The following is a 144,179-nucleotide window of genomic DNA, read 5'->3' on the forward strand; positions in this document are numbered from 1 at the left end:
TTGAAAGAAGGTTATAAGAATGATCCTATCAGCCCATGTATTTTTATAAAGAAATTTGGATCAGGATTTGTTATAATTGCAGTGTATGTTGATGATCTGAATATCATTGGAACTCCTGAAGAGATTTCAGTGACTGCCAATTATTTAAAGAAAGAGTTCGAAATGAAAGATCTAAGAAAGACAAAATTCTGCTTGGGGTAACAAATAGAGCACCTAGTGAATGGAATCCTTGTGCATCAATCAACATACATAGAAAAGGTTCTTAAAAGATTTTCTTTGGATACAACACATCCATTGAGCAGCCCTATGGTTGTAAGATCACTTGAAGTAGAGAAAGATCCATTCCGACCTCGGGAAAATGATGAAGAAATTCTTGGTCCTGATGTACCGTATCTTAGTGCAATTGGAGCACTAATGTACCTTGCAAGTCATACACGACCTGATATATCATTTTCAGTTAATTTATTAGCAAGGTTTAGTTCATGTCCAACCCGAAGGCATTGGAATGGGATTAAACATTTACTTCTTTACCTTCAAGGTACGAAGGATATGGGTTTATTTTTCCCAAATGTTGTCCAAAGAAAATTTGATTGGTTTTGCAGATGCAGGTTATTTATCTGATCCTCATAATGGTCGGTCACAAACTGGATATGTGTTCACATATGGTGGTACTGCCATTTCTTGGCGTTCCATGAAACAAACCATTGCAGCTACTTCTTCCAATCATTCTGAGATTTTAGCAATTCACGAGGCTAGTCGTGAATGTGTATGGTTAAGGTCGGTAGTTCAACATATAAAAGAAGTTTGTGGTTTATCATCTGGGAAAGAGGCACCAACAACTTTATATGAGGATAACGCTGCTTGTATTGCTCAACTTAAGGAAGGATACATCAAAGGCGACAGAACAAAGCACATCTTACCCAAATTTTTCTTCTCTCATGATCTTCAGAAGAATGGAGATATAAATGTATTGCAGATTCGTTCAAGTGAGAATTTAGCAGACTTATTTACTAAGGCTCTTCCGACAGCAACATTCAAAAAGTTAGCTTATGGCATTGGATTGCGTCGTCTTAAAGATCTCAAGTGATGTAGTCATGAGGGGGAGTTAATGCGCGTTGCACTCTTTTTTCCTTAACCATGGTCTTTCCCACTGGGTTTTCCTGGTAAGGTTTTTAACGAGGCGGCATATTATGCGCATTATAGTGTATGTATTATTTTGTACGGGTTTTGTAGTAAATGTTAGTTATTGTTTTTCAATATATAGTCATCCAAGGGGGAGTGTTATGATAATATCTAAATATGGATGACTATTATCCCATGTACAATCTAGAATATTCTAGAGTTGGGTATTTGGTCTTATCCATTGATGGAACCCTAGGTAATGTACATTATATATATCCCGTACTAGATGGAATATGAAATACAACGTAACAATCTTCCCTCATCTCTCTTTATTTTCTCTTCCATATTATTATTATTATTATTATTATTATTATTATTATTATTATTATTATTATTATTATTATTATTATTATTATTATTATTATACTCCATATTTTATATTATGAATTTATGAGGACTATTTGACTTCAAAATATAATTACTCTCGGTTAAAGAGTACTCCTTAATACATAATTTGCTTAAGTTTTTACTGTTCTTCAAAACTAATAAGATCTAAATATCATTACAAATGACAATTAATAGTTATTTTTTTATAATTTATTTCATATGAGGGACATATATAAAATATATATTTATTTCAATAAACATTTTAATATCGCGCATCGCATGGGACTTATCTAGTATATAATTAAACTAATGTACCAAAATCAAGAATATTTTAACTTGCGCTCCCTTATATTTTATATGCTTCCTCCATTTCAAATTAGCTGACACATTATGACTTTGACATTATTCACAAACTTTATTTTGATGACTTTTGTGATTTAAAAATTAGAAAACCTAGGTAGTCATGTTAAATTTTATTAAATGTAGATTTTCAAAATACCAAACTTTTATAACTACTTTCTTTTCATTGCATATATATGCAATGTATGTTACAATAACTATAGAACAAATTTGAAAAAGACTAGTTAGCTATAATATTGACCTTAAACATTTTAACAAAATAATAATATTCACAACTTTAAAATGTCTAGACGCGCCAAACCAAATCAAGTTATAAAAATAAAAAAATTAATTTATATTATACGGAGTAACAAATTCAACCACATCAGGAAAATTAAGGTGAACTAAAAATAGTGCCTCAGAATACGCATCCATTTATAATATGGACACGCGCATTAAGCGCATACCACACACTATAACATGTCCTATTTCTCTTAGGAATCGAAGCAACATGATTAATTATGCGGCTATATATGCTAATCGATTACCATATGAAAGGGATAGAAATCCTTTTCATAGTAGGGATGCTTCTGAAAATGTAGTTTCAAATACTATCAGTTTGACGTATGAATTACATATGCACATAAATAAAGATGTGTTCTTTGTAGATAGTACATATATTTTTGGTTATATCGTATCAACACATCACTATCATCTCGTCCTTAATTTCATCCTATCCTTAATGAAAATTACAACTCGTAGCAATTTATATCATGATAATAATAATAGTACTTAAAGTTATCATCTTTGGACTTTTTGGCCTTCACTTTCATTAATATATAAATATTCTCCTATTTATGTATTTTAATATATAGAGTAACTAGAATAATACAAGTAGTTTTTTTTTATATATTAGATTTATTACTTTTAGTATATTAATTCTAGTAAAGTTTGTTTGGAGACCACTATATGATAAAGTTTGTTTCACATCACATGTGCTGATTATATATACGAATATACTGCTACTTGCTAGATATATTCATATATAGCATAAGTTTTGCTACAGTTTTCGGTTTTTGCAGATAACCTGGCTCCAATGAGTCCAATCGTCATTGGATGAGGTTACCTTTTGAGTAATTTGGCGGTCAATTAGGTATAAATATTAGCGTCTCTTTGTTATAGTGGTATAAAAGTTGTCAATTATGATAAATAAGTATAGAACTTAGGACCATTTATTGAGCTTAATTTAACTAAAATTAATTAAAATGAACTGAACTAAATATTTAATGAGAGAAGGAAATTAGGAACGAAACGGAACTGAACTGAGTTGAATTGAGCTGAACTGAACTGAACCTGAATTGAATTGAAAATAAGGTGAAGAGAACATATCCTTTAACAAATGAGTATAAAACTTGGCTTTGTGTGACGTGTAATTAAGTTGCTCCACGTGTAAGTGTAATTAATAAATTAATTGGTTGAAGATCAAATTCTACATTTAATTATTCATTCTACAAAATTCTACCGTACTTGTCAAACTCAAATGTACAGGCATTGTTCGAGGAGATAGAACCCTTATTGAATATTATACCTAAATCTCTTTGGCATTTATTTTTCTTATTAGGGAAGATGGATAGCCATCATTAGATATCTAGATAGGCAAACACAATCTTGTACCAACTACAGTGCGTCTTGTGTGCGGCTAGCCACACTATGTGATCACTTGTAAAATAACAAAGTAATCTTTATAACACTGATCTGGTAACCCTTGTAATACTGACCAAGTAACCCTTAATTAAGCCCTATAACACTGACGAAGTAACCCCTGTAAAACTAAACGAGTAACCCTTATAACCTTAACAAAGTAACCTTTATGATGGATGGCCACACCGTGTGGTCAACCACATATAAGATTTTGTGTGATCAAATATGTTTTTTTTTTAAAAAAAAAAAAAAAAAATGCGAATGAGTCATAAAGGGCCAATAAGTTATAAATGAGGGTAGAGAATTTGAACCTGAAACTAACCTATCACAAATAGGACATTGTTCTTTAAGTACTAGACCAAGATATCACTAATAGATAGAGGGCGTATTTGAATTGGGTTGATTCCCTCGAAGTCCTTGCCATTGAACGAAAGTGGAGCACTGAAGCCAATGTTGCTAAAGTAGGCGTGTATTGGAGGGAAGTGATACACATACAACTGATGTATGTGGCCTCAACATACAACATCACTCAGATGTTGCCACATCAGTAAGAGCCAAAAAAGAAGAGGAAAGGGGGAAAATTTTCACCCATTTTGGTGCTTTCTTACAATCTGGGCGAGATTCACTACTAGAAAAAGGCTGATTTTTGAAGGAATGGTTCCGACGAACACGAAAATCCGTCGAAAAAATGGGAAATTCCGACGGATTTTTATTCCGTCGTTTATTTCCAACGGATTTTAACAATCCGTCGGAAATTTACGACGGAAAATAAATCCGTCGGAATTAATGGGCTTTCCGACGGAATATTCCGTCAAAAAGTTGATTTTCCGACGGAATTAAAATCCATCAGAAATTTCCGACCGAATTTCCGTCGGAACATAAAAAAAATTAGAAACCTTAAATATCTTACCGCCTCCTTTCCCCCCTTCTCCTTATCTCTCATCATCTTTCCCCCTTCTCCTTCTCTGACTTTCAATTCCCTCTGATTCTCCCTCTCCTTCTCCTTCCCTCTCTTCTTCTCTTTATCCTCTTCTCTTTATCACTTCTCTTTCTTCTCCTCTCTTACTCGCCTCTTTCTTCTCCTCTCTTACTTGCCTCTTTCCTCTTCTAATCTATTCGGCCGTTGTTGCTTCTCGGCGGTTTGAGGTGGTAAAGTTGCGGCATGGTGGTCAATTTCGCTTTAGGGACGGTGTTAAAAAAATTAAGGGTTTTCTAAGGTCAAATTCGACCATGGTAAAGTTGCAGCATGGTGGTCGATCTAGTGTTTTCATGGTCGAATTTGGCCTTGTTAAACCAAATTCAAGGTTAAATACGAAGACAATTCAAGTTTTCAGGTTTGTATTTGTGTTTTTAATTTTTTTGTTTTTTTTTTAATTTTAATATTTGGGTTTCACGGTGGTGAATGTGGTGTGTTTTGTGTATTTTTTTTTCTTTTTTTTTTAATTACCGTCGAAGGAGCCATTAAACGTGGTGGATGAGTGGAGGACTGGTGGTTGGTTAGGGTTTGGGGTGGGTGGGGATCTAGGTGTGGGAGTGTTTTCTGGGCTACTGGGTTAGGGTTTGGGGTTGGGTGGGGATCTGGGTGTATGGGAGTATGGGGCTACTGGGATCGGGTTTGGGGGTTGGGTGGGGATTTGCTACTGGGTTTGGGGGTTGGGTGGGGTCTGAGTGTGTAGGAGGGTGGGGCTACTGGGTTTGGGGTTGGGTGTGCAGTGGCCGCTAAACTTGGTGTTGGGTGGTGGTGTGGCTTTTTGTTTTTGTTTTTTTTTTGTAGACGTTTTCGACGGAAATTCTGTCGTAATTTTCCGACGGATGTATATTCCGTCGTTATTTTACGACGAAATTTTCCGGCCCGGAAATGCTCTTCCGACACATAAATTACGTCGGAAAAGGTCAATTTTCCTAGCATAGCTTTTTCGACGACTGTTTTCGAGGGAAAATTTATGTCGAAAAACGGTCTTTTTCTAGTCGTGATTTGTGGTGGATGAATTTGTTTGGCGGCAAACTCAACATTACTTGTTAAATAAAACTCAGCCTTAATTACTCTACACCCTCTGTGTTTTAATAAGTGTGATAGTTTGGTCGACACATAGTTTTATGCAGTTCAATTGACTTAAATAAAATAAGAGGTTAGTGAGGTAATTGGAGTATTAAAAAATTGTAAAGAAAGATAGTAGGATTGAAAAGTAATGAATGTGAGAGGAAATATATTGTATAAAAGTACTAATGGGTTTGGGTGGGTTCATGGGAGGAGAGTAGGGATGTCAATGGGGCGGGTCTAATTCTTTTCATGGGTCTTTAATTGCCTTAATGCGTATGCAATCACCTTTCCATTTTGCATAAGCACACATCCCAAACCATTCTTTGATGCATCACTATACACGTCATAGATACCATTATTGTCTAGTAGTGTTAGCACTGGTGCTGTAACCAACTTCTGTTTCAAGAGTTGGAATGCTTCTTCACCTTATCATCCCATTCAAACTCTGAACATCAGACACTGTTTTGGGCGTAGGCCAACCCTTCACAGCTTCGATTTTGGCTAGATCTACTTCCACGCCATCCTTAGACACAAAATGACCTAAGAATGCTTCCTTTCACTACGTGAATAAATGAAATTGACACCGGTTCAAACCCGGCTTAAGGCACCGGTTTGAACCGGTGCCAATGTGGGGGTGCCAATAAGAGGTTTAAAAAGGCACCGGTTCAAATCGGTGCCAAAATTCGGAATTGGCACCGGCTAACCGGTGCCAAAAAATTCCCAAAAATTTTATTTCACTGTTTTGGCACCGGTTAACTGGTGCCAAAAGTGCCAAAATATTAATTTTTTTTTTTTGCTTAAAAATTAAATCTGTATTAACCAAATCTGTATTAACCAAAAGTGCCAAAATATTAATATAATCAAATCTGTTCATTATATATATATAATCAAAAAACAATTACAGTATAGATCAAAAACTTTTTACAGTATAGATAAAAAAAATTACAACAGCTAAATCAAAATAAAAAAATTACAACATATAAATAAATAAAAAATTACAATATAAATGAAAAAAAAAGAAAATAAGTTGATTCTTCGATTTAAGATCAATATACTTGCATGTTGATTCTTCAATTTAAGATCTAAATCCATATACCTGCACCAATTAAAACAACCATAATGAATCGATTAACATGAATCAGTTCAAAAACCCAGAAAATCGAAAAAAAAGAAAAGAAAAACCCAGAAAATGAAAATGAAAATCAGTTCAAAAAAGAAAATGAAAATGAAATCAGTTCAAAAAAGAAAATGAATCGAAAAAAATAAAAAAAAACCCAAAAAATCGAAAAAAAAAGAAAATCAGTTCAAAAACTAAAAAAAAAACCCAGAAAATCGGAAAAAAAAGAAGAAAATCAGTTCAAAAACCCAGAACATCAATTATAACCCAGAAAAAAAAACCCAGAAAATCAATTAAAACTCAGAACATCAATTAAAACCCAGAAAATAAAAAAAAAAAAAAAAATCGACAAAAAAAAAAACCCAGAAATTAAAAAAAATTCGAATTAAAATAAGTTTAAATATTGAATAACCAAACTAGAAAATCGAAAATCACTTAAAAAAACAAATTTAAATCGATTAAAATAAAAAATAAATCGATTAAAATAAAAGAAAATTTGAAAATCAGTTAACAACCCAGAAAATAAAAAAGAAAATCGAATTAAAATCAAGAAATTATACCCTAACCTTGCTCATGCATGTGTTCGTGGTGGATTAAACCAATTTTTTTTTTTGAAGAAACCCATAAAAAATTTCGAAGACACTCATCAAATTTGTGGCGGCGGCTTTGCGGTGTTGTTGTTGTTGTTGTTGCGGAGATGCTCGGAGAGAAAGAGAAGAGATTGGGAATGAAGGAGAGCTAGAGGAGAGAGAAAGGAGAGAAGTGGAGAAGGGAGAGCAGAGGAGAGAGAAGAGGCGGAGTGAGGGGAGAGAGAAGAGGCGGAGTGATTTAGGGTTATAAGTAATAAGTAAATAATGGCCGGCTTTTTTTAAAAATAATTAAAGGCCCGGTTCACAAAGGCACCGGTTCAAACCGGTGGCCTTTATGATTTTGGCACCGGTTTGAAGTGAACCGGTGCCTTTTACTCTGGTTCAGCTTCCCACCAATTTTGTAGGCCATTTTTGGCACTGGTTTGGACTGAACCGGTGCCAATTAGGGGGTGCCTTTTTGTTATTTTCTACTAGTGTTTTCCAACCAAAATTCACACTTAGAGAACTTTGCATAAAGATTGTTTTCTCTCAGTGTTTATAGAATTTCCCTCAGGTGTTCTACATGCTCCTCTTTGTTCTTCGAATACACCAATATATCATCTATGAACACTAGCCAAAAATGTTGACCCACCTATTCGGCAACAGCTAGAAGAGGGCGATGTTGTACTCGTCCTATACGGTACGAATAAAAGGATGAAGGGGGAAGCAAAGTCCTACATCAAAAGCAGCACGGTAGACGTAGAAGGACCTTCGGCGCGGCCGCTCGTCTTCCCAGGCGGCCACCGACAGAGAGCGCTTGAGTGCTTTTAGCTTAAAGCCCTCTCCAAGTTGGAGGAATTCCCTATACTCCTCCAACCCATCATGCAGGTAGCCTAAGGTCGTGCTACCAATCGTATAGGCGTACGAGTCCTTGAAATTGTCTATGTTGGCGACGACCTCCTCTGCCGCTCCCTCATTCCTAGCTTTGTTCTCTGCTTCCTCTTTATTAGGGTGAGGAGCAGCCCCAAATTCTGAGGACAAGACTCTGCCTAAGTCAGCAGCCTCGGCAGAGCTCCAAGAGCTCAGGCCGACTCCAGCCATCATAACGCCCTCAGGCGCTATAGGGAATATTTTAAGCATCCCACACTTGATCCCCACTGTGATCATACACTTAAGCATGGTGGCGTCCAAAGGGAAGGAAGCGAGAGTGAAAGAGTCGCCAACAAGTTTTAGGAACTTGTAAACCGTTCACAGGGTGAATGTTACACCCCTTGACAATCTATGAGAACGTTAACTCCATAGTGGTCTGGAACCATGACTGGATATTCGGGGATGAAGGTACAAATCCATCTTAAAAGAGATTGAACCTGCCCTAAAAATAGGCCTCTACTTTATTCTTCTCATATTCATGTGAACTTTCTTACTAACATAAAATCAATAGGTTAACCCTAAACCTGTTTAATCTATGTTAGTTGAATTTAATGCACAAACAAACCTATTATTGGTGATCACTTGAATTATAATCATATTAACCTAACAAGATTATTAATTATCTTATTAAGCGTAATTATAAGCACAAATTCCCTTTAAAAATGCATAAAAGGCGTGATCAAGCAATAACAACAATAATATCAAGCAACATAACAAAAGTCATCATCATCATAATAATATTCTCAATCTCATCAAATCATAATAATAATAATAGCAAGATCCTAGGCATGATACTAATTAGCAAGATTAATAACAAATCCTAACATGTCACTAAACAATAAAGATCAAAGCTTTAGCCCTAACATGATACTAACAAGATATTAGAAAAAATAGGAAGCAACCTAAACATGATACTAGAAACATACATGATATTAGAAATACTAGTTAATACCCTAAACATGATACTAGGAATAATAAAGACATCCTAACGTGATACTAGGAATTAAAATAAGTAAAGCATGATTTCTATATCAAAAGAATAACAAAGTAATTAAATTACTTACTTGGATGCCTCGTATCTTTTCCTAATAACAAAATACACGCGTTAGTAACTTCAAGGAAAATATTAAATCAAACAATTAAATTAAATAATTGAAATAGAGATTTGGAACTAAACCCTAAGAAATTATTAACCTTTCACGTCTAGGGCGAAGGCAACTTCGAACTTGGCTAGGTGTATCTAGAACTAATTTATGCGATATTTTAGTAAGAGGGAAGATTTAGAAAAAGAATAAAGAGAGAATAAGCTTCTAGCCTTAGAGAGAAGAGAGAATAGAGATTGTTGATTGTGAATGATTGTTGATGAATCAAAACGGGGAGAAGAGAAAAGAGATACATGATATTAGAAATACTATTTAATACCCTAAACATGATACTAGGAATCATAAAGATATCCTAACGTGATACTAGGAATTAAAATAATTAAAGCATGATTTCGATATCAAATGAATAACAAAGTAATTAAAGTACTTACTTGGATGCCTCGTATCACTTTCTAATAACAAAATACACACGTTAGTAACTTCAAGGAAAATATTAAATCAAACAATTAAATTAAATAATTGAAATTGAGATTTGGAACCAAACCCTCAGAAACTATTAACCTTTCACGTCTAGGGTGAAGGCAACTTCGAACTTGGATAGGTGTATCTAGAACTAATGTATGCGAAATTTTAGTAAAAGGGAAAGATTAGAAAAAGAATAAAGAGTGAAAAATCTTCTAGCCTTAGAGAGAAAAGAGAATAGGCCTCTACTTCATTCTTCTCATAGTCATGTGAACTTTCTGACTAACATACTGTCAATAGGTTAACCCTAAACTTGTTTAATCTATGTTAGTTGAATTTAATGCACAAACAAATCTATTATTAATGATCACTTGAATTATAATCATATTAACCTAACAAGATTATTAATTATCTTATTAAGCGTGATTACAAGTACAAATTCCCTATAAACATGCATAAAAGGCGTGATCAAGCAATAACAACAATAATATCAAGCAACATAACAACAGTCGTCATCATCATAATAATATTCTCTATCTCATCAAATCATAATAATAATAGTAAGATCATAAGCATGATACCATTTAGCAAGATTAATAACAAATCCAAACATGTCACTAAGCAATAAAGATCAAAACATTAGCCCTAATATGATACTAACAAGATACTAGAAAGAATAGGAAATTACCTAAACATGACACTAGAAACATACATGATATTAGAAATACTAGTTAATACCCTAAACATGATACTAGGAATCATAAAAACATCCTAACGTGATACTAGGAATTAAAATAATTAAAGCATGATTTCTATATCAAAAGAATAACAAAATATTTAAATTATTTACTTGGATGCCTCGTATCTCTTTCTAATAACAAAATACACGCGTTAGTAACTTCAAAGAAAATATTAAATCAAATAAATGAAATAGAGATTTGGAACCAAACCCTCAGAAATTATTAACCTTTCACGTCTAGGGCGTAGACAAATTCGAACTTGGCTAGGTGTATCTAGAACTAATGTATGGGAAATTTTAGTAAGAGGGAAGGTTTATAAAAAGAATAGAGAGAGAATAATCTTCTAGCCTTAGAGAGAAGAGAGAATAGGCCTCTACTTTATATTTCTCATATTCATGTGAACTTTATTAATAACATACAATCAATAGGTTAACCCTATACCTGTTTAATCTATGTTAGTTGAATTTAATGCACAAACAAACCTATTATTGGTGATTACTTGAATTATAATCATATTAACCTAACAAGATTATTAATTAACTTATTAAGCGTGATTACAAGTACAAATTTCCTATACACATGCATAAAAGACATGATCAAGCAATAACAACAATAATATCAAGCAACATAACAACAGTCGTCATCATCATAATAATATTCTCTATCTCATCAAATCATAATAATAATAGTAAGATCATAAGCATGATACCATTTAGAAAGATTAATAACAAATCCAAACATGTCACTAAGCAATAAAGATCAAAACATTAGCCCTAATATGATACTAACAAGATACTAGAAAGAATAGGAAATTACCTAAACATGACACTAGAAACATACATGATATTAGAAATACTAGTTAATACCCTAAACATGATACTAGGAGTCATAAAGACATCCTAACGTGATACTAGGAATTAAAATAATTAAAGCATGATTTCTATATCAAAAGAATAATAGAGTAATTAAATTACTTACTTGGATGCCTCGTATTTCTTTATAATAACAAAATAGACGCGTTAGTAAGTTCAAAGAAAATATTAAATCAAACAATTAAATTAAATAACTGATTAGAGATTTTGAACCAAACACTTAGAAACTATTAACCTTTCACGTCTAGGGCGAAGGCAACTTCGAACTTGGCTAGGTGTATCTAGAGCTAATGTATGCAAAATTTTAGTAAAAGGGAAGGTTTAGAAAAAGAATTAATAAAGAGAGAATAATCTTCTAGCCCTAGAGAGAAGAGAAATATGCCTCTAATTTATTCTTCTCATATTCATGTGAACTTTCTGACTAACATACAATCAATAGGTTAACTCTAAACCTATTTAATCTATGTTAACTGAATTTAATGCACAAACAAACCTTTTATTGGTGATCACTTGAATTATAATCATATTAACCTAACAAGATTATTAATTACTTATTAATCATGATTACAAGTACAAATTCCCTCTAAACATGCATAAAAGGCGTGAACAAGCAATAACAACAATATTATAAAGGAAAATAACAACAATCATCATCATCATAATAATATTCTCAATCTCATCAAATCATAATAATAATAGCAAGATCCTAGGCATGATACTAATTAGCAAGATTAATAACAAATCCTAACATGTCACTAAGCAATAGAGATCAAAGCTTTAGCCCTAACATGATACTAACAAGATATTAGAAAGAATAGGAAGCAACCTAAACATGATATTACAAACATTCATGATATTAGAAATACTAGTTAATACCCTAAACATGATACTAGGAATCATAAAGACATCCTAACGTGACACTAGGAATTAAAATAATTAAAGCATGATTTCTATATCAAAAGAATAACAAAGTAATTAAATTACTTACTTGGATGTCTTGTATCTCTTTCTAATAACAAAATACACGCGTTTGTAACTTCAAGAAAAATATTAAATCAAACAATTAAATTAAATAATTGAAATAGAGATTTGGAACCAAACCCTCAGAAATTAAGAACCTTTCACTTCTAGGGCGAAGGCAACTTCGAACTTGGCTAGGTGTATCTAGAACTAATTTATGCGAAATTTTAGTACGAGGAAAGGTTTTAAAAAAGAATAGAGAGAGAATAAGCATCTAGCCTTAGAGAGAAGAGAGAATAGAGATTGTTGATTGTGAATGATTGTTGATGAATCAAAACGAGGAGAAGAGAGAAGAGATACATGATATTAGAAAAACTATTTAATACCCTAAACATGATACTAGGAATCATAAAGACATCCTAACGTGATACTAGGAATTAACATAATTAAAGCATGATTTCTATATCAAAAGAATAACAAAGTAATTAAAGTACTTACTTGGATGCCTCGTATCTCTTTCTAATAAAAAAATACACGCGTTAGTAACTTCAAGGAAAATATTAAATCAAATAATTGAAATAGAGATTTGGAACCAAACCCTCAGAAATTATTAACCTTTCACGTCTAGGGCGTAGACAACTTCGAACTTGACTAAGTGTATCTAGAACTAATGTATGCTAAATTTTTGTAAGAGGGAAGGTTTAGAAAAAGAATAGAAAGAGAATAAGCTTCTAGCCTTAGAGAAAAGAGAGAATAGGCCTCTACTTTATTCTTCTCAAATTCATGTGAATTTTCTGACTAACATACAATTAATAGGTTAACCCTAAACCTGTTTAATCTATGTTAGTTGAATTCAATGCACAAACAAACCTATTATTGGTGATCACTTGAATTATAATCATATTGACTTAACAAGATTATTAATTATCTTATTAAGCGTGATTACAAGTACAAATTCCCTATAAACATGCATAAAAGGCGTGATCAAGCAATAACAACAATAATATAAAGCAAAATAACAACAGTCATCATCATCATAATACTATTCTCAAGCTCATCAAATCATAATAATAATAGCAAGATGCTAGGCATGATACTAATTAGCAAGATTAATAACAAATCCTAACATGTCACTCAGCAATAAAGATCAAAGCTTTATCCCTAACATGATACTAACAAGATATTAGAAAGAATAGGAAGCAACCTAAACATGATACTAGAAACATTCACGATATTAGAAATACTAGTTAATACCCTAAACATGATACTAGGAATCATAAAGACATCCTAACGTGATACTAGGAATTAAAATAATTAAAGCATGATTTCGATAGCAAAAGAATAACAAAGTAATCAAATTACTTACTTGGATGCCTCGTATCTCTTTCTAATAACAAAATACACGCGTTAGCAACTTCAAGGAAAATATTAAATCAAACAATTAAATTAAATAATTGAAATAGAGATTTGAAACCAAACCCTCCGAAATTATTAACCTTTCACGTCTAGTGCGAAGACAACTTCGAACTTGGCTAAGTGTATTTAGAACTAATGTATGCGAAATTTTAGTAAGAGGTAAGGTTTAGAAAAAGAATAGAGAGAGAATAAGCTTCTAGCCTTAGAGAGAAGAGAGCATAGAGATTGTTGATTGTGAATGATTGTTGATGAATTAAAACGAGGAGATACGACCTTTATTTATAGAGAAAATCGTCCGGAAACGATAGAAAAGAGTTAGAATTTGAATTGGAATAACATTGGTTCTGCCGCAAGTCCGTCGCGCGTGACAAACTCCGTCGATGTGCGACAGACCTTGTCGCCGTGTGACAGACTATATTGTCGTGCGACAAACCTGTCGTTTTGCGCTGTGATAGGTTTTTGCGGATTTTGTTTTTATCATATCTTTTGATCCAAAAGTCCAAATAAGTCTATAATATGTCGTTATAAATCTATTGAATTATAATTTCCAAACCAATTAGAATTAGATTAAAATCTTTTGTAGATTAAAAGATATGGCCGAAATAGTGGGATGGTGTCAGTTTTTGATAAAGTTTAGTATTCCGTTCATATCTTTTTCTTTACAGCTCGAAATTAATATTATAATATATCATTGGAAATATAATTTCAATATATATAAAACCATATAAGATTTGGATAAAGATTATGCGGCACGAAAATAATATCTGAACATAATCCATTTCGCACAGAACAAGGACTCTAAAAAAGAGAAGTTTTATTCAATTTCGAATTCTTTGATCTTATCTTTTCAAAATAGGATAATTAAGATATTTTGAAACTTATAGAAGCTTATAATAAATCCTAATTAGTTTAAGCATAGGATTAAACCTTTGGATCCTCAACATGATCATTGGGTCGTAGGTAAAATCCGGTTTGGGCCCAATTTAGTATTTTGGCCATAACTTCCTCAGTATTCATTAGAATTGGGCTTATAATATATTGTTAGAAAGGTATTTTCAAACCCCATCCAACTACACTATTATTGGACCCTTATCATGGACCAAGATAAACTGGATTGGACGTTTTCCATAAATAGAGTAAGTAAAAATATTTTCAAAAACCGAAAGAAGTATTTTTTTTATTAAAACAACCGCATCACAAGACTTTTCACATTTCACCTTGTTTGATAATCAAGCGACATGAAAATTATTCATCACTGGGTTTGGTTTTAGGGGAGACACATTTAGGTGTCTACAGAAGCCCCCACTTTGACAGAGTTTGAAAAAACGCAAGTTTCGAAAACAAAAGTCAAAGTAGCGATAGGGACGGAGAATGATTCAAAGCGTTCAGCGATCCTAAATCATTCTTGTCCGATACCTGCAAACTAGCGTTAGTTAAAACAGATAAAAGAGTTAAGAAACGCGTATCTTGCACTGTCGAGCACACGTCTCTAGAGTAACCGATTTTGTTGGTGCATTTTTGTTGGTGACGACCTCCACAATGCCTCGTGAACGCGCCATCGTCAAAGACCATTGCTTGTAACCATCTTCAACAGCTTCTGACAATCCCCCACAGTGCCTCGGGAACATCTTCGAAGGTGACTACTTGTATCCATCTTTAGGGTTGCTGTGACAATCTTCCACATCCTAGGGAACACCGTTTATCATTGCTGCTACATCTCGAACTATTTTCTTGAAACATGGTGACAACCTTCCCGATCATAGCGAACGTCGTCGAAGACCGCCTATCTCGTGCCATCTTCTCAAATATGGGTGACAACCTCCACAATCTTAGCGAACGTCGTCAAAGACCGCCCATCTCGTGCCATCTTCTCAAATCTAGTTGATAACCTCCACAATATTAGCGAACGTCGTCGAAGACCGCCCATCTTGTGCCATCTTCTCAAATCTGGGTGACAACCTCCACAATCTTAGCGACCGTCATCGAAGACCGCCCATCTCGTGCCATCTTCTCAAATCTAGGTGACAACCTCCACAATCTTAGCAAACGTCGTCGAAGACCGCCCATCTCGTGCCATCTTCTCAAATATGGGTGACAACCTCCACAATCTTAGTGAAAGCTATCGAAGGTTGTTTCATCTCGAATCGTTCTTTTCTCAAATCAAATAATAACCTCCCAATCATAGTGAAAGCTATAGAAGGTCGTTTCATCTCGAACCGTCCTTCTCAAATCTAAGAAAAAGACTCTTTTAGAGCCTTTTGGTTGAAAGCTTCTTCATCTTGAATCTTCAAATCTTCTTGTCCTTAATTTTAGAAGTAATTGACCTTTCTAGCTTAGGGAATAACCTTATCTTAAGATTCTTCAATCTTCAAGTCAATCTCTATAGCAATCTCCATCCTAGGGATCCTTTGTGATTATAATCAATCACTAATCAAATCAGTTTTTAAATTTGCTTAATCAATATGCAATCGGTAATTTGATCGTCATCAGGCCGATCATCAATCAAGACCATAATCGGGCTGACTACTAACCAAAGGTGTCATTTTAAAGCTGTTCATTTGATATGATTGTTATCACGCCAATCTTCAATCAAGGTGTAATCGGGCCGACTTCCAATCAAAAATCTATCAATTGCTCAAATGTTCTTCAAAAAGCTTGAAATCAAAGTCGTGAGACCATCAAAGGCCGGCGCGAAAAAATCAAGGCCGTCACGCAGCGACAGGTCTGTCGCGCCGCGCCAGAGAGTATTGTGATGCGCTAAGGTGTATCGTCCTGTGCCGGGGTGCATCATACTGCATTGTGCTTTAATCCATGTCCGAGCTTTTTTACTCATTCATTTGTGCTCAATCTAATTGCCGGTGATTGTACCTGCATTTATATTCCTGGACTATAAGACTTTGCTCATGTTTGTAATTGTAGGGAATATTTCAAGCATTACCCCAAATTTGAACCACGTTGTGAACATACACTTAAGCATGGTGGCTTCCAAAGGGAAAGAAGCTAGAGCAAAAGAGTCGCCAACAAGTTTTAGGAACTTGTAAACTGTTCACAGGGTGAAGGTTACACCTCTTAACGATCCAGGAGATCGTCAACTCCAACAGGTCTGGAACCATGACTGGTGTTCGGGGATGAAGGTATAAATCCAATCTAAAAGAGAAAGAACCTGCCCTAATAATAGGCCTCTACTTTATTCTTCGGCCTCTACTTTATTCTTCTCGTATTCATGTGCGCTTTCTGACTAACATGCAATCAATAGGTTTAACCCTAAACCCTTTTTAATCTATGTTGGTTGAATATTAATGCACAAATAAAGTTATTATTGGCGATCACTTGAATTATAATCATATTATCCTAAATAAGATTATTAATTATCTTATTAAGCGTGATTACAAGTACAAATTATCTTTAAACATGCACAAAAGGTGTGATCAAGAAATAACAATAAATATAATCAAGCAACATAATAATCATCATAATTATCATCGTCATAATAATAATTATAACAATTATAAAAATAATCATGTTAACAATAAAGCATAATAATATTAGCAAGATCCTAGGCATGATACTAACAAGATTAATAATAAACCCTAGCATGTCACTAAACATCAAATATCAAAGCTTTAACCCTAACATGATACTAACACGTTATTAAGAAAGAAAATAAGAAGCATCATAGAAATCATAATTGATATAAGGAACTTATCCTTTACCCTAAACATCATACTAAGAAAAGCATCCTAACATGATACTAGGAATCAAAATAACAACCTAAACATGATTTCTATATCATAATATCAAGCACTTACTTGGATGACTCGTACCTCTTTCTAATAACAAAATACACGCGTTAGTAACTTCAGGGAAAAGTATAAACTCAAACAATTAAATTAAATAATTGAAATAGAGATTTGGGACCAAACCGTCAGAAATTTCAAACCTTTCACGTCTGGGGCGAAGTCAACTTCGAACTTGGCTAGGTGTGTCTAGTGCTAATGTATGAGGAATGGTGTTTGTAAAAGGCTTGGCTAGAAAGAGGGAGAGAGAGAATAAGCTTTAGCTTAGAGAGAGAGAGAAGAAAATTAGAGAATTCTGGTTGAGAGTTGATCATTGAAAACGGAGGTCTAAGGACGCTATTTATAATGAAAATAGTCCGGAAAGAATCAGAGTTTGAAGAGGAATAAAACACGCCTCTGTCGCCGCGCGATAGCCAGGCGTTCGGCGCTGCAGAAGATTTTTTCCACGCGTTTTCTATTTTTGATAAAATTAAGTCATGAAAGTCCGTACAAGGGGTAAAATTGTAATTTTACTTAAAATACTTCTTTTATTCCAAATAAAACTCATAAAACATAATTATCAATCATAATCTCATTAGGATTCAAAAGAACCTTCTAGAAGATTATAGAAGACTATAATCAATCCTAATTGCATTAGGAATGATAATTCATAATAGGCCCTCCTCTAGATCATTAGGCCGCATATAAAAATCAAACCAGGCCCAGTTTAGTAATTTGGCCATAATTAACTTCGTCATTATTCATCGGAATAGGGCTTATAATATATCGTTGGAAAACTCTTTTCGAGCCCAATATAACTACACTATTATTGGACCCTTGTCATGGACCAAACTAAACGGTATTGGCTATTTTCATAAAATAGAGTAGGTTTTCGAAAACAGAAGGAGAGAATTTTAATAAAAACTAACCGCAACACTAGACCTTGCACACTTTCACTTCATTCGATTATGATTCAACGCGAAAGGTATTCATCACTGGGTTTGGTTTTTGGGAGACACATTTGGGTGTCTACAGTAATTATCTTAGGTTGACCTAAGGCTCGGTGTTACTCAACTCAATGTGCAAAACCACATGTGACTTGTCATGACTCGACTCAAAGTGTTTAACTCATATGACTTGGCATGACTCAAGGTGTAAACTTGACTTAATGTGATTGAACAACTTGAGTTTGACTCAACTCAATGTAATATGTCATGACTCTAACGTAGCAAAAATTTTCCGTCATTTTTGTGGTGGGTACCGACTTTCTAAAAAAAAAAGAAAGATGCAAAAAGGAAAAAGTAAAGTGTTTGAAGGTGCATGTTGAATGAGCTTAGTCAAGTGTATGTGTCGAGGTTGTATCTTGCAGTGCAAGGATTGTAACGTCTTAGACTATCCTAGTTGATTCGATAATGAAAGTATTTAGGTAACTTAGGCACTGAGGCTAAGTACTTCATACTTTGTAATGAAATGATGATTATGATTAGTGTTAATATGACAAGGCATGCTTCAACGTCATGTTAAGATTTCATGACAAAGGGTTCATAAAGGTAGGATTATTTGGTCATGTATCTATGATGTGTGTGAAAGTGATACTAAAGTTAGGTTGCAAAGGCTAACGGTATGAAAATATTATTTTAAGAAGAGTCAAATGATGGTGACTTCTTAGGCTAGGTAAGCTAATTATGTAGGGATCAAGCCCCCAAGTCTAGCTCTAAATGTATAGGGATGAGCATCGGAGATCCCTTGATATGATCATGCATGAATGTATATATGAATGTGAATGAATGAATTTTTATTACTGTCGCACCTCAATGTGAGGTTGTCTACGTATCCGTTAGGAATCAGGCCAAATGTAGCTCTAGCCGAACCTCACACAAGTGGGTGTATACCTCAAAGAGGTCTTTTAAGGGTTGTAATGTGGTTAGGCTAAAGGATGAAGAAGAAGGGGATAAAGGCTCAAGCCCTTAGATAAGCCCCCAAGGTGTGCAACCTTGCTTTTGAAATCTTTATATTTTTATGCTTGAGGTTTCCTCACTTTTTAACTCTCTTTCTTTTGTTTATTTTTTGCTCTATTTTTTTTTTTTTTTGCTTTTGCATTTTTTGATAAGGGTGGGCAATTCCGATCATGCAGTCTATCACTTACTTCACATTCATGCTTCTCCGGCACGGTACCTAGCACTCGATAAGAGACGCAATCTGAGATGTGTTCTTATCAAAGATATATTCATATCAAAGACATTGGAACACTTGCCCTTTTGAACACTTTTATTGCTATTTTATTCTTTTGAAATTTTTATAAATTCACTCAAGCTTTTATTCATTGAAAATTGCATAAATTGCACACCAACCATCTCAAAATTGATAGATGTGGGTTGAAAAAAGAAAGGTCTATTGTTAGACGAGGCTAAAAGTGGTTTATCAAGAAAGGATTTGTATTTGAAAGGTGAAAGGTGATATGATGTGGCTACAAGGGGTGCCTCAAATCATTGGTATACCTTGTACTTAATTCAACATGGATTTATTTATTTATTTTTTATTTTTTTAATGCAATGCAATGATCATATGCAAGGAAATAAATGCTCATTTTATTTAAAAAGTGAAGGGTAAAAATCAAACTCTAAGAAATAAATTCAAGGAGGATGAAGGGTGCCTATGCTAGACTTGTTGGGGAAGGGTTTGAAAAAAGAAGAAGAAATCATGAAATCTTGGTAAAAATCTTGCCTTGTGCATTTGTTTCATCATTATCTTTTTTGTTTGTCAATCACATGACTCAAACTTGATTCAACATGCATGTACGGGAAAAGATCATGGAATAATGAGGGGAATGATGTATGAAGGAAGCACGTAAGATGAAGGAATGTGAATGTAGAAAGTGTTTAAAAAGGAAAGTGTGAGATATGTATGAAAAGGTGTAGTAGATGAAAAGATATTGAAAATTTTGGAATAGAGTGGATCCCCAATTCAAATGACGGAAAGAACGACTCATGCATGAACCTAAGACATGGTCATAGTGACATATACACAAAGTTTGTGCTAAGACTAGTGAGTGTAGATGATATGTTCTAGACTCGTGTCATGACCATGTGACTAGACTATGTGACTAGACTCAAACAAAGACTAAGTTAAGACTTCACGTATATGCACTAAATTGGACAGGTTGTAGTATTTTAGTCATAACTTTTGATCTGTGACTCTGAACTGGACAAAACCAATGCCAAATGAAAAATAAAACTCGGGACTACAGATCCATAGGTTTTACGACAAAAAAAAAAAATCCTAGATCTCCGGATATCACCAAAACAAATTGACGTATGTGCAGTATACGTTAATAAAAATCTGGGTTGACTCAAAAAGACTATGACTCGGTTTTAGACATATTTATTAGCTCAAATTAATTAATTAAGCTAAGTCTTTTAGTCCTTGGTTAGTTTATTTATTCATATTTATAATTACAAGTCAAACTAAACGGTTAGTTTAATCACATGTAGGTTATGCATAAGCAAATAATGCACAAGTAGTCAAATAGTCACAATATGATGCAATGAGTTTGCAACCTAACCAAGGATTATGGTTAGTCAAAGAGGGTCCATGGTTATGAGTCCAAATGCACCGCGTGGAAGCCTTACCTTTGGAAGGGTTGGCGCGTGTGGATGGGACCCCGCAAGTTAAACTTTCTTCCACGGTTTGGTGAATTCACAAACTCGGATGTACCCTTCATTTCCATGAGCGTTCGATTGGGTAGATGGAGCATGAATTCCCAGAGGGTTATGGCCATATGTATAACACATATGGATTAAAAAAAAAGGGATATTTCCCAAATTTCCAATGTGTGAAAAGCCTATGTTTTTGATGCATTACGGATGGTCTTTCTAATGCGGACATTTTTATGCATATGCCAATAATGTTAATCAAAATTACGCACATGAATACTTAGAAAATTTCGAGTCTCATCCACTCATTCTAAATTATTGCCAAAATAAATTTTAGGAATTAAAATAGAAATCTTCCCCAGTGGAGTGGCAAAAAAACTGTAGGGAATATTTCAAGCATCCCACACTTGAGTCCCACTATGATCATACACTTAAGCATGGTGGCGTCCAAAGGGAAAGAGGCTAGAGTAAAAGAGTTTTCTATAAGTTTTAGGAACTTGTAAACCGTTCATAGGGTGAAGGTTACACCCCTTCACGATCCATGAGATCGCTAACTCCATAGTGGTCCGGAACCATGACTGGATATTCGGGGATGAAGGTACCAATCCAACCTAAAAGAGATTGAACCTGCCCTAAAAATAGGCCTCTACTTTATTCTTCTCATATTCATGTGCGCTTTCTGACTAACATACAATCAATAGCTTAACCCTAAACCTTTTAAACCTATGTTGGTTGAATTTAATGCACAAACAAACCTATTATTGGTGATCACTTGAATTATAATCATATTAACCTAACAAGATTATTAATTATCTTATTAAGCGTAATTATAAGTACAAATTCCCTTTAAAAATGCATAAAAGGCGTGATCAAGAAATAACAACAATAATATCAAGCAAAATAACAAAAGTCATCATCATCATAATAATATGCTCAATCTCATCAAAGCATAATAATAATAGCAAGATCCTAGGCATGATACTAACAAGATTAATAACAAATCCTAACATGTCACTAGCAATAAAGATCAAAACTTTAGCATTAACATGATACTAACAAGATATTCGAAAGAATAGGAAGAAACCTAAACATGATACTAGAAACATACATGATATTAGAAATACTAGTTAATACCCTAAACATGATATTAGGAATCATAAAGAAATCCTAACGTGATACTAGGAATTAAAATAATTAAAGCATGATTTCTATATCAAAAGAATAACAAATTAATTAAATTGCTTACTTGGATTCCTCGTATCTCTTTCTAATAACAAAATACACGTCGTGCGATAAACCTGTCGTTTGGCCTTGGCACAGTTTTTTGTGGATTTTTTCTTTATCATATATTTTGATCCAAAAGTCCAAATAAGTCATATAATATATCGTTAGAAAGCTCTTGAAGTCTACTTTCCACCCAATTATAATCAGATTAAAATATTTTGTAGATGAAAAGATATGACCGAAATAGTGGGACGGTGTCTGTTTTGGATAGTGTTTCGTATTCATTTCATATCGTTTTCTTTATAGCTCAGAATTAATATTATAATATATCATTGGAAATATAATTTCAAGATCTATCCAACAATATAATATTTTGATAAATATTATGAGGCACGAATATAATATCTTAATATAATTAGTTTGTAAGGAGGGTGATCCCATCGTAAAGGGTACTCTCCTTAAATGCCCTTGGCCACTTAAAATCCTAGGACTTTACACTTGTTAGGGTGTAGTAGGATTTGAATTCTTGACTACTTGGGAGACCTTGAATTAGAATTGATTCTATCATCACGCTTTTTTGTAAGAAACGAGTAGGAGTCGCCAATGAGTTTTAGGAAAAACTCATAAACCTCGTTCATGCCTTTCTTCCATGTGGAGTTCATGGAATAATTAGCACAAATCATAAGTTTACCCATGCCCAAATTGGTCTATAAACCAGAAATGAGTTCGGGAGCGAGGGTACTAAGATAACATTCCTTTTAGAGGGGAATCGTCATCCTAGCCCTAGTACGACCTCTACTAGCTCTTCCATTTTCACAATTTCATCACCAAACAATATATGCAACGCGATACCTAAAACTATGTTAGTTGATTTTATTTACAAGCATTAATCACATAGGAATTACATTGCAAAAGTTGTTATTCTTAGTTAAAAATATTCGTGAAAGAACAATAAATAAACAAGATTCGCCTTGGCTTAAGTGATCAACCAACAATTATTTAATTCATTTCTAATCTTTATTTAACGCAAGATACTATGTATAATTGATTAATTAATTATTTTAAAGGTGATCAAACAACATTAATTAATTAATTAATTAAAGTCCTTTTAAACAAGAAAATAAAGGTGATTTAACTAAGTGCTTGGGAATTTACCACTTCTCTTTGCTAGATCTTTGTTTAGAACACTTATGGACACCTTCTTGTTGGGGAAACTCCACCTTAGTAACAAAGTATCGAAAAGGGTGAGTGTTTAGGACAAGAGGGCTAGGTTGCACAAGTTCACAAGTTATTTCGCCAGAGCTTTAGGTTAATTTTTGTCTCTTCAAGCCTCGGTTTAAGCTCGTATTTATAGGTAATGATTAGGTTTAGGGTTTCGATCAATCTGCCGCAGCAGGTGTCTCGCGCAACAGATGAAGTTGCGCGCGGCAACCCAGCGCAAGTTATAGAGTTGCGCTGCTATGTGCAGCGCAACTATTTGTCTTGTGCGCGACTTTATGGTAAGATTCGATTTTATATTTTCCGTATAATTCCGAATAATTCTGAATCTTCCGAAGCGCAACTCTGAATGTTGCGTTGGGTGTTGCGCGCAACTGAAATAGTTGCGCGCGGCAGCTCAACGCGACTTTGTGAGATGTGCGCGGCTTTTTCTGCGGCAGCACTAAGTTTTAACCTAGGCGCTCCTAAATCCGTCTTTATTAGGGTTTAAGCATGGGTTTAATCCTAATTATGATCGGGTTTAGTTAATTGGACCTTTGTTTTGGCTTTTCTTTAATTTGGGCTAGTCTTTTGTGTTTTGTGCCTTAACCAGTTATCCATAAGTATTGTTCACTTCGATCCAACACGAAGATGGTTTTATTTATCGTCATTGCACTTCCTGTCGGGACAGGAGGCCAAAAGTAGATGTCTACAGTTAGCCCCCACTTTGATTGAGTCTAGAATAGACGATGATCAAAGTAGTCAAGAAAATAAATCCGAGACTTATTCTGCGAAGTTCTCTAAGGATAGAGAATCTTTTAGTAATGTTTAAGGATGTCGAAACAATCCTTGGTTCGTTAAGTGTTTGAAACAAGTAGCTATTAAGGCTAGAAAAATTCCTTCCTAGTCTTAACGCGCTAAAGAATCTATATTGATCCTTTGCAATTGTAGAACGCTCTTACAAGTAAAAGTATTCTGGGTGATGTCAGGTCACGAGAAGAAATCGGTTTTAAAAGGATAAAAGGGGAGGATTTCCTCTCAATCGTGTCATCGTTGGTCTAAAGTCCCTCGATATGTCATTGAAACTTTAGCCTGAATTTAACAAAGTAAAAGATGAAAAAGGGGTTTTTGGTATTCGAGCCGAAATGGTCCAGTATTCGAGCCGGGTTCGGTATTCGAGTCGGAAGTCCACAAGATTGAAATACATGTCTCAGGACTAGAGGCATATATCCAAATTCAGTGAGAGGGAAGAAAGTCAACAACTCTCTCATCAGTTTTGTCCACAAGATGAGTACACGTTTCTCAGGACTGGGAGCACGTGACTACATAGGTGCGACATTGTCTCGTCGCTTCTTTATACAGGGGGTGGATTCGACACCCTAACTGTCCGATAAGTTAGAAAGCGCACTAACTACCGTATCCATTCAAAAAGTGCCTGTTCCTGAAGGTTCGGCGCGCCTGTCGACTCGCCGAGCTAACACCTACAGTAATTCTCTACCTTTTAGTTCCGAGAGGTAGATCTCGCAAAGCTTGGGCTGAGTGAAATTTTACGCAATCTACGTCGTACAATTTTGCGTTGTACGATACGCAATTTGCATTTTTACGCTGCATGAAAACGCCTTCCTTTTTGCTTCGGACGTGAAAAAAGAAGAAAACCCGGACATTTGTAACGTTAGTACAGTAAAATGACAAACCTGTCTATGGGTGCTTTTACGTAAATCACCACCACGGAACGTCTTAAGGCACTCTTACGAAAAACGTTCAAAACATATGCTTGGGGAAGGCACAAAGCACGGTGTGCATGCAAGAATGATGCAAAAAACTAGCAAAGAAGAAAACAAACTACAATATGCAAAGAAATTTAAAAAGATTTTGATAATTTGCGCGCCATTACGTCTAATAACGAACAAAAACCGTTGAAAAAATGATCAAACGGATCAAAATCTGGATACTTGTCATTTTAGTGACCAGTATCCGCGCGCAACTCAGTAGGTCGCGCTGGTCAGGCGCGCGCATCGTTCTGAGTTGCGCCGGTCTGTCACGCGCAACTAAATCAGTTGCGCGCGACATTTAAGTTAGCAAAAAGAGAATCGTTGAGCGCGATTTTTTATTTCGCTTTCTCTCTCCTTCCTTCACAATTTTCACTTCTTTCGCTAAAGAGCTCGGATTTTCTTGTTTTTCTAAGCTAAAGGAAGTAGATCTCGTCCCTTATTCATATTTTCCATAATTCGTTTATTCTTGGCTGAATTTGGGCGATTTTCAAATCGTTAAACCCCAAATTTTGAATTTGGGGTTTTTGATTCGACTTGTTTTCATGAATTTGTTTGTTTGTCGTTGTGACATGTTAAAGCAATATATTGCAACAAATTTCATGTAAAGTGACAAAGTATTGATCCTGTATGAGCATGCCAAGCATATATATATTTTTTGTTCTAATTTTGACTTTGTGCTTGAACTTTATTTCTCTTTTGTTTTGCTCACATAGACTATACTTGTTAATTTTAATGTAAATTGAAATGTTTAGAACAATAATTATGCATTAAATTATAAATGAAATTTTGAACTTTTATAATAGCATGAATTTGTTCTTGCGACTCATGTTTATTTTTTTATGCGTAAGTTTGAAAATTGGTTTTATCAATGATAAAAATAACCGACAGTTATTATTATTCACTTATAAAACCGTGATTTCAAGAGTTGCACAAAACTAGTTAGTTTAGGAAATTCTTGAAGAGATCATCGAACTGGTGTAGCTTGGTTATATTTCGTGCTTTTGAGCTCCCATTTTATATTATCAAATATTGTAGCCCCCAATGTTGGGTGACTTCGATGACTTGTTTGTTTTTTATAATTGGACCCTTTCATGTTGCTTAAAATGGGTCTAGAAATCCCGTGTTTTGTCTTATTATGATAACAACTAGGATCTTGGAAACGATTAAACTAGTGTGTTTAAATCGTTTTTTGACCATTCATAGTTTTAACAAATAAATTTGCTAAGTCTAGTAATATTGGTCATTCATGAGAACAAGTAAGGGGAAAAATGAAATGTTGTTCAAATTTTTTGTCTATTCTTGCTACTTTTGAATTCTTTCTTTTGAGTTCAAATTTTGTCACTGTTTTAAAGCTCGAGAAAGTAGATATTATCCTCCTCGCGAAATTCCAATGTGTGCAACAATGGAGAATCATTTTAAATGAAGACTCCTTTATTTAGATTTTAGGAGTCTTTTGTTTACATTTTAACTCATGAAATTGTTTGTCTTATGTTAATAAAGTGTCTTGATACAATTTTCATGATGAATGATTGAGTACTAAACTTTCGTATGAGAAAGTATGATTTTGTTTCTTTTGCTCTATACTAGTCATACTCTCTAATCTCTAGAGTAAATTGAAGTATTGAAACAACAATTATGCACTAAGATTAGTTTTTGAAGTTGAACTTGAAAATGGCTCAAATATGTAACCTGTTTAATGGCCAAGTTCAGTTGCAAACTTAGTTTTCAAAGGAACAACATGATTATTATATCATTTTGATATATTTGAAAATTGTAAGGCTCGAGATCTACGTAAACCATTTGTAGTTTAGGCGATTCTCGAAAGTAGCTCGAATGGCATGAATATATCATTTTGTTTTTTTGTTGATATTGGAGCCCCCATGTGTCGGGTTTTGCGCATTCTTGCTATTTCATAAGTCTTGGAGCCCCCATTTTGGGGTAGTTCTAATGACTTGCTATTGTTTAGGCCATGCATATAATCATGATATTGGGATGGACCTATGTATATATCCTATTTTTGTTTTTTGAGATATTTAGGGTAATGATATGGCTTTTGCATTTTGGTTAAATTCATGTTCAAGAAAGCAAGTTAGTTCTTTGCTTGTTTGAAAACCAAAAACAATTGTGTTCAAGGTTTAGTAATCTTACCTAATGTCTAGCTAGACGTTTGTAAAGATCATTGCGGTGATTTTATTCTCAAAGTTGATTTAGAACATAAAATATTTTCTTTGTTCTTATCAATCATTAATTTTGGTCTTGTAGGTGGTTTGTTTACCATCCCTAAGCCAATGAAAACAAGTTCGAGCCAAGAAGTCGAATTTTAGTTCATTCCTTTTGAAAATATAAATGTATATAAATGTATCATCCAAACGGTTATTGAGAATCTGAAACTTTATTTATTTGAGAAAACAAAAATTCAGAAAGGATATTTTGAATACTAGTTTTATTAGAAATATGTTGTTTCGAACTAGAATTCAAAATTTGAAAAGGGATCCAATAATTATATTATTTTCAAAACTGGACCCAAAATGGAAAGAAAAGTCTAGTTCGTAATTGAGTGTGACTTTTTTGTCCAAGATGGATGAAGATAAGTTGTAATTTGCAATTTATTTCAACAAAGATATGAAAATATGAGCAAACTTTTGTATATCTGATTTTGTTTATGTTTTTCTACTTGTCATCATTGTCATATTTTTCTAATTAAAAGTGAAGTTCTTTCAATAAAATAAGCAACGTAGTTTGAAAATGAATGTTTGCCAAACCTAGGTTTGGTGAAGTGTTAGAATAATTTATAAAATCAATCGAATCACTTTCTAAAATCACTACAAGAAAACAGCTTAATTACGACGGAAAAATTCCGTCGGAAACACCCTCTTTTCCGTCGGAAATCGTGTTTCCGACGGAATTCCGTCGGAAAGTGTCGTCGTAAAAGTATTCGTAGGAAAATTGACCTTTACCGACGGGAATTCCGTCGGAAAAGTATTTCTGACGGATTTTAGCGTCGGAAGAGGTCATCTGGGTATGTAAAAGTCCATCGGAAATTTCCGACGGAAAATAATTTTGTCGAAAATTCCCGACGGAAATTCCGTCGAAAAATCCTTTTTAAAAAACAAAAAAAAGCCCGCACCACCCCCCACCACCATCAGCCCCCACCGCTAAACCGCCACCTCCACTGCAACAAATTAAATACAAAAACTCCTCAAATATTCCCCACAACCACTACCGACCACCCTAAGCGAACCACCAGCAGCGAACCACCAGCGACCACCCTATGCGAAACTGACCCAGATCCACCCAACACCTAAAACCAACCCTCACCCACCCACCCACCTAAAACCGACCAGACACACCCACACCAAATCCACCTTACCCCAACGGCCAAACCTTGACCGAACACTAACCAAAACCCCACCAAACCCATACCCAGATCCAAGCACCTAAAACACCAAAACCCTAACCCAAACCCTGACCTAGATCTAAACCACCGCCACCGACAAGTCCACCGCCACCATCGCAATTCAACCACAATTCACTATAAATTTTTTTAAAAAAATCTCAAAAAACAAAAATAAGTAAGAAAAAAGGTACATACCTTGAATTTCACCCAAAAAACCCCAAAATTGGCTCGAATTTGGGTTTTAAAGGTCAAATTCGACCATGAAAACTCTAGATCTAGAGTTTTCATGGTCGAATTTGACATGAAAAACCATTTATTTCTAAAAATTGGCGAGAAATCGACTTGAACACCACCAACCAAACTCACCGGCGTCTTGAACACCACCAAACCAAACTCGTCGGCATCATGAACACCACCTACCAAGAACAAAAGAAAGAAAGAGAAGAGGTTAGGCCGACAATGGAGAAAAAGAGAAGAGAAAGGAGAGAGAAGAAGAGGAGAAAGGAAAACGAGAAGGAGAGGAAGCAGAGAGAGAATAAGAGGAGATAGGAAGCAGAGAAGAGGAAGGAGAGATAAGAATAGGAGAGCGGTGCATCAGGGAGAAGGAGGAAGGAGAGAGAAGGAGGAGAAAAGGATAGGAGGAAAGAGAGTGGAACCGTCTTATTTTAGGTTTTCTCTAAAGGGGTTTTTTAAAGGTTTTTGTTTTGAAATTAATTTCCGACGGAATTTCCGTCGGAAATTTCTGACGGAATTAAAATCCGTCGGAAATGGTACTGTACGACGGAAAATTCCGTCGCAAAAGTCGAAATTTCCGACGGATTTTTATTCCGTCGGAAATTTCCGACGGAATTTTAGAATTCGTCGGAAATATTCGACGGAATAAAAATCCGTCGGAAATTTCGACTTTTGCGACGGAATTTTATGTCCGTCGGAACGATTCCGTCGCTATTTGCCTGTTTTCTTGTAGTGAATATGGTCTCATTTTAAAATGAAAGTTAAGGTGAGACCTATATTTTAATTTGAAGCCCACAAGCGTAGACTTTAGGTGGCTTTTGGAATTCATGTATACATATGCTAGGGGATGTTTCTCAAGTTTACTTAAGGTCCCAAGATTTGTATTTTCGATTTGCGGAATATTGCATATGTTTATCATAAATTGTTTGGTCAAGTAACATAATTAATTATCTTGGTCAAATAATAGGAAGTGGTATTCTTCCCTTTGTCATTTAAAGTTATTAAGATGGTTCGTAATAAGCTTTGCATGACATTGATTTTGCAGCATAAATATCGTGTTTAAATCTATAAATAGAGAGAAGTGGGGATATCCTGGCTTTTTAGCCCCCAGTTTGATGCAAAGAGCAAAAAATTATACTATTTTTTTTAGTATTTTAGTTGCCAAATGGGAGGGATCATCCCGACTTACCCCCTAAAAAGTAAATGAACAAAAAAGATGGATTTGTATAAAAAGGAAGGGGAATCCAACTTTCCCATAGAAGCATAAAAAAAAGAAAATTAGACATGTTTTCGAAAAGTAAGGATTATTGACTTAATATTTGAATCATCGGGATGACTTGGCAGTGAGGTATACGTTAATACGTGTGATACCGATGACGATCATTTTTTCATGTAGCGATCATGTTCAATCAATGTTCCTCACTTCGAGAAGATGGAGATATCCTACGCAGGCGGACATATAAGTGAGAAGACCATTTCTCAATAGTTGTAAAAGACGTCTAGAGTTGACGTCGAGGCTGTCGATATATGTAATCAATTTATTGTATTAGCTTTTTCTCTTTCAAGGCAATGTATATAGAACTTGAATTACCTTGGTAATAAATAGCCCTATTATTAAAAGAAAATAAGATGATTGGTTTTTTTTTTTTTTTTTGAGTGATAGTCATCTCATTTTTCTTGGCAAAAGATATGGAAAACATCGAATTTAATTTGATTCAATTGTTTTACTAAAATGGTGTCATCAAGCCATTGGCCATCAAATCATCCAAATCATTTGATTTTTTTTATATGATTTTGTAATCATAACTCAACACTTCATGCATTTTATATATGGGCATGACTATACAATAGTAGGTCCATATGTGCAAAGGCCTAGGATTGGCCATATTTTCATGGAATGATGATTTTGGTACATGGTTATAGTCTACCTCAAGGAGGGCCTTTCCAAGGTTGTAACGTGGTTAGGCTTGGGATTATGAAGAATGGACAGGCTCAAGTATACTCCCATAATCCCTTACTTTTGTTGCTTATTAAATTGAAACCTTTATGATTTGTGTGGCAACATCCTACATTAGGTGCCTTTTCCTTGTCCTCTCTCTCCTTTTTTTTTTTTTTTTTTTTTTTTGACAAGTTTTATTTTGGGTTTAGAACGATTTTTTTTTTCTTTCTTTTGCATTGGATCATTCCTTTTGGGCTTAGACTAATTTTGTGTCCCCCTCTTATGTTTCGTTCCCCCAATTTTTCATTTGTATCTTTGCACCATTCTCATCCCAAGGTATGGAATAATGTAGGTTGAATAACTAAGGTTCAATTGACGAGGCTCAAAAGGGTTGCCAAAAAGATGGATTTTCTCTAAGGTTAAGAACATGGGATTATATTTATGGAGTTTCAAGTTGCCTCCTGTTTTGGTGAAATCATCATATCCTTTCTTTGTGGGCCTAAAATGGGCCTATTTTCATTCAATACATCTTGTAAGCCAAAGCTCATCAAGATTCTTAAAGTGTTGAGTATGTATGCCTTTTGATATTGTCTGTTTATATGTATACGTTTTATTTAATTCAAGTCAATAACATTAAAGAGATTGAAAATAGAACAAGATAGACGTACTTGAAAATATATTTTTTATTCATTAATTAATGAGAGTACAAAATAAGTAGATTCGACAGCATGAATCTCTTAGTCTATCATAAAAAACAAAGGAAAGAAAAAAAAAACAAGACCTAGGGTGCTACATCTTGAATTGTTGACAACTTCTTGAGATTGCGTCTTCGAGCTTTGTCCGTTCTGTCGTAGGTGAAATCCTCTATGAAAATCAAGTCCATCTATATGATTCATGGTTTCATTTATCAAGTCCCTTTCAATTAATGTTCCCACAGTATAGACTTTTTGAAATGTGTCTAAACCAAGGTATTGTAAATGGCACTTGTATGGTGGAGACATATTATCTATGAACTTTGGGAAAAGTTCATGATCCGGAGATCTTTGTGGAATAAGAACAACCTTTGATCGCCACCTGGAAAAGATATCAATGAAGCCTTCTTCCTCCCCTTGCTTAAGCAATTCGAGATCGCGCAAGGTAGTTGCGAGCTCGATGTTATCTCCATATTGGGTTAAAAACGCTCTTACAACGTCACTCCAAGTGGAAGTTTGTTTTGCATCGAGGTTATTAAACCATGATCTAGCAGTTGGGTTCAATGAAAGAGGAAAAGTACATGCATATAGGCTTGGCTCAACCCCTTTCAATGCCATAATTCCAATAAAGCTCATTAAGTGAGTTCTAAGATTTTCTGTAACCTTAAAGGTTGACAAATCCGTAGTCAAGAACTTTTCTGGGAGAGTCTTGCCACTAGGTTGTGGTGCAAGCTCATAATTGAAGTACTTATTCCCTGAGTTAGCTCGAAGGACAAGTTTCTCCAAGGCCTCTACTCTTTCGGCTCTTGCTTTTTGTTGCAGAATGTTTTCTTTTTCTGCTTTTATTTTAGCCTTTTCTGCTATTTTTTATAAGCCTTCATTTGGGCTTCTTCTTCTCGCAGGGCCTTTAGGTTTTGGAGTTCTTCTCTAAGTTTCTCCAATGCTGCTTTGTCACCCATAGTTGGACTAGTATGCGAATGTGGAAGATGATCTAGTAATGTGTATCACGAGAAATTGAGCGCGTTCACTTAAACCTTTTCTGCCAAGCATTCAAACAATGAACCAAAGTCAAAATGATTGTTTTATTTCTTTTTTTTTTAATCCTTGTAATACGAATTCACTTTAAGCAAGTTTGTTGATGAAGAATGTAAAAAAAAATTCACGAATAATCATTAATGGAATGTCATGATTTGTGTTGACTTCAACAAGGTAATCATCTAAGGATTTTACTTTAAATGAATTGTTTTCGAAAAAGGTAGAAGAGAAAGACAAAAAAGTTGCATTGGAAATGCTCATCAAATTTTAGGAATATTAATCAACCCGAACATACTCCTTAAAATGATCAAATATACTATGGTATTTGTTGATCACTTAGATTGCAATAGAGATCTATATCATTTGTTTTTTTCAATTGTGATTCTCATATTGCTCATATTTAAAGAATAATATTTTACTATTTGCTTAAAAAGAATGATGGCCACCGAATGTAAAATCCAAGAAATAATTAAATCATTTTCTCGGTTTTATCATTCATTATCTTCTCTCTCTCTATTTTTTTTTAGGATAATCTATTATTATTATTATTTTTATCATACTTTTTTTTTAAGAACGACATTTCTTCTGTTTTTTTTTTTCGTTCTATTTTTCTCTTTTTTATTTATTTATTTTTTATTTTTTTTTTTTTTTTTGGTGTGTGAGGCAATCATCCCAAGTAAAGTTCTGAGGATTTTCTTTTTAAACCATAGAAGAGGTAAATAAATTATATTCTTAAATCAAGGTTGACAAATTACAACTAAAAAATTGATGAACACGAAAATAGGCACGTTTAAGAATAAACATATTGATGACGTCCTATTAAGGGATGTGAACTTCTAATGACGAACCTCATAAGAAGTAATGTCATTAGTTTGATTAGGAAGTACGTAAACGAATCATCATAATAAAAAATAGTATCGCGCACAATTTTCCGTCTTGCGCTCAGGTCGAAAGTGCATCTTGAAGAGTAGCATCTACCACTTTTTTTTTTTTTTTTTTTTTTTTTTTTTTTTTTTTTTTTTTGCAAAAAGGCAAAAGAACGATAAAAAACATGTTTTTGGATTTTTAGAAAAAAAAACAAAAAAAGACAATCATAGTAAAAGTTAGACAACGTTGTTAGCCAAAGAGATATTTTTAGCTCCTACTTAACGATTAACCTTGAAGCGGTAGTATCGTTTTCTCCGTAAGATATTGCTCGTAACGAGTCAAAGTTAACGTTGAACAGTGGGTGTGCGAAAGACACAGTGTTGTGTGGAGCTGCCGCGCGCAACTTCTGAACTTGCGCTAGGAGGGCGCGCGCAATTTTGACAGTTGCGCGTACCACCTGGTAGGTTCGACAATATTTTTTTTTTTGGTTGAATCATAATTTTGCGATTTTTTTTTATTATTATATCTCTAGGTAACAAGTTGGAATTAGTTAGATTAGACACGAAGCACATATTTATGTAGTCACATAAGCACATAAAAGGAACCGTCAAAGCATACAATGTCATTCTAAGGTCAAGGCATGGGTGTCCAAAGGTACCATATCTTAAGGAACAATGCACGAATCAATCACTCAACGTGTTGACCCATGACATAGCCCTCCCAACATTTTATTGGCGATATTGGGTGGGATGATTGTTATTGATTTTGGGATAGAAGCCTAGTGTTGGCAACCCCTATTCAATGAGCCAATCCCCAATGGTTAAAGTGTGCTATGATTATGCATGATGCAATGTTGCTTGTTTGACTTTGTGAAAAAGGAAGATATTATGCGTTCGAGTCTCGCTCTCTAACTAGAGATTATCCAAGTTAGTTCTCATTATAATCCATAGGCAACCTAGTGTTGGAAACCTTGAACCATAACTACGAACTAATCTTGTAACCTCTAAGTCCCCAGTGGAGTCGCCACTGTAAGGAGGGTGATCCCATCGTAAGGGGTACTCTCCTTAAATGCCCTTGGCCACTTAAAAGCCTAGCTAGGACTTTACACTTGTTAGGCTGTAGTAGGATTTGAATTCCTGACTGTTTGGGGGACCTTGAATTAGAATTGATTCTATCATCATGCTTTTTTGTAAGAAACGAGTAGGAGTCGCCAATGAGTTTTAGGAAAAACTCATAAACCTCGTTCATGCCTTTCTTCCATGTGGAGTTCATGGAATAATTAGCACAAATCATAAGTTTACCCATGCCCAAATTGGTCTATAAACCAGAAATGAGTTCGAGAGCGAGGGTACTAAGAAAACGTTCCTTTTAGAGGGGAATCGTCATCCTAGCCCTAGTACGACCTCTAATAGCTCTTCCCTTTTCACAATTTCATCACCAAATAATATATGCAACGCGATACCTAAAACTATGTTAGTCGATTTTATTTACAAGCATTAATCACATAGGAATTACATTGCAAAAGTCGTTATTCTTATTTAATAATATTCGTGAAAGAATAATAAATAAACAAGATTCGCCTTGGCTTAAGTGATCAACCAACAATTATTTAATTCAATTCTAATCTTTATTTAACGCAAGATACTATGTGGAATTGATTAATTAATTATTTTAAAGGTGATCAAACAACACTAATTAATTAATTAAAGTCCTTTAAACAAGAAAATAAAGGTGATTTAACTAAGTGCTCGGGAATTTACCACTTCTCTTTGCTAGCTAGATATTCGTTTAGAACACTTATGGACACCTTCTTGTTGGGGAACCTCCACCGTAGTAACAAAGTATCGAAAGGTGAGTGTTTAGGACAAGAGGGCTAGATTACACAAGTTCACAAGTTATTTCGCCAAAGCTTTAGGTTAATTTTTGTCTCTTCAAGCCTCAGTTTAAGCTCGTATTTATAGGGAATGGTTAGGTTTAGGGTTTCGAGAAATCTGCCGCAGCAAGTGTCGCGCGCAATAGATGAAGTTACGCGCGGCAACCCAGCGCAAGTTATAGAGTTGCGCTGCTATATGCAGCGCAACTATTTGTCTTGCGCGCGGCTTTATGGTAATATTCGATTTTATATTTTCCGTATAATTCCGAATAATTCTGAATCTTCCGAAGCGCAACTCTGAATGTTGCGTTGGGTGTCGCGCGCAACTGAAATAGTTGCGCGCGGCAGCCCAGCGCGACTTTGTGAGATGCGCGCAGCTTTTTCTGCGGCAGCACTAAGTTTTAACCTAGGCACTCTTAAATCCGTCTTTATTAGGGTTTAAGCACGGGCCTAAGCCTAATTATGATCGGGTTTAGTTAATTGGACCTTTTTTTGGCTTTTCCTTAATTTGGGCTAGTCTTTTGTGTTTTGTGCCTTAACCAGTTATCCATAAGTATTCTTCACTTCGATCCAACACAAAGATGGTTTTATTTATCGTCATTACACTTCCTGTCGGGACAGGAGGCCAAAAGTAGATGTCTACACCATTTCGCACAGAACAAGGACTCTTAAAAAGAGAAGTTTTATTTAATTTCGAATTCTTTGATCTTATCTTTTTCAAAAAAGGATAGTTAAAATCTTTTAGAAACTTATAGAAGCTGTTGGGGTTTGGTGAGTCCGACTCACCGCGGAAACAACCCCGACCCGAGGAACCACTCGCAATAATTAAAATCATAAAGCATAAATAAATAATCACAAAGAAAAGATAACGAATCTTACCCTCGAAGCGAGCTTCGCCCAAAAACCGGGGCTCTTACTTAAAAGCTACGAGCACGTCAAGCGCCGCGCCTCCGACGGTATCCACCCACAAAAAGGCGAACACAACTTTAAGGTCCGCTACCTTGGGGTTAGCAAGGTCCGACCAAAACCCGAGTGTTATATGAGTTTAAGAGTTTTCCCAAAAATTATGGAATGCTCTTTTTAACTCCCACTCAAGCATCATTCCCAATGCCCCAAGTTGGGTATTTATAGGGAATTATGAGAGTATGAAAATCTCTCCCATCAATGTGGGACAATGAGATTTTCATATTTTATTTTAAAGCTAAAATAAAATTATTAAGCAAACTAGTAATAAATCAACAAGTGTCAAGCATACATAAGGGAGTAGGGGAGGACCACTTGGAGATGGGGACCAAACTTGCTCCCCACTCTCTCCCTCACCTTGCGCCACATGGCAACCCCCACTTGGGCACCAAGGCACCCCAAGTGTGGGCTGCTCGCTGCTGCCACACCTACGGCCCAACAGGCCACGCACATGTGTGCTGGCTGCTTGGTCGAGGCCTGCTGCTAGCAAGCCACGCACCAACATGCGGGCTGCTGGCCATGGCCTGCTAGCATGCCTCGCACATTTGTGCGGGCTGCTGGCCAGGCCTGCTGCTAGCAAGCCACGCATGCTTGTGCGGGCTGCTGGCCGAGGCTGCTAGCACGCCACGCACAATTGTGCTGGCTGCTGGCCAAGGCCTGCTAGCATGCCACGCACACATGTGCGGGCTGCTGGCCAGCCTAGCTAGCCAAGGCGCGCTAGCACGCACCAGCCAGCCTAGGCTCGGCTTGGTGCGCTTGCTAGCCACCTTGCTAGGCCATATGCCCCTAGCACTCGGTTTTCTCGATGCTAGGGGTATTTTGGTAATTTTGTTGATTTATTAGTAATTATATCGTCTCTTATCATTTAGACTCGACTTCCGACGATCGGTTTCGACGCTCTAAGCTCTAATTACCGACGTCTAAATATTTAACACTCGGGCGACGAATTAATTTCTTCTGAATTAATTCGTCGAGTTGGTTCGTATATTTTGCTTGGGTGTGACCCGAAGGGTTCAGTCAAGATTAAGCTGTAATATTAATTATATTAATATTACTGATCGGAAGCGGCCTCCACCCAGGCATTCCGATCACTTGACCTTACTGAATATATTAGCTTTCTAATAATTCTGAACCCGCTATCAGAATAATACACTTGTTCGAAGGACACCATTCCTTTCAATCTCCCACTTGTCCTTCCGGACAAGTGTGCATTTAGTGTATAGCCCTTATCCTATGTCTCTTCATGAACTACAGAGTAAGATTACTAGTCATCTCTGTTACGTCCAGAAGTGTTTCTCGAAATCCGAGTTTGACTGTTAATAAGCAGATTATTTCTAAAATTCATCTGAGCACGGCCATGCATTTTTCACAGTCTCGCTCTTCGAGAGGCCTTGTAAACAACAAGACATGTTCCCTATTGTTAGTAGGGGGACATTTCCAGTCTTGTAATGTAGCTTCTCTTACTAAGAGGACTCACCCGCCTGATATCTGTCTTTATAATCCCCAGTTACGGCAGACGTTTGGCGGATACCAAAGCGGACCAGTACTCAAACAAGAGATCTCCCACTACTCATGGTCAAAGGAAAAGAGTTCCGATAGTAATAATGAGAAAATACTTATGACGATTTTTAAATCTCTTAAAGTATCCTCATAGGTCGATCCAGTATGGTTCTAAACCAATACCTGTGCAAATGATTTATATCTTCATAGCACAAGAAACGGTGCTACAAATCATACTACACACTAATCTCTGATAGTCATCAATCGTCCACAAAATATGACCTTGATTAGGGATAATTTTCGATTAAAATATTCAATGTTCACTTAATAGGTGTTTCTTTATCCAAGCCATTGACTTGATACCCTATTTTGAATATTTATTAAAATCGAATGGACTCATTGTTTAATTCTAAACCACAATTAAATAGTTTTGTGGAATATTTAGAAATATTTTATTCCACTATGAAACTTCACAATGTTTCATCTTATGATAAATGGTTTTTCCCAAATGTTTTAAGAGTAGTACTCTTCATAAAACATTCATAAAAATCACACTCATATTTGATATGCTTGATTTCTTTCATGCAATTATGTTGTCGTTCACTTATTGCATAGGTTTAGTTATAATTACTTTGCAAACCTTAGCATCTTCATTATCCACCATTTCCATAATAAGATGATAAAATTTTGAGAGTGTTAATGGATTACATGTGATTCAGGATTTATTGTCCAAGCAATGGCTCCCACTCATTTTTATGATTCGAGACCTTCTACTTGACAACCTACAATCATCAACGTTCAACAACGAACTTTTCCATTTAACATCTTTCCTTATTATTGCCTTTAAGGCAACAATATTCTCAACATATATTTTAGTAGACTCCCTGATGATGCCTTGCTTGGGTTTCACTCCAAGCGACTCACAACGATTTGGGATACCCTAATCACTTGTGAGCATGGAAATTTTCCTTAAATTCCCGCACATTATACATGGATGCACATCCATGTTACCATTCTCAAGCCACGACACTTCTTGCCTCGTGCTTATAAATGGCTTCCTTGCTAAGGATCTAATCCTTGTTAAGGTTTGTGCTTGCAACATCAAAACTCAAATTATATTTGTTTCCATGCGTCAAGAACTCATCCAACTACTTATCTAAGTTCTTTGGATGTTCTTGACTATAATCTAATGATCTAATACTTAGATTAATGTCGATTGGTATTATATACATACTTCACATGCTCTAAGCATTTAAGTCATCTGACGATTCCATATCATAGCTTTACATGATGGATTTAATTCTAGAATTATTCTCAATTTTATTCCATCCATGTAACATTTAGCTCATACAGTTACACTGAGTCTTGCCAAATTGTTCGCTATATGATGTGGTTGAAAGTCTCCTACTAGAGTCTTTCTCGTTTGACTTAGTACTTAGCCTAGCTTATACATAGGTCAAACATTTACTTAGCTTCATACATATGGGTCGAAAGCCTTTCAAAGTCCTTCATGTTTAACATGGTAATTTCTTTTACTCATTTAAACATTTAATTAAGTCTATACCATAGAACTTAATTCCCAACATGTACTAAGTATCGTCTTTAGCTCGGTCCATTGTCGAAAATACTTTCAAATCTAAACATTGAGCATTTGATGGTTATTTCACAATAGAGTTCGTAAACTTCTTGTTGGACCATTGCTTTTGCTCCCACTAAACTTCTTGTTCATCAGAATTTCTATGTTTCTCCATAAGTCAATCCTCTTATTAACTTTATGAGAAAACACGTTCCAATTCCTTCATGCAATGCTTCCTTTAATCCTATGACGGATTCCATGTGCTTGCTTTCAAATCTAGCATTATTTAGATTTTCAAAACCCTTAGACTATTCCATAGTCACTTCCAAAATCCTATTTTAGGTAGGCGGTTTTTGTATCTATTTTGCCATATTACATATGTGCAATTTTGCTAGATCAATCACGAAAAGACTTGAGAATTCCGATTGGTGAATGGGATTTTATTAAAATCAACTCCTTGATATTAATTATATCCTTTACAACCAATCTAGCTATGTATGCATATACATTTCCACATTTGTTAGTTTTCTCCTTGAAAACTTATTTGCAATCGATGGGTCTTTCACCTTTCATGCAAATTAATCAAGTTTCAAACATGATTTTCAAACATGGAGTCTATTTCGGATTTTCATGGTCTTTAACCATTATTCGGAATTTGGATTTGTCGTAGCTATCTTACAAGACATTATTCCTTTACTATCTAATAGTAAATAGTATGCTTGTAAGTCTTAGGTTTGTTTCTAACTTAATAGAAAATTTATAGGATTCAATTCAAGCCTTTGATGAATTCTATACCTATACGGGGCAATTGCATCAAACACTGAGTTTTAAGGCGCTTTCAAAGCCCTTTTATTATGTTGATCTTACTCCAACATTTTTAATGTTTTGTGAGTAATGAATTCTCTTTTAAGGCACTTGTAAAGTCCTTTTGAGTATTCTTGATCAAGCATTCTCATGAAGTCCTTTAAGGTCTTCCGAGATTCTCAGTTCTAGTTTGTTGCTAAGTTCGATGGTCATCGAGTTCATTTGTCTCCCACTTGTCGTTTTGGAAACGTGTTACTTTCCAGAAAGACACTACTTAGAGCAACAAACATTTTTTGTTCTTAATTAGGATGTGGAGGTAATACCCGTAGTCTCACTTGAATGCTTACAAAGAGACATGTATATTGTCTTTGGGTAAAAGTTCGTTGTGAAACAAACAGTTAGCTCCTAGTTGAGCTATCTTAGTCTTTATTGAGCCATTCAGCTCCCACTGAGTCACCTAGCTCCCACTGAGCCACTTTGCTCCCACTGAGCTAGTGAACTCCCACTGAGACTAAGAGCCTTAGACATATACTTGAAAAGACTTTTAGAAGTTATTTCTATCCATAACTGAATATGGCGTCCTTTCTTAGCTTCGACACATTGTTTAGTGTAACATTATTCATTTGTGCAAATCTTTAAGAACTTTATAGGAAGGGTTGTGAACCATCATTGTTCGAGTCATTTTCAAATGACACCGAGGTCTCCATGAAGACACACTATGTTCTTTGTGGAGTTATTTATGAAAATTTCCATTCATAACTTTGAGATAGTCACGCTTGGCTCAAGCAAACATCGCTCGATCTAATCTAGACGTTTTGATATCTTGCCAAGTCGATTTTGTACTTCACTGAACTCTTGAGCTACTCAAGTCAAGTTTGTTCACATTTGATGAATATAGCCATATCCTTTCAAATTCTTTGTGAAACGTTGAAGTAATTGAATCCTCTTTAGCCTTCGGAGTCAACTGTCTAAACAAAGAACAATAGCTCTCTGTTTTGTCGGTTTCAACAAGTAAGACTTGCTTGTCTTAGAACGATTCCAAATCGAGCAACTATCAAGAGTCTATCTAATAGAGCCTTTGAGTACGTTCTTGTCGATGTGACATTGCTAAAGATGTTCGGAATGCAAATCAAGCCGTAGTAAGTTTATCATGTTTAGGGAAATGTTTGTTTATAATCAGGCATTCTTGACTCAATGCTTGGATAACCATGCCATTCAAATAAATCTCGCAACTATTGCTCATTACTTTGAATGTGAGTTTTTCCGTGTGTAAACGGATCAATTGCTGATTATGGGACATAATAACCATTACTTGTTCCAGCCTTTGGCTTAAAAGGTCTTTAAACAAAACATACGACCTTACAACTGATGTAGCTCTTCTTGCTTCATTCTAAGCTTGTAAGTCGATAACTTAGCTTAACTTCAATAGTTTGAGGTCACTATCATAGTGGAACACTCAAGCAGTATCCGATACTTGTGAAGATAACGAATTGCTAAGTTAACTACAATAACATGAACTCATGAGTTGAAATGAAATCTAATTCCTTTTCTTCGTTCCTTCTTTCCTATATTTCTTACAATATCTCATAATCTTACTTTAAGAATCATTTCTTTAAGTACCTTGACTCTTATACTTTGTTAGGCATAATCAAGCACCTAGTGCGCCGTAAAACAAAGTTCCATCTTTTCCATTAATTCTTACTCGAATTACTACATCAATGAGTCCTACTCAATTATGTATGATGCGAGAGGATACGTTGGTTGTCAATCTTGAGATTGCAACTCAATTCCTCATGTTTTATCAAAACTACCTAGTATTTTGAATACATGATGTCCAACCGTCCTTTCGGACTTAGTTATAAAAGTCATTTATGAGAATTGTATTTTAGAAATGCTTTTCCTGTCTTTGAGATCTATTCTCAAGGATTTCCTTTACCAATCATGGAAACAATATTATTTGATTTAGAATACTATAAATATAAGTGCTAAGTATAACCATTTATCAAGAACATAATAAGTTTGAAATTTAATAGCATTCATGCAAACTTCAATCTTATTAAACGTCTTATTTACGCATAATAATTGTCCCTATTTGGCGAAAATAAGGCGATTCCAAGATCCGAAGAAACAAAAAGTGGTTAAGCATGCTTTGGCTTGTCTTAAACACTCAATCTTCTAGGGTAAGCATTGCCTTGCTAATGGCTCTAAGCCACTCTTGGTTAGACAATCGTCGCATCTAATGCATCTTTGACGATGTATCTCTTTTGCCACGGTATGTGAGGACTCCTCACTCATACCGATGAGTTAAACCAAAACCAACGTGCACACCCGGTGTGCCTTATGCCCCTTGGAGAAGTGATGGCACCTCGCTTTGGCGTAGCCTACCATCACCATCGTCCGGTTAGTAAGTGTTGTTTTGGAAAGGCAAGTTTGACTCAATATTATTAGGGACCTAGGATTTCTATGTTGGTTGATTTAAGTGAACTTAACTAATCATCGCAACATCAAGAAAACCTAAAACATGCATCTAACGAATAATTCACACACATATATATATAAGCATAAAATATAGAGCGAAATTATAGATGCATATTGGCAACTAGCATGACCCCTTGAAATCTTCATATCTTCAAAAGGTCTTCATTTGCAATTCAAGGCTTTGTCTTCAAAGATACGCCGTCTTCAAGACTTAACCAAACTATGCAAAAACTAGTGTCTACAACTAGGAATAATCTAAATATTAAAGTACAAAAATACTTAACGGTACGTAGACCGTATTTAGATTTACAAAAAAAAATACATAACGGCACGTAGTCCGTATTTTCTATCCTAGTCGAGTCCCACTAGTTGCCATTTCATAAAACCTGTGAGAGAGAAAATATATATTCCATTCATCCATTCACTGTTTGTGAATGGCCCATGCAATTTACAAATTTAAAACAAAATAAAAGTGCATTTAAACAACGCGCGCACTAGTAACTAATCTAGGTGGTTAATCCGATTAACACGCCTAATTAAAACTAGTTAAAGTTGTTTAACCGATTATATAATTTACGTCATTAATAATTGAAGCTCCCACTAAATTCCGCATTTCCTTAATTAATCTAATTAATTAAGTCGGTAGCACCCAAACTTGTCAAAATGAAATTTTGCCAATGCCGCTCAAAACTGAGGCCTAGCCTCCCAAAATTTTAATTAAAATAAACAAAATTAATTAAAATAAGTAAAACGGCAAAAAAATAACATCAAGCCTTACTACGGCTAGTCACCTCACCAAGCATACGCACACGCCAAAAAAAACGAACACACGACCCACGGCACACGGCCGTGAGCTGCTGCCACGGCACAGCCGCGCGTGGCTGCTGCAGCCCGCGTGCTGCTGCCGCGCGTGTGCTGCTGCCGCGCGTGGCTGCTGTCGCGCGTGTGGCCGCAAGCAAGGCGGCGCTTCCACCTTGGCAGCCGCATATGGGCTGTTGTGCAGCCCGGCTCGCCAAGGTGATGCATTGCCTCGTTTTGCGTGCCACGACCTCGGGATTTGATCCCTTTTCACGAGACAACAATAATTAATTCTAAATTAATTTTAGAACTAATTTAGAGAGCAAAATAAAATTTTAAACAAGTCTAACTTAATAAAATTTTCAAAGTGCAAATAACCAAAATAATTCCAAGAACCATTCTTAATTAAATTGGTTTAGCTTGGTGCAACATAAAATTGAGGCAATTTCTCACTTTCAATTTAATCAATTTAAATTAAACTTGAGAATTTGATAAAGTAAAGGGAAGTTGGAAAAATATGAACTTTAATGTTCAAATGAAAATTCCAACATCTAAATTTTGCGAATCCTTGAAAATTATATCTTCCAACATGAAGATAACCAAATTTCTATCACAAAAATCGAAACTTTATGTTTCCAATCAACTCAAAATGATTAAAACAACAAAGTTTAACACAAAATAACATGGAATTTAATGGTTTTTAAAGTTTCAATCACTTATCACAAATAAAGATTGAATCTTTAACACTTAGGAAGCCTCAAAAATAAAACTTTCACACTAAAAAGCAATTAGTTTGCAATTATGTGAAAATAAATCAACCTTTAAGCATCAAATACTACCAAGTAAGTGTGCTTTAAGGGGACATAAAAATGCAGAAAATAATGCAAATAATCAACCATATAATCAACAATTTATGCCATTAATTTCAAGGTTAGAAAAGACTTAAAATTTTTCGTCAAAAACGAAAAACCCCTCGAAAAAGGCATTTCTGGTCAGAATTTGGCTAAAATCACAGTCCCCTTGGGGATAAAAACCTTTCCAGAACACGTTTTCCACCCAAAATTCACTAGTCTTGGGCGAAATTCTGGGTTCTGGGCCAAACTCGACATTAAAAACGGGATTAAAATAAATAAAACCGAGCTACTAATCTAATTAGCAACTTAAACCAGAAAATTAAGCCAAAATAAACCTTGAAAAACATGATTATAAAAATAAACGAGCGGGGCTCCGATACCGCTGTTGGGGTTTGGTGAGTCCGACTCACCGCGGAAACAACCCCGACCCGAGGAACCACTCGCAATAATTAAAATCATAAAGCATAAATAAATAATCACAAAGAAAAGATAACGAATTTTACCCTCGAAGCGAGCTTCGCCCAAAAACCGGGGCTCTTACTTGAAAGCTACGAGCACGTCAAGCGCCGCGCCTCCGACGGTATCCACCCACAAAAAGGCGAACACAACTTTAAGGTCCGCTACCTTGGGGTTAGCAAGGTCCGACCAAAACCCGAGTGTTATATGAGTTTAAGAGTTTTCCCAAAAATTATGGAATGCTCTTTTTAACTCCCACTCAAGCATCATTCCCAATGCCCCAAGTTGGGTACTTATAGGGAATGATGAGAGTATGAAAATCTCTCCCATCAATGTGGGACAATGAGATTTTCACATTTTATTTTAAAGCTAAAATAAAATTATTAAGCAAACTAGTAATAAATCAACAAGTGTCAAGCATACATAAGGGAGTAGGTGAGGACCACTTGGAGATGGGGACCAAACTTGCTCCCCACTCTCTCCCTCACCTTGCGCCACATGGCAACCCCCACTTGGGCACCAAGGCACCCCAAGTGTGGGCTGCTCGCTGCTGCCACACCTACGGCCCAACAGGCCACGCACATGTGTGCTGGCTGCTTGGTCGAGGCCTGCTGCTAGCAAGCCACGCACCAACATGCGGGCTGCTGGCCATGGCCTGCTAGCATGCCTCGCACATTTGTGCGGGCTGCTGGCCAGGCCTGCTGCTAGCAAGCCACGCATGCTTGTGCGGGCTGCTGGCCGAGGCTGCTAGCACGCCACGCACAATTGTGCTGGCTGCTGGCCAAGGCCTGCTAGCATGCCACGCACACATGTGCGGGCTGCTGGCCAGCCTAGCTAGCCAAGGCGCGCTAGCACGCACCATCCAGCCTAGGCTCGGCTTGGTGCGCTTGCTAGCCACCTTGTTAGGCCATATGCCCCTAGCACTCGGTTTTCTCGATGCTAGAGGTATTTTGGTAATTTTGTTGATTTATTAGTAATTATATCGTCTCTTATCATTTAGACTCGACTTCCGATGATCGGTTTCGACGCTCTAAGCTCTAATTACCGACGTCTAAATATTTAACACTCGGGCGACGAATTAATTTCTTCCGAATTAATTCGTCGAGTTGGTTCGTATATTTTGCTTGGGTGTGACCCGAAGGATTCAGTCAAGATTAAGCTGTAATATTAATTATATTAATATTACTGATCGGAAGCGGCCTCCACCCAGGCATTCCGATCACTTAACCTTACTGAATATATTAGCTTTCTAATAATTCTGAACCCGCTATCAGAATAATACACTTGTTCGAAGGACACCATTCCTTTCAGAAGCTTCTAATAAATTATAATTAGTTTAGGAATAGGATTAAACCTTTGGACCATCCACATGATCATTGGGTCGTAGGTAAAATCCAGTTTGGGCCCAGTTTAGTATTTTGGCCATAACTTCCTTAGTATTCATCGGAATCGGGCTTATAATATATTGTTGGAAAGGTCTTTTCAAACCCCATCCAACTACACTATTATTGGACTCTTATCATGGACCAAACTAAACTTAACTGGACGTTTTCCATAAATAGAGTTAGAAAAAATATTTTCAAAAACAGAAAGAAATATTTTTTTTATTAAAACAACCGCATCACAAGACTTTTCACATTTCACCTTGTTTGATAATCAAGCGACGTGAAAAATATTCATCACTGGATTTGGTTTTTTAGGGGACACATTTGGGTGTCTATGGACCCCAAAGGACCTTTGTTCTTATCTTTACTTACGTCCACTTGATTTCCCAAAGGAGGAGTGCTGCGAGGGGGCAAGTTGGACGATTCAGCAATTATAACGCCAGTTTTAGGCCTGACTAACCTGCTATTTTGGAGATGGGGTTGTTTAGGAACTGGGACGAACGGTCCGCAGCGTCCGCCCGTGAAAAAGAAGGAGGGCTTTCCTGAGATACCAACTCGATCGGATCCATGACCAAGTTGGCGTATTGGGGGAACCTTAGCTCCGGAGTTTTCCCAGACGTTCCCCTAGTCGAAGAGACACCTTGTGTTCTTTAGCATTCTTCGAAAAAAGTGGTCACTTCGACCACATAGCATTCAGTGCCACTAGCTAGTTAGGTTATGGTTGTATTCGTTGTGGACTCAGTCTCAACGTTCGGGTTGTTAGGGTCATAAGGGACCCTTGGGTGCACCAGACTATAGTCCGAGTTTCTAGCGGCGTCTTTGTCATACTTTTGCCTCATAAGGGCCATTTGCAACTGTAGGGACCGAGAAGAATAGGTGGATGAGAATTGGTACGCACTAGAAATGGACCTACTCCATGAAGGAGACAACTCCTCTCCGTCCACTCTAGACTCCTCAGTCCCAGGCAAACGGTCGGCTTCATGAGGAGAAAAGGACGAAGCCTAGTGTTGAGCCAAGTTTAAGCAAAAAGAAAAACTAAGGCAAATAAAAAGATAAGTAAGAAGAACAGTCGGCCTACCTCTGTACGTGTAGAAAACTCTGGAAATTCTTGAAAGTCTTGGAAGTTGACCGAAAAACTAAAACTTTGATCGGAAATTTTAATCGTACAACGAAGATCTTGAAGATTCAGGGAAGAAGTCACTTTCTCTCTCTAAAAGCTCTAACTTCTCTCTAAAAATCTCAAAGTTACAAAGTGCCAAAATGAGATCAAACCTCTTCTATTTATAGACCAAATTTATGGGGGTAAAATGGTAAATTCACTCTTCTCACCCAATTATTCAAGTAGTTACTTTTTAAAAGAAGTTAACCTAGAATTAAAAAAGGTTAAAAGATGATTATGCTAATTTGGACGGGGAAAGAGACGGACGAGTAACAACACATCCAAAAAGACGGCCACGTCAGCAGAATCTAAAAACTGCTTTCCTGGAAATCCGGGCGTTCAAGCCTTCCTCCAAAAATTCAGACGGCATGTTCCGTCCACCTGATTCTCAGACTTAAATGTCCCTTGGAGGAGTTTTAGGCGGACTGGATATGTCTTTCAGCCCTAGGCGGCCATCCTTTAAATGAGCGGACAAATTCGTCCACCTATCCAGCTACAAGTCCCACCTCCCCATGCTCGTATGTGTTGCGACGAGTAGAGAATCAGAGAAGGCGGCTTGTAGCGTATGAGTCACCCCCTATGAGGGGCAAATGTTTAGGTTAAAAATACCCCTACACGTGGTCCAATCCGTAGTGACACGTGGCCCAATCAAAGGGTGGCATGTGTCCTTGGGAAGATGATGCTTGTCAAGCTCAAGAAGAGTACCTAAAATAAGAGAAAAGGGCCTCCTTACATCAGGAGGCCAAAAATCCCGAGAAAGCCGCAAAACGGCGCTGACCTCTAGACGCATGTCGCTATTTGATTGCATCGCCAATGGAAAAGCTTCATTCTATGGTAATAACCCTAAAAGGGCACAATTCCCCAACCCTTTAAATTCCCCAATCATTTATGATGGGAGGGGTGGATTGTGACATAACATTTAATAGAGCATTACAAGTTCCAACTTCTCTCTACTTTCTCTCTCTTATTTATTTCGTTTTTCGATTACTTACTAGATCGTCGGAGGCGGGACTCCGATGAATCGGAGTTTTGTGGTTTTGCAGGTGTTTGTGTCTCATTGCCGGCGAAGCGTGATCAATGTCCCAAGGGATTCCAAAAAACCCCAAAACAAGTACCGTGCAATATTAAAACAAATGGTATAATTATTTGTTACATTTTTCCATATCTGAATGAAATTTCAATTATATATTCATCACAAAAAAAGTTGAATTTATAATCTATTACTTGTGATCATATGCAATACTTATTATTGATGTGAAAGTTTATTGTTATTTACTTAATCTGATTACCTTTACTTATTCAACTTAATTTCTTATTACTTTCCATTAATTTGTGTCTTTCTCACATTAGCTATCTCAGCAAAGATATTAACAAAAAGGTTAAAAGGGAAAAACATGCTCTTTAAGGAATCGAACTTAGAATCATGTAACAACATGTCAATGTTTGCATATCTATCAATTAATCAAAGCTTTAATCACATAGTTGCCGGTGCTACTAAATAACTTTCAAATATTATATTATGAATTGGTGTGTCATTTTCAGATATGTGCATACCAAACATAGCTAGTTTGTTACTAAAATAATTTTAAGGAAAAATACACTTTAACAATCCCAACTATCGCCGATTTACCTCTAATAATCCTAACTATTGAGTTAGTTTGCGTCAAATAGACCCAGCCGATCAACACCAAGTCAATGAATTGTTTAGGTAACCAATACATGTGTTAGCACGTGATTGGTTTAAAATTAAAAAAAATAAAAAAATAAAAACAATAAAAAAGGAGAAAAAAAAAACTGAAAACCCTAACAGCCACCCCTCCCCTCCCGCCACCACAAAACCCCACGACTAACCACCATCTCGTCGGCAAACGGCCAATTGTCTCTCCTATCCCCCGAAAACAGTCGGCCTGCCACTCCTAACCCCTAGAATCACCCCTAACCGGCCCACTCCAACCCCAAAAACCACCTACTCTCCCTTGAAAACAACCTCCCAACGTTGCAAAACAACCCTCCTCTCTTCCCCAACCCCCAAATTTGGCACCTTGGGCAATTTCGCTGGTGTGGGAGGGCTTTTTACAGCGGTTTTGAGGGTGTAAGAGCGGCACCTAAGGTTTTTTCTTTTTGTTTTGATTTTCCGGCGAAGGGAGAGGTAAGGGAGGAGAGCGGTGTAGCGGCGGGGGATGATCCACTATGTGAGTTTAGGGGTTGGGAGGACTAGCCGGCCATTTTTGGGGGGTTAGGGAGGTGGCCGGCCGATTTTCACGGTGGGAATTCACGGTAGGGGGTTGGTTGGGATTTCACGGTGGAGGTGGCTGGGTTTTGACGGTGGAGATGGCTGGTAAGTTTTTAATTTTTAGTTTTTAGGTTTTTTTTAATTATTTTTAATATTAGGCCAATCACGTGCTGACATGTGGCGTTTAAAAACTAAAAAAAAATAAATTTACCTTTTCAGTAGGTAACCGATTTTTGGGTCTATTAGAGGTAAACTGACCTAATAGTTAGGATTTTAAAAAAATAAACCTTAATTGGGATTATTAGAAGTAAATAATCGACAATAGTTGGGATTATTATAGTGTATTTTTCCTATTTTTAAACAATATTGTTTGGCAATTTTGGGGGTTTTCAGCCATTGTCGACGACCATAAACCATTTTCGACCATTATTACTGCTGTCGGCCTTCAAGTCGACCTCCAATTTATTTATTATTCAATATGCATTCGATTAATTCTATGCCTTTAACAATTATTATATTCCACCACAAAATCCAAATTCATTTGAAACCAAGAGGAAGAACAAGAATACCCATTTACTTCGATTGAAAATGGGTATATATGTTCTCATTCAATAATTGGAGACAATTAATGGAGGAAGAATAAGTCAATAAAACCGCAAAATATGTAACAAATATGTTTTAATTCTGAAACTGATTTAAGTCAAAAATCCATAATACTCTCACGTACACTACAATTATTTTGTTCAATTAAATCGACTAATCTGAGCGATGGATGTAAATTCAAGGTTCTGCAATGATAATGCACCAGCTTCAAGGTTTGTTTTTTCATCTGCCTTGGTCGTTGCTTCACCCTTTCTCTGGAACAATGTTCATTGAGTTGAAGAAATGAACAGATTAGTTTTTTTAAAAAATAAAATAAATTAAAGATATTAAACTACTAGCATTGGAAATGACAAACTATTTGAATTTTAAACATTAGGTTAATTTGAAATTTCATTTCAAATTTAAATGAAATTTGAAAGTAGTGGAATTTAGGACTCATCCTAACTACCAATGAAAAATTGCCATTTTACTCCACATACAATGGTTATATATGTAGCTTTTTCGATGTATTGGATGACCATAGAGAGTAATTAGCACAATAACTTGCAAATCTAGCCTCTTTGTTTTCACCATAAATCTGTAGCACCACGCAAATTGTACATTTTTGGCAAAAACATAGCTTATCTGATGGACTTTTCTTCACATCATCTCTAATAGATGATAATGGGAGTTACGGAGATAATGGTTTGCTCCTCTAAATTACATGTTTTTATAGTGAGAATATTGTCATACTCCACTTCTCATTCTATTTCTCTTATAAGAAGTGCATGCATGCCATGATACCAACTTAAAGTCACACTTAGATTATTTATAAATTAATCAATTAATACTTATTTATTTATTTATTTATTATTAGAAAAAATTGACGGAAATAATCCCAAGTTTGTTCGATTCGTCTAAAATAATCCCAACTTTTAATTATTTTTTTAATTATTCTAAATTTAATATGAATTTGCTTTCAATGGTCCCTACCGGTCATGTAAATTGTTATAACAAGTTATCTGACACTCAACACATTATAAGTCAGAAAAATTAAATAAAAAACCCTTTAAAGTTAAAAAAATTAAAAACGCAAACTCAGCAGCAGCCCTAACCACTGTCGGGAGGCTAATGTCGCCGGCACCCCTCCCCTACTCCGTCCCATTTTCGGCCGCCGTCCTTTTCCCCATCCATTTTCCGGTCCTCCTACCTTTTCTCCCGCCTATGTTCTGGCTCTCCTCCCCTTTCTCTGTCCATTTTATGTCCCTCCTCCCTTTCCCTCGCCCATTTTCCTGCCCTCCTCCCTTTCTCCACCCATTTTTCAGCTCTTTCCCCTTCCCCTCGCCCCATTTTTGATCCCTCTCCCACTCACACGTCCAGTTACAGATCTGGATAGGTGGGTGGTTTGGGATTGGTTTGGGTTGGATGTGGTGGTTTTGGAGTCGAGATGGGGTAGTGGAGGTGGTTTCGTGGTCTGGATGGGGGTGGGGGTGATGGTTCCAGGGTTTGGGGATTCGAGTGTCTGTGGAGATGGTATTATTATTATTTTTTTTTTAAGTTACAACACTTCTTATTTCATATTTACTGATGCAATATATCAATAGTTAATATATTTAATTACTGTCTTCAAAAAAATATATTTCATTACTAACATGTAAAATTTGCAAACAAATTGTTACTCCCTCCATTTTTAATAGTATATTAATGACCAAAATTTTATCTTGATAAGTGTGCCCTTTATAACTGTAAAGAAATAATAATAAAAAAAATAGAGGGAGTATATGGAATCATTGTGGCAAAATTTTTTAGATATATTTTACACATACATGTATAACAAAAAAAAATTACATTGTTAGTGAAATTACGTATGTATAGGATTATATCGTCCAAAATACTTAATTCTTGAATTTTCTCCCTGATAAATTTAATATAAATAACTATTTTATTCCCATGCATTGCATAGAATAAAAATATAATTTTTTTGAGTAAAATAGTTGTCAAAATTTTTAATTCAAAAAAGTGTTATTATAATCTCATTAATTAATTTTGAAAGAAGTATTGTATCTATGTAATCTTAGAACTTAAGAAGAATTGTTCAAAAAAACTTAGGAAGTAAAAATTGAGAAAAAAATAAATGATGATGTCAAAATAATTTTGGCCGAAATTTTTTTCATAAAAAGTTGACATGAGTCTCTTAATGGTGGGCATGTTTTGTTTTTAGTAATAGTTAATAGATTTGTTAATAGTTTCTAGCTAGATTTACCAATTCAATATAATGTATATTCTTACCTCATATTTCATTTATATCATTCTATACACTCTACTATGGTCTATGGATTTTTCAAGTCAACTTTTTTTTAAAAAATAATATTTAGAGTTTTGGTTTGATTTCTTTTGTTTTTTTTCTTCTTTACCTCTAACTAATTTTGCTTTGGTAGAATCAGATGTATATCATTCGTCCAAATACAATGATACATGTACCATTCTTCTTTAGGATGTTAGAAAAATTAAATAATTACATTAACAAAAAAAAAAAAAAAAAAAAAAAAAAAGCCCCACAAATTAATCGATGTTCCAATCCATGACCTCAACCTACTTAAATAGAGTGGAGAGATGTAGAACAGATGAGAAAGAAGGCAACCTTGATAAAATTTTGTTTGATTTGATCAACTACACTGTATCAAGAACCAGTATGACAAGAATATCTGAACCAGTTTGAATTTACGCGAGTAGGCCCTTCAAATCATACATAGTATCTCTTCTTCCCACTGAAATACCACTTACACCAACTACATAAGAAAGTTCCCATCCACAAATTCAATTCATAGCACATTGGTGCCTTTGTTCATCACCTTGCATTGATTTGTGCACACAAATTTACTTGTATACTTCCTATATTTATTTATTTATTTATTATACCTTTCTATTTTCACGCTTGCTAACGCATGTTTTTAACACTTTTTTTTTTTTTTGAGAAAACATGTTTTTAAGACTTAATAAGTTAAATTATCAGCTTTGTAAAATTATAAAAAGTGGATATTAATAAAATATACATATAGATGACTCAAATAAGATTCCACATGACTATATTTTATTAAATTTATAAATCACAATAGCGAGTCAAAGTGTAATTCGTGAATAGTGTAAAAGTCAAACAGTATCAACTAAAAAAACGGAGGAAGTATTTTATATAATATGCTTTGCATAAAATACTATTGCAGCAATATAAGTAAAGATTTAGTGTATATCTAATTACTCAATTTACTTGAATCCTATCTTAATGAATAATCTTATCTTCATTAGCACATTCAACCACTAGCATTACTCACCATGTATATACTGCTCCAAGATAAGTATATAATGGCGCACTTTATGCTATTACTAGTATTGGTGCTGTTTACGCATGCGCACTTTTTGTATATGGCATGATCAGATCATCATGAATTCTTTTACTGCATCAGTGCAACTCGATCTACACTATATATATGATGCATTAGGTGCATGAGATGAGTGCAAACATATTTCCTTAAGAAATTAAACGTTGTTTGTAAGAAAATGATCATGAATATATCTCTTTCCTTCTTGATTTTCTACTTTGTGTTCTTCTTCTCTTTACATTACAAAGAAATTGATGCTACTACTGTGCCGCCTCAGAATGGCAACGTTTATATTGTGTACATGGGGTCTAACAAGAATAGCCATGATATGCTTTTTAGCTCTTTGTTAAGAAGGTATGCTCTCTACTCCATCTGTTTTGTAATAATCGTAATAGTTTGACTTTTGCACTACTCATATGCTTCTTTTGACTATATTTTTTTTTTTTACCAATTTATATATAAAAAACATATGTTGCCATGTAAAATAGTTTTAGATTGGTCTTTTTATATATTTTCATTATATTAAACCTTTATACTTTTTAATAGTATATAATAAACAAATATTAATGATCAAAGTTGTGCATTGGCACATGTGTCAGTACTGTGTTGCGATTATTATGAAACAAAGGGAGTATTATTAACCGCATTAGATCAGTTACATACTGTCATACTGTACATAGCCTTATTCATGAGATCAATTTTGCTGTACTTAAAATTGATGGATTTAATTATGTGAAATTCTTGTTGTAGGAATAAGAAAGCGTTAGTACACAGCTACAAGAATGGGTTTTCAGGATTTGCTGCACGGTTATCAGACTCAGAGGCAAGTCAAATGAGGAAACAACCTGGAGTTGTTTCAGTGTTTCCTGATCCTGTGCTTCAACTTCATACAACGCGTTCATGGGATTTCTTAGAGTACGAAACTTCTGTATTAATTGACTCCCAACCACGCTTTAATGCAGTTCCAGTGTCCGCCTCTAAAGGATCAGATACAATTATTGGGATTTTAGATACAGGTAAATTTCTTTTATTTTCATCCTAAGTACTAACTACTAAGCTAAGGTAGTTGTATTATATAATGCATTCTGTATTGAAATCTGCTAGTGATTTCCATTTTCTTACATTCTGATAATTTTTTATAAAAACAAGCATAGGTATCTGGCCAGAATCTGAGAGCTTTAGCGACGAAGGCATGGATCCAATTCCATCAAGATGGAAAGGGAAGTGTATGGTGGGACAAAACTTCACTACTTCAGACTGTAACAAGTATGTTTGGAACTATAAATACATATATTTCCCAGCATATTATATAAGTCAGATATAATAAAGTTTCTTCAAGAACATTATTACAGCATGTATTTGTAATCTTTAGTAATCACAAGGTGTATCATATATGTAGAAAATTGATAGGAGCAAGATACTATAAAGATGAAGACAGTGAATCACAAATGCAGTCCCCTAGAGATGAATTAGGCCACGGCACACATGTATCATCAACAGCAGCAGGTGTGTCAGTAGCAAACGCTTCTTACTATGGCTTGGCTAATGGTGCAGCAAAGGGTGGATCTCCAACATCCCACATAGCTATGTACCGTGTGTGCTTCCCTGATGGATGCCCTGGATCTGCTATCTTGGCTGCTTTTGATGATGCAATAGCAGATGGTGTTGACATGCTGTCCTTATCACTTGGAGCATCATCTTCATTTGCACCTGATTTCTCCACTGATCCTATCGCTATAGGTGCATTCCATGCAGTCCAAAAGGGGATCACCGTGCTCTGCTCTGCAGGGAATGACGGCCCTTCTCCTCAATCCGTTGTCAACGTGGCTCCTTGGATCATAACTGTTGCTGCTACTACTATAGATCGTGACCTCGAGTCTGATATTGTCTTAGGCAACAACAAAGTGATCAAGGTATTATCATTAGCTTAGTTTGTAGTATAATCTTTTCCTCCTATAACTCATAAACTGTGCAAAAATGACTCCTTGGTTCAAATTTCAGGGTGAATCTATTAACTTCTCTGAGCTTGAAGAGTCTCCAAAATACCCACTGATATCTGGCAGTTCGGCGAAGACTAAGTCTGCAACTGAAGTTGACGCAAGGTAGAATTTCCCTTTTGATTTTTCTTTTTCGGAAGTATCTGTATTGGTGTCATTCAGCATACTAATATTTATGTATTATTCCCAGGAATTGCTACCCAAACTCAATTGATGCAGAGATGATAAAAGGAAAAATAGTGCTTTGTCAGCATGCAGACACCAGTATATATAGCCCCAGAATGAAACTAACAGCAGTCAAGAAGAGTGGCGGTGTAGGAATTATAATAGTTAATGATAAAACGCGGTTGGTTGCCGGTAATTCAGGAACCTTCCCAATGACTGTCATTACCTCAAAGGATAGTGCAGAGATCCTGGCATACATCAACTCGACTGAGTAAGATACTAAGATGTACAAGTATATTTCTTTTTTTCATACGTTGTATTATATGAGCTAATTGTATAAAAACTTTGTTGAAGAAATTCGGTTGCAACAATCTTAGCTACAAAAACAATCCCAGCATTTAAGCCAGCACCAACAGTTGCCTATTTCTCAGCAAGAGGTCCTGCAGCAGGCCTTAAAAACCTTCTCAAGGTAAGACCGGCCATCTTTTGTTTGGTTGAAGAACGAACATTTTTTGTTTTACTTGTAACTAACTAAAATTTTATCCCAAACATTATGCAGCCTGATATTGCAGCTCCAGGAGTAAATATCCTAGCAGCATGGTTTGCTAATGACAAATCAAAAGAGACCACGCCTGAAGGCAGAGAGTCTCCTCGATTCAACCTGCTATCTGGAACTTCTATGGCTTGCCCTCATGTTGCAGGCATTGCTGCCAACATTAAATCCCAGAATCCCTCCTGGAGTCCTGCTGCTGTAAGGTCTGCTATAATCACAACTGGTAAGTGATCAAAGCATCAAAACTTTATACTTCCTGCAAATGATCTGAAGTTCGTTACCATAAATAGTCTTGCATATATCCTAATTGCTAATACTTGATAAAAAAATAACTTATTTTTTTCCATTTTCATACTAAATGTGGACTAATCTGCAAAGCTCATTCTGAAATCTGATTTTTATTGCAACTAAGCACAGCTTGTGGAGACAGAACTTAAAATGACAAGAAGCGATTAAAAATGTTTTGAGTATACTTACTGAAGGATTTACCTTATTGACAGCAATTCAAATCAACAATTTAAAAGAGCCAATAACCACACAAACAGGAGAAAACGCCACACCATATGATTATGGGGCAGGGGAGGTAAGCCCGACAGGAGGAATACAACCAGGACTGGTGTATGACACCGACCCAGCAGACTACTTGCAGTTTCTGTGTTATTATGGATATGATATCTCTGCTATAAAGCTTATTGCAACTGAACTTCCTAGTGGTTTTGCTTGTCCTAAGAATTCAAGCAAGGACATGATATCAAACATGAACTATCCATCAATAGCTATATCCATAAACTCTACGACAGAACCTGTTACAGTTAAGAGGACTGTCACTAATGTTGGTACTGATGAAGCCACAACCTATACAGTAACTATAGATAAACCTGCAGGGCTGGAGGTAAATGTAAGTCCAAATGAACTAAAATTTACAGCAGATGCCAAAAAGTTGAACTATGAGGTCACATTCTCTCCCTCTTCTTCTGCTAAAGATCTGTTTGGAGCAATCACATGGACAAACAAGAAGTATAAAGTGAGAAGTCCATTTGTTGTAAACCGAAGTGGAGTTTGATATCGGTTTTAGTACATAGATATCTCATGGTATGATAGAATATCATGCCTGATAACCCTAGTGTTACATTATCCATCTACATAACAAGACAAGAAGCTTTACCCTGGAAATCAGAGAGAAATTGTATCAAAGTGATTAGGACATCAAGAATTTGAAACATTCTAAATGAACAGCTACTTTCTGTTTCAACATAATAAATAAATCCTTGTAAAGTTTCTTCGTCGATATATAATGTCAGTAATAAGACCAGCTAATACTTCGAAAATTACAAGATTCACAGCAAATTAATACTTCTGTAGTGTGGATGGTACACAATAAAATAAAACTTAGCCAAAATTATTGATCAAAGCCATCGGTCAAAGTTCAAAAAATCAAATTAGACTACAATACTTTAAAAGTGGCCTATAATTTAAATTAGACTACAATACTTTAAAAGTGGCCTATAATTTAGGAATAGCGGGAGTAACTCTTTTATTGCCAAATTGAGGGCTATTATTAATGAGGCTCAAATCAAAATGGAGTGCTCTTACATGTAGGAATCCCATACTACTCTATGAAAAACTTGAAATTATACAGATTAAATTGCGTGAGAATACAGGACAAATAACAATAATTCGGAGTTACTCATGTAGTCATGTGTAAGAATAATAGAAGTTTAAAATCACTCATTCGAGTGGCCAGCATAATAGTATTTTCCTTAAATAATGAAATGAAAGTTACTAATAATTTGTCATGTTGTGGGTTGTGCAATTATAATATCTGAAACACTGATAAACAAAATTGCAGAACACCTTCAGCTGTTTAATTATGATTAATAATAAGAGCAGCTTTTACAATATAATACAGGCATACAAGTAATATTTTGAATTCTATTAACAACATGTTTCATGTAGTAACATTAAAATCTATGATACCTAGCAAGTTTTTTCCTGTCAACAGTGGAACCCAAGCTCGAGAGCAGGACTGACCATATAAGCTACAAAAATGACTTGGTGATTTTTGAATAACAAGCTAAAAATCAAATTATCATTGTAATCTTCATATGTTGATTTACTAGCTAAGCTAAGAATTGAAACATTTGAATTTGAGTTGGTACAAGCCAAGCCGAGCTGGGTTAGCTTGGTTCAGCTAATAATCATCCTAGTATCATGTTATCATCTAAATATTTCTAAAATGTAGTTTCCAACTTATGTGAGCATCTTCTGTTACACTCCTGAAACTATCAGTATGACTCTACCTTGATATAAAAACACACATACTAATTTCAAACAAGGTCTCCATCGACTTAGCATGTTGCTTTTGTCTGTTACTTTCATTTATGTACGCATACTTACAAATTTCTTATACAAAATTACTTCTATAAGTTACTATAGCAAAAATATACAATAAAAATTACTATATCATCAAATTTTATCTTATCCTCCCATCAGTCCACCAACACTACCCATGTTTTCACCATGTATATATAGCATGAAGGAAAGTATAATGTCACAATCGAGGTTTATACAGAGAGTACAAATTTCTCTTACGTTATTCCTTGTATAAGCTATTATAGCAGAAATATACAATACGATTTACTATATCTTCAAATTTTACCTTAATGAATTTCTTATCACCACCACAACCCATGTTCACCGTGTATATATGGCATGAAGGTTAGTATAATGTCACAATCTAGATTCATACTGAGAAGCAGGTTGTATTATACTGTTTACGCGTCTGCTCTTCTTATATGTGGTATATTACGTGCATTACCTTACTGCCACTAAACACTATAAATAAGCTGCTTTACCTGCATTGAAGGAGTGCAAATATAATATACTAAAAAACATAGTCAATCATGAAAACCTGTTATTTCATCCTGTTTTACTACTTTGTTCTCTTCATTTTGTCACATTACGGAACCAGTGAGGCTAAGACAGCATTATCAAATGACAATGTTTATATCGTGTACATGGGAGCTAACAAGAATAGCTATGATACACTTCTTAGCTCATTGATAAGCAGGTGTGTAATCTACTGTTAATTTTATTCATTTATGTGATTAATTTTTACTGTTAAATTGTTCTTTTTGTGTTGCAGGAACCAGAGTTCATTAATACATACCTACAAGCACGGGTTCTCAGGATTTGCTGCACGATTATCAGAGTCAGAAGCACTTCAACTGTCCAAACAACCTGGAGTAGTGTCAGTGTTTCCAGATCCCCTGCTACAACTCCATACAACGCGTTCATGGGATTTCTTACAGTACGGAACTTCCCCAAGGATTGCCTCCCAATCATCACACTCTAATGCTGCAGTGTCACCCACTGAAGGATCAGATACTATTATTGGTTTTTTAGATTCAGGTGAATTTTCAATTAAAAGACTAAGATTAATTTGTCAAACGATACATGATAGAGTACATAATCCAATTAAATTACTCTGTAGGTATCTGGCCAGAATCCGAGAGCTTTAGTGACAAAGGCTTGGGCCCAATACCGCGGAGATGGAGAGGGATTTGTATGGAGGGAAAAAACTTCAGTTCATCAAATTGTAACAAGTATATTTAGTAGTAAAATAAATATATACCTGATTTGTCTGTTTTTCCTTAGCTTGCCTTATGTAATGACACATTTTCCTTGTACTTCTCATTAATCTTTTCATTACTTTTTCAGAAAAATAATCGGAGCAAGACACTACAGCAAATCGATAATGGCCTCACCTAGAGATGATTTTGGCCATGGCACACATGTAGCATCAACTGCAGCAGGTGCTCCTGTAGCCAATGCTTCATATTACGGATTAGCTAATGGGACAGCAAGGGGAGGATCCCCTACATCACGCATAGCTTCGTATCGTGTGTGCTCCAATGAGGAGGGATGCCCTGGATCTGCTATCTTGGCTGCGTTTGATGATGCTATAGCAGATGGTGTTGATATGCTGTCCTTATCCCTTGGAACTGGATCTTCATTTGAAAATGATTTCGCCACTGATGCTATAGCTATTGGTGCATTCCATGCAGTACAAAAAGGGATCACTGTGGTCTGCTCTGCAGGGAATGGCGGCCCTTCTCCTCAATCTGTTGTAAATGTTGCTCCTTGGATCTTTACTGTTGCTGCTACTACCATTGACCGTGACTTTGAGTCTGATGTCATCTTAGGCAACAACACAAGAATTAAGGTAACACATTATCTAGCGACTTAAACTACATAAAATCAAGATATATATAATGCACCTGTCCTAGTATATGATTTTCTGAAACCAAGTGTTTGATTTCATATTTTTGATGGATGTCAATTCATTATTTCATCGTCATAAGATTGTACAAAAAATTTGTACCATAAGGTAAATCAAAGTTATACAGATTTCTGTCTACTTTAATTTTACAGGGTGGATCCATTAACTTCTCAAAGCTTATAAAGTCTCCAGTATACCCACTAATATCTGGAGGATCAGCCAAGAATAAGTCAGCAAGTGAATATGAAGCAAGGTAAATTCTGTTGTTGTTGTACCTTCCAACAGTATTGTTCTATATTTCTTATTTAATAGTCGCTATTCATCTTTTTGTACTGATAGATTTTTTTTTTTTTTTTTTCCAGGAATTGCTACCCAGACGCAATTGATGCAGAGAAGATCAGAGGAAAAATTGTCCTTTGTCAGCAAGCAGACAACAGTGATTATGATATGTATTGGAAGCAAAAGAAAGTTAATGAAAGTGGTGCAGTAGGGTTGATAATTGTCAGTGATCTAATGCGATTATTTGCAATTAAAACGGGTGACTTCCCAATGACTATGATCACATCAAAGGATAGCAACCAAATTCTTGCATACATTAATGCGACCAAGTAAGATAACTAATTAACTCTCTTCCCTAACTCAAATATGCTAGAGTGATCATGTTCAGTACTGTTTATTACATTACATGCTAATTTGATGACATTTTTGTTCAAGAAATCCTGTTGCTACAATCTTACCGACAAAAACTGTCCAAGGATTTAAGCCAGCACCAACAGTTGCCTTTTTCTCATCCAGAGGTCCTTCATCAACCACATTAAACATTCTCAAGGTAAGGTCCCTTTTTCTGTTTCTGCTTATAAAACATGCTAACAGATTTGTTAGATATATTCACCGTTTCTTTTGGCAGCCTGATATTGCTGCACCAGGAGTAAATATCCTTGCAGCGTGGAAAGGTAATGACACATTAGATGAAACCACACCTGAGGGAAGAGAACCTTCTCTATTCAACGTGATTTCTGGAACCTCTATGGCATGTCCGCATGTTACAGGCATTGCAGCGAACATCAAAGCTCAGAATCCTGCTTGGACTCCTGCTGCTATAAGATCTGCTATCATGACCACTGGTAAGTGAACTAAGCATGAAACAATTGAACAAAGATTATTTCATTTTCTTTAAAATATAGGCAGCGAATATATAAAAGTTAATTAACAAACCACGGTCTAAATTGAAGTTCAGAGCAGACAGAAAAGTTTATCTGAATCATGAATTTTTAAGCTGTGTTATGTGCACAATCAGACATTTTTATTTTGACCATGTAAACATGCTTTTTTCTTCTTTCTTGTTAGTGGAAACTATATACTTACAAAGTGATTACTTCATTGGCAGCAACTCAAACCAACAACATAAATAGGCCCATTACCACACAATCGTTTGATGAGGCAACCACACCATACGATCTTGGAGCAGGGGAGGTGAACCCGATTGGGGGATTACATCCAGGATTAATTTATGACATCGAGCCAGCTGAATACCTGAATTTTTTGTGTTATTATGGATACAATATGTCAACCATAAAGCTTATCGCAGGTGACCTTCCAAGTGGATTTTCTTGTCCCGTATCTTCAAACACTGACATGATATCAAACATCAACTACCCATCGATAGCTATATCCATGATTGACACAATAGGTCCTATTATAGTGAATAGGACTGTCACAAATGTTGATACTGATGATGATCCAGTCTATAATGTAACAGTTGAAACACCTACAGGACTTGAGATAGATGTGAGTCCTACTGAACTAAGATTTACAGCAGCTACCAAGAAGTTGGAATACATGGTTACATTTTCCACTTCTGATTCTTCTGTTAAGGGAGATTTGTTCGGGGCAATCACATGGAGAAGCAACAAATTCATAGTGAGAAGTCCATTTGTTGTAAGCCGGAGTGGAGCTTAATTTATGCTATATTTGTATTAATCTCACAGTTGGCGTAATATTTCTATTGTAATGATGAAATAACTATCTTGTATGAAAGTTTGCAGTATATCAACCTTCTATAAAACAAGAAATATTGACATAGCACCCTTCTACTTCTATCTTAGTAATGAAAATACACAAGTTCCCAACTCTCAACTAGAAGAAGGTAAGATAACACAAACGATCTATACTCTCAGTCTCAGCCTACAATGACTATCAAATTAGAATACAAGTCCAGAGCACAAAGCCACAAAGTTACGGTCATAGTATGTTGAAAGCCAAATAGCTCAGACCTTTTTTCTGAATGACATGCAGAGTAGTGAGTACAGGCTTATAGCTTACTCGTAATCCAAGTCGACTATCCTCCTCCTAAGCTCCTCCCCTAATGCAGTTCAAAAAACAAATCCTAGATCAGCTACCAACTCAACTACGCCTCAATCTCATGCAATTGTCCATAGTGACAAAAGCATAACATTAGCTAGTCCTTCCATCAAAACAGACCCCTTATATGTTAACATTTATGCAGACCTAACATACAAACAGGGCATACAATCCTCAAGAAAGAAATTAGCCATGAAAATTGCTTCATTTCACTACTCGAAGGCCCACAACGTACATATACCTTCTTAATTCTGCTACATCCTCAGGCATACTTATCACGTCTACTGCCTTTCCTTTTATCATATCCGCAACAATTTTAAATTGCAGGTTATACACATTCGAGCTACAACACTACAGCAGTAAACATAGTTTGTGCTACAGCACTACAACACTACAGCATTAAGCAAACAAATGCAGCAGGTAATTAAGCTAGTCAGAAAACACAGTTTGGGACTGGTAAATGAAGTTGTTCTAACAGTTTCATCCATTGCAAATTCAGATTACTTGAAAGCCCGTTTGTTCTCCTCGCGAAGTTTTTCCTCTTCTTCGGGTGTGTAATCGTTCTTGATGTTGAATTCCTTCCTTATCTCCTCAGGTGTCATATCCTTGATCATATCAGCAATACGGCGACTAGTTAAATTCAGCAAACTCTTGATCTCCATGTAATTAGCAGCCTGCATTCACCACATACACATTATTATTTTATAAATCGATCATGAAAACGAATATCAATCGATCACGTATATGTATAGTTAACTAACACATTACATTATTCACAAACAACTCATACATCTCTTTAGCACAAAAGTTGGACTCAATATCATATGTCGATCATCATAAAAAATAATTTAATATTATACAGTAACATCAAAATTAAAATTCAATTACATCATAAAATCATATTTCCACATACATTTGATTCTACGATAAAATAATCTCTATATTCTGAACACCTTGATTTTATTTATTTTGTTTATTTTTTTTAAACAACCTTGATATTTAATTATAAAGATCGCTAAGAAGATAAACTCTAATAATGCACTCAAATTTGCTTTTGTCATCATGTAAAACACCTAATCTTAAATATCAGATTTAATCATAAAATTTAGCCGAATATTTCTAATAACTTGAATATTAATTTAAGCCACCAAAAAAAAAAAAAATTACAACGAAACAAGGAATTATTAATATACTTCAGAACTCTAGTCATCACAAAATAATTAAATCCAAGTTAACACTAAATTAAACTCTAAAACAATTAGAATAATTAATCAAAATATTAGACTAAACAATCATAAATCACAAGTTCAGAACCCTAAATCTTACACAACAAAATAATCAATCAAGAAATTAGCCCTAAACAAAATCAAACGAAAGAAATTGAAATAACGACATGAATAACAAATGAACCAAAATGAAGAAAATAGATGAAAGAAAATTAATACTCACAAGAATGAGATCAAAGAGAATGTCCTGGTCAAGTTTGAGGAAGTCTGCATCCCATTGCTTGAGTACATCATCATTCTCTTCCTCAACATGTTTGTTGCAGTAGTCGATGATCTTCAACAGAATTGTTGAGCTCACATTTTTCACCAGAATTGGATCGTTGCTTTCGCCGATTGCTTTGATCATGTTCTTGACGGTTTCAGACAGCATTGCTGCGTTTTCGGAGATCTCGAAAAGCTTTTTTTCAGAACTCTGGAGGATTATCTTCCTGGAAGAAGCCATTGCAGTTGAAGAAGGAGGTGTTTGGAAAGTAGAGAAAATTGAGAAGAAATGAGTATTGGAGTATGAGAGAAAATGATGGATGATAAGACTAGGAAAGACTAGAGCTATATTTATAGAAATTTTGGGAGAATTGCTGCACAAGCAACCATGTACTTCCACGGTTTTAAAAGAGTGCGGTAAATCGTGTAATAATTTGATTTCTACTACTGTAATTAATTATAAATGGCTACACGAATTTGATAACCATTTTCTAACTATTAACACCCATAAAATTTTAGGGTACGGAGTACTAGTTAGCCACAGAGGTAGCGTTTAGGTAGTTTTTCTCAGGAATGAGAACCGATCACAAGATCTCTTGGAATCGGGAGGAAAGCTCTAACCACTTGAGCTATCCCTCACTCTCTTTTGCCAAACACTCATATTATTAATTGTTACCTTGACAGCTAATCTCTACCCACTACTTATTGACCGCTAGTCGCTACCTTAACAACTACCATATCCGCTACTCGACCGCTAAAAGCTACCCGCTAACGCTACTTTTGTCAAACATGACCTAAGACTTTAGTAATTAATGTTAAAAACGTAAACTAACTTTTATATGCGTTCAGTTGATTTTTAAAAAATCATTGTACCAATCCCGTAGTAAAATTACAGTATATGAGATTTATGTTTATTAGAATTATTACTCCCTCAATGCCTAGTTTCCATTTTTTACGGGAATTAAGGAATTTAGAGATTCATTGAAACTCATGATTGGAAAGTACAAATATGCATATGAGGTTAGAGAGAGATAAAGAAAGAAAAAGTAGTTGGTACAGAGTAATTATTAAACAGAAAGTGTTGGAGAGAACGAGGGATAGCTCAAGTGGTTAGAGCTCCCCTCCCGGTCCCAGATATAAAATATTCTAAAGTTGAACCGGAGGTAGTATAAATTATATAAATTGATTTTGGAACATATAATTGTATAATGTAATTTATATACCTATAATCGATTAAACATGAGCGGAACCTACTAGATGTGATTCAAACTTATTGCAAGATAGTTGATTGAACCTTTATAACTATTACACCTAAAACTTTATTTGTTTCTTGATAAGAGAACACAACAATTGAAAATAGTGAATCTTAAAAATAATTCGATGAAGCAGTAAACAATCCTAAACACTGTGATGAGTTCTTCAATGAGTTCCATTGCTACTTGAGTTTTACTCGAAAGCCCATTGATTCTCCCTGCGAACTTCTTCCTCTTCTTCGGGTGTGAAATCGTTCTTGATGTGGAAGGTCTTCCTTATCTCCTCGGGTGTCTTTCCCTTGATCATATCAGCCACACATTGACAAGTTAAATCCAGCAAACTCTTGATATCCATGTAATTAGCAGCCTGTATAACATCATCCCACATAATTAATTTTGTTATTACTCTATCAATTGACCACGTGTAAGTGTATATATTATAAACAACATGTTCACTTAGATTATAATAACAAACAACTCATACATGATACATCTAAGCAAAAAAGTTTGGTACAATATTTTGTATACTGCGATGATTGCGAAGTCAAAGTGTTAAACTATTATCATATTATCAAAAATTATGATAAAATACATATACGTGCACAAGAAATCTGTAATTATATATGATAAAATTATATAACCAACTAAAATAATCCAAAGATTCCAACATCAACCCTATGACCTAAAATGATCAATTAATTGTAAAATTTGCCCTAATAATATCGTAAAGCAACAAAATAAATTTAAAAAAAAAAAAAAAAAAAAAAAAAAAAGAAAGAGAGAAATTAAAGTCAATCACAAATCAACAAAAATAAAGAAAATAAGATCGAAGTAAAAGAAAAGTACTTACAAGAATAAGATCAAAGAGGGTCTCTTGGTCGACATTGAGGAAGTCCTTATCCCACTGCTTGAGTTCATCATTATTAGATGATTCGGAGTTATCATCATTAGCGTGTTTGTTACAATACTCGATAACCTTAGCGAGAGTTTTAGAGGTGACATTATGCAGCGGGATGGGATCGGTGTTGTCGCCGAGATCCTCGATCATATTCTTGATTGTTTGCGAAAGCATTGCTGCCTTTTCGTCGACATTGAAAGTCTCTTTATCGGAACTCCTTAGGATTACCTTCTTGTTCGAAGATGAAGAAGAGGTTGATGCTGCCATTGCTAATTAGGTTAAGTGGTTTAAGGTTCGGAAAAGCTAAGAAATTTTCGAGAGAGCGAATTTTTGTTGGGAGTATGAAAGAATATGAATTGATGATGAGACTTTGGTAAGACTTCGTTGGTATTTATAGATTTTTTTTTACTAAATTCTAGTTGAAGTATACTTTCAGTTTTTTTTTTAACACGACTTTTTTTTTTCTTAATGTTTGCAATGAGATGAGTGAAATAAATCACCCAAACCGATTTTTTTTTTTTTTCTTTAGTATTTATCTCTTTGTTTTGGAAACTAATTTAATTTTGTAATAGCAACTTTTTGGCATATAGTAATAGGGCACATCATGCGGCATGGGTTAGTCGAGTTTTTTTTTTTTTTTTTTAGGGCTCTCGCTCTGAGTTTTTTTGTTAGGGGTTACTCGAATTACTCAGTCATGGATTACTTCAGGGGTTCGGACAAGGGTTACTCGAAGGGTTCACTCCATCAACGGTTACTCGTGGGGTTACTCGATCATGGGTTACTCGAATTAATTACTCGATCAAGGGTTACTTGAGTTACTCGACCAACGGTTACTCATGAGTACTTAAGAAGTTCGGTCATGGATTACTCGATAAGGGATTGTTTAAGGGTTTGGTCATGGGTTGCTTGAGGGATTCCTCAGTTAGGCGCTACTTGAGGGGTTACTCGATCAGGGATTACTCGAGGGGTTCGGTCGTGGATTACCCAAGGAGTTATTTGGTCATGAGGTTACTTGAGGAGTTACTTGGTCAGGAGTAATTAACTCAAGTAACCCCTTGTCGAGTAACTTGAGTAACCCCGACAACTCGAGTAACTCTTGACCGAGTAACTCGAGTAACCCCTGATCGAGTAACCCCCGAGCGAGAAACTCGAGTCATTTGGTTACGTACTCGAGTAACCTCGACAAGTCAAGTAACCCCGGCCCTGACCGAGAAATTCGATTAACCCCGGCAACTCAAGTAACACATGACAGAGAAACTTGAGTAAATCCCGAAAACTCAAAAAACCCCTGACAAAAAAATTTGGGTAACCCCTACCGTACGTTACAGTAGCAGGCCGCATACAAAATTTTGTGTGTGTGTGTTTTTTTTTTATTATTTTTTTTTTATTTATCCTTCTGTTTTGGAAACTATTGTATTTTTGTAAACAAAATTTTATACTCAGTGTGTAAGTAAAAAAAAATTATACTATGTCTTTCTATCTTTCCAAGTTTGTATATATATAACTGATGCGGTTCCAAGGCATCAATATTGTTATTATAATTATTTTTATTGTTATTTTTAGTTTATTATTAGATGACCGAATTTATTAGGATATTTTTGTTAGTTTAATTCGGTTAGTATAAGATAAGCTTAACTTTAAAGATCATATTTGCAAAATATTATCTTTACAAGTTAGAGTTAGTTTCCTAGTTAGAATAGAATTTGTTTTACCGATTTTTAGGCTAATTATTTAGCTTATAAATACGTGATGGTGTTTAACGAAAAGTATGATTGATTGATTTGAAATTTATAAAGTTTTACGTAAGCTTGTGCTTGTGTATTCTTGGCCTAGTTTAGGTTTTAAGCTCGTGTTGCTTAGCGTTTCTTGACCGAGAATCAAGATTCCAAACCTTTTAACTGCGATTTAAGGTTATATCCATCAAAAATCATATCAAATTGGTGTGGTTGCTGTTTGACGAGGGACGAGTTTGACAATTTGTGTCAAAAAAACTCAGTTTCGAATGTCATATTGATCGACTTGGTTCTCCTTCGTTTCTAAAGATTTTGAGGTGATTCTTTTTTTCAAATTGGTTAATTTTTTGTCTAGTTTTCACCTGCAAAATTTGAAAACTTTTCAAGAAGCATAGCTATTAAACTGGGTTCGTTTTTTACACCTGGTCAAAAATCAAATTAATCTGCCATTGTTGAGAAAAAAAATAAACTGCGATTACTTGGCTGGGAATTTTTTTCTGAATTTTTGGTCGAGTATTTTAGACAGATAGGGCTAGCAGTATCCAAAATTTCAGAATTTTTCGAGGTGTTTTCATTGGGTTTTGGTCCTCGTACTTTCGATCAATTTCTGGACTGGTTTTGTGTGTTTTCTCATCCACATAAACATGGAAAATAAAAGTTGGTTTGAAGCATTTATGATGGAAATCAAGAAAATGAATGAATGTTTGGATAGAATTGATGCTCGTTTTCAAATTCGTGACGTGAGATGTGGTGTACAAGATATGTCTTATGAGAAAGAGAAACTAGAGCAACCAATTGTTGAGGCTATATACGAGGAAAAGATTGTATCTTTACCGAGTGATAATCTTACAAATCCAATTTTAGAGCAATCTCATGAACAACTAGTAGAATAAAAGGAAATTATGGAGCACAAAAGTGTATTTTTGTCTAGTTTTGTTGACGAGGAGGTTACATTTGAACTATCTAAGTTGGTAGCAAAAAGTCAAATTTCTACAACTTCCTTTTATGGTGATAATTGGGATACAAATATTTTCACGTATTATTTCCATTATATTGATTGCATTGACAAAGGTGTGTCATCAATTAAAATTTTGGAGCATTCAATTGAAGTTTGTGGTGCATTCATTGGTGTAAAATATAAGCATGACGTGGTTGGATGGAGACATATTCTTTTAGCTCATGTTCGATTAATTTGGATGATATCTTGGTTCCATGATTTGCTAAAACTTGGGACAAGTTTTTTTCAAGAGGGGGAGTATGATGCGGTTCCAAGGCATCAATATTGTTATTATAATTATTTTTATTGTTATTTTTAGTTTATTATTAGATGACCGAATTTATTAGGATATTTTTGTTAGTTTAATTCGGTTAGTATAAGATAAGCTTAACTTTAAAGATCATATTTGCAAAATATTATCTTTACAAGTTAGAGTTAGTTTCCTAGTTAGATTAGAATTTGTTTTACCGATTTTTAGGCTAATTATTTAGCTTATAAATACGTGATGGTGTTTAACGAAAAGTATGATTGATTGATTTGAAATTTATAAAGTTTTACGTAAGCTTGTGCTTGTGTATTCTTGGCCTAGTTTAGGTTTTAAGCTCGTGTTGCTTAGCTTTTCTTGACCGAGACTCAAGATTCCAAACCTTTCAACTGCGATTGAAGGTTATATCCATCAAAATTCATATCAATAACTAGTTTGCGGCCCGGGCATTGCACCGTGTTACCACTTTGATTAAATTGTTTCTTTATGAAATAAATTATAATTTTTTTTGACATAATGAAATATATATATATTATCATTGATTATGTATGTTATGCATAAATACCCTATTGTTTTTGAAATGTTGATTTTATTTCTCTTTTTTTTTAAAAAAAAATTGCTTATCTCGTATTTCCTTTTTAATTGATGCATGTCATTTACAGTTATATTTATATGTATAGATGACATCAATAGTTATTGGCTAAGATAGTAAGGAAGTAGATTTTGTTTCTTTGAGGTCTAGTGTTCGAAACCCATCAAAGTTTTTTAATAACAGTTAAAATGATTTGTTTATTGGTAATGACGTGCCATTAAGTGATGATGTGGCACAATGCTATGAGAGGAGAATGACGTGGCAGATAAACAATTTTAGAAATGCTTTTTTTATTATTATTATTATTCCCTCTATTTCAAAATGATGTCTTGTTTGATGCAAATTTTACTCATTTTTTTTATTGCAAATATCTTTAATCTCACACTAACAAAAAATATATAAATTATATTAATAATCTATTGACCAAGACTAATAAAATTCGATCTCACATGACTATATTTGTTCTTATAGATTAAAAGAAATTTTAAAAAATCTCTCTTTTTTTACAAAATCAAAGATTTCAAATAAGAACATTATTTTGAAATGGAGGGAGTACTCGATAGTGGGATTCTTTTATTTTTAGGATGTCATTGTCTTCTCATTACCCTTCTTGAAAAATTGAACATCTATCTCCATTGCTATTAAATTGTCCCCTTCAAATTTTTTCAAGAGGATATGATTACATTATAATTCTGATCGATCAGTGCTTAGCCATTCTACCGCTGATGCCTTTGTACTGTAGAGGTTGACCTTGCTGACCATTCATATTAATTGGGTGTTGTATGTCATTGTGATGATTAATGATGGGCACAGGCCGTGCCGGCACGCGGGCGGCATGGGTCCGGCACGATTCCGGCACGGCGGCTCACCTATGGGTTGTGGGCCGTGCCGTGAACAAAATTTTGAATTTGGCACGGGCACGGCGGGCGGCACGGTGGCCGGCATGCCGGAACGACACGTGACACGGCTGGGCACGGCACGGCACGAGGCCCGCCCGGCACGGCACGACCCATACCATAGCCGTTGGAAACTAGCCGTTTTAGAGCCGTTTTCCAACAGCTATAATAACGGCTAGTTTTTGGCAATTTTCCCTCCCAAATTCCCTATAAATACCCCATTTCTTCCTCCAAATTTTTGACAATTCATCAACTCATCTCTTCTCTCTTATTCTCTAATTTTCTTACTCTCTTATTCCTACAAAGGCCACAATCTTACTCTCTTTTGTGAAAAGAAAAAAAAAATCCTACTCTCTTATAAATTTTACATTTTTACTATTATTACTTTTATTAGTCTACTACAAAAAAAAAAAAAAAAAAAAAAAAAAAAAAGTTATATTTACATTTGGGAAATTATAAATTCGGGAAATTATAAATTTGGTAAAGCATTGAAGCGTCATTGTAAGATCTAACTCAACTTTATTTTAATTTGTTATTGTTATTGTTATTGTTATTGTTATTGTTGTTTTCTTGGAACAACTTAATTATATAAAAACTACTTTCTATTTTTATTGTGGATAATTTAGATTGTTAGTGAAATCTATCTAAGGCGGGACTTGGGCTCTGGACAACGTCGTTCCTAACCTCTCCTACCTGGGATCTCATTGACCTAAGTAATATACTATTATTATAATTATTTTTGAAAACTTAATTTGTATAAAAACTACTTACTAATTCTTATTGCTATTGTTATTATTATTGTTGTTAATTGTTATTGTTATTGTTATTGTTAATTAGTTATTGTTATTTGTATTATTATTGTTGTTGTTATTATTATTAAATATCATGGCATCAAACCCGAACACTTCCTCCTCCTCTAGAAAAGCCAAGTCAAAACGTAGGGAATCATCAAACCCAAACACTCCAATGCCCTCCTAACACCGTTCCCGTTCCTAACATGCCCTTTCACTCCCCTAACATGCCCTTTCCAAACACTTCCACCCCTTTCTTTCATCCCCAAACCACGGGAGGGTATGAACAAATGGATGATATAGCTCCTTGGACTATGCCTAGTTCGGGATTTCAACAAACACAATTCTCACCTCATTTATACGGATCACAATATGAATTTTCAATTCCTAATACCCAAGGTAGCCAAACACAAGCCTCCGGGTCGAGTGAACAATCCACCCAAATTCCTAACACCCAAATTCCTAACACCCAAAATCCTAACATATTAGAGTGGTGTACCAAAGAGGAATTTGCTCAAACCAACCGAAAGAGTGAAGTTTGGGCACATTATCAATTAAGTAAAAATGGAACCAAAGCCCGGTGTCGAACTTGTGGTAAAATTTTCTCGGCCGATACCAAGGGAGGGACAGGACACCTTAGTAGACATTCAAAAAAATGTGGTAGACCATCTAATGATCCAACCCAACCCAAAATTTCTCAATTCCATCCACAAGGCTTCATTTACAATTATGAGAGAGATAGGGATGAACTTGGGAGAATGATTGTACATGCCGAACAACCTTTTCTTTTCGCCGAAAATGATGCCTTCAACAACTACATTAACCGAGCACTACAACCAAAACACAAAAAAAATCTCCCGAAAAACCGTTCGATCTGCTGCCATGAAGAATTATCTAGAGTATAAATTGAAATTAGTAAATGAATTAGCTAATCTTCCTAGTAGATTTTCTTTAACCGCCGATGCATGGGATGGTGGATACGGACTTCACTATTTATGTGTTACTTGTCATTGGTTAGATAATGATTGGTTGTTACAAAAACGCGTCATTCATTTAAAAATGCTTGAATACCCTCATACCGGTCTTAACATTTCACATCATTTAATGGAAGCCATTGATGCATATAGTCTTAGGGATAAAATCATGTTTATGACTTTTGATAATGCAACTTCTATGACATATAGTGCAAATTTGGTCAAATCTCAATTGACCGATGTTATATTAGATGGAGATGCACTTCATGTTAGATGCATTTGTCATGTTCTTAACTTGTGTGTGAAGGATGGAACACAAGAAATTGGTCCATTTTAATATTATATCACAAAATAAGGAATGCTATTATGTCTATTAATAGCTCTAACTTGAGATATCAAGAAGGGAAAGGTTTTTACAGGCAACAACGGATAAAGACCATAAAAATAGCACCGGATTGTCCAACTAGGTGGAACTCCACCTATGAAAAGTTGAGTCGGGCAATCGAGTACAAGGTTCATTTAACACTTTTTTATAATATGAAATTTTCACAATGTGGTTTACCAGAAGATGATTGGGTTAATTGTGAAAAATATATGTGTAGACACCCATTTTTGTCTCCCCAAAACCAAACCCAGTGATGAGTATCTTTCACGTCGGATCATAATCGAATGAAGTGAAAGTGTGGAAAGTTTAGCGTTGCGGATAGTTTTAATTTCTTTTCTCTCCTCTCTGTTTTTGAAAACTTATTTTAAGAGAACAGCCAATCCAGTTTGGTTGGTCCATAATATGGGTCCGATAGTAGTGTAGTTGGATAGGTCTTGACAAGAGCTTTCCAACGATATATTATAACCCCAATTCCGATGAATATTGAGGAAGTTATGGCCAAATTACTGAATTGGGCCCGGTTTGAGCCTTATATGCGGCCCAATGATCTAGAGGAGGGCCTAATATAGATTTATCATTCCTAATGCAATTAGGAATGGTTTTAGTCTTCTAGATTCTGCTAGAAGGTTCTTTTCATTCCTAATTCAATTAGCATTGATAAATTGACTTTTGTTGACTTTTAAGAGTTTTAATTAAAATCAAAGAACATTTTTTGAGGGAAATACGATTTTATCCTCCTGTACGACAATTTCTATCTGATTTTAAGAAAACGCGTGAATTTCTAAATCAGCGCCAAACGCCAGCTGTAGCGCCTGGCGCTACGCTTGGCGCTGGTGTTGGCGTCTGGCGCCAATAGCCAGCGTTGGCGCCAACATCATTTTATGTGCGCCAGAACTCTGTTTTGATATTTTATCTTTTTGGCTGATTTTCTCTATAAATAGCCTTCTAAAAACCCTGTTTTCATTCACCAACTCTCATCAAGATTCTCTTTATTACTCTCTCTCTCTTTTTTTTCTAAACTAGCCTTTTCTCAAATACAAAATTCCGCATACATTAGATCTAGATACACCTAGCCATATTTGAAGTTGCCTTCGCCCTAGACGTGAAAGGTTTAATTTCTGAGGGTTTGGTCCCAAATCTCTCTTTCAATTATTTAATTTAATTGTTTTGTTTATTATTTTCCTTGAAGTTAATAACGTGTGTGTTTTGTTATTAGAAAGAGGTACGAGGCATCAAAGTAAGTATTTTAATGGTTTAATCGATATTATGATATAGAAATTATGCTTAGATTGTTATTATGATTCCTAGTATCATGTCTAGGGTAATTTTAATATTAAGTATGATTGTTATGATGCCTTTATGTTCTTCCTAATATTTATGATTGTTAGTATCATGTTAGGGTTAAAGCTTTGATTTTTATTGTTTAGTGACATGCTAGGGTTTGTTATTAATCTTGTTAGTATCATGCCTAGGATCTTGCTATTATTATTATGCTTTTACATGATTATTTTTATTATGATTATTTTTATATAATTGTTATAATTGTTATGATTGTTATGATTTTGATTATTTTGATTATTATTATGTTGCTTGATGATATTTATTGTTATTGCTTGATCACACCTTTTATGCATGTTTAAAGGGAATTAGTACTTGTAATCACGCTTAATAAGATAATTAATAATCTTGTTAGGGTTAATTTGATTATAATTCAAGTGATCGCCAATAATAGTTTTATTTGTGCATTAATATTCAACCAACATAGATAAACAGTTTTAGGGTTAACCTATTGATTGCATGTTAGTCAGAAAGCGCACATGAATACGATCAGAATCAAGTAGAGGCCTATTATTAGGGCAGGTTCAATCTCTTTTAGGTTGGATTTGTACCTTCATCCCAGAACCCTATTTTGGTTCTAGACCTTATGGTGTTGACGATCTCTTGGATCGTTAAGGGGTGTAACCTTCACCTCGTGAACGGTTTACAAGTTCCTAAAACTTGTTGGCGACTCTTTTGCTCTATCTTCTTTCCTTTGGACGCCACCGTACTTTAGTGTGTGATCACAATGGGGTTCAAGCTAGGGGATTAACGCTTGAAATATTCCCTACAGTTTTTGGCGACTCCACTGGGGAGGATTTCTATTTTAATTCCTGAATTTGTTTCGGCAATGATTTAGAATGAGTGGATGAGACTTGAAACGTTCTAAGTATTTCATGTGCGTAATTTTGATTAACATTATTGTCATATGCATAAAAAAGATCTCATTGGAAAGACCATCCGTAACGAGTTAAAAACATAGGATTTTACACATAGGAAATTTGAGAAATATCTTTCACAACTAGGACCGAAATAACACTACGCGAAACTGGAAAATTTTATCGAGCACAGAAAGCTGCTGAGGCATGTAGGAATTAGCGTCAGCGACCAGAGCATTGGCGCCAGACATTTAACTGTAGCGCCAGACTACAGGCTTGTCGCCAGGCGCTACAGCTAAAACCTGGCGCCAAGCTCTGTTTGCTGGCGCCAAATTCTTCCAATACCGAGCCAGAAATATGCGTTCTAATTTCGACCAGTTTTTCGTATTGTTTGCTCGATCCTACTTCCTGATTGAGTTTTTTCTCACTTTTCTGCAACCCATATGTGTTCTACATATGGACATAACCCTCTGGGAATTCATGCTCCATCTACCTGATTGAACGCTCTGAGAAACAAAGGGTACATTCGAGAATGTTGAATTCACCAAAACATGGAAGCGAGTTTTTTCTAAAACTCGCGGTGTCCCATCCACTCGCGCCAACCCTTCACGGTTAGGCTTCCACGCGGTGCATCTGGACAATTAATCATGGACCCTCTATTGACTAAACCATATCCCGAACTTTAGAGAACTAGAGCCATGATTAGGTTGCAAACTCATTGCATCATATTATGCCTACTTGACTAATTGTGCATTATTTGTTGTGCATATACTATGTTTTCTTAACCGTTTGTTTGACTTGTGTTGAGATTAAATAAATTAATGACTTAAAGAACTTTGCCTAATTAATTAATTAATTAATTAATTTGAGTAAATAAAGTCTAATATTTTAATCAGAATTGACCTAGTACGACTTTAGGCATCCCCCCCGTTGATTAAAAACACCGAAAACAGTCCCAAATTAAAGCTCCAACATTGGCGCCAAAGTCTGGACTGTAGCGCCACTCTGTGGAGTGTGGCGCCTGGCGACAGCTCTGTCGTCTGGCGCTACACTACACAGTGCGACGCCAGTCCAGTCGTTTTGCCGACAGTTCGGATTATTGGTCGAGTCATCACCTAGTGTCTAATTAACCAGTTGCTAATTAAGTCGGTTAAATTTCACTGTCAATAACACCTTGTCGAGTCATTAATTGAGTCTAGTCACATAGTCTAGCCACATGGTCATGACACGAGTCTTAACATATCACCTACACTCACTAGTCTTAGCACACACTTCGAGTATGTATCACCATGACCATGTCTTAGGTTCATGCATGAGTCGGTCTTTTCCGTCATTTGAGTTGGGGGGTACATCCTATTCCTAGTGCTTCATATCCCTCCATTTACATCATTTTTCTTCACATTCTATTCCAATCTTTCTTCACTTCATCCATCCATTGCATGTTGAATAAAGTTTGAGTCAAATAATTAACAATGAATATCCCCAAATTCCTTTTCCACAGTACTTGGTCGAGGAGAGAAGGGCGATTAATCAAGGATAACCTCTTTATTCAAGTCTTACTTTTTGATAAATGATTCGTCAAAAGAGGAAGGCTAAAAAGATAATGGCAACTCAAGAGGAAGTTAATGAACTTAGGAGTCAATTGACTAACGTGACTGAGGTATTAAAGGCTTTAACCCTCAAAATTGATGACCTTGTGAAACAACAACAAATGAACCTCATGCAAGAAAGTTTGAGAAAGTTATCTAGTGACTATAAATTTCAGGGCATGAGTTCATAAGGGGTCTCGCTGGACAGTACAAGGAACTTCTTCCGCATAAGTTCAACGCCACTGACATCCCTAAATTCAAGGCAACAGATAACCCTTACTTCCATCTAAGAGCTTTCGAAACTATAATGAACATTAAGGGTATTGTGGGGAATAAATTCAAGCGTTAATCCCCTTGCTTGAACCCCACTGTGATCATACACTAAAGTACGGTGGCGTCCAAAGGGAAAGAAGATATAGCAAAAGAGTCGCAAACAAGTTTTTTTTAGCAACTTGTAAACCGTTCACGAGGTGAAGGTTACACCCCTTAACGATCCAAGAGATCGTCAACTCCAATAGGTCTTGAACCATGACTGGTAGTTCGGGGATGAAGGTACAAATCCAATCTAAACGAGATTGAACCTGCCCTAATAATAGGCCTCTACTTTATTCTGATCGTATTCATGTGCGCTTTCTAATTAACATAGAATCAATAGGTTTACCCTAAACCTGTTTATCTATGTTGGTTGAATTTAATACACAAATAAATCTATTATTGACGATCACTTGAATTATAATCAAATTAACCCTAAACAAGATTATTAAATATCTTATATAAGCGTGATTACAAGTACAAATTCCCTTTAAACATGCATAAAAGGCGTGATCAAGCAATAAATATAAATATCAAGCAACATAATAATCATAATAATAATAATAATCATCATTATAAAATTATAATCATAATCAAAACAATAATAATCATAAATAAAATAATCATCATCAAAATAATAATAATAATAATATTCATAATCATCATAAATTATAACAATTATAATCATAATCATGTTCATGTTAATATTAAAGTATAATAATAGCAAGATCCTAGGCATGATACTAACAAGATTAATAACAAACCCTAGCATGTCACTAAGCAATAAAAATCAAATCTTTAGCCCTAACATGATACTAACAATCATAAGTATTAGGAAGAACATAGGAAGCATCATAGCAATCATATTTAATATTAAAATTACCCTAGACATGATACTAGGAATATCATAATAACAATTTAAACATGATTTCTACATCATAACATCAATAAATCATTAAAGTACTTACTTTGATGCCTCGTACCTCTTTCTAATAACAAAATACACACGTTAGTAACTTCAAGGAAAATAATAAACAACAATTAAATTAAATAATTAAAAGAGAGATTTGGGACCAAACCCTCAGAAATTAAACCTTTCGCGTCTAGGGCGAAGACAACTTCGAATATGGCTAGGTGCTTCTAGATCTAATGAATGCAGAATTTTGTATTTGAAAAGCAAGGTTTAGAAAAGAGAGAAAAAAAGAGAGATGGTGAATGATTAAGGAAAACTTTATGAGAATTGGTGAATGAAAGAATAAGAATTGAAGAGAATGAGAGAGGATTGAAAACTGATTGCTGATGAATGAAAACGGAGCTTTTACGTCATTATTTATAGAGAAAATCAGCCAAAAAGATAAAATAAACAAAATAGAGTCTGGCGCACGCAAAACGAGATTGGCGCTAGGAATTGGCCATTGGCGCCAGGCGCTTGCGCCAACGTCAGCGCCAGGCGCCAATGCCCGGCGTTAGGCGCCAATCTTGTTTTTGACGAGTTTTATAAAATCAGATAAATTTTTCCGTACAGGAGGATAAAATCGTATCTTTTCCTCAAAAATTCTCTTTGATTTTAATTAAAACTCTGAAAAGTCAACAAAAGTCAATTTATCAATGCTAATTGAATTAGGAAGGAAAAGAACCTTCTAGAAGAATCTAGAAGACTAAAACCATTCCTAATTGCATTAGGAATGATAAATCATATTAGGCCCTCCTCTAGATCATTGGGCCGCATATAAAGCTCAAACCGGGCCTAGTTTAGTAAATTGGCCATAACTTCCTCAATATTCATCGGAATTGGGCTTATAATATATCGTTGTAAAGCTCTTGTCAAGCCCTATCCATCTACACCATTATTGGACCCATATCATTGACCAACCAAACTGGATTGGCTGTTTTCTTAAAATAAGTTTTCAAAAACAGAGAGAAGAGAAAAGAAATTAAAACAATCCACAACACTAGACTTTCCACATTTTCACTTCATTCGATTATGATTTGACGCGAAAGGTACTCATCACTGGGTTTGGTTTTGGGGAGACACAAATGGGTGTCTACAAGTATCAATAAGAAGATTTTCCCCTCTTTGTTCTCACTATCTCTTGAAACCGTTTGCCAACAATGGTTCTTCTCCCTTGACAAAGAGAAAAGCTCTACCTGGGAATCGATAGTAAACGCTTTCATTGATAGGTACAAGTGCAATATTCAAGTTGAAACCGACTATAGACAACTTATGATGCTAAGACAAAAAGAGAATGAAGGCTTTACTTCCTTCTTTAATAAATGGAGGGAAACTTCCGCTAAGATGATTGAGGTGCCCACTGAAAAAGAATCTGTGAGGATGTTTATCAAGAATCTCCAAGAGAAGTATTCAAAGCATTTAAAATATCAACACAATCTGAATACTTTCAAGGCCGTTTATGACATCGGAATTGAAATCGAAGATGACCTCGCAAAACAAAAAGCTACTAGCAATAGTAACCACAGTGGCTGGAAAGGAAAGAAGAACGACAATCCTTCTTCTTTCGAAAACGCCCACTCTAGTAATAATGTTAGTACCTTTGACCATAATGGTGTCTTAGCCATGGACAATCAAGAATCTAAAAGGAAACCCAGGAGAGAGTTCACACCCATTGGAATGACCTATGATGCTGCTTTTGATCGTCTCTATGACCGAGGGTTAATAAAACATATTGGCCCTACCGAGGATCCAACACCAGAAAATCGATCTTCGAGATGGAATCCAAACTCCTATTGCAAGTACCATCGAGGAAACGGTCATACCACTGATGAATGCTATAGGTTTCAAAACCTCATTCAAGATCTCATAGAGGCAAATAAGATCCCATTGCCTCTAGCTAGCGAGAAGATTGGATGATGTCGGAGCAAACAACACAAGACAGAGGCGAGCTTCAATGACGAGATTTCATGACCTCTTTTTTCTATTTCTTTTTCATTTTTTCCTTTCCCCAATAAGTCTAGCATAGGCACCTTTCTTTTCCCTTAGATTACTTTTGTAGATTCTTTATTTATTTTCCTTTAATAAAATGAGCATTTATTTTCTTGCATATGATCATTTCATTATTATTGCATTAAAAAAAAATCATTGTCGAATTAAGCATAAGGTATACCAATGATTTGAGGCACCCCTTGTAGCCACATCATATTACCTTTCACCCTTCTAATTTACAATCCTTTCTTCATAAACCACTTTGAGCCTTGTCTAACGATAGACCTTTCATTTTTCAACCCATATATATCTAACCTTGGGACAGGACAGTGTGCAACTTATGCAATTCTAAAAAAGGCTTGAGTGAATTCAAAAGATTAAAATAGAAAAAATAAGAAAAAATAATAATAATAATAATAATAATAATAATAATAATAATAATAATAATAATAATAATAATAATAATAATAATAATAATAATAATAAAAGTGTACAAAAGGGTAAGTGTTCCAATGTCTTTGACATGAACATGTCTTTGATATGAACACGTCTCAGATTGCGTCTCTTATCGAGTGCTCGGTACCGTTCCTGAGAAACATGAATGCCAAGTGAGTGATAGACCGCATGATCGGGATTGCCCACACTTATTAAAATAAAATAAATGCTAAAGAAAAAAGAGAGAAGAAAGCTAAAAAAGAGAAGCAAACCTCAAGCATAAAAATATAAAGATCCAAAAGCAAAGTTGCACACCTTGGGGGCTTATCTAGGGTCTTGAGCCTTTATCCCCTTCTTCTATAACCTTTAGCCTAACCACGTTAAAACCCTTAAAAAGACCTTTTTTGAGGTATACACACATTTGTGCGAGGTTCGGCTAGAGCTACGTTCGGCCTGATTCCTCACGGATACGTAGGCAACCTCACATCGAGGTGCGGCCGTAATAAACATGCATTCATATTCATATTCACATTCACACACCATGATCATATCAAGGGATCTCCTATGCTCATCCCTATCCATGTAGAGCTAGACTTGGGGGCTTGATCCTTACATCATTAGCTTACCTAGCCTAAAGAGTCACCATCATTTGACTCTTCTTGAAAAAATATCTTTCCACACACTTAGCTCTTGTGGCCTAGCTTTAGTGTCACTTTCACACACACATTACACATACATGACCAAATATACTTCCCTTAGGAACCCTTTGTCATGAAATCTTAACATAATGCTGAAGCATGCCTTGTCACATCACTTGTCAATCATAATTGTCATTGCATCACGAAGTATGAAGTGCTTAGCCTCCGTGCCTAAGTTACCTAAATACTTTCATTATCTAGTCAACTAGGATAGTCTAAGATGTTACAATCCTTGTACTACAACATTTGACTAAGCTCATTCAACATGCATTCGAAAACTTCGCTTCTTTCTTTTTTCGCGTCTTTCTTTTTCGGGAGAAAGTCGGTACCCTCCACAAAAATGACGGAAAATTTTTGCTTTTTTGTATTTTCGAGTCGCGCGATCACATTACAATGCACACACGAGTCATGTACACATTGAGTCATGTCGTGTCATATCACTTTGATTTGGGTCTAACACATTATGTCATTTCACTTTGAGTCGGGTCAACCTCAAGTCAGTCACAGAGAGTCAAGTTTATACCTTGAGTCGTGTCAAGTTAATGAGTCAAGCGACGTTAAACCTTAGGTCAACCCTAAGATGATTAAAGAGATTAACAAAGTTATATAGTCAAAAATAAATACATGTGCAGCAGAATAGGGAAGACCCTACTCCAACGCCAAGCGAAAACATCTAGCGTCTGGCAATAGTTTTTAGCGCCTGGCGCTAGATCCCAGCGTCTGGCGATAGAGTCAATTCTTGGCACCAGCAATATTTCAGCAGCGACAGAGCTCGAAGCCTCTCAGAACGGTGATTTCGACCTCATACAGCAATTTCGGGTTCCTTGGTACGCCAGTTAGCCCCTATAAGCAATTTGACATGATTAGTAGTCGGCTCGATTACAATCGTAGTAAGTGATTGACCTGACAAAAAATCGTCTCACTTAGCTTAAGCGCCTAAAACACTGGATCATTACAAGCACCAACGTATCGGTTTAAAAACAAGCACTTAAACGAAAATATTTCCAAATACGGATTGTCGCGCATTCTTCTTAAACGACAATTTTTCCAAGATTGGATTGTCATCTCCAACTGACAATATTTCCAAAAATGGATTGTCGTGCATCTTTTTAACGACAATCTTTCCAGGATTGGATTGTCATCTCTGGCAAAGTTTCCAAGCGTGGATTGTCGTGCTCCTTCTTTGTTTGGCAAGTTTTTCCAAGTTTGGATTGTCATACATTCATCGACTCATTGGCAAGTTTTCCGAGATTGGATTGTCATACACCCAGTTCCCTATGGCATAATTTCCCAAAGGATTGTCGTAGGACTCTATTCATCATAAATTTCGGAAAAAGTTCCTCAACGTGGATTGTCATTCATTTCAGTAAGTGGCAAATTTTCTCGAAGTGGATTGTCGGTCGACTCTTTTTTGAAAATGTTCCAAGACGCGGATTGTCAATTGTGGCAATATTTTCCTAAAAGGATTGTCGCATAACGTTGGCAAATTTCCAAAGTGGATTGCTTTCAAGAGTTATATTCCAAGATGTGGATTGTCGATCGTAGCAAAATTCTTATGAAAGATTGTTACGAAGCATTGGCAACTTTTCCCAAAAATTGGATTTTGGCAAATTTTCCGAGATACGGATTGTCCCTTCATCGTGGCAACATTTCCAAGGATGGATTGTTACGAAGCATTGACAACTTTCCCTCAATCGGATTGTCATACATCATACAAGAGTTGTGTTGGCAACTATTCCCAAATAAAAGAGGATTGTCATCACAGCAAAAGCACGGACATAATGGTTCACAAGCAGCAAACCATCGACGTACTGGCATAACGGAAGCAAAGTTCAAGCGAGATTTAGAGATCGGCAAGCGTGGTCTTCGGAAATTTTTCTTCGGAATATTAAGCTCTTTTGTTCAAAGTCGCGTGAACATATCCAAAAGAAGCTCTTTGTTCAGAGACGAGTGAACATCGAAACAGCAAGATGGCGTTCCATAGATTGTGGAAAGTTGTCAAAAAGCAACTGAAGGTGATTTCAGGCAAAGTTGTCTTCGATCGTGTTCCCTTAGACGTGGAAGATGGTCATAAAGCGCAAAGGGATGATTTCAAGCGAAGTTATCTTCAATAGTATTCCTTTGGACGTGGAGTATTATAATAGCGGAAGAGGATTGTTTCAAGCGAAGCAATCTTCGATAGTGTTCCCTTTGACGTGGAATATTATCAAAGCGGAAGAGGATAGTTTCAAGCGAAGCAATCTTCTATATTGGAAGCAGTTACAAGCGTAGCGGTTTTCAAGCGGGATGGCATTCTCTTGGCAGGAGGTCAACAAAACAACAGTAAAGCAGCAGCAAATCGGTTACCTTCAGAGACGTGTGCTCGACGGTGCAAGATACGCGTTTCTTAACTCTTTTATCTATTTAACTAACGCTATTTTGTAGGTATCGACGTTACAAGAATGATTTAGGATCGCAGAACGTTCTGAATCATTCCCCGTCCCTATCGATACTTTGACTTTTGTTTTCGAAACTTGCGTTTTTCCAAACTCAGTCAAAGTGGGGGCTTCTTTAGACACCCATTTGTGTCTCCCCAAAACCAAACCCAGTGATGAGTAACTTTCACGTCGGATCATAATCGAATGAAGTGAAAGTGTGGAAAGTTTAGTGTTGCGGATAGTTTTAATTTCTTTTCTCTTCTCTCTGTTTTTGAAAACTTATTTTAAGAGAACAGCCAATTCAGTTTGGTTGGTACATGATATGGGTCCGATAGTAGTGTAGTTGGATAGGGCTTGACAAGAGCTTTCCAACGATATATTATAAGCCCAATTCCGATGAATATTGAGGAAGTTATGGCCAAATTACTGAACTGGGCCCGGTTTGAGCCTTATATGCGGCCCAATGATCTAGAGGAGGGCCTAATATAGATTTATCATTCGTAATGTAATTAGGAATGGTTTTAGTCTTCTAGATTCTTCTAGAAGGTTCTTTTCATTCCTAATTCAATTAGGATTGATAAATTGACTTTTGTTGACTTTTCAGAGTTTTAATTAAAATCAAAGAACATTTTTTTGAGGGAAATACGATTTTATCCTCCTATAAGACAATTTCTATCTGATTTTAAGAAAATGCGTAAATTTCTAAATCAGCGCCAAACGCCAGCTTTAGCGTCTGGCGCTACGCTTGGCGCCTGGTGCTAGCATTGGCGCCTGGCGCTGATGTTGGCGTCTGGCGCCAATAGCCAGCGTTGGCGCCAACATCGTTTTATGTGCGCAAGAACTCTGTTTTGATATTTTATCTTTTTGGCTGATTTTCTCTTTAAATAGCCTTCTAAAAACCCCGTTTTCATTCACCAACTCTCATCAAGATTCTCTTGATTACCCTCTCTCTCTTTTTCTAAACTAGCCTTTTCTCAAATACAAAATTCCGCATACATTAGATCTAGATACACCTAGCCATATTCGAAGTTGCCTTCGCCCTAGACGTGAAAGGTTTAATTTCTGAGGGTTTGGTCCCAAATTTCTTTTTCAATTATTTAATTTAATTGTTTTGTTTATTATTTTCCTTGAAGTTACTAACGTGTGTATTTTGTTATTAGAAAGAGGTATGAGGCATCAAAGTAAGTATTTTAATGGTTTAATCGATATTATGATATAGAAATTATGCTTAGATTGTTATTATGATTCCTAGTATCATGTCTAGGGTAATTTTAATATTAAGTATGATTGTTATGATGCCTTTTATGTTCTTCCTAATATTTATGATTGTTAGTATCATGTTTACAGGGTAAAGTCGTATCCCCTAATCAAAAGTAATTCCTAAATCCTCTAACTAATTCCTATTCCTAATTAATTAATATAATCTAGATTATAAAATAACCAAAATATAATAATCGAAGGAAACTAAACTACTAAGAGTAAAAGTGGGAAAGAATAAAAGTAGGAGGAGAAACAATGAATAAAAGGCCTAGGGCATAGGTTCACCAATAAATAATATTCCAGGGTAAAATATAATAATCAATCATCAATGCATACATTAATTAGATCATAAAGGGCTTTCGCTACGTATTACAATCACACAATTAATTTACCGGTATTAAATCTCATCTCTCGAATCTCGACTTAACCATTTATAAATTAACCTGCCTATTGAAACTAGACCTAAACATAATTCTCATCTGTCGAATCTCGAATCAATATTGTCAAACTCATGCATAAAAGATCTGCGCAAATCTAGTCACAGAGCATTAAATAAATCAATAGGAAATTAATCTAGCATTGACAGTTAACAACAATAAATTACCCATTCATAATATTTATGGATCCCCACAAACCCTAGAAAGAAAACTACTCACACATAACTAAATCTAAATTAAACAAAGCAATTAAACAAGACATGATCAAGGAAAAAGATTAAATAAAAGATGGAATTAAACCAAGAGTTGTAGAGAGAGAAACAAAAGAGAAAGAAATACTAAGAGATTAATTAAGAGGAGAGAGAAAGGAAAAAACTAAAACTAAACTAAAGAAAAAAAAGAAAACTAAAACTAATTAATCTAAAAGCTCCCCCTTAACCTACGTACTACTACTCCTTTTATAAGGAAGTCCAACCCCAACTTTTTAGTTTCCTATTCCCAACAAATCTCCAATTAGAAAACTTAATCAGAGCCCTTTCTCGCAAGTGTCGCTGCCCCAATCAGATGCGGAGTACTGTATTAGGCCCAAGTAAAAATCAAACCGACTTAACAAAAACAACATGCAGCATACTAGCTTGACTGGCAATTGGGCCATCTGGCCAGGCCTGGTCAGTTGAGCAGCGAGCTGGGCTTTAATGCTCCATTTCTCTATTGTTCTTGGACTTGGTCTTTTAGAGTTTATTAGTTCAAGTTTATTCACTTGTTTGGTCCGTGATATAATAACTTGTAAAATCTTGGACCTTTTCTCGTATTGAGCCCTTAATCACCAGATTAAATTTCTCTAACTCGGCCTTGTGCTTAAAATATATGGTCATAAAATACGATCAAACTCCAATGACTTTGTAGTGGCTCAATAAGCTCGGGAATTGACATTAATCTGCAAATTCCTTCAAAAATAATACCAACTCTACAAAAACACTAGAAAACGTATATTAGTAATAAAAATAGCTCCGTAGAGCTCAAATATTCACAAATATGACCGTGGAACGGAGAATAAAATATATATATATAATAGACTGATCACATGTTAGAGTTAAAGCTTTGATTTTTATTGTTTAGTGACATGCTAGGGTTTGTTATTAATCTTGTTAGTATCATGCCTAGGATCTTGCTATTATTATTATGCTTTAACATGATTATTTTTATTATGATTATTTTTATATAATTGTTATGATTGTTATGATTTTGATTATTTTGATTATTATTATGTTGCTTGATGATATTTATTGTTATTGCTTGATCACACCTTTTATGCATGTTTAAAGGGAATTGATACTTGTAATCACGCTTAATAAGATATTTAATAATCTTGTTAGGGTTAATTTGATTATAATTCAAGTGATCGCCAATAATAGTTTTATTTGTGCATTAGTATTCAACCAACATAGATAAACAGTTTTAGGGTTAACCTATTGATTGCATGTTAGTCAGAAAGCGCACATGAATACGATCAGAATAAAGTAGAGGCCTATTATTAGGGCAGGTTCAATCTCTTTTAGGTTGGATTTGTACCTTCATCCCCGAACCCTATTTTGGTTCAAGATCTTATGGAGTTGACGATCTCTTGGATCGTTAAGGGGTGTAACCTTCACCTCGTGAACGGTTTACAAGTTCCTAAAACTTGTTGGCGACTCTTTTGCTCTATCTTCTTTCCCTTTGTACGCCACCGTACTTTAGTGTATGATCACAGTGGGGTTCAAGCTAGGGGATTAACGCTTGAAATATTCCCTACAATATGCAGTTTTTACAATTACTATATGGTATGACACATTGTTCGTTTTTCTTCTGTATATAATCCTTGTTCCCATTCTTTTCTTAGTAATGCATGTTTACTTGCACAACTTTTTGCGAAACATCGATCACAACATGATTATCGTGGATATCTTCCATCCATGGAGGAAAAATGGCGTAAATATTACACCGATATTCCTATGATTTATATTTTTGCTTCTATTTTAGATCCTAGGCAAAAATATGATGACACTTTTTTATTAATTGATATTTGTTATAGTAACATGAATTTTGAAGATGATGTTGAAACTTTTAAAAATAAGGTGACTAATGAGTTTTTTTCTTTATATAGAGTTTATGAAAGTAAATATGGAACCGTGTCTCGATTTTCCCCTTCTCAAACATCCAAAAATGTAAGTAAACGGGCCAAAGGTTTATTTGCACAAGCTGGTAACATGATGTCCAAGTTTTCAAGTACGAAATCATCATCAAGTAAGAGAACACAAAGCGATGTTTCGGAGTTGCAAATGTACCTAAGTTACGACTTCATGAAAGGCATGGACGATGAAGAGAAATTTGGCCTCGACATCCTTGATTGGTGGAAATCACAAACCATGAAACATCCAATTTTGTCGGCAATGGCTCATGATATTTTTGCTATCCAAGTCTCATCCGTTGCCTCCATAAGAGATTTTAGTGCGTCGGGACGAGTTTTAGACGATAGAAGAACAAAACTAAAACCCGAAACACTTGAAATGTGTGTTTGCTTCAAGGATTGGTTGGATGCCGAAACTCATTCTAAAGATCGTACTTATTCACAAAACGACGACGACGATGAAGGAACGTCGACTTCTTTTAGTTATCATACTTCTCAATCAACTCAATTAGCCGATGAACTTGAACCACAAGGAGACGAAGACGAAGATGAAGACGAAGGCGAAGACGAAGAAGAAGATGACCAATAATAATTACATTATTACATATTTACATTATACACTATTGTATAATTTTTGTATTATCGAACTTCGTATTCTGTATAATAAATGAAGTTATTCATACACGTCACTAATACACTATTGTACGATTTTTAATTATCATTAATTATTTTGTATTATTGAATTATCGTACCGGCTACCGTCATATAATAAAATAAGTTATTCTTCAATTTTTTGTGTTTTCAGATTATCGCACTCGTATTTTTTTTTTTTATTTTTATTATATGCATTGTTGTTTTTAGCTAAATTAATAAAATTGTTTTTATTTGTTTATATAAACTTAAATATAATTAGATAAATAATTTATATAACCTAAATTAAATTAAAGTTGTTCAAAAAATCTAAACAAAATATATTAACATTAACATAAACATAAATTAATCACATTATTTATATAAAATTAAGTTGTACTAAAAAAAATATATATATATATCGTTTTTTTTTCATTTATTAAAAAAAATTAAAAAATAAATAAAGTGGCACGGTTTGGCCCGCGGCCCGGCACGACACGGCCCGCAAGGCACGTGGGCTGTGCCGTGGGTTGGGGTGTGCCAATTTCAGGCAGGGCACGGCACGGCCCGCCGCGGAGCCAGCACGGCACGGCCTGTTGCCCATGTTTAGTGATGATGCTCTTCGCTTCTATTAGATTAAAGTGTTTTTCTTTTTAGAACAGAAAACTTGAAACTAAAATAGAGAGTGTTCAATTAATATATTGTCAAGGGATGTTAAATACCGCCAAAAAAAATGATCAAAACCGCCTACATTTATTGTAAATGGACAACCATGCCCTCAGTACTTCACCACTATTTTCTCTCTTACCACCACTCACTAACACCTTGACACCACCACCTCGGTGACGACCACTACCACCACACTGACCGACAACCATCACCACCATCCCCTCAATGGCGACCCACTACCTTCCCTCGTCGGCGGGAAGATGGTGTTATTTTTTTTTATTTCTGACAACCGTACAACCAGAGCTTAAAACCGGTTACCGGCCTTGATAATCGGTTTTGGGCTCCGATTACCATGGAAACCGGATACCAGCAACGATAACCAATGCCCAAAACCAGTTACGGTGTGCAGTATTTGAAGCCCAAAACTGGTTACTGTGCATGGTAATTGATTTTTGGCTTCGGTTATCGCGCACAATAACCGGTTTTGGGCTCCGGTTACCACGATTGCTGGAAATAAAAAAAATTTGCCACCTTCATGCCAGCGAGGAAAAGTGGTGGGTCGTTATAGAGGGTGATGTGGTGGGTTGCTAGTCAGGGTGGTGGTTGTCGTCGCCGGTCGGAAGGCATGGTGAGTTGCCGGGGATGATAAGGGGTGGTGTAATAGTAAGGGCATGGTTGTCTATTTACACTAAATGATGGCGGTGGTGATCATTTTAGACGGTGGTGTTTAGCAATTCACATTGTAAATCCCATTAAAATTAAACGTGGTGTGATTCTGGAACTTTCATCCCCCTTTTCATCTTTTGGTATGTTACTCCCTTCTTTTTATTTATTTATTTATTTATTTTTTTTTTTTATGCATCACTTTGATTTTTACATTATTCACATACTATGGTTGACTTAATTTTTTCACCTCTATAAAATAAATAAATATTATTATATAATATATCATTAAATTAGTCATAATGTCTAGTTTCATAATATAATTTTGTTATAATTTTACTAATAGACAATTAAAGATATTAATGGTCAAAGTTGCGTCTCAGCAAATATGTCGGTCAAACTGATGCAAATTAAAAATAACAGAGGGAGTATTAAAGATGATTAATTGCTCCTTTTTTGTTTCATTTAATTACCGTGATTGATCCTTTTTTGTTTTATTCAATTAATATGATTGGTCCCTTTTATTGTTTTCGGATTGCTGACATGGACTATGCATTTTTTTTTTTTTGCAATTTATGTACTTATGTACTTTCCACTCATGTGTATTAAGAAATCTTAAAAAAAATCTTAATTTTTGTGAAAAAAAATAGGCATGTAGATAAGAGCACCCGCTGTGGCAAGGATTGTAATCCTTTTAGAGCCACTTTAGGATACTTTTTGGTATCCTTACCAATGTTGATTTATCTAGGAGGATCCTATTACACAAAGGAATATACTGTTTCCTTTCCATTGAAAGGATAACTTCCTCGGCCCTATTAAGCGCAAGATTGAGCAAGTAAAGACAAAAAGTGGGTCCTGTATTTGACAAAAAGTAGACGAATTTTACCTTGCAACGGTAACTTAGCTGTCATATGAATTCAGTGCATTGCAATTTGAATTCAGTGCATTGCAATGCGAATTCATTGCAAGGATACTCATTGATGTTGGAAATATTTAAAAAATATGATATATAAGTAAAAAGATGAAGATAGTGGGAAGTGATGTGGAAGAAAGAGAGTGTGATGTGTTAAGTGGAGGAAAGGAGAGAGAAATTGGGAAAGGATTGTAGCTTCCTCTTTAATGTTGGTGCTCTAATAGACGAAGGAGTAATATTTAGGTATTAAAGCTTGTTAGAGACAATTGACATAATTGATTTCGGAATATATATTAGACTTAAATGAAACCTATTATACGTATTAATTTGAATGGAATCAATTGATCTCTTAGAATATTGATTTGTGTGATGTAACCTTTGTTTTTTTTTTTTGAAACATTGTGTGATGTAACTTTTTTTTTTTTTAACATATTGTGTGATGTAACTTGATTGATTATAAATATATATTCGTGTGATGTAACTTATAAACCTATGGTATAATCGATTAAATATGAATAATGCATGATCTGTGCATTCGGGTGCATCATGAACATGGTGCACCCGGTTAAATAAAAAAAAAAAAAGACAGAAAGAATATTTAGATGTTCGAAAAAGAACGTGTAGGTTTTTGAAAAAGAACATGTTTGTGTTTAACAATAAACCTGCATTATTAAAGAACATAAAGACATTACAATAAGAACGTGATAAAAAAACTTTATTAAAATTTTATGAAAAATCACACATTAACGGAAAAAATCTTTACCAAAGATATCCTTTCCCCAAAAATAGTTTCTCTCTCTTCAAAAATTTAACTTTCCATAATAATTTTAGTTCTCTTTCTAAAATATTATTAACTAAAAAAATTCAAGATTTCATTTTCAAATTAAATTTCAAATGTCAAAATTCAAAATAACATATTTTTAGGTTATAAGAACATAAGTTATAATGTAAAAAAACATATACTTCATATCCGAATAACACCACCAAACTCAAAGAACATGTGATAATAAAAAAATAATAATAAAAAAAATGATATATGCTAATAAACTTCTAACGCTTGAAATTAAATTAGATAAACTGATAAAGCAGTAAACATAGTTTGTGCTACAACAATAAGCAAACAAATGTAGCAGGGTAATTAAACTATTTAGAAACACAATTTGAGACTGGTAAATGAAGTTCGTTGTTCTAAATAGTTTAGTCCATTGCTATTCCAGATTACTCGAATGCCCACTGGTTCTCCCTGCGAACTTCTTCCTCTTCCTCGGGTGTAAAATCATTCTTGATATTGAAGTGCTTCCTTATCTGCTCGGGTGTCTTTCCCTTGATCATATCCGCCACACACTGACAACTTAAATCTAGCAGACTCTTAATATCCATGTAATTTGCAGCCTGCATTCACACACTCGATCATGAAAATGTAAATACTCCGTAAAAAATTAGCAGTAGTTTACATTTACCACATAAAATTAATTTAGTTATACTCGATCATCAATTATACATTCTAGAATTAACTCTAATTTAATTGAAGGCTTCAAAAAAATACTCGATCATCAATTAATCATGTACTCGTATATAATATATAATCGTATCAACGAACACGTTACATCTAATATATAATTTGAGAGTCACTTTTAATGTGAAGCCTCCAAATCTCCAATGCTAAACTCTGAAGGTTTTTTTATTTTTTTTTTTTTTATTTTTTTTTTAATAACTACCCACCCTTATCCTATACTTTATTTAATTATTTCAAAACTTTTTTTTTTACAAAAAAAACAATAACTACACATAGCACCTTTTTTTTTTTTTTTTTCCCTTTCTTTTTTGGTATTTTTCCAATGGACTACTACTAAGATTTCACTTTGTGTGTGTGTGTTTTTTCTTTATTTGAACGTAGTATTATATATGTCATGCATTAGCACGGGTATACAATTCCTTTATCAATAATTAACCATAACACTCAAAATCCCCAACCCTTCAATTATATACACTTTTTAGGGACAACCCTCTAAACAACATCCTTCTCTAATCATTAACACAAAAAAAATGTACAACACGCTGTTTGCGTGACTGGCCTCGCCGAATAACTGCTTGCAAAATAACAAAGTAACTCCTAATAGAACAACCCTTATGTCACTAACCGAGTAACCCCTATAATACTGAACGAGTAACTTCTATAACTTTGACAAACTAAATCCCATGATAGCTGGCCACATTGCGTGGCCACCGGTAAGAGTAAGACCATGTTCTTTTAAGTAGAGCAAACAACATCAGATTTCAACCGAGAACAGAAATGTCAGCAAGCCAGAACGAGTGTTCGCGTATTACTAATACTCAGCAGCATAGCTAAGCAGGCTTCAGCAAATCGAGCAAATCAAACCACAAATACACAACAAACAATAATAGCTCAAAAGAATAAGGTCTAAGTTAACATCAAAATCAACTTCCCAAGCATTTTGCACGGGTACAGTTTTCACTAATGTATAAGACTATAAGTATTAACAAACAACTCATACATCTCTAAGCGCAAAAGTTGGACTAAATAATATATGTCGATTATCATAAAAATTAAACTAATATTATATCATCAACAATTAAAAATCATACATCATGAAACACCCAATCGGATGTGACGACATGAATTTCAGATTTAATTAAAAAGACACCAAACATCTAAACCCTAAATCTTGAACAATTAAAACAAACATAAACCCTAAAAATAAAATAATTAATCATGAAATTAGCCCTAAAATAAATCAAACGAAAGAAGCAAAAAGAAATTGAAAAAAATAAACTAAAAATATACCAAATTAACGTGAATAACATATACACCAATATCAAGAAAACAGATCAAAGTATAAAAAATAAAAAAATAATAATAAAAAAAAAAAAAAAAAATAAAAAAATAAAAAAAAAAACTCACAAGAATGAGATCAAAGAGGATTTTCTGGTCGACTTTAAGGAAGTCGGCATCCCATTGCTTGAGATCATCATTTTCGGATTCAGCCTTATTCTCTTCCTCAACATGTTTGTTGCAGTACTCAATGATCTTTGACAGAATTGCTGAGCTCACATTTGGCAGCGGAATTGGATCGTTGCTTTCGCCGATGTCTTCGATCAGGTTCTTGATGGTTTGAGATAGCATTGCTGCTTTTTCGTCGACCTCGAAATGCTCATTATCGGCACTCTTGAGGATTATCTTCCTGGAAGAAGCCATTGCAATTCAAAAGTAGAGAAAATTGGAGAAAAGAGAGAGGAATTGAGTATTGGAGTATGAGAGAATGTGATGAGACTAAGAAAGACTAGAGCAGTATTTATAGAACTTTTGGAACAAGGGGTTTCACGTTTATTTTAAGCCCATGTAATTCCAAAAACAATACTATATATGGTAATATACAACCTTTACTTTTTTTTTTAAAACCAATGTAATTCCAGAGTTTTAAGGAGTGTTTTAATAACTTATTTTTACCACATAGGGTCTGTTCACATTTACTGAAATGAGCTAAGCTGAATTGAACTGATTGGAGCTGAACTAAACTGAACATAATTGATTGGAGCTGAACTGAACTGAAATTAAGTAAATGTGAACAAACCCTTAAACATAATTGTCTAAACATATTATTAGCATGTATAAAAACATATGACAACTTATTTACTTGTCGGTCTTATCTTATCTGGATCATCTTAACCCAACTGTAAACCTCGTGAGTCAAACAAGACTTAATTGAGTGGTTTTCGTAATTAATGTTAAAACCGTAAACTAATTCCTTATATGCATTGATTTACAAACTGTTTCCCATTGTACCATCCACATAGGATTGGTGGAAGTTTCTATTTTAAAATTATCCGAGCATCAAACTTGCTAATTAAAATAGCGGTTTTTTAAAAAAATAATACCGCTAAATTCATTAGCGAATTTTTAAATAAAATATATTAGTTGCATAGCGACTTATTTCAAAACCATTATTGTAATTGGCGGTTTTCATTTAATCATATTTTTACATATAACTGCTCAAATTAGTACTCAAATTTGAAGTCTCTTTTTATCTTAACTTTCCAATAATCCGTTCGTAATTATGATAGTGATTTTATGTATAGAACCACTAATACCATTAGAGGTTTAATATACTGAACCACTTATACCTTTAGAGGTTCTGTAGTTAGTAAAACCGTCATTACTATTAGCGGTTTACATTAGCAATAAATAAAAAAGCGAAGCTTGAAATCGAACCTATATGGGCGTTACACACGGAATTTGGATGACCATTTATTAACAGGCTATGACAGCTCATTTTTTGTCAGTCTCATCTTATCTGGATCATCATAACTGTAGTGAAAGATATTGTGAATCAAACAAGACTTAATTCAGTGATTTTCGTAATTAATGTTAGGATTTTTTGACAATTACCACCTACAACTGTTGTTGTTTTAGCAATTACCACCTACAACTGTTGTTGTTTTAGCAATTACCACCTATTGACCACTAACTACTTTTCAAAACATCAAAACTTTCCACCTATTTGACTCTCAACTCAAATGTGACGTTATATGAAGCCCATTACCTACATTTTTCCTCCCTTTCTTTCATAACTGTAATGAAAAATATTGTGAATCAAACAAGACTTTTTTAAGTGATTTTCGTAATTAATGTTAGGATTTTTTTGACAATTATCACCTACAATTGTTGCTATTTTAGCAATTACCACCTACAGTTTATTTTATTTTATTATTTTTTTTTTAAAATTTTTTTTGACAATTATCACCTACAATTGTTGCTATTTAGTATGTTAAATTTTTTTTTTTTTAGCAATTACCACCTACTTCACTCTCAACTCAAATGTGACATTATGTAGGGCCCATTAACTTCATTTTCCCTCCCTTTCTTTCTTTCTCTCTCAATTTCTCATTCCCTTATATTGTACTCCTCTTAAAATCGGGGAAAAACATCAAATTAAATTACATATTCATGTTAATTATTTTACGAATTGAAGTTTTTCCCTAATTTTGAGAGGATTACAATACATGGAATGAGAAATCGAGTGAGAAAGAAATAAATGGCAGGAAAATGTGGTTAATGGGCCCCACGTGATGTCACATTTGAGAAAAGAGTCAAGTAAGTGAGAAGTTTTGATATTTTGAAAAATAGCTTGTGGTAAAATTTATTAAAAAAAAAAATGTATAGGTGGTAATTGCTAAAACAACAACAATTGTAGGTGGTAATTGTCAAATTTAAAAAACATAAACTAATTCCATATAGAGCCGTCAAAAGCTGACCCGACCCGAAATACCGACCCTAACCCGACCTATTAACCGATCCGTCTAAACCCGAAAAAAATGGTGATCCGAACCCGACCTAACCCGACCTGAAACCAACCCTAGATCCGAGTATTTGAGACCCGAGCCCGAACATTAACCGACCTAGAAACGACCCGACCCGAATGTAACCCGTAAATTATTGACCTGAACAGAAATTGACCCAACCCATTTTAACCCGTCAATACCCGATTTCAACCCGACCCGAATTCAACCCGACCTGTTCCTAACCCGACCCGAATTTAACCCGACCAGTTACAAACCCGACTCGAATTTCAACCCGCCTTGTTACAAACTTGACCCGAATCAACCCGACTTGTTATTGACCTGACCCAAATTCAACCCGAATTGTTATTGAATCAATATGTATAGGTCGTTATCTCATGTTGGAATTGGAACGGAAATTGAATCCTAACTCTATTCCTTCAATATTTCACTTTGAATTTTAAGAGATTAGTTTCACGACATGTTTCTAGGGACGAATTTCAGGGACGAAACATGTTTTACGCAAATTATTGACTTGAACTGAACCCGACTCGAACCCGAGAATGACCCAACTTGATTATAACCCGCAAATTATTGACTTGAACCGAACCCAAAATAATTGACTTGAACCGAACCCGACTCGAACCCGAGAACGACCCTAACTCGTTTAAACCCGTAAAGACCCGTATTTAACCCGACCTATTTTTTACCAGACCCGAATGTAACCCGACCTTTTACTAACCCGACCTAAACCCGACCCAAACCCGATAAGATGTATGACCCGACGTGACCCAGCTCAAGCATGACCCAATGTAATACCCTGTATTTTCATACGTATTTTCCTAATTAATTAATTAATTATTTTTTTTCTAAAAAGTGTATTTTAGTAATTCAACTTACTATTTAAATCTTGGAGCCAAAATGATATTTGAAAGTATTTAAAAACAAATTATTATTTTGGATAAGATTTATTATCCATTTATCCTACGTTAAAAACCGGATTATTTAGATATTTCGGATATTTTAATTAAGGCAAAAGCTATATTTTATTATTATTTTAATAAGTCCGAAATCCCATTTATTTGACTAATAAATTTCGGATTTTTCTATGTGAAAATATGATTTTATTAGTTAAATTATTTGGTGAATATTTGATATTTTATCATTTAATTATTTTATACAATAAATATTATTTACACAATTATTTTAATTCCTTAAAACTAGAAAATAATTTCCTAAATACTAAATAGAAGGGCTGAAAATATGAGCTTAGGAAAGCTAAAAAATTTCGGCTATCCCATGTAGATTTTGGGAAAAATATTTTGGTAATTTGTATTTTTAATTATCTCCTTAAAATCTCCTATTTTCCTTAATTCTAATTCTCCATCTTTTTAATATCCAATCATTATATTTTCTTGCCATTCATTCTTTTTAATTATTCCCCAAGTAATTCCAATTTCCTTAATATTTTTCATGACATACATACCTTTCATATTCAATTATACACAATCTCTTTAATATTAAAACTTTCCTTAAATCTTTACTCACTTCTCCAAGTAATTCCTTAAACCTTACTTACCATAATTCTTCCTACATTTTCCTACTATAATTCTTGCATGAGCTAGCCTATAAATACCCCTTCATACCTCTCACACTCTTCACACCAATTCTCTTCTTTTCTTCTCCTCAATTTTACACAAATTATTCCGTTTATCTTTGAAGCCAGTTTTCGAGCACTTCTGGTCAGTTTTGGGGTATTGATGTTTCGTAAAAAATTGTTCCTCTTGAAAAATCCTTGAGGTTAGGCTCAAGAATCATCCAATTCGAAGTTATAACGAAAGAGTTATAGCCTCTACAAGTTCTGCCTACTTTTTCCAACGAAAATCCAATTCTTCTTTCTCCTTGGTTTCTTATATTTCTTCTCCTTTTCTCTTATTCAATTATTATTATTATTATGAGAGATTACTGTAAAATTATTATGAGAAGTTTTAATTATATAAAATCAGATTTTAATGATGTTATGTGGAATTAATTTAAAAGGTTCATGTACATATAGTTGGGGGTTTTTAATTATTTGTTAACCTTATATTGATTAAGGTTATATTTATTTGTAGGGTGTGTTCGATAAAGACTCTTGAGGTTCTTTTAGTGTGGTTTTTCTAGCAAGGATCAAGGTACGTTTAGGTGGCTAGATACCTTTGAAAGTGATTAGTTTGAATAACATGTTTTACATGATTTGATTGGTGATTGAATTAAATTAATTTGAATTATGATTTTGAAATAAATTATGTTTGGAGGTATTGATTTTAATAAAAGCATTTTGAATGATTGATTTTTAAATCATGTTTTAAATGGTTTGGATTACTTATCGTGTTTAAATAAAGGAATTGATTTTAAAAGGTTTGTTGAATTAAATAAAGGTTTTTCAAGGAAGAATTGTTGATTTTGAAAAGTTATTAATATGAGATTTTATTCTCAAGTATTTATTTACGAGGTTTGATTTTGAAAGCTTGTGGAATTAATTAAAAAGGATTTTGAATTTCATTGGAACTATTGGATATTATAAGGATTTATTGAACCATTGAATTATTATTATTATTAATGCTTTTTAAGCATGTTAGTAATCCCATTATGCGGATTTGGTTTATTGATAAGGCCTTGGACTTTGTATGACCGGGTCTTTCCTCAAGAATAGCCTTGTAATATAAGGAGACTAGCTTGGGGGGTGTGCACACTTAGGAGAGGAATTGGTTTAATTGGTTCAATTGGTTTATTATGAGGAATTGGTTTTTAATATGAGGAATTGGTTTTTAAAATAATTGGTATTGGTTTTATTGATATTGGAATATTGAGAATCGGTTTTGAATCATGAGTTTTGAATTTATTGGATTAATTATTGGAATTGGTTTAAAAGCATGTTTGCAAATAAATTGAGTTTACATTATCTTGCATTTACCGTACTTAGCATATTTTACTAATCCGTATTTCTTATTTGTTTTGGTTCGCCCTGTTTACCGTAATGGTAAGCAGTGTTGACTATTTTCAGGTGGAGTCATGAATGAGCATATGGGAGTCCAGGGATTTGCTTCACCTAGTTTAGGAATGTTGGCCTTGTCTTTATTTTTGAGTACTCATAACAATGTTACTATTTTTATAAGTATTAATAAAAGAAAGTTGAATTTCCGCTGCAAGTTTTGTTGTTGAGTTAAGTAGTTTGGGTAGCCTTGCGTAACCACACGGCGGTAATACGCCCAAGTCCTATATCTACGGTATAATTATATGTATTATACTAGTATTTCCGTAGAGGGAGATTTGGGGGTGTTACACCCGACCCGAACCCGACCCGAACTCGACCCGCATATGTGATGACATTAACCCGTATTAACCCGACCCGAAATGACCCGACTCATACTAAACCGACGCAAACCCGACCCGTTTACCCGAATTAACAGCTCTAATTCCATATATGGGTTGATTTAAAAAATATTTTCCATTGTACCATCCACAGGTTTGGTGGAAGTTTCTATTTTTAAAATTTTTTAGGCTAAAAACTTGCTAAATATGTTACTGGTTTTTCTTTCTTTCTTTTTTTTTTTTTTTTTTTTTTTTTTTTTTTTTTTAAATAAACAGATAATTTAATTAGCAGTTCTTTTGCTAAAATTGCTACTGCTATTAGCGGTTATTTCATAAAATCGTTACTGTTATTAGCAGTTTTCATAATAATGACGGTTTTTTTAAAACCGCTAAGCAAATTTCATTGGCAGTTTTATATTAAAACTGCTAGTGAAATTAGCTGTTTATTTCATAAAATTTTATAATCCATAATTATTAGTGTTATTCATTTAATTGTATTTTAACATATAAGTGCTCAAACATTAGTACTCAAATTTGAAGTCTCATTTAACTCAACTTTCCAATAATCTATGTGTAATTATGATAGTGGTTTTATTTATAGAACCACCCCACTACTACCGTTATAGGTTCAGTCCGCTTTTACTGTTAGAGTTTACATTTACTATAACCGCCATAACTGTTAGCGGATTTACATTAGCAAAAAAAAAAAAAAAATAAGCGAAGCTTGAAACTAAGCCTGATGTATGGACATTGAAAGGGATTAACAAATGTGCTAGCAAGTTTGCGATTGTAGACACCCATTTGTGTCTCCCCAAAACCAAACCCAGTGAAGAGTACCTTTCACGTCGAATTATAATCGAATGAAGTGAAAGTGTGGAAAGTTTAGTGTTGCAGATAGTTTTAATTTCTTTTCTTCTCTCTATTTTTGAAAACCTATTTTAAGAAAACAGCCAATCCAGTTTGGTTGGTCCATGATATGGGTCCAATAGTAGTGTAGTTGGATAGGGCTTGAAAAGAGCTTTCCAACGATATATTATAAGCCCAATTCCGATGAATGTTGAGGAAGTTATGGCCGAATTACTGAACTGGGCTCGGTTTGAGCCTTATATGCGGCCAATGATCTAGAGTAGGGCCTAATATGGATTTATCATTCCTAATGCAATTAGGAATGGTTTTAGTCTTCTAGATTCTTCTAGAAGGTTCTTTTCATTCTTAATTCAATTAGCATTGATAAATTGACTTTTGTTGACTTTTTAGAGTTTTTATCAGAATAAAAGAATGTTTTTGAGGAAGATACGATTTTATTCTCCTGTACGGCAATTTCTATCTGATTTTAGAAAACGCGTCAATAACTTAGTCAGCGCCAAACGCCAGCATTAGCGCCTGACGCTAAGCTTGGCGCCTGGCGCTAGCGTTAGCGCCTGGTGCTAATGTCAGCGTCTGACGCTAACCTCGTTTTACGCGTCAGAACTCTATTTTGATTTTTTATCTTTTTGGCTGATTTTCTCTATAAATAGCCTTCTAAAAACTCCGTTTTCAATCACCAATTCTCACCAACTCTCATCAAGATTCTCTTAATTACTCTCTCTCTCTCTCTCTTTTCTAAACTAGCCTTTTCTCAAATACAAAATTCCGCATTCGCAAGACTTAGATACACCTAGCCATATTCGAAGTTGTCTTCGCCCTAGACGTGAAAGGTTTAATTTATGAGGGTTGATTCCCAAATCTCTCTTCAATTCTTTAATTTAATTGTTTTAATTATTATTTTCCTTGAAGTTACTAACGTGTGTATTTTGTTATTAGAAAGAGGTACGAGGCATCCAAGTAAGTACTTTAATGGTTTTTATTGATGTTATTATGTAGAAATCATGCTTAGATTGTTATTTTGATTCCTAGTATCACGTCTAGGGTAACTTTAATATTAAGTATGATTAAAAGTATGATGCCTTTTATGTTCTTCCTAATATTTATGATTGTTAGTATCATGTTAGGGTTAAAGCTTTGATTTTTATTGTCTAGTGACATGCTAGGGTTTGTTATTAATCTTGTTAGTATCATGCCTAGGATCTTGCTATTATTATGATTTAACATTATTATGATTATTTTTATGATTTATGATTATAATTGTTATAATTATTGTGATGATGATTATTTTTAATTATGATTTTTATGATTATAATTTTATTATTTTTATTATTATTTATTATTATTTATTATTATGTTGCTTGATATATATATTTATTGTTATTGCTTGATCACGCCTTTATGCATGTTTAAAGGGAATTGGTACTTGTAATCACGCTTAATAAGATAATTATTAATCTTGTTTAGGGTTAATATGATTATAATTCAAGTGATCGCCCATAATAGAATTATTTGTGCATTAATATTCAACCAACATAGATAAACAGGTTTAGGGTTAAACCTATTGTTTGCATGTTAGTCAAAAAGCGCACATGAATACGATCAGAATAAAGTAGAGACTTATTATTAGGGCAGGTTCAATCTCGTTTAGATTGGATTTGTACCTTCATCCCCGAACTACCAGTCATGGTTCAAGACCTATTGGAGTTGACGATCTCTTGGATCGTTAAGGGGTGTAACCTTCACCTCGTGAACGGTTTACAAGTTGCTAAAAAAAACTTGTTGGCGACTCTTTTGCTCTATCTTCTTTCGCTTTGGACGCCACCGTACTTTAGTGTATGATCACAGTGGGGTTCAAGCTAAGGATTAACGCTTGAAATATTCTCTACAGTTTTTGGCTACTCTAATGGGGAGGATTTCTATTTTAATTCCTGAAATTTATTTCGGCAATGATTTAGAATAAGTGGATTAGACTCGAAACGTTCTAAGTGTTTCATGTGCGTAATTTTGATTAACATTATTGTCATATGCATAAAAAAGATCTCATTGGAAAGACCATCCGTAATGAGTTAAACTATAGGACTTTTACACATAGGAAATTTGAGGAATATCTTTCACAACTAGGACCGAAATAACACTGCGCGAAACTGGAAAATTTTATCGAGCACAGAAAGCTGCTGAAGCATGTAGGAATTAGCGTTAGCGAACAGATGTTAGCGCCAGAATTTTGACTGTAGCGCTAGACGGCAGCTCTTTCGCCAGGTGCTAAGGCCAAAAGCCGGCGCCAATCCCTGTTTGATGGCACCAAATTCTTCCAATACCGAGCCATAAATATGCGTTCTAATTTTGACCAGTTTTTAGCATTGTTCGCTCGATCCTACTTCCTGATTGAGTTTTTCTCACTTTTCTGAAACCCATATGTGTTCTACATATGGACATAACCCCCTGGGAATTCATGCTCCATCTACCTGATTCAACGCTCTGAGAAACAAAGGGTACATCCGAGAATGTTGAATCCACCAAACCATGGAAGCGAGTTTTTTCTAAAACTCGCGGTGTCCCATCCACTCGCGCCAACCCTTCACGGTTAGGCTTCCGCGTAGTGCATCCGAACAATTAACCATGGACCCTCTATTGACTAACCCATATCCCGAACTTTAGAGAACTAGAGCCATGGTTAGGTTGCAAACAAATTGCATCATATTGTGCCTACTTGACTAATTTCGCATTATTTGTTGTGCATATGGTATATGTTTTTCTTAACCGTTTGTTTGATTTGTGCTAAGATTAAATAAATTAATGACTAAAAGAACTTTGCCTAATTAATTAATTAATTAATTAGAGTAAATAAAGTCTAATATTTTAACCAGAATTGACCTAGTACGACTTTAGGCATACCCCTGTTGATAAATAATACCGAAAACAGTCTCAGATCGAAGCTCCAGCAATGGCGCCAAAGTTTGAACTGTAGCGCCACTCTGTGGAGTGTGGCGCCTGGCGACAATGCTGTCGTCTGGCGCTACACTGCAAAGAGAGGCGCCAGTCCCGTCGTTTTGACGACAGTTCGGATTATTAATAGAGTCATCACTTTTTGTCTAATTAACCAGTTTGCTAAGTAATTCGGTTAAATTTTACTGTTAATAATACCTTGTTAAGTCATTAATTAAGTTTAGGCACCAAGTCCCATGGTCTTACACAAAAGTCCAAGCATGTCACTTACACTCAACGCACACACCAATACACATACTTTGACCATGTCTAAGAGAATCTTGTATGCGCGTTTTTTCCGTCATTTTTTTAGGGGGGTAAGTCGGATATTAATCCTCCAATTTAAATACCATACTTGGTTCCTAAAAATATATACATTATTTTTGCCTTTTTTTTATTTTTTTTTTTATTTTTCCTCTTTAAAACCGTAAAATCAAGGTCGATTTGAGTCAAGTAATTAAAACAAAAATGGTTTAAATTACAGCGCTTGGTCAAGAAAGGAAGGGCGGTTAATCAAAGACAATCTTTTCGTACAAGTCCAACTTTTCGACAAACCCATTGCTCGTAAGAGGAAAGCTAGGACAGTAATGGCAACACAAGAAGAAGTCAATGAGCTCAGGAACCAACTGGTTACCGTGACTGAGGCACTAAAGATCCTAACCTTTAATATCGATGATCCCGTGAAACAACAACAGATGGACCTCATGCAAGAGAGTCTAAGCAAGCTATCTAGCGACTAAAAGTTTCAAGGGATTAGTTCACAAGGGGTCTCGGTGGACAAAGATCTTCTTCCGCAGAAGTTCAATGCCAACGACATCCCAAAATTCAAAGCAACTGATAACCCTTATTTTCATTTAAGAGCCGTCGAAACAATAATGAGTATTAAGGGTATCGACAAGAAGGTGTTCCCCTCTCTGATCTCACTATCTCTCGAGACCGTTTGCCAGCAATGATTCTTTTCTCTCGAGAAAGAAAAAACCTCCACCTGGGAGTCCATAGCAAACGCTTTCGTTGATAGATACAAATGCAACATTCAAGTTGAGACTGACCATAGGGAACTTGAAATTCTCAAGCAGAAGGAGAACGAAGGCTTCATCTCCTTCTTTAACAAATGGAGAGAAACCTCAGCTAAGATGATTGAGGTGCCGAGTGAAAAAGAGTCCGTAAGGTTATTCATCAAAAACCTTCAAGAAAAATACTCCAAGCATCTCAAATATCAGAATAATCTTCATACCTTCATGGCCGTCTACGACATTAGAATTAACATTGAAGACGACCTGGCTAAGTTGAAAGCTGCCAACAATAACTCCAAATGTGGCTGGAAAGGAAAGAAGAACGACAATCCTTCTTCTTCCAAAACCACCCACTCAAACAATGTTAGCATTTTTAACCTAGGTGAATTCCTTGCTATGAATAATCAAGGACAAAAGAAACCATTTAGGAGGAACTTTACTCCTATTGGCATGAGTTATGACACCGCATTTGACCGATTAAATGCAAAAGGTCTTATAACTCCTATTGGACCATTTGGGGACCCACCAGTCGAAAAGAGGTCGGCGAACTGGAACCCCAATGCACATTGCAAGTATCACCAAGGTAGGGGCCATCTCACCGAGAACTGTTGGAAGCTTAAAGAAGCTATCCAAGACTTAATCGACAACAACAAGCTACCATTGCCCCCTGCCAGTAAGAAGCCAAGTATTGATAATGCGCCTCTCGCTCATTCCTTGGCTATCTCTGATGAGGAAAACGAGGTTGACCCCTCGTCTCTCATCAAACCTGTTAAAGAAATCCATGCCATCGAAGAAGAGGAAGAGATCTTTTTCAACGCCATAGATAACCTTCCAGAACTAGCAAGTAAAGAGGACATACAATCGCTCACACTGTCTATGATCGAAGGATCGCACTTGCTACGTGAAACTCTCAAGGCTATAAAGGAACTTTAGAAGAAATATGACGAGGTTCCACTCCCAAAAAATGAATCTAAGAGAGAGCTCACACCCATGGGAACGACTTATGAGGCGAAACGTTTTCCTTTACAAGTCACCGAAAAAACCAAGAAGAGTAATAGACTCTACACTCTAATTGGGATCCTATATATAGAAGTGTTCGAAATGCTCTCCGAGAGTGGCGAGATCAAACCTCTCGAACCGAGACCATTTGAATCATTGAAAAGGACATATAGATATTACTGTCAGTATCATCAATCAGGGGGTCACACTATCGAAAACTATTTTAAATTCAATGATTTAATTCAGAAAATCATTGATGAAAAGAAGCTAGTCCAAGTTCCACAAGAAGAGGATGCAAGTATTAATGGAGTTTGGGACATCGACGAAGAAGACGTCTACTTAAAAGACATGGTAGGACCTCCACCTTCGGTGTCATATGCCATGGATGACTTTTGGGTTAAAGAAGATTCATCAATAGACGTCCTCACAAGATCCGGGAGAATGCAACCTCCCGTTTCGACACAACCCATGCCAACCACACAGCAAGTTCCCATACCTATCATTGAAGAGAATGACATCATCAAACAATTCAAGAAAACAAAATTTGAAATCAATGTATGGAAGCTTCTGGAAATATCTCAAGAACATAGGTTGGCTGTAATGAATGCCTTGGACAAAATAGGGATAGATTCTGACACCACTCCTGAGGGGTTGGCTAATTTCCTCACGAGTGATCTACCTAGTCCCATCAATTTGATTACCTTTTCTGAGAAGGATTTGCCCCCAGAAGGTGACAAACACTATAAGGCATTAAACCTCACAGTAGTTTGCAAGAGAATGAACGTCCCTATGACTCTTGTAGACAATGGATCAGCCATTAACGTCTGTCCACTTAGAACTGCGAGGATGCTAGGCATAAGGGATGAAGAGCTAACCCCATCAACACAAGGAATAAGAGCCTACGACAACACTCGTCGTCATGCTCTTGGTAAAATTACCATGAATGTAACGGCGGGAGCGATAGAACATGCTACTACTTTCCAAGTAGTAGATATCAAAGCTTCATTCAATTTATTGTTGGGACGCCCTTGGCTTCATGACCTAAAGGCCGTCCCCTCATCTCTCCACCAACAAGTAAAAGCCATAGTTGGGGGAATTCCTATCACCATCGATGCTTCATCTATGAGAATCAAGTCTATAGAAAAACCAATAATTAACGTGGAGCACGATGAGGATGATGACGATTTATGGGGCTTTAACGAAGAGGTCTCCTTAATCCAGGAGGATGAAAGGACCCCTCTCTGCCACAACCCCCATTCTAACATGATCGTGAATGCTATTATGAAGAAACAAGGACATTTTCCTGGGATGACCCTGGGAAAGAAAAAGGGAATAGCAAAACCGCTGGATTCACCTGGCCTCCCTAAATTAGATACTTTCGGACTTGGTTTTGAACCGACTCAGAAAGATCTTAAGCGAGCCTAGGAAAAATCGAAGGCACGTAGGGACGCTCGCATTCAAAAGAAAGCAATCCCAATGGATCAGTACCCTCTCACACTCAATGGTCAATACATAAAATAAGGAGAGGACTATCCATGCTACGAATTCCCCAAAACATTTGTCGTAAACGGCATAAGGCAACCGGGATTTGAAATTTTCTTGGATTGCTATTTCACAGATGAAATCCCAACTCCTGTCCATAAGGAGAAAGCACCCCCATGCTTTGACTTCAACGTCATGGGATTATTATTTGGGAGAGAAAAGGATGAGCCAACATACAAAGAGGATAACTCCTCGCTCATTTAAACAGTCCTACAAAGTGAAAACTTTGGCCCCTCGAAGCTAATCACTCCAGCGGAAGGATCACTACAAGGGTGGCGCAAGACCGTCAAGGTTACTACTCCAAGTGGAAGAAAGATCTCTATCACGACAGGGCAAGCACCGATGTTCGAAGAGTCGTCTGAGTCAGAGTCAGAGTCAGAGTCTCTCCCTATAAAATCATCTAGGTCTTTAGTAGTAGCACCTTCCCCTTCTGTCTCTTCTCCTAGAATAGTTAGTGATCAAGTCCTTGAGGACATATCACTCTTTGATGTAATGATCTCAAAGTATAATAACATAATTTCTTCTCCTTACTTCTTGTGTTCTTCTTTAACCCAAGATGACGAGCATTGCTTAACTAACAATGAAAAAGACAAAGAACTTATTAAAGCAATGGAAACACTTGAAAAGAAAACACCGATAATTGAAGAAACTGAGACGGTTGATATCTCAAATGATTCAACCAATAAAAGAGAAGTTAAAATCGGACTAACACTTAATGACACTACTAGAAATAGGCCTATCTCCGACGGACTGGTTCCGACGGATATGTAATTCCGTCGGAAAACTCAGAAATTCCGACGGAATAAAAATCTGTAGGAATATATGGGCTTTCCGACGGAATATTCGGTCAGAAATTACATTTTCCGACGGAATACAAATCCGTCGGAAATTTCCGACGGAATACATTTCCGACGGAATACAAATCCGTCGGAAATTTCCGACGGAAATTTCCGTCGCAATATATTTTAAAAAAACAAAACAAACAACCTCCTTAAAAACTAAAAACCCGAAATCCCCCACTTCACTTTTCCGCCCCTAATCTCTCTTTCCCCCTTCTCCTTCTATCTCTTCTTTCATTCTCTCGGTCCTCTTCTCTCTCCTCTTTCCTTTCACCTTCTCATTCCTCTTCTCTCTCCTCTTTCTACCACCGTCCCCCTTCTCCTTCTGCCCCCCTTCTCCTTCTTTTTCTTTCTCCTTCTATTTCCCTTTCGACCTCCTTCTGTCTCCTTTTCGATCTCTTTATGTCCGCCTTATTAATTTTCGTTCATCTTCTCTCATCTCTTTCACCCACCTTACTACCACTGTTCCGCCGCAACAACACCAACAACATGGATATCAACTAAAACGGCACCAACAATGACATCAACAATGAAGGTTTTGGGTCAAATTAGACCATGAAAACTTTAGATCTAGAGTTTTCATGGTCGAATTTGGCTTATAAACCCAATTTCGAGGTTAAGTTTGGTCAAATTAAGGTATTTATCTATTTTTTTTCTTAATTTTGATTTTATTTTGTTAATTTTGTTTTGGGATTTTTTTTTTGAAATATATGGTGGTGGTGGTGGTGGTGGTTGGGGGTTGGGTTGGTGATGATGTGTGGTCAGATTTTTTTGATTTTTTTTGGGTTGCGGTGTCGTGGTCGGCAGATCTAGTTACGTGGGGTTTAAATTGGTGCTGAAGGGAGGGAGGTGGTGGTGGGTAGATCTGGGTTTTGGGTAGGGATTTTTTTTATGTTTGTTTTTTTGTTGCGGTGGGGTGGTTTGGCGGTGGGGACTGGTGGGGATATAGGTCTGTTGGTGGGTAAGTTAGGGGTTGGAGGTGGTTAAACGCCGTGCCGGTGGTGTTGCGGCGTTTTTTATTTATTTCGGTTGAAACTGTTTCCGACGGAATCCCCGTCGGAAATTTACGACGGAATGTAAAATCCGTCGGAAATTTACGACGGATTTTCCCAGTGCCGAAAATTGTCTTCAGACGGAAAATTCCGTCGGAAAAGTGTTTCCGACGGAAAATGTTATTTTTCCTACGATGCCTTTTCCAACGGACCAACGCCGACGGAATTCCGTCGGAAACCCGCTTTCCGACGGAAAACAGGTTGTTTCCAAGGAAAAAAGTCCGTCGGAAAACGGTCTTTTTCTTGTAGTGTGAACAAGAAAGAACCAATTTAATTAACTTACTTAAAGAATTCATTGATGTATTTGCTTGGTCATACGAAGATATGCCAGGCATTAATAGAGAAATAGCTCAACACACTGTACCACTAATTTCGGGAATGAAACCTGTAAAACAAAAGTTACGTCGTATGAAACCCGACGTAGCTCTTAAAATAAAAGAAGAAATTCTAAAACAAATAACTGCAGGTTTCATCAAGGTATCTAAATACCACAAATGGGTCGCCATCGTCGTCCTGGTTCCGAAAAAAGATGGAAGGGTAAGAATGTGTGTCGACTATCGAGATCTAAATAAGGCAAGTCCAAAGGACGACTTCCCTTTACAACACATCGATATTCTGGTGGATAACACAGAAAATCACACACTTCTCTCGTTCATGGATGGATATGCATGTTATAATCAGATTCTCATGGCGGAAGAAGACATGGAGAAAACAACCTTCATAACACCATGGGGCACTTATTGCTACACGATAATGCCATTCGGGTTGAAAAACGCGGGTGCCACTTACCAACGTGCAGCGAATGCCTTACTCCATGACATGATGCATAAAGAAGTCGAAGTGTATGTGGAAGACCTGATTGTAAAATCAAAAGATCACCCAGGCCATCAAGTAGCCTTAAGAAAATTTTTCGAAAGGCTAAGAAAATACAATATAAGGTTGAACCCATCTAAGTGTGCTTTTGGAGTCACCTCAAGCAAGCTTTTGGGTTATGTCATAAGCTCTAGAGGAATAGAGATAGACCCAACCAAGATCAAAGCAATCATGTGAATGCCGCCGCCCAAAACCGAGAAGCAAATTCGAGGATTTATTGGCCGGTTGCAATACATAAGTAGGTTCATATCAAAATTGACAACGATATGTGAACCAATCTTTAAAAAGCTTAAGAAGAATGTACCAGTAATATGGGATGACGAGTGTCAAAAAGCCTTTGAAAAAATCAAAGCCTATCTCGCAAATCCTCCCGTATTAGCACCAGCACTTCCGGCAATACCTCTTAGGTTTTACTTAACAGTTACCAAAGAGACAATGGGAGCTATGCTAGCACAAGAAGTAGAAGACAAAGAAAACACAATCTACTATCTAAGCAAGAAAATGCTCGAATATGAAGCACATTGTACACCACTTGAGAAATTGTGCCTCTCCTTGGTGTGGGCCACAACCAAGTTAAGACATTATATGTTAGTGCATACAGTCTTCGTAGTCTCCCGATTAGATCCACTCAAGTATCTAATCGAGAAATCTACACTCAATGGACGCATATCGAGATGGATAGTCAATTTAGCCCAGTTTGATGTAAGGTTTATGCCGCAAAAAGCTATCAAAGGATCTGTGGTGTCAGACTTTCTAGCGGACTTTCCAATAGAATACTCGACGCCAATACAAGACAATGAATTTCCAGATGAAGACTTAATGGTCACTAAGGATGATACTTGGACCTTATACTTCGACGGAGCCTCAAACCAAAAAGGATGTGGCGTTGGAGTATTGCTAGTATCACCTAAAGAAGAGCATGTTCCAATCTCCATAAAGCTTGATTTCGACGTTACCAATAACGCTGCTGAATACGAAGCATGCGTGGTAGGCCTTGAAACAGCTTTGGCATTGGGAGTAAAAAATTTACGGATATTTGAAGAATCTTCATTAATCATCAATCAAATATCCAAAAGGTGGAAAGTAAGGAGCGAAAGTCTAGCCCCTTACCAAACCTATTTGGAAACTCTTACTAATCAGTTAGAGAAGGTAGAATACACATATCTACCTAGGGAAGAAAATCAATTTGCTGATGCCTTAGAAAGAGTAGCCTCGTTGGTTAGGATTCCCACAGAAATCAAGAAAATGCCTCTAACTATAGAAAAAAGGCACAAACCAGCATATATTCATGCTATAGAAGATGATGAAGTAGTCCAAGACGAAGAAGAAGAAGAATCGTGGTACAAGGATATACTCAACTACGTCACCAAAGGAGAATACCCTCCTCATGCTAACAAAAGAGCAAAACGAGCATTAAGACTCTTGGCTTCCCAATATGTACTCATAGACAACGAGCTACATAAAAGGGTACCTAAGGGTCGAGCTCTCTTATGTGTAGGAAAAAAGGATGCCCAAAGAGCAATGAGGATAGTCCACGAAGGAATCTGTGTGTAGGGAATAGTTTCAAGCCTTTAAAATCCCACTAGCTTGAACCCCACTGTGATCATACACTAAAGTACGGTGGCGTCCAAAAGGGAAGAAGATAGAGAAAAAGAGTCGCCAACAAGTTTTTAAGGAACTTGTAAACCATTCACGAGGTGAAGGTTACACCCCTTAACGATCCAAGAGATCGTCAACTCCATAAGGTCATGAACCAAATAAGGGTTCGGGGATGAAGGTACAAATCCAACCTAAAAGAGATTGAACCTGCCCTAATAATAGGCCTCTACTTTATTCTGATCGTATTCATGTGTGCTTTCTGACTAACATACAATCAATAGATTTACCCTAAACCTGTTTATCTATGTTGGTTGAATATTAATGCACACATAAACTATTATTGGCGATCACTTGAATTATAATCACAATTAACCTTAACAAGATTATTAATTATCTTATTAAGCGTGATTACAAGTACCAATTCCCTTTAACATGCAATAAAAAGTGTGATCAAGCAATAAGGAATAAATAATCAAGCAACATAATAATAATCAACATCATTAATAATAATATCATCAATCATAATCATATTAAAGCATAGCAAGATCCTAGGCATGATACTAACAAGATTAATAACAAACCCTAGCATGTCACTAAACAATAAAAATCAAAGCTTTAACCCTAACATGATACTAACATGAATAAATATTAGGAAGAACATAGGAAGCATCATAACAATCATATTTAATATTAAAAATATCCTAGACATAATACTAGGAATCATAACAACAATATAAACTTGATATCTACATCATAATATCAATTAATCAATTAAAATACTTACTTTGATGCCTCGTACCTCTTTCTAATAACAAAATACACACGTTAGTAACTTCAAGGAAAATAATAATCAAAGCAATTAAATTAAATAATTGAAATAGAGATTTGGGACCAAACCCTTAGAAATTAAACCTTTCACGTCTAGGGTGAAGGCAATTTCGAATATGGATGACAAGGTGTTTCTAGATCTTGCGAATGCGAAATTTTGTATTCGAGAAAAGGCTAGTTTAGAAAAAGAGAGAGAGAGAATAATTAAGAAAATCTTGATGAGAGTTGGTCCCTGAAAACGGAGTTTTTGATACGATATTTATAGAGAAAATCAGCCAAAAAAGATAATTTAACAAAACAGAGTCTGAAGATCGCAAAACAGCATTGGCGCCAACCCTGGCTAGCTGGCGCCAGGCACCAGTGGCTAGCGCCAGGCGCCAATGGCTAGCGTCTGGCGCCAAGCCTGGTTCCAGGCGCCAAGGCCTGGGGTTGGACGCCAGAATCTGTTCCAACGCGTTTTCGAAAATCTGATAAATTTACCGTACTGGAAGATAAAATAATATAATTTCTTCAAAAATGCTATTTGATCTTGATTAAAACTCTGAAAAGTCCTAATTGAATTACAAATGAAAAGAACCTTCTAGAATATTCTAGAAGACTAAAACCATTCCTAATTGCATTAGGAATGATAAATCATATTAGGCCCTCCCCTAGATCATTGGGCCGTACATAAAGCTCAAACCGGACCCAGTTTAGTAAATTGGCCATAACTTCCTCAATATTCATCAGAATTGGGCTTATAATATATCGTTGGAAAGGTCTTTACAAGACCCATCCAACTACACCACTATTGGACCCATATCATGAACCAACCAAACTGGATTGGCTGTTTTCTTAAAATAAAGTTTTCCAAAACAGGGAGAAGAGAAGAATTAAAAACTTTCCGCAACACTAGACCTTTCCACACTTTCGTTTCATTCGATTATGATTCAACGTGAAACGACGTGAAAGGCACTCATCACTGAGTTTGGTTTTGGGGAGACATAAATGGGTGTCTACAGAAGCCCCCACTTTGACTGAGTTTGGAGAAACGCAAGTTTCGAAAACGAAAGTCAAAGTATCGATAGGGACGGAGAATGATTCAGAACGTTCTGCGATCCTAAATCAATCTTGTAACGCCGATACCTGCAAAACTAGCATTAGATAAACAGATAAAAGAGTTAAGAAACGTGTATCTTGCGCCGTCGAGCACACGTCTCTGAAAGTAACCGATTTGCTTTGATGACCTCCTGCAAGCTAGAGAATGCCATCCCGCTTGAAAACCGCTACGCCCGTAAATGCTTCCAAATTAGAAGATTGCTTCGCCTGAAACTATCCTCCTCCGAAATGATAATATTCCACATCCTAGGGAACATTATCGAAGATTATTTATCTCGAAACAATCCTCATCCGCATTGATAATATTCCGCGTCCAAGGGAATACTATCGAAGATTGCTTCTCTTGAAACAATCTTCAGCTGTTTGTGACAACTCTCCATAATCCAGGGAACGCCACCTTGCCGTTTCAATGTTCACTCGTCTCTAAACAAAGAGCTTCTTTTTGATATGATCTTCTGAATGATGTGTCCACGTGTCTCTGAACGAAGAGCTTGATAATAGGATGCCCACGCGTCTCTGAGCAAAAGAGCTTGAAAATAGGAAATGTCCACGCGTCTCTGAACAAAAGAGCTTCTTTTTTACATGTTCACGCGTCTCTGAACGAAGAGCTTGATAATAGGATGCCCACTCGTCTCTGAGCAAAAGAGCTTGTAGGAAATGTCCACGCGTCTCTGAACAAAATAGCTTGAATGAAATGTCCACGCGTCTTTGGAGCAAAAGAGCTTCTGATGGAAATGTTCACACGTCTCTGAACAATAGAGCTTCGGTGCTTGAATGTTTGTTGCAATAATGTTCTGAAGAAAAATTTCCGAAGACCAACGTTTGTCGATCTCTAAAGCTCACCTGAACTTTATTCCGCTAAAACCAGTATGTCGGTGTCTCCGTGATTAGGCGCTTTAAGCTAAGTGAGACGATCTTTCATCAGGTCGATCACTTATTGCAATTGTAATCAAACTGACTACTTAATCATGTCAAATTGGCGCACCTAGGAACCCAAAATTGCTGTATGAAGTCGAAATCACCTTTTTGAGAGGCTTCGAGCTCTGTTGTTGTTGAGATATTTCTGGCGCCAAGAATTGATTCTGTCGCCGAACGCTGTGATAGGGTCTTCCCTGTTCTGCTGCACCTGTATTTATTTTTTACTATAGAACTTTGCCAATTTCTTTAATTATCTTAGGGTTGACCTAAGGCTTAATGTTATCTTAGGGTTGACCTAAGGTTTAATGTTTCTTGACTCATCGACTTGACACGACTCAAGGTATAAACTTGACTCGATATGTTTGACTGACTCGAGGTTGACTCGACTCGAAGTATAATGACACATGTGTTAGACTCAAATCAAAGTGATATGGCACGACATGACTCAATGTGTACATGACTCGTGTGTGCATTGTAATGTGATCGTGCGACTCGAAAAATGCAAAAGCAAAAATTTTCCGTGAATTTTGTGGAGGGTACCGACTTTCTCCCGAAAAAGAAAGACGTGAAAAAGAAAATCAAAAGTTTGAAGATGCATGTTGAATGAGCTTAGTCAAATGTTGTTTGATACTATCTCTCAAGGTGCAAGGATTAATCCATCCTAGGCTATCTCAATGGTTGACTCCATGATGAAAGTATTTGGGTAACTTAGGCACGGAGGCTAAGCAGTTCATGCTTCGTGATGCAATGACAGTTATGAGTGATTTTGACGAAGCATGCTTTAGCGTTAAGATTTCATGACAAAGGGTTCCTAAGGGAAATATTTGGTCATATATCTGTGCAGTGTGTGATAGTGACACTAAAGCTAGGCCATAAGAGCTAAGTGTGTGGAAAAAATATTTTATTGAAAAGAGTCAAATGGTGGTGACTCCTAAGCTAGATAAGCTAATGATGTAGGGATCAAGCCCCCAAGTCTAGCTCTAAATGAATAGGGATGAGCATTGGAGATCCCTTGATATGATCATGGTGTAAGTGTGTGAATCTGAATATGAATGCATTTTTATTACGGCCGCACCTCGATGTGAGGTTGCCTACGTATCCGTTAGGAATCAGTCCGAACGTAGCTCTAGCCAAACCTCACACAAGTGTGTGTATCCCTCAAAAAGGTCTTTTAAGGGTTGTAACGTGGTTAGGCTAAAGGCTGAAGAAGAAGGGGATAAAGGCTCAAGACCCTAGATAAGCCCCAAGGTGTGCAACCTCGCTTTTGAATCTTTATAATTTTATGCTTGAGTTTCTACTCTTTTTTAGCTCTTTTTGATTTAGCATTTATTTTATTTTTATAAGTGTGGGCAATCCCGATCATGCGGTCTATCACTCACTTGGCATTCATGTTTCTCAGGCACGGTACCGAGCACTCGATAAGAGACGCAATCTGAGACATGTTCTTATCGAAGATACTTTCATATCAAAGACATTGGAACACTTGCCCTTTTGTACACTTTTTTCGTTTTTTATTATTGTTTTTTTTTTGCTATTGCTTTCTTTTGAATTTGCTCAAGCTTTCTTTAGAATTGCATAAGTTGCACGCCATCCCATCCCAAGGTTAGGTAGATGTAGGTTGAAAAAAGAAGGGTCTATCGTTAGACGAGGCTCAAAGTGGTTTATGAAGAAAGGATTGTATAATTGAAGGGTGAAAGGTAATAAAATGTGGCTACAAGGGGTGCCTCAAATCATTGGAATACCTTGCATTGTGCTTAGTTCGACATTTTTTTTTTTTTTTTTTGTTTTTTTTTTTTATGCAATATAATGAAATGATCATATAAGGAAATAAATGCTCATTTTATTAAAAAGGGAAAAGAAAAGAAAAACTATAAAAATAATCTAAAGGAAAAGAAAAGGTGCCTATGCTAGACTTATTGGGGAAAGGAAAAAATGAAAAAAGAAATAGAAAAAGAGGTCATGAAATCTTGTCATTGAAGCTCGCCTCTTGTCTTGTGTTGTTTCATCATCATCACTCGCTCTTCTTGTTAACTGGAGGTATGGGAAGCTTGTTGTTATCAATCAAATGCTGGATGGCCTCCTTTAGCTTCCAACAGCTCTCAGTAGTATGACCCCTACCTTGGTGGTACTTGCAGTGTTCGTCTGGATTCCAACCAGACAATCTTTTCTTAAGTGGGGGATCTTTAATAGGTCCTATGGGAGTAATGATTCCCTTGGCATGGAGTCGATTGAAAGCATCATCGTAGCTAGTTCCAATAGGGGTAAATTCCCTTTTCGGTTGCTTTCGATTACCCATGGCTAGGATCTCACTAAGGTCGAAAGTACCAACACTATTACTAGAGTAGGTGTTTTCGGAAGAAGAAGGATAGTCGTTCTTCTTCCCTGTACAGCCACTGTTACCATTGTTACTAATCTTGGCCTTCTTGTCGCGCGGAGGAACATGAAGGAGATTTGAATCAATGAAGTCTTGAACACGATCCTTGAGGGCGAGACACTTTTCAGTAGTGTGACCGCAACCTTTGTGGTATCGACAATAGGAATTTGGATCCCAATTAGGAGAACGTTTTTCAGATGGAGGGTCTTGACTGGGACCAATGGAGTGAATGAGACCTTGATCGTGAAGACAGTCGAAAACTTCATTGTAAGTCATTCCTATTGGTGTGTATTCTACAATGGTCCGTTTTTCCTGTGGCTTAGGAGCATTGAGTTCTTCATTAAACTCTTGGCGAGAATTTTGTTCGATGGCCATCACCCGATTTGCTAATCCTTCTACCACATTCAAGAGCATGGCAATGACATCTTGCAATTTTCGAATGTCCTCTTTTAGACTTGACGAGTCTTCCTTGGTATTATCTAAGAAAAGACTTTCATCCTCCTCAATTATGGCCACTTCATCGAGAGAGGTCATATAAGCTGTCTCGATCATAGGCTCTCCTACAGGTGTGATAAGAAGTGATGGATCAAAGGATGCTTGGTCATCTTCGATGGCTAGAATCTCAGAAGTTTCATTGTCATCGATCAGATCTTGAATGGCTTCTTTGAGTTTCCAACACTCCTCGGTGTCGTGACCCTTTCCTTTTTGATATTTACAATGCTTATTAGGATCCCACTTAGGTGGCCTGGCTTCTGGAACCGGATCTTTGATGGGCCCTATGGGCATGACTAGTCCTTTGTGATGTAGCTTCTCGAAAGCCGTTTCATAACTCATGCCAAGTGGAGTGAACACACTTTTTGATCTTTGGATTCGTGGTTTAGAGGTGTTTGTAGCATGTACCTCACTAGAGGAAGAAGAAGGATGGTCGCTCTTCTTTCCTCTCCCACTATTATCTTTCAGAAGCTCATCTTCAATGTCAATGCCTATATTATAAACAGCTTTGAAAGTATTCAAGTTGTGTTGGTAATTTAAGTGCTTTGAATACTTCCCTTGGAGATTCTTGATAAACATCCTCACAGATTCTTTTTCGGTAGGAGCCTTGACCATATTAGCAGAAGTTTCCCTCCATTTATTGAAGAAAGAAGTGAACCCTTCGTTTTCCTTTTGTTTTAACATCTCAAGTTGTCTGTGGTCTGTCTCGTCTTGGATGTTGCACTTATATCTATCTATGAAAGCGTTTGTGATCGACTCCCAAGAAGAGGTTTTTTCTTTCTCGAGAGAAAAGAACCATTGTTGACAAACGGTTTCGAGAGATAGTGGGAACAGAGAGGGGAAAACCTTCTTATCGATACCCTTAATGCTCATTATAGTTTCAAAAGCTCTTAGATGGAAGTAAGGGTTATCTGTTGCCTTGAATTTAGGGATGTCAGTGGCGTTGAACTTATGCGGAAGAAGTTCCTTGTCCAGCGAGACCCCTTGTGAACTCATGCCTTGAAATTTATAGTCACTAGATAGCTTGCTTAGACTCTCTTGCATGAGGTTCATTTGTTGTTGCTTCACGGGATCATCGACCTTAAGTGTGAGGAGCTTCAGTGTTTCAGTCATGGTAACCAATTGGTTCCTAAGCTCATTGACTTCTTCTTAAGTTTCCATTATCTTTTTAGCCTTCCTCTTTTGACGAATCGGTTTATCAAAAAGCTAGACCTGAATAAAGAGGTTGTCCTTGATTAATCGCCCTTCTCTCCTCGACCAAGTACTGTGGAAAAGGAAATTGGGGATATTTATTGTTAATTATTTGACTCAAACTTTATTCAACATGCAATGGATGGAGGAGGTGAAGAAAGATGGAATAGAATGTGAAGAAGATTTAGATGGAGGGATATGAAGAATTAGGAGTAGAATGTACCCCCCAACTCAAATGACGGAAAAGACCGACTCATGCATGAACCTAAGACATGGCCATGGTGATGTGTACTCAAAGTGTGTGCTAAGAGTAGTGAGTGTAAATGGTGCGTTAAGACTCGTATCATGACCATGTGGCTAGACCATGTGACCAAGACTCGATTAATGACTCGACAAGGTGTTATTGACAGCGGAAATTAACCGAATTAATTAGCAAACTGGTTAATTAGACCTTAGGTGATGACACGACAAATAATCCGAACTGTCGGCCAAGCGACAGGACTGGCGTCGCACTATGGTGGTTGGCGCCAGACAATTTAGTAAATGTCTGGCGCTACACACTATAATGTGGCGCTACAACTCAGACTTTGGCGCCAATATTGGAGCTTCGGTCTGGGACTATTTTCGGTATTATTAGTCAACTGGGGTATGCCTAAAGTCGTACTAGGTCAATTCCGATTAAAAAACTTTATTGACTCAAATTAATTAATTAATTAATTAATTAGGCAAAGTTCTTTAAGTCATTAATTTTAGTCTCAACACAAATCAACAAACGGTTAAGAGAAACATAGAATATATATGCACAGCAAATAATGCACAATTAGTCAAGTAGGCACAATATGATGCAATGAGTTTGCAACCTAACCATGGCTCTAGTTCTCTAAAGTTCGGGATATGGTTTAGTCAAATAGGGTCCATGGTTAATTGTCCGGATGTACCGCGCGGAAGCCTAACCGTGAAGGGTTGGCGCGAGTGGATGGGACACCGCGAGTTTTAGAAAAAACTCGCTTCCATGGTTTGGTGAATTCAACATCTCGGATGTACCCTTTGTTGCCAGGAGCGTTCAATCGGGTAGATGGAGCATGAATTCCCAGAGGGTTATGTCCATATGTAGAACACATATGGGTTTCAGAAAAGTGAGAAAAAATTCAATCAGGAAGTAGGATCGAGCAAACAATACGAAAAACCGGTCGAAATTAGAACGCATATTTCTGGATCGGTATTGGGGGAAATTGGCGCCAGCAAACAGAGACTGGCGCCAACTTTTAACTGTAGCGCTTGGCGCCAATACTGGCGTCTGGCGCTACGGCTAAAAGTGTGGCGCCAAGCTCTGGCCCCTGACGCTACTTCCCACATGCCTCAGCAGCTTTCTGTGCTCGATAAAATCTTCCAGTTTCGCGCGGTGTTATTTCAGTCCTAGTTGTGAAAGACATTTCTCAAATTTCCTACGTGTAAAATCCTATGTTTTTTACTCATTACGGATGGTCTTTCCAATGAGAACCTTTTTATGCATATGAAAATAATGTTAATCAAAATTACGCACATGAAATACTTAGAACTTTTTGAGTCTCATCCACTCATTCTAGATCATTGCCGAAACAAATTCAGGAATTAAAATAGAAATCCTCCCCAGCGGAGTCGCCAAAAACTGTAGGGAATAGTTTCAAGCCTTTAAAATCCCACTAGATTGAACCCCACTGTGATCATACACTAAAGTACGGTGGCGTCCAAAAGGGAAGAAGATAGAGCAAAAGAGTCGCCAACAAGTTTTTAAGGAACTTGTAAACCATTCACGAGGTGAAGGTTACACCCCTTAATGATCCAAGAGATCGTCAACTCCATAAGGTCATGAACCAAATAAGGATTCGGGGATAAAGGTACAAATCCAACCTAAAAGAGATTGAACCTGCCCTAATAATAGGCCTCTACTTTATTCTGATCGTATTCATGTGCGCTTTCTGACTAACATACAATCAATAGATTTACCCTAAACCTGTTTATCTATGTTGGTTGAATATTAATGCACACATAAACTATTATTGGCGATCACTTGAATTATAATCACAATTAACCTTAACAAGATTATTAATTATCTTATTAAGCGTGATTACAAGTACCAATTCCCTTTAACATGCAATAAAAAGTGTGATCAAGCAATAAAGAATAAATAATCAAGCAACATAATAATAATCAACATCATTAATAATAATATCATCAATCATAATCATATTAAAGCATAGCAAGATCCTAGGCATGATACTAACAAGATTAATAACAAACCCTAGCATGTCACTAAACAATAAAAATCAAAGCTTTAACCCTAACAAGATACTAACATGAATAAATATTAGGAAGAACATAGGAAGCATCATAACAATCATATTTAATATTAAAAATATCCTAGACATGATACTAGGAATCATAACAACAATATAAACATGATATCTACATCATAATATCAATTAATCAATTAAAATACTTACTTTGATGCCTCGTACCTCTTTCTAATAACAAAATACACACGTTAGTAACTTCAAGGAAAATAATAATCAAAGCAATTAAATTAAATAATTGAAATAGAGATTTGGGACCAAACCCTCAGAAATTAAACCTTTCACGTCTAGGGCGAAGGCAACTTCGAATATGGATGGCTAGGTGTTTCTAGATCTTGCGAATGCGGAATTTTGTATTCGAGGAAAGGCTAGTTTAGAAAAAGAGAGAGAGAATAATTAAGAAAATCTTGATGAGAGTTGGTCCCTGAAAACGGAGTTTTTGATACGATATTTATAGAGAAAATCAGCCAAAAAAGATAATTTAACAAAACAGAGTCTGAAGATCGCAAAACAGCATTGGCGCCAACCCTGGCTAGCTGGCGCCAGGCACCAGTGGCTAGCGCCAGGCGCCAATGGCTAGCGTCTGGCGCCAAGCCTGGTTCCAGGCGCCAAGGCCTGGGGTTGGACGCCAGACTCTATTCCAACGCGTTTTCGAAAATCTGATAAGTTTACCGTACTGGAAGATAAAATAATATAATTTCTTCGAAAATGCTATTTGATCTTGATTAAAACTCAGAAAAGTCCTAATTGAATTACGAATGAAAAGAACCTTCTAGAATATTCTAGAAGACTAAAACCATTCCTAATTGCATTAGGAATGATAAATCATATTAGGCCCTCCCCTAGATCATTGGGCCGTACATAAAGCTCAAACCGGACCCAGTTTAGTAAATTGGCCATAACTTCCTCAATATTCATCGGAATTGGGCTTATAATATATCGTTGGAAAGGTCTTTACAAGCCCCATCCAACTACACCACTATTGGACCCATATCATGGACCAACCAAACTGGATTGGCTGTTTTCTTAAAATAAAGTTTTCCAAAACAGGGAGAAGAGAAGAATTAAAAACTTTCCGCAACACTAGACCTTTCCACACTTTCGTTTCATTCGATTATGATTCGACGTGAAAGGCACTCATCAGTGGGTTTGGTTTTGGGGAGACACAAATGGGTGTCTACACTGTGGAACTCACATAAATGGCAAAATGTTAGTCCAAAAGATAATGCGAGAAAGATATTATTGGACTACAATGAATAGGGATTGCCATCAATACGTAAAAAGATTCCCTAAGTGCCAAATCTATGCCAATTTACAACATGTTCCTCCATCCTTGCTCTACACCTACACGTCACCATGGTCGTTCTCTACATGGGGAATTGACGTCATCGGCAAAATACTCCCCAGGAACAGAAGGCCACGAATATATCCTAGTGGCAATTGATTACTTCACAAAGTGGGTCGAAGCACAATCTACGCTAAACTCACTGCAAAACATGTAGCACTCTTCATCGAGAGAAATATTATTTGTCGATACGGAGTCCCACATGAAATGATAAGTGACAATGGAACTCGCTTTCAAGCCGAATGTGAAGAATTGCTACAAAAATATGGCATTCAACATCATCATTCTTCCCCTTATAGGCCTCAAGCAAATGGAGCAGTCGAGGCAACTAATTAAAATCTAAAGACTATCATCGAGAAAATGACGGAAAATTATAAGGATTGGCCAGACAAACTTCACTTCGCATTGTCGGGTTATCGCACGTCAATTCACACATCAACAGGAAATACGCCGTTTTCTTGGTTTATGGAATGGACGCCGTACAACCTGTCGAACTAGAAATTCCATCTCTACGCATCGCGTTAGAAAACAAACTCGATGAAGTTGAATGGACTAGGGCAAGATATGAAGAGCTAATTCTACTCGATGAAAAACAACTAGAAGCTTTACATCACACTCAATGTTACCAAACTCGTATGGCTAGGCATTTTAATAAGAAGGTCAAGACACGAAACATCAAAGTAGGAGACTTGGTGTTAAAAGCATTAAGGAAAAATGTTTTAGATCCAAGGGGAAAATTCAGACCTAATTGGTCTGAACCCTACATTGTCAAAACAATCCTGTCAGGAGGTGCAGCAAAATTAACTGATATGGATGGCAATGAGTTCTCGAACATGACCAATCTTGACCAACTTAAGAAATACTATCCATAATTACTTGAGTAGGATACTCAAGAGAGCTACGTTTGGCCTGATTCCTTAAGAAAGGATACGTAGGCAACCCTTTATGGGTGCGGCCACTTTATTCCCTAAAATCTCGCATTCCAGAATTAATAAAAAATTTGACAGAAGATCGACGAAATATCGGCGTCACGAAAAAATTTTTGGCGCCAGCCGATGAACGTTAGCGCCAGACGACGGCATCTGTCGCCGGACGCCAGACTGCCGCAGCTGACGCCAGTCGCAGAATTGTGGCACCAATTTACCGTTAAATGCCTGGGAATATTTCGGTGTTTTTCGGAAATTTTTTGACTTCCGTACTCGAAAAAAATTCTGGAAAATTAATTCTTCGGTTTTCATTGGTTTAATAAAATAAATTTAAAGTAAATAATTTAATTAAAAAGCTGGAATTTCATTAATAAAATAAATTCCATTATTGAAGGAATTTAAATAAGGCTTAAATAAATTAACATTAAATTTAAAAATTAAGTCTAATAATTGGAAATTAAGCAGTGCTCTCAATCTTCTTTCTCTTTCTTAGCCCTTTTCCAATTTTTGTCTACTTCTTCTTCCTCATACATAACCTTAGCTAGTAGGCATCCTTTAGAGGACCTACATTAAATGTTGAAGTAAATAGTTTCCCCCTCAGCTAGGACTCCATGCTTCTTTTCTACCCAAGCTTTCTTCTCTGTGGTGTCAGCTTTCCTTTATCCATTATCTTTTGCAGTACTCTTCTTCTTAGGCATTATAGGTGTTTTGAACTCGATCCTTTCACCCAAGCGTTCCTTAACAGGAATCAACTTGTCACCTTGATAGCTCTTCACATCAGTTTTACTCTGATTTTTCTTCACGTCCTTTGAGGGTTTCTTCAGAAGCCATTTTTTTACATCATTGGGTAAAGAAGGGGGAACCTTTTGGGTAATTACCTCCCATAAAGGTCTAGCGCTCCAATAAGCATAAAATTTGTCTACTTCCTGGGAGACAGGGAGCTCGTAGGGACGACGAAGATCACCGGAAGGAATAGTCTGAAGTAGGCCATATTGTCTTTTTACCCTGCAAGGATAATAAAAAGTCATACGGGACAAGCTTGGAAGACGGCAGAAAGGTTGCTTGTTGACACCAACCATCTTTTCTATTTTCCACCAAGGGATGACCCACTTGATGGCAAAGTTACAAGACTCAAAGACCTTCTTCCATTCATGGCGCCCCATCTTAGAGAAGCATTTCTTCCTTCTCACGAAGCAATTTGGAGTATACTTCTCAATGTTGTCCGGAGAGCTAATTAATTCCAGTCTTTCCATTAGCCACATCTGTAAAAATTGCAATGGAAATAAATTATTATTACTATACAAATATATATTTTTGATTTCTGTAATTAAAAATATTATTTTTCTACCTGTAATAAAATTGGAGAGCCCCGAAAAGGTGCCTTCGGATTCTTCTTTAACTAATCAAGACTAAGCATGGTCTCTCCAACTATTAAAGGCATTGGATTTCTCCCAGACTTTGTTCTAAAACAGTGGATATAATTGATTGATCGTCATTATTTTTACCACTAGTAAGAAAAAATTGATTAAGCATGCAAAACAGGAAAGCCCTTCTTCTATAAACATGGAAAGATTCAGAATAAGGTCTATCAAAATAATGGCGAGCAAATTCTTTCAAATTAACTATGTTACCATCTGCTATTTTTGATAGATCTCTGTCTTTTAAATTGAAGAAGCGTTCAAAATCCTTATAATAATATTCATTTATTCTAGGGATTACTACAAGATCTAGTGCAGGGAAGCCTAAAATAGCACCAAATTCTTCCGGCAAAGGGCTAATTTCATCATACGCTATTCTAAAGCAATGAGTATCTACATCCCAATATTCTAGAGCAGTATGAATAAATTCTAAATCAAGATCTACCCCTTTGATACCATAAATACCCCCCAAGTGAAACACATCTAATTCTTTTCTCTCTTTGGCATTAAGAGACCGACACCATTCATGGGTGTAGTTAGTAAACCTTTTGGAGACTAGAGACATGATGTTATTTTTCTAAAAGCTAAGAAATATTTTATCTGCTGAAATTATGAAGAAAATCGGTTGGGCAGGGGGCTATTTATGCACAAAATCGAAGCAGTTTTAATCCAGGAAGGATTCAGAGTCAGCGCCAGACGCCAACTATTGGCGCCTGACGCCAGAGCTTGGCACCAAACGCTAAGTGTAGCACCTGGCGCTACACCAAAACGCGTGGCGCCAGCTGGCGCTAATATGTCTCATCAAACACGCTTTCTAAAAAACCGCGTTTTTGACCTGATTCGAGTCTGCTAATGACTTTACGGTTTCCTTATCTTTTTCTAAAAATTCGTTTATTCCTCCCTCTTAATTAATATAGTTATTATATTAGTTATATTATTTTTCTGATTTTATTTAGACTAACTTCCAAGTTTTTATAGATCCAATATTTTATTTGACTTTTATTTTTCATTTTTTCTTTTTTAGGGGAGAAAGTCGGATACCCTCCATCAATAATAAAAATGACAGAATTTTTGCGCAAAATTATTTTTCACATTTCCTTGCACATACTAATAATAATAAAAAATGAAAAACATGATAAATAAAGAATAAACTCATAGTAGTATGTATATACAAAACATGTCTAAATAATGAGTCTAATTAAAAGGCAAAGTTCTATACAAAGTCAAAATAAAATAATAAAAAGCACAGGAACAAACTACGGCGCCGGGGGACGTACACCCATCATATCATAAAACTGCGCCATACGAGGAGTAACCTCTCCACCAGCTCCAGCTCCAGCTCCAGTCTCCTCGGGAGGAGGAAAACTCAACACAGGACCCGTCCACCCAAGATCAGCCAGGGGCTGAGGCTGTGGAGGCCGCTGCGATGACGAGCAAACCTCGTACATCCCACCACCTCTAAGAGCCGAGGTAGCCTCTCCCTGGCCTACCGGCGCGACATGTGCACCCTCAGAGGAAGAGCCTGAGCCCTCTACCGCCTCGGTACGGGCAGCCTCAAAACGACCGCCCCAACATCCCGAACTAGTGCGGCGACGTCTCGAGCTAGACCTCGCCGGATCCCCTCCGCACCTCAGGCCTCGTGCGGGTACGAGAAGGAATGGGCTGACCCTCCAAAAGAAACTAAGATTAGAAACAGGCAAAATAGAAGCGGTAATTGTAGGGAATAAACTTCAAGCGTTATCCCCTTGCTTGAACCCCACTGTGATCATACACTAAAGTACGGTGGCGTCCAAAAGGGAAGAAGATAGAGTAAAAGAGTCGCCAACAAGTTTTAGGAACTTGTAAACCGTTCACAGGGTGAAGGTTACACCCCTAAACGATCCAAGAGATCGTCAACTCCATAAGGTCTTGAACCAAATAACGGTTCGGGGATGAAGGTACAAATCCAACCTAAAAGAGATCGAACTTGCCCTAATAATAGGCCTCTACTTTATTCTGATCGTATTCATGTGCACTTTTTGATTAACATGCAATCAATAGGTTTAATCCTAAACCTATTTAATCTTTGTTGGTTGAATTTAATGCAAAAAAAAATTTATTATTGGCGATCACTTGAATTATAATCAAATTAACCCTAAAAAGATTATTAATTATCTTATTAAGTTTGATTACAAGTACCAAATTCCCTTAAACATGCATGAAAGGCGTGATCAAGCAATAACAATAAATATCAAGCAACATAATAATAAAACAATAATAATCACCACGACAATAAAATCATAATCATCATAAAAACAATCATAATAATAATAATCATCATAAATTATAACAATTATAATCATAATTAACATAATCATAAATCATAATTAAAATAATCATATCAACATTAAAGCATAATAATAGCAAGAAACTAGGCATGATACTAACAAGATTAATGACAAACCCAAGCATGTCACTAAACTTTAAAAATCAAAGATTTAACCCTAACGTGATACTAACAATCATAAATATTAGGAAGATTATAAAAGGCATCGTAACAATCATATTTGATATTAAAATTACCCTAGACATGATACTAGGAATATCATAATAATAACCTAAGCATGAACTCTACATCATAACATCAATAAAATCATTAAAGTACTTACTTTGATGACTCGTATCTCTTTCTAATAACAAAATACACACGTTAGTAACTTCAAGGAAAATAATAAACAAAAAAATTAAATTAAATAATTGAAAGAGAGATTTGGGACCAAACCCTCAGAAATTAAACCTTTCACGTCTAGGGCGAAGGAAACTTCGAATATGGCTAGGTGCTTCTAGATCTAATGAATGCGGAATTTTGTATTTGAAAAGCAAGTTTAGAAAAAGAGAGAGATAAAGATGGTGAATGATTAAAGAGAATGAGAGAATTGATGATTGCGAATGAAAACTGGTTGTAGGTGAATGAAAACGGAGTTTTTATGACGTTATTTATAGAGAAAATCAGCCAAAAAGATAAAATTATTAAAACAGAGCATTGGCACACAAAAAAACCAAACCAGCGCCAACGCTGGCTGTTGGCGCCAGGCGCCAATGCCGGCGCCTGGCGCTACAGCTGGCGTTTGGCGCTGATTTCAGAAATTCACACGTTTTCTAAAATCAGATAAAAATTACCATACATGAGGATAAAATCGTATTTTCCTTAAAAATGCTCTTTGATTTTAATTAAAACTCTCAAAAGTTTACAAAAGTCAATTTATCAATGCTAATTAAATTAGGAATGAAAAGAACCTTCTAGAAGAATCTAGAACCATTCCTAATTGCATTATGAATGATAAATCATATTAGGCCCTCCCCTAGATCATTGGGCCGCATATAAGGCTCAAACCGGGCCCAGTTTAGTAAATTGGCCATAACTTTCTCAATATTCATCGGAATTGGGCTTATAATATATCGTTGGAAAGCTCTTGTCAAGCCCCATCCAACTACACTACTATCGGACCCATATCATGGACCAACCAAATTGGATTGGCTGTTTTCTTAAAATAAATTTTCAAAAATAGAGAGAAGAGAAAAGAAATTAAAAATATCCGCAACACTAAACTTTCCACACTTTCACTTCATCCGATTATGATTCGACGTGAAAGGTACTCATCACTGGGTTGGTTTTTGGGGAGACAAAAATGGGTGTCTACAGAAGCCCCAACTTTGACTGAGTTTGGAGAAACGCGAGTTTCGAAAACGAAAGTCAAAGTATCGATAGGGACGGAGAATGATTCAGAACGTTCTCCGATCCTAAATCACTCTTGTAACGTCGATACCTGCAAAACTAGCGTTAGTTAAACAGATAAAAGAGTTAAGAAACGCGTATCTTGCACCGTCGAGCACACGTCTCTGAAGGTAACCGATTTGTTGTTGTATACCTGTTGTTTTGATGACCTCCTGCAAGCTAGAGAATGTCATCCCGCTTGAAAACTGCCACGCCCGTAACTGCTTCCAATATAGAAGATTGCTTCGCCTGAAACGATCCTCCTCCGCTTTTATAATATTCCACGTCCAAGGGAATACTATCGAAGATTGCTTCTCTTGAAACAATCCTCAGTTGTTTGTGACAACTCTTCACAATCTACGGAACGCCACCTTGCTGTTTCAATGTTCACTCGTCTCTGAACAAAGAGCGTCTTTTTATTTAATATGTCCACGCGTCTCTGAACAATAGAGCTTCTTTATTATATTCTTTTTTTTAATATGAACTTCTAAATGATGTGTCCACGCGTCTCTGAACGAAGAGCTTGATAATAGGATGCCCACGCGTCTCTGAGCAAAAGAGCTTTTGAATGATAATCCCACGCGTCTCTGGAGCAAAAGAGCTTGATGGAAATGTTCACGCGTCTCTGAACAAAAGAGCTTGAATAATATGCCCACGCGTCTCTGGAGCAAAGAGCTTTGATGGAGATGTTCACGCGTCTCTGAACAAAAGAACTTGAATAATATGCCCACGCGTCTCTGGAGCAAATAGCTTTGAATGATATGCCCTCGCATCTCTGGACAACAGAGCTTGAATGAAATGTCTACGCGTCTCTGAACAAAAGAGCTTCGGTACTTGAACGTTTGTTGTAGATATTATTCTGAAGAAAAATTTCCGAAGACCAGCGTTTGTCGATCTCTAAAGCTCGCCTGAACTTTGCTTCCGCTAAAACCAGTACGTCGTTGTCTCCGTGATTAGGTGCTTTAAGCTAAGTGAGACGATCTTTCATCAGGTTGACCACTTATTGTGATTGTAATCAAACTGACTACTTAATCATGTTAAATTGCTTATAGGGGCTAAATGGCGTACCAAGGAACCCGAAATTGCTATATGAGGTCGAAATCACCTTCCTGAGAGGCTTCGAGCTCTGTCGCTGTTGAAATATCTCTGGCGCCAGGAATTGGAGTAGGGTCTTCCCTGTTCTGCTACACCTGTATTTATTTTTTACTATAGAACTTTGCCAATCTCTTTAATCATCTTAGGGTTGACCTAAGGTTTGACGTCGCTTGACTCATTGACTTGACACGACTCCAGGTAAAAACTTGACTCGATATGATTGACTCGAGGTTGACTCGACTCGAAGTGAAATGACACATGTGTTAGACTCAAATCAAAGTGATATGACACGACATGACTCAATGTGTACATGACTCATGTGCGCATTGTAATGTGATCGTGCGACTCGAAAAATGCAAAAAAGCAAAAAAGTTTTCCGTCATTTTTGTGGAGGGTACCGACTTTCTCCCGAAAAAGAAAGACGCGAAAAAGATTCGAAGTTTTCAAATGCATGTTGAATGAGCTTAGTCAAATGTTGTTTGATACCATCTCTCAAGGTGCAAGGATTAACTCATCCTAGGCTATCTCAACTGTTGACTCAATGAAAGTATTAGGGTAACTTAGGCACGGAGGCTAAGTACTTCATACTTCGTAAAGCAATGACAATTGCGAGTAATGAGTGATGTTGAAAAGGCATGCTTCAACGTTTTGTTAAGATTCCATGACAAAGGGTTCCTAAGGGAAATATATTTGGTCATGTATTTGTGCAGTGTGTGATAGTGATACTAAAGTTAGGCCGCAAAGGCTAAGTGTGTGGAAAGATATTATTTTTAGAAGAGTCAAATAATGGTGTCTCTTAGGCTAGGTAAGCTAATGATGTAGGTATCAAGCCCCTAAGTCTAGCTCTACATGAATAGGGATGAGCATATGAGATCGCTTGATATGATCATGGTGTGTGAATGTGAATATGAATGCATTTTTATTACGGCCGCACCTCGATGTGAGGTTGCCTACGTATCCGTTAGGAATCAGGCCGAACGTAGCTCTAGTCGAACCACGCACAAGTGTGTGTATACCTCAAAAAGGTCTTTTTAAGGGTTGTAACGTGGTTAGGCTAAAGGTTATAGAAGAAGGGAATAAAGGCTCAAGACCCTAGATAAGCCCCCAAAGTGTGCAACCTTGCTTTTGAATCTTTATATTTTTATGCTTGAGTTCCTACTTTTTTTTTAGCTCACTTTTATCTTTTGCTTTAGCATCTATTTTATTTTTATAAGTGTGGGCAATCCCGATCATGCGGTCTATCACTTACTTGCCATTCATGTTTCTCAGGCACGGTACCGAGCACTCGATAAGAGACGCAATCTGAGACGTGTTCATATCAACGACATGTTCATGTCAAAGACATTGGAACACTTACCCTTTTGTACACTTTTATTTATTTTTTATTGCTATTTTAATCTTTTGATATCACTGAAGCTTTTGAGATTGCATAAGTTGCACACCATCCCATCCCAAGGTTAGGTAGATATAGGTTGAATAAAGAAGGGTCTATCGTTAGACGAGGCTCAAAGTGGTTTATTAGGAAAAGGATTGTAAATTTGAAATATGAAAGGAGATATGATGTGGCTACAAGGGGTGCCTCAAATCATCAGTATACCTTGTGCTCAGTTTGACATGGATTTTTTTATTTTTTTTTGTTTTTTATTTTTTATGCAATGCAATGTGATGATCATATGTAAGAGAATAAATGCTCATTTTATTAAAGGAAAAAAATATAATGATCCTACAAAATAAATCTAAAGAGAATAAAAAGCTGTCTGTGCTAGACTTATTGGGGAAAGGGTAAATAAAAAAGAAATAGGAAAAAAGAGGTCACGAAATCTTGTCGTTGAAGCTTGCCTCTTGTCTTGCGTTGTTTCCTTTATTATCACTCGCTCTTCTTGTTAACTGGAGGCATGGGAAGCTTGTTATTATCAATCAAATGTTGGATAGCCTCCTTTAGCTTCCAACAGCTCTTAGTAGCATGACCCCTACCTTGATGGTGCTTGCAGTGTTTGTTTGGATTCCAAATAGGCGATCTCTTCTCAAGGGGGGGATCTTGAATAGGTCCAATGGGATAAAATTTTCCAGTTTCGCGCGGTGTTATTTCGGTCCTAGTTGTGAAAGATATTTCTCAAATTTCCTATGTGTAAAATCCTATGTTTTTAATTCATTACGGATGGTCTTTCCAATGAGATCTTTTTTATGCATATGACAATAATGTTAATCAAAATTACGCACATGAAATACTTAGAACGTTTCGAGTCTCATCCACTCATTCTAAATCATTGCCGAAACAAATTAAGGAATTAAAATAGAAATCTTCCCCAGTAAAGTCGCCAAAAACTGTAGGGAATAAATTTCAAGTGTTAATACCCTTTGCTTGAACCCCACTGTAATCATACACTAAAGTACGGTGGCGTCCAAAAGGGAAGAAGATAGAGTAAAAGAGTCGCCAACAAGTTTTAGGAACTTGTAAACCGTTCACAGGGTGAAGGTTACACCCCTTAACGATCCAAGAGATCGTCAACTCCATAAGGTCTTGAACCAAATAAGGGTTCGGGGATGAAGGTACAAATCCAACCCAAAAGAGATCGAACCTGCCCTAATAATAGGCTTCTATTTTATTCTGATCGTATTCATGTGCGCTTTTTGATTAACATGCAATCAATAGGTTTAATCCTAAACCTGTTTAATCTATGTTGGTTGAATTTAATGCACAAATAAATCTATTATTGGCGATCACTCGAAATTATAATCAAATTAACCCTAACAAGATTATTAATTATCTTATTAAGCATGATTACAAGTACCAAATTCCCTTAAACATGCATGAAAGGCGTGATCAAGCAATAACGATAAATATCAAGCAACATAATAATAAAACAATAATAATCATGACAATAAAATCATAATCATCATAAAAACAATCATAATAATAATAATCATCATAAATTATAACAATTATAATCATAATTAACATAATCATAAATCATAATTAAAATAATCATATCAACATTAAAGCATAATAATAGCAAGATCCTAGGCATGATACTAACAAGATTAATAACAAACCCTAGCATGTCACTAAACATTAAAAATTAAAGATCTAGCCCTAACGTGATACTAACAATCATAAATATTAGGAAGAAGATAAAAGGCATCGTAACAATCATATTTGATATTAAAATTACCCTAGACATGATACTAGGAATATCATAATAACAACCTAAGCATGAACTCTACAGCATAACATCAATAAAACCATTAAAGTACTTACTTTGATGCCTCGTATCTCTTTCTAATAACAAAATACACACGTTAGTAACTTCAAGGAAAATAATAAACAAAACAATTAAATTAAATAATTGAAAGAGAGATTTGGGACCAAACCCTCAGAAATTAAACCTTTCACGTCTAGGGCGAAGGCAACTTCGAATATGGCTAGGTGCTTCTAGATCTAATGAATGCGGAATTTTGTATTTGAAAAGCAAGTTTAGAAAAAGAGAGAGAGAAAGATGGTGAATGATTAAAGAGAATGAGAGAATTGATGATTGCGAATGAAAACTAGTTGTAGGTGAATGAAAACGGAGTTTTTACGACGTTATTTATAGAGAAAATCATCCAAAAAGATAAAATTATTAAAATAGAGCATTGGCGCACAAAAAAACCGAACCAGCGCCAACGCTGGCTGTTGGCGCCAGGCGCTACAGCTGGCGTTTGACGCTGATTTCATAAATTCACGCGTTTTCTAAAATCAGATAAAAATCACCGTACAGGAGGATAAAATCGTATTTTCCTCAAAAATGCTCTTTGATTTTAATTAAAACTTTGAAAAGCCAACAAAAATCAATTTATCAATGCTAATTGAATTAGGAATGAAAAAAACCTTCTAGAAGAATCTAGAAGACTAAAACCATTCCTAATTGCATTAGGAATGAAAAATCATATTAGGCCTTCCCCTAGATCATTGAGCCGCATATAAGGCTCAAACTGGGCCCAGTTTAGTAAATTGGCCATAACTTTCTCAATATTCATCGGAATTGGGCTTATAATATATCGTTGGAAAGCTCTTGTCAAGCCCCATCCAACTACACTACTATTGGACCCATATCATGGACCAACCAAACTGGATTGGCTGTTTTCTTAAAATAAGTTTTCAAAAAAAAAAGAGAAGAGAAAAGAAATTAAAACTATCTGCAACACTAAACTTTCCACAATTTCACTTCATCCGATTATGATTCGACGTGAAAGGTACTCATCACTAGGTTTGGTTTTTGGGGAGACACAAATGGGTGTCTACAGTAATACAAAAACATAAGAAGGGAAGACTACCTGCTGAACGGCGTCGTCTCGACGGCAGGTAGCCACGTTCCTCATCCGAACGAGCTGGCTACGGAAGGCATCTATGCATTGTGCCATTGCCGAAACCACCTCGCGCGAGAACTGTCAAAGAAATAAGTTAGAAAACATGCATAACATATATGGACAAAAAGTTGTAAATAAACAAGCTTACCCGAGTCTGGTGACGAGGAATCGACCGCTCCACAAAGCGCTCGCCCTCAGGAACCGGAGGAATCATCTCCTCAATCGGCCCATATGTCCCCTAATAATGGATCATACGGGGTGGCACAAACTCAGCAGGATCATCCTGACAAAGCAAAACAAAATCAGTAAAGCATCACTTGGGGGCTACTTAACGTAAGGTAAAAGTTGAAAATCGTACCGCCACATCCTCAGCAGGTACAGGAACTGGAGTTAACAACGGCAGTAGCTCCTCCCCATAGAATCGCCCAGGGATCATGTAAGATCGCCATGGGGTATCAGCTCCCTCTGACATGCTCACCAACCTCGTGGCGTTAAACATGTGACGTGGTGGAGGAGAAGGAACGACAAAGGTATCTGAGGAATGCTGAATAGCAACCCTCTCTCCAAGATACGCAGCCGCTCTATAAGTCCCTAAGAAATAGCGACGCTCAGCAGAATATTGCGCGGCTAACCCAGGGACTGCCAAGTCGACCCACAGTCGGTACAACACCTCAGGCTCCTACAAAGAGCGTCAATCAGGCAAGAATCCAGCCAAGCAATCACAAAATGTCAAATAAGAAAAGAATCATACCGAGATGATCCAATCTCGGACATAGGCAGTGGACATCCCCACAGGGCAGCTGCCCCAGGAAGCGCTAACTGGAAGCCTGCGCGGCGACGGTCTCGCCGGTGCAGCTGAGGGGAAGTACTCGTAGAACCAGATCTACAAGAAGCTAAAGTTATCAGCAAGTGCTAACTAAACTCTAGAGCTAAACTTTATAGGGAATAAAATTTACCTCTACGACCCTCCAAAAGTCGGACAGAGCAACATTCGCCCCGAAGGATGAAATCAGCATAGGCCAAGCTGGCCTAGTCGTAAGTCCCGATCTAGTGTAGATCGCGGACGGCAGGAAGGTAGTAAAGCAGCGCCCTACTACCCTTGTCAGGGGAGAACGTCCCTGACAGCAAGATAAGTGCAAAGATGCGCACCCGCTGCTCTCGGGTAGTCGCACCATCATCAAAAGCCGCTGCTAGAGTCGAGCGGCGAATCTCCCTAGCAATGAACTGAGTCGACTCTACCTCAGTTCGAGCCCGAATAACAATCGGACCCAACAGCTCCTCGACCTCAGGAGAAAAGACGTCGATCCCGCTATCAAACGGCAGTGCCACGGAGCTGAACTCCAGTCCCGTAATGAGACTGAAGTCGGTAGGAGTGACCATCATCTCGCCTCAAGGGAAGTGGAAAGTGTTTGTGGTATCCCAAAAGAACTCCACCAGAGCACGGACTACATGATGAACCCCGCTGGAGGCAACCATGGCCTCGGAGGTCTCGAGCATTGCTGTAAGCCCGCAAGACTCCCATAGAAGTCTCGTATGATCGTCTCTGGCGATGTACATCTTGTACAGATCGCCCAAGCCGTCACAACCGGAACCATGACAGCGTGCCCTCCCAACTGTGATGCCCAGTCTCACCTTCTTAGAGATGTGATGGACGGGGGAAAAGTACAAGGTCCGCTCATCCCACTCAGGGAGTCGGCTGAGCAAAGTGGACGGTTTGGCATCGTCCTCTACGGGCTTGTGCTCCAGTCGAATGTCTCGGGATCGTGAACCAGAACCTCGCTGTCTAGCCATGCTACATTGTGCAGAATTCTCATAAATTAAGGTTCTATGGTATCTAAGGTTCGCCTAGCCGCATGATACTATGTTCGCAAAAAAAAAAAAAGCAGAGTACGTAGTACTAAAACAGAGCACAAATTCAAATTGAGCATAACGGCATTTTCAAGCAACCAAACAATTTCTTGCAATACTACAGTAATTATTGTGACAAATTGGACAAGAATTGCTAGCAAAAACATCAAGAACAAGCCACATTGTTTTTCCGACCTTAAGAGGTTCAACAATGGTAATTTATTCATTTCTTCACCAAATTGAGTCAAACAAGTCTCAAATTACTCCCAATGCAATATATAAACATAATCAAGCAATTTCATGGCATAAAATTTGATAAACAAAGAGAATTAAGCAATTCTAATTTTGAATTTTCAAGAAATTCGTGGATAAACACATGCAAAATTCATTAAAACCGGTGTGAGTTTGAAGGAAACTTACATAGATCGGGAAAATGGATGGAATAAGCTTTGATTTGCAACAAATTTGAGCGAATTTGGTTGAGAAACGAGCAAGAACGAGTGGAAGTTATGAGAATTCTCGAGCAAGAAACGCGAACAACAGCAGCAGAAATGAGGAAGAGAAGGGTATTTAAGGAAAACCTGACTCTAGCGCCAAGCGTCAGACCTTGGAGTCATTCGATAGGCTTTAGCGCCTAGCGCTAGCTCCAGCGTCTGGCGCTACATCCAGATAAGTGGCGCTGATGTTATTTCAGCGGCGCCAGAACGTCCATCCACTAAGTACGGTTGTTCCAACCTTATGCAGTATATATCTTTGGGTTCCTTGATACGCCAGTTAGCCCCTCTGAGCAATTTGACGAGATTTTTGGTAATCGGCTTGATTACATAAAGTGATCGACCTGATGAAAGATCGTCTCACTTAGCTTAAAGCGCCTAAGCATTGGCTCATCGCAAAAGGCACCGACATACTGGTTCATTCAGAAAGGCACCGACACACTGGTTCATAATTCAGCAAAAGGCAACGACATACAGGTTCAAAAGCAGCAAAAGCGCCGACGTACAGGCATAGAGGAAGCAAAGTTCAAGCGAGATTTTTAAAGATCGACAAGCGGAGGTCTTCGGTAATTTCCTTTGGAAAATTATCCCAACAAATGAGGATAGCTTCAAGCGAGGATATCTTCGGCAACATTCCCTAGCTTGCGAAGAGTTGCCATAAACAACTGAAGGTGATTTCAAGCGAAGTTGTCTCCCCAAAACCAAACCCAGTGATGAGTACCTTTCACGTCGAATCATAATCGAATGAAGTGAAAGTGTGGAAAGTTTAATGTTGCGGATAGTTTTCATTTCTTTTCTTCTCTCTATTTTTGAAAACCTATTTTAAGAAAACAGCCAATCCAGTTTGGTTGGTCCATGATATGGGTCCAATAGTAGTGTAGTTGTATAGGGCTTGAAAAGAGCTTTCCAACGATATATTATAAGCCCAATTCCGATGAATGTTGAAGAAGTTATGGCCGAATTACTGAACTGGGCTCGGTTTGAGCCTTATATGCGGCCCAATTATCTAGAGGAGGGCCTAATATGGATTTATCATTCCTAATGCAATTAGGAATGGTTTTAGTCTTCTAGATTCTTCTAGAAGGTTCTTTTCATTCTTAATTCAATTAGCATTGATAAATTGACTTTTGTTGACTTTTTAGAGTTTTTATCAGAATAAAAGAATGTTTTTGAGGAAGATACGATTTTATTCTCCTGTACGACAATTTCTATCTGATTTTAGAAAACGCGTAAATAACTTAGTCAGCGCCAAACGCTAGCATTAGCGCCTGACGCTAAGCTTGGCGCATGGCGCTAGCGTTAGCGCCTGGCGCTAATGTCAGCGTCTGGCGCTAACCTCGTTTTACGCGTCAGAACTCTATTTTGATTTTTTATCTTTTTGGCTGATTTTCTCTATAAATATCCTTCTAAAAACTCTGTTTTCAATCACCAATTCTCACCAACTCTCATCAAGATTCTCTTAATTACTCTCTCTCTCTCTCTCTTTTCTAAACTACCCTTTTCTCAAATACAAAATTCCGTATTCGCAAGACTTAGATACACCTAGCCATATTCGAAGTTGTCTTCACCCTAGACGTGAAAGGTTTAATTTATGAGGGTTTGGTCCCAAATCTCTCTTTCAATTCTTTAATTTAATTGTTTTAATTATTATTTTCCTTGAAGTTACTAACGTGTGTATTTTGTTAGTAGAATGAGGTACGAGGCATCCAAGTAAGTACTTTAATGGTTTTTTATTGATGTTATTATGTAGAAATCATACTTAGATTGTTATTTTGATTCCTAGTATCATGTCTTGGGTAACTTTAATATTCAGTATGATTAAAAGTATGATGCCTTTTATGTTCTTCCTAATGTTTATGATTGTTAGTATCATGTTAGGGTTAAAGCTTTGATTTTTATTGTTTAGTGACATGCTAGGGTTTGTTATTAATCTTGTTAGTATCATGCCTAGGATCTTACTATTATTATGCTTTAACATTATTATGATTATTTTTATGATTTATGATTATAATTGTTATAATTATTGTTATGATGATTATTTTTAATTAAGATTGTTATGATTATAATTTTATTATTTTTATTATTATTTATTATTGTTTATTATTATGTTGCTTGATATATATATTTATTGTTATTGCTTGATCATGCCTTTATGCATGTTTAAAGGGAATTGGTACTTGTAATCACGCTTAATAAGATAATTATTAATCTTGATTAGGGTTAATATGATTATAATTCAAGTGATTGCCAATAATAGAATTATTTGTGCATTAATATTCAACCAACATAGATAAACGGGTTTAGGGTTAAACCTATTGATTGCATGTTAGTCAGAAAGCGCACATGAATACGATCAGAATAAAGTAGAGGCCTATTGTTAGGGCAGGTTCAATCTCTTTTAGATTGGATTTGTACCTTCATCCCCGAACTACCAGTCATGGTTCAAGACCTATTGGAGTTGACGATCTCTTGGATCGTTAAGGGGTGTAACCTTCACCTCGTGAACGGTTTACAAGTTCCTAAAAAAAACTTGTTGGCGACTCTTTTGCTCTATCTTCTTTCCCTTTGGACGCCACCGTACTTTAGTGTATGATCACAGTGGGGTTCAAGCTAGGGATTAACTCTTGAAATATTCCCTACACCGATTAACGACAATTAACAACAATGAAGGAGAATTTATCAGGGGAAACCCGAGAACCGGGAGAAAAACTCACCAATCCACTATGGAGCAATAATTTGATGAAGAACAATTTAGTTTACAAGCTTTTCAATCCCCATGAAATCTCCCACCTAAGCACACCCTCTCAAACACTCAAACCCTAAGTGTATGGGTTTACATGAGGCTTTCTCTCTCTATATCTTTGCCTTCATCCATTAACTCTCTTACAATGAAATCACGAGTATATATAGTCCAAGTACAAGGCAAATAATCCAAGTGCTAATAATATAAGTTACTAATTAACAAAGAAGAAATCAAGACCGTAAAACCGAGGCTCAAGCACGATAAAACACGGCCTCAGGAAACCCCTAGTGGAGCGGCCACTCCAAAGGACAGGAGCGGCCGCTCTAACAAACTGGAAGAAATTAGCCAAAACAAGCCTCGAAGGAGCTGAGCGGGCGCTCCTCCTTTAACACCCCCAAATCTCCCTCTACAGAAATACTAGTATAATACATATAATTATACCGTAGAGATAGACTTGGGCGTATTACCGCCGCGTGATTACGCAAGGCTACTCAAAATACTTAACTCAACAACAAAACTTGCAGCAAAAACTCAACTTTCTTTTATTAATACTTATAAAAATAGTAACATTGTTATGAGTGCTCAAAAATAAAGACAAGACCAACATTCCTAAACTATGTGAAGTAAATCCCGAGACTCCTATATGCTCATTCATGACTCCACTTGAAAAAAGTCAACCCTGCTTACCATTACGGTAAACAGGGCAAACCAAAACAAATAAGAAATATGGATTAGCAAATTATGCTAAGTACGATAAGTGCAAGATAATGTAAACTCAATTTATTTGCAAACATGATTTTAAAATCAATTCCAATAATTAATCCAATAATTTCAAACTCATTATTCCAAAACCGATTCTCAATATTCCAATATCAATAATCAATAAAACCAATACCAATTATTTTAAAAACCAATTCCTCATATTAAAAACCAATTCCTCATAATAAACCAATAAAACTAATTAAACCAATTCCTCCCCCAAGTGTGCACACCCCCAAGCTAGTCTCCTTATATTACAAGGCTATTCTTGAGGAAAGACCCAGTCATACAAAGTCCAAGGCCTTATCAATAAACCAAATCCTCATAGTGGGATTACTAACATGCTTATAAAGCATTAATAATAATAATTCAATGGTTCAATAAATCCTTTTAATATCCAATAGTTCCAATATAATTCAAACTCCTTTTTAATTAATTCCACAAGCTTTCAAAATCAAACCTTGTAAATAAAATCTTGAGAATCAAAACTCATATGACTAACTTTTCAAGATCAATAACTCTTCCATGAAAAACCTTTTATTTAATTCAACCAACCTTTTAAAATCAAATCCTTTATTTAAACATGATAAATAATTCAAACCATCTAAAACATGATTTAAAAATCAACCATTCAAAATACTTTTTTAAAAATAAATACGTTATCTACAAACATAATTTATTTCAAAATCATAATTCAAATAAATTTAATTCAATCACCAATCAAATCATGTAAAACATGTTATTCAAACCAATCACTTTCAAAGGTATCTAGCCACCTAAACGTACCTTGATCCTTGCTAGAAAAGCCACACAAAAAGAACCTCAAGAACCTTGTTTTAGAGCACACCCTGTGGGGAATAATTTCAAGCGTTAATCCCCTTGCTTGAACCCCACTGTGATCATACACTAAAGTACGGTGGCGTCCAAAGGGAAAGGGGATAGAGCAAAAGAGTCGCCAACAATTTTTAGTAACTTGTAAACCGTTCACAGGGTGAAAGTTACACCCCTTAACGATCCAAGAGATCGTCAACTCCATAAGGTATTGAACCAAATAAGGGTTCGGGGATGAAGGTACAAATCCAACCTAAAAGAGATTGAACCTGCCCTAATAATAGGCCTCTACTTTATTCTGATGGTATTCATGTGTGCTTTCTGACTAACATGCAATCAATAGGATTAACCCTAAACCTGTTTATCTATGTTGGTTGAATATTAATGCACAAATAAATCTATTATTGGCGATCACTTGAATTATAATCATATTAACCCTAAACAAGATTATTAATTATCTTATTAAGCGTGATTACAAGTACCAATTCCCTTTAAACATGTATAAAAGGCGTGATCAAGCAATAACAATTTATATCAAGCAATATAATAATAATCATCAAAACAATAATCATCATAATAAAATTATAATCAAAACAATTATAAAAATAATTATGTTAAAGCATAATAATAGCAAGATCCTAAGCATGATACTAACAAGATTAATAACAAACCCTAGCATGTAACTAAGCATATAAAGATCAAAGCTTTAGCCCTAACATGATACTAACAATCATAAATATTAGGAAGAACATAAAAGGCATCATAACGATCATATTTGATATTAAAGTTATCCTAGACATGATACTAGGAATATCATAATAACAACCTAAACATGATTTCTACATAATAATATCAATAAAACCATTAAAACACTTACTTTGATGCCTCGTACCTCTTTCTAATAACAAAATACACACGTTAGTAACTTCAAGGAAAATAATAAACAAACAATTAAATTAAATAATTTAAAGAGAGATTTGGGACCAAACCCTCAGAAATTAAACCTTTCACGTCTAGGGCGAAGGCAACTTCGAATATGGCTAGGTGTTTCTAGATCTAATGAATGCGGAATTTTGTATGTAAAAAGCTAGTTTATAAAAGGAGAGAGAGAGTAATCAAGAGAATCTTGATGAGAGTTGGTAAATGATTATAGATGAAAACTGGTTAAAATTGGTTATCGAAAACGGAGTTTTTACGACGTTATTTATAGAAAAATCAGCCAAAAAGATAAAATATCAAAACAGAGTCTGGCGCACAAAAAATTGAATCAGCGCCAACGCTGGCTATTGGCGCCAGGCGCCAACATTAGCGCCAGGTGCCAAGCGTAGCGCCAGGCGCTACAACTGGCGTTTGGCGCTGATTCAGAAAATCACGCGTTTTCTTAAAATCAGATAAAAATTGCCGTACAGGAGGATAAAATCGTATTTCCCTCAAAAATTCTCTTTCATTTTAATTAAAACTCTGAAAAGTCAACAAAAGTCAATTTATCAATGCTAATTGAATTAGGAATGAAAAGAACCTTCTAGAAGAATCTAGAAGACTAAAACCATTCCTAATTGCATTAGGAATGATAAATCTATATTAGGCCCTCCCCTAGATCATTGGGCCGTATATAAGGCTCAAACCGGGCCTAGTTTAGTAAATTGGCCGGAACTTCCTCAATATTCATCGGAATTGGGCTTATAATATATCGTTCGAAAGCTCTTGTCAAGCCTCATCCAACTACACTACTATTGGACCCATGTCATGGACCAACCAAACTGGATTGGCTGGTTTCTTAAAATAAGTTTTCAAAAACAGAGAGAAGAGAAAATAAATTAAAACTATCCGCAACACTAAACTTCCCACACTTTCGCTTCATTCGATTATGATTTGATGTGAAAGGTACTCATCCCCAGGTTTCGTTTTGGGGAGACACAAATGGGTGTCTACAGAAGCCCCCACTTTGACTGTGTTTGGAGAAACGCGAGTTTCGAAAACGAAAGTCAAAGTATCGATAGGGACGGAGAATGATTCAGAACGTTATGCGATCCTAAATCACTCTTGTAACGCAGATACCTGAAAACTAGTGTTAGTTAAACAGATAAAAGAGTTAAGAAACGCGTATCTTGCACCGTCGAGCACACGTCTCTGAAAGTAACCGATTGTTTTGATGACCTCCTGCCAAGAGAATGCCATCCCGCTTGAAAACCGCTACACTTGTAACTGTTCCCAATTTCGAAGATTGCTTCTCTTGAAACGATCCTCTCCCGCTATGATAATATTCCACGTCCAAGGGAATAATATCTATGATTGCTTCACTTGAAACAATCCTCAATTGTTTGTGACAACTCTCCACAATCTAGGGATCGCCACCTTGCTGTTTCGATGTTCACTCGTCTCTGAACAAAGAGCTTCTTTTTTTTGGATATGTTCACGCGCCTCTGAACAAAGAGCTTGAATGATATGCCTACGCGTCTCTGAGCAAAAGAGCTTGAAATACATGTTCACGTGTCTCTGGACAATAGCTTTTGATGATATGATCTTCTGAATGATGTGTCCACGCGTCTCTGAACAAAGAGCTTGATAATAGGATGCCTACGTGTAGACACCCATTTGTGTCTCCTCAAAACCAAACCCAGTGATGAGTACCTTTCACGTCGAATCATAATCGAATGAAGCGAAAGTGTAGAAAGTCTAGTGTTGCGGATAGTTTTAATTTATTTTCTCTTCTCTCTGTTTTTGAAACTTATTTTTAAGAAAACAGCCAATCCAGTTTTCTTGGTCCATGATATGGGTTCAATAGTAGTGTAGTTGGATGGGGCTTGACAAGAGCTTTCCAACGATATATTATAAGCCCAATTCCGATGAATATTGAGGAAGTTATGGCCAATTTACTAAACTGGGCCCGGTTTGAGCTTTATATGCGGCCCAATGATCTAGAGGAGGGCCTAATACGATTTATCATTCCTAATACAATTAAGAATGGTTTTAGTGTTCTAGATTTTTCTAGAAGGTTCTTTTCATTCTTAATTCAATTAGCATTGATAAATTGACTTTTCAGAGTTTTAATTAAAACCAAATAGCATTTTTGAGGAAAAGATACGATTTTATCCTCCTGTACGGCAAAATTTATCTAATTTAAGAAAGCGCGTCAAAAACAGTGTTGGCGCCAAACGCCAGGCATTGGCGCCTGGCGCCAATAGCCTAATGTTGGCGCCAGCTTTGTTTCACGTGTGCCAATACTCTGTTTTGTTAATTTGATCTTTTTGGCTGATTTTCTCTATAAATAACGTCGTAAAAACTCCGTTTTCATTCACCTACAACCAGTTTTCATTCGCAATCATCAATTCATCCATCTCTCTCTTTTTCAAACCTTGTTTTTACATACAAAATTCCGCATTCACAAGATCTAGAAACACCTAGCCATATTCGAAGTTGCCTTCGCCCTAGACGTGAAAGGTTTAATTTCTGAGGGTTTGGTCCCAAATCTCTCTTTCAATTATTTAATTTAGTTGTTTGTTTATTATTTTCCTTGAAGTTTCTAACGTGTGTATTTTGTTATTAGAAAGAGGTACGAGGCATCAAAGTAAGTGTTTTAATGGTTTTTATTGATGTTATGATGTAGAAATCATGTTTAAATTATTATTATGATATTCCTAGTATCATGTCTAGGGTAAATTTAATATTAAATATGATTGTTACAATGCTTCCTATGTTCTTCCTAATATTTATGATTGTTAGTATCATGTTAGGGTTAAAGATTTGATTTTTATTGCATAGTGACATGCTAGGGTTTGTTATTAATCTTAATAGTATCATGCCTAGGATCTTGCTATTTTTATTATGCTTTGATATTAACATGAACATGATTATGATTATAATTGTAATAATTTATGATGATTATGAATATTATTATTATTATTATTTTAATATGACGATTATTATTATGATTATTATTTTTATGATTATTATTATCTTGATTATTATTATTATTATTATTATTATTATTATTATTATTATTATTATTATTATTATTATTATTATTATTATTATTATTATTATTATTATTATTATTATTATTATTATTATTATTATTATGTTGCTTGGTTTTTATTGTTATTGCTTGATCACGCCTTTTATGCATGTTTAAAGAGAATTTTGGTACTTGTAATCATGCTTGATAAGATAATCAATAATCTTGTTAGGATTAATTTGATTATAATTCAAGTGATCGCCAATAATAGTTTATTTGTGCATTAATATTCAACCAACATAGATTAAACAGGTTTAGGGTTAATCCTATTGATTGCATGTTAATCAAAAGCGCACATGAATACGATCAGAATAAAGTAGAGGCCTATTATTAGGGCAGGTTCAATCTCTTTTAGGTTGGATTTGTACCTTCATCCCCGAACCCTTATTTGGTTCTAGACCTTATGGAGTT

General features: G+C 36.1%; 5 protein-coding genes across 5 annotated transcripts; 2 read left to right on the forward strand and 3 right to left on the reverse strand.

Annotated features, from left to right (window-relative positions):
• Positions 1-53,761: 53,761 nt before the first annotated feature.
• LOC145640849 (CO(2)-response secreted protease-like) lies at positions 53,762-57,553 on the forward strand. The gene is made up of 9 exons (XM_081692083.1): positions 53,762-53,937; positions 54,334-54,599; positions 54,738-54,849; positions 54,983-55,496; positions 55,585-55,685; positions 55,771-56,016; positions 56,100-56,214; positions 56,305-56,521; positions 56,799-57,553. The coding sequence occupies exons 1-9, from the start codon at positions 53,762-53,764 to the stop codon at positions 57,359-57,361; spliced, it is 2,310 nt and encodes a 769-aa protein (XP_081548209.1). The 3' UTR covers positions 57,362-57,553.
• A 1,648-nt stretch (positions 57,554-59,201) lies between these two features.
• LOC145639934 (CO(2)-response secreted protease-like) lies at positions 59,202-62,539 on the forward strand. The gene is made up of 9 exons (XM_081691253.1): positions 59,202-59,368; positions 59,444-59,709; positions 59,792-59,903; positions 60,019-60,523; positions 60,733-60,833; positions 60,943-61,188; positions 61,295-61,409; positions 61,488-61,704; positions 61,968-62,539. Exons 1-9 carry the CDS (start codon positions 59,202-59,204, stop codon positions 62,537-62,539), a joined length of 2,301 nt encoding a protein of 766 aa, XP_081547379.1.
• A 576-nt stretch (positions 62,540-63,115) lies between these two features.
• Positions 63,116-64,760, reverse strand: LOC145640851 (SKP1-like protein 1A). Its single transcript, XM_081692087.1, has 2 exons — positions 64,391-64,760; positions 63,116-63,615 (listed from the first exon to the last, which is right to left on the reverse strand). Exons 1-2 carry the CDS (start codon positions 64,667-64,669, stop codon positions 63,442-63,444), a joined length of 453 nt encoding a protein of 150 aa, XP_081548213.1. The 5' UTR covers positions 64,670-64,760; the 3' UTR covers positions 63,116-63,441.
• Positions 64,761-65,874: 1,114 nt separating this feature from the next.
• LOC145640850 (SKP1-like protein 1A) lies at positions 65,875-66,856 on the reverse strand. The gene is made up of 2 exons (XM_081692086.1): positions 66,532-66,856; positions 65,875-66,048 (listed from the first exon to the last, which is right to left on the reverse strand). The coding sequence occupies exons 1-2, from the start codon at positions 66,844-66,846 to the stop codon at positions 65,875-65,877; spliced, it is 489 nt and encodes a 162-aa protein (XP_081548212.1). The 5' UTR covers positions 66,847-66,856.
• Positions 66,857-90,978: 24,122 nt separating this feature from the next.
• On the reverse strand, positions 90,979-93,755 carry LOC145640852 (SKP1-like protein 1B). Its single transcript, XM_081692088.1, has 2 exons — positions 93,462-93,755; positions 90,979-91,930 (listed from the first exon to the last, which is right to left on the reverse strand). Exons 1-2 carry the CDS (start codon positions 93,753-93,755, stop codon positions 91,757-91,759), a joined length of 468 nt encoding a protein of 155 aa, XP_081548214.1. The 3' UTR covers positions 90,979-91,756.
• Between the last annotated feature and the right edge of the window lie 50,424 nt (positions 93,756-144,179).

Source organism: Chenopodium album, chromosome 7 (assembly GCF_948465745.1).
Source record: "Chenopodium album chromosome 7, dcCheAlbu1.1, whole genome shotgun sequence".
NCBI classification, from domain to species: Eukaryota; Viridiplantae; Streptophyta; class Magnoliopsida; order Caryophyllales; family Amaranthaceae; genus Chenopodium; species Chenopodium album.

Bases quoted from the DNA above. Each gene is read 5' to 3' on its own strand.
- LOC145640849 (XM_081692083.1), top strand. From the start codon at position 53,762: ATGATCATGAATATATCTCTTTCCTTCTTGATTTTCTACTTTGTGTTC. The intron at 56,017-56,099 runs GTAAGATACTAA...ACTTTGTTGAAG, and splicing joins GCATACATCAACTCGACTGA to AAATTCGGTTGCAACAATCT. The intron at 56,215-56,304 runs GTAAGACCGGCC...AACATTATGCAG, and splicing joins GCCTTAAAAACCTTCTCAAG to CCTGATATTGCAGCTCCAGG.
- LOC145639934 (XM_081691253.1), top strand. From the start codon at position 59,202: ATGAAAACCTGTTATTTCATCCTGTTTTACTACTTTGTTCTCTTCATT. The intron at 59,369-59,443 runs GTGTGTAATCTA...TTTGTGTTGCAG, and splicing joins CTTAGCTCATTGATAAGCAG to GAACCAGAGTTCATTAATAC. The intron at 61,705-61,967 runs GTAAGTGAACTA...CTTCATTGGCAG, and splicing joins ATCTGCTATCATGACCACTG to CAACTCAAACCAACAACATA.
- LOC145640851 (XM_081692087.1), bottom strand. From the start codon at position 64,669: ATGGCTTCTTCCAGGAAGATAATCCTCCAGAGTTCTGAAAAAAAGCTT. The intron at 63,616-64,390 runs GTGAGTATTAAT...TGGTGAATGCAG, and splicing joins TTCTCTTTGATCTCATTCTT to GCTGCTAATTACATGGAGAT.
- LOC145640850 (XM_081692086.1), bottom strand. From the start codon at position 66,846: ATGGCAGCATCAACCTCTTCTTCATCTTCGAACAAGAAGGTAATCCTA. The intron at 66,049-66,531 runs GTAAGTACTTTT...GATGTTATACAG, and splicing joins CCCTCTTTGATCTTATTCTT to GCTGCTAATTACATGGATAT.
- LOC145640852 (XM_081692088.1), bottom strand. From the start codon at position 93,755: ATGGCTTCTTCCAGGAAGATAATCCTCAAGAGTGCCGATAATGAGCAT. The intron at 91,931-93,461 runs GTGAGTTTTTTT...GTGTGAATGCAG, and splicing joins TCCTCTTTGATCTCATTCTT to GCTGCAAATTACATGGATAT.